The following is a 139,587-nucleotide window of genomic DNA, read 5'->3' as shown; positions in this document are numbered from 1 at the left end:
AAAGAGCTGCAAAACCTGGACCCGTACAAATCAGCTGGGCTTGACAATCTGGACCCGCTATTTCTGAAACTATCTGCCGCCATTGTCGCAACCCCTATTACCAGCCTGTTCAACCTCTCTTTCATATCGTCTGAGATCCCCAAGGATTGGAAAGCTGCCGCAGTCATCCCCCTCTTCAAAGGGGGAGACACCCTGGACCCAAACTGTTATAGACCTATATCCATCCTGCCCTGCCTATCTAAGGTCTTCGAAAGCCAAGTCAACAAACAGGTCACTGACCATCTCGAATCCCACCGTACCTTCTCCGCTGTGCAATCTGGTTTCCGAGCCGGTCACGGGTGCACCTCAGCCACACTCAAGGTACTAAACGATATCATAACCGCCATCGATAAAAGACAGTACTGTGCAGCCGTCTTCATCGACCTCGCCAAGGCTTTCGACTCTGTCAATCACCATATTCTTATCGGCAGACTCAACAGCCTCGGTTTTTCGGATGACTGCCTTGCCTGGTTCACCAATTACTTTGCAGACAGAGTTCAGTGTGTCAAATCGGAGGGCATGCTGTCCGGTCCTCTGGCAGTCTCTATGGGGGTGCCACAGGGTTCAATTCTCGGGCCGACTCTTTTCTCTGTATATATCAATGATGTTGCTCTTGCTGCGGGCGATTCCCTGATCCACCTCTACGCAGACGACACCATTCTATATACTTTCGGCCCGTCATTGGACACTGTGCTATCAAACCTCCAAACGAGCTTCAATGCCATACAGCACTCCTTCCGTGGCCTCCAACTGCTCTTAAACGCGAGTAAAACCAAATGCATGCTTTTCAACCGATCGCTGCCTGCACCCGCATGCCCGACTAGCATCACCACCCTGGATGGTTCCGACCTTGAATATGTGGACATCTATAAGTACCTAGGTGTCTGTCTAGACTGCAAACTCTCCTTCCAGACTCACATCAAACATCTCCAATTGAAAATCAAATCAAGAGTCGGCTTTCTATTCCGCAACAAAGCCTCCTTCACTCATGCTGCCAAGCTTACCCTAGTAAAACTGACTATCCTACCGATCCTCGACTTCGGCGATGTCATCTACAAAATGGCTTCCAACACTCTACTCAGCAAACTGGATGCAGTCTATCACAGTGCCATCCGTTTTGTCACTAAAGCACCTTATACCACCCACCACTGCGACTTGTATGCTCTAGTCGGCTGGCCCTCACTACATATTCGTCGCCAGACCCACTGGCTCCAGGTCATCTACAAGTCCATGCTAGGTAAAGCTCCGCCTTATCTCAGTTCACTGGTCACGATGGCAACACCCATCCGTAGCACGCGCTCCAGCAGGTGTATCTCACTGATCATCCCTAAAGCCAACACCTCATTTGGCCGCCTTTCGTTCCAGTACTCTGCTGCCTGTGACTGGAACGAATTGCAAAAATCGCTGAAGTTGGAGACTTTTATCTCCCTCACCAACTTCAAACATCAGCTATCCGAGCAGCTAACCGATCGATGCAGCTGTACATAGTCTATAGGTAAATAGCCCACCCATTTTCACCTACCTCATTCCCATACTGTTTTTATACTGTCTTTATTTATTTACTTTTCTGCTCTTTTGCACACCAATATCTCTACCTGTACATGACCATCTGATCATTTATCACTCCAGTGTTAATCTGCAAAATTGTATTATTCGCCTACCTCCTCATGCCTTTTGCACACATTGTATATAGACTGCCCATTTTTTCTACTGTGTTATTGACTTGCTAATTGTTTACTCCATGTGTAACTCTGTGTTGTCTGTTCACACTGCTATGCTTTATCTTGGCCAGGTCGCAGTTGCAAATGAGAACTTGTTCTCAACTAGCCTACCTGGTTAAATAAAGGTGAAATAAAAATAAATAAAATAAAAAATTGCCCGGGTGGTGTGTTTGGGATCCTTGTCATGCTGAAAGACCCAGCCATGTTTCATCTTCAATGCCCTTGCTGATGGAAGTAGGTTTTCACTCAAAATCTCACGATACATGGCCCCATTCATTCTTTCCTTTACACGGATCAGTCGTCCTGGTCCCTTTGCAGAAAAACAGCCCCGAAGCATGATGTTTCCACCCCCATGCTTCACAGTAGGTATGGTGTTCTTTGGATGCAACTCAGCATTCTTTGTCCTCCAAATACGATGAGTTGAGTTTTTACCTAAAAGTTCTATTTTGGTTTCATCTGACCATATGACATTCTACCAATCTTCTTCTGGATCATCCAAATGCTCTCTAGCAAACTTCAGACGGGCCTGGACATGTACTGGCTTAAGCAGGGGGACACGTCTGGCACTGCAGGAGTCCCTAGCGGCGTAGTGTGTTACTGATGGTAGGCTTTGTTACTTTGGTCCCAGCTCTCTGCAGGTCATTCACTAGGTCCCCCCGTGTGGTTCTGGGATTTTGCTCACCGTTCTTGTGATCATTTTGACCCCACGGGGTGAGATCTTGCGTGGAGCCCCAGATCGAGGGAGATTATCAGTGGTCTTGTATGTCTTCCATTTCCTAATAATTGCTCCCACAGTTGATTTCTTCAAACCAAGATGCTTACCTGTTGCAGATTCGGTCTTCCCAGCCTGGTGCAGGTCTACAATTTTGTTTCTGGTGTCCTTTGACAGCTCTTTAGTCTTGGCCAGAGTGGAGTTTGGAGTGTGACTGTTTGAGGTTGTGGATGGGTGTCTTTTATACTGATAACAAGTTCAAACAGGTGCCATTAATACAGGTAACGAGTGGAGGACAGAGGAGCCTCTTAAAGAAGAAGTTACAGGTCTGTGAGAGCCAGAAATCTTGCTTGTTTGTAGGTGACCAAATACTTATTTTCCACCATAATTTGCAAATAAATTCATAAAAATTCCTACAATGTGATTTTCTGGATTTTTTCAATCTCATTTTGTCTGTCATAGTTGAAGTGTACCTATGATGAAAATTACAGGCCTCTCTCATCGTTTTAAGTGGGAGAACTTGCACAATTGGTGGCTGACTAAATACTTTTTTGCCCCACTGTACATGGGCAGCACCAGAGGAGTGTGTCTGGATTCCTGCATAACAACAACACATAATGAATAAGTTATTGGAGACTAAATCTGTCCTTCTCTTGGTCTCCATACTAAACAGGATAGATGTATAGGTTACATATTTTCAAATGCAAGGTTCTCACTATTTGTGGTAAAAGGCTACATGACAAACGTATACATATTTGAGGTCACCATACAAATGACCTGCTGTAACATTCAGAGCAGGTTTCCACTAATGATAAATCAGATTTATTTAAAAAGAATTCAAGCCATGAATACCTTTACTGCTGAAAGGAAAGCCCATTAAGAGCTGCTCCTCATAGGTGCGTGTGATTGTCAGTGTGTCCAGCCTATGACCTCCTGACAGCCACGGCAGGACGGGTGGCGCTATTTTTTGGATGATTGCTGGCAGTGGGTTGGACTCCAAAATAGCCTGAAGACTGATTGGTGGTCCTACTGTATGAGTGATTGCCAAAAAGACCCAGTTTGGAATAGTCCCTAAACTATCATCCTCAGAGTGATCGGTAAGATGTTGTAGATTCACATCACGTAACTGTGCGACTCACCTTCTCGTCTATCATTTCTGATTATGTAGAAGACTACAGTGGAGATGGTGACTGGTAGGGACTTTCCCATGTTTGCTCTCAAACACTGTGGGCCAGGGCGTGCTTTGGGACGTTGGGGTGGGAGGTGGTAAAAAACATAAACTACATAATAGCTGCACTTCATTTCAAGTGGTATTAATACGTGAGTGGCGACATTATTTCATATACTCTCAGTAGAAAAGGAATTGCAAATCAGAACACTTGAAAAGTCAATTTTTAGAAAGATAAAGTATTAAGAGACATTCATTATTTGAACCTCTAACCATTGTGCTAAAATAGCTTCAGGCAGTTGATAATATCACTAGGTATCAAAAGAAAGAAATCCCACTCACTGTGCTTGAGCTGATACTGTCCAAGATTATATTCTTGATGTCCCCAGTGTAGTTTGCTAGTGTCCATGTCCATTTTAGCATTCACTGGGCATAAACAATTGGGGGATTTAGAATGTTCAGGAAGGTTAATCAATGATTAAGCGACTTAACAGATTTCCCAGCTCCATTTCCTTGTAACATTTGAAACTCTAAAAACCTGTGTAGCCCTGCACTATAGGTAAACATCACACTCAGCTATCTCAGCAATACTCTGTGACTCTGTAATGGTATCGACTTTGACTTATTCCACATTTTGTTGTGTTACAGGTTGAATTCAAAATGTATGAAACATATGTTTTTTTCTCACCCATCTACACACAATACCCCATAATGACAAAATGGAAACATGTTTTTTGAAATAAAATATATAGTATAAATATCTCATTTATATAAGTATTCACACCCATGAGTCAAAACTTTGTAGAGGCACCTTTGGCAGAGATTACAGCTGTGAGTCTGTCTGAGTATGTCTCTAAACGTTTTCCACACCTGGATTGTGCTTTAGGTTACTGTTCTGCTGAAAGGTGAATTAATCTGACAGTGTCTGGTGGAAAGCAGACTGAGCAAGGTTGTCCTCTAAGATTTTGCCTGTGCTTAGCTCCATTCCGTTTATTTTTTATCAAGAAGAACTCCCCAGTCCTTCACGATTACAAGCATACCCATAACATGATGCAGCCACCACTATGCTTGAAAATATGGGGAGTGGTACTCAGTATTGTGTTATATAATTTCAATATTCCTTAATCTCCAGAACTCTCCAGTTCTCTAGCCTCTTAAATCGCCCTGTTTTTATTTCACCTTTTTTTAACCAGGTAGGCCAGTTGAGAACAAGTTCTCATTTACAACTGCGACCTGGCCAAGATAAAGCAAAGCAGTGCGGCAAAAACAACAACACAGAGCTACACATGGGATAAACAAACGTACAGTCAATAACACAATAGAAAAATCTGTATACAGTGTGTGCAAATTAAGTAAGGAGGTAAGGCAATAAATAGGCCATAGTGGCAAAGTAATTACAATTTAGCAATTAACACTTGAGTGATAGATGTGCAGATGAGGATGTGCAAGTAGAAATACTGGTGTGCAAAAGAGCAGAAAAACAAACAAATATGGGATGAGGTAGGTAGCTGGTTGGATGGGCTATTTACAGATGGGCTGTGTACATCTGTAGCGATCGGTAAGCTGATGCTTAAAGTTAGTGAGGGACATATAAGTCTCCAACTTCAGTGATTTTTGCAATTCGTTCCAGTCATTGGCAGCAGAGAACTGGAAGGAAAGGCGGCCAAAGAGGTGTTGGCTTTGGGGATGACCAGTGAAATATACCTGCTGGAGCGCCTGCTACGGGTGGGTGTTGCTATGTTGACCAGTGAGCTGAGATAAGGCGGAGCTTTACCTAGCAAAGACTTATAGATGACTGATAGAGGAATTTTAAATTCCCTTATGTTTTATTGTAAAAACCAATTAAATTCGCACTCATTTCTAATTCATGATAAGTTGTAAGTTTATCATTTGCATGAATTAGCAAGAGACCAGTCTTAAAAAACAAGTTCAGCATTTATTCTTGATGAGTACTGACCCAATATACAAAGAACATTACATTTTAAATCTGAAGAAGACATAAAATGACGTCATCAGTTACACCCCCTCTCCCAGTCTTACATTTACATTTAAGTCATTTAGCAGACGCTCTTATCCAGAGCGACTTACAAATTGGTGCATACACCTTATGACATCCAGTGGAACAGCCACTTGCATCTAAATCTTTTTTTGGGGGGGGGGGGTGAGAAGGATTACTTACCCTTACTTACCCTATCCTAGGTATTCCTTGAAGAGGTGGGGTTTCAGGTGTCTCCGGAAGGTGGTGATTGACTCCGCTGTCCTGGCGTCGTGAGGGAGTTTGTTCCACCATCTTACAATGGCGTAGTATTCGGTCCTGGAGATAGTTTCACTCCCCTCATAAACTACATTCCAACCTGCCTAAAGGATATACTTCTCTCTGCTAATGGAATCCAACCAAAACATTCTTATCTGTTTGAAGTACTATCTTATCTCTGCTTTAAAACTTTCCCAGGAGACACAGACACAATTAATTTCTGCTTACATTTTCAGTAACAGTACAATTAAGAACCCATACTTTTCAAATTATAACATAATAGTATTAGCATGAATGGTTCTAATCATTAAAGTATACATAATTGATCATCTAAACTATATTTTCCTCTATCAATGACCTGGGGTCAGTGGGTTTGGCGATGAATATGTAGCGAGGACCAGCCAACGAGAGCATACAGGTTGCAGTGGTGGGTAGTATGTTTGTCACTTTGGTGACAAAACAGATGGCACTGTGATAGACTGCTTCCAATTTTCTGAGTATAGTGTTGGAGGCTATTTTGTAAATGACATCGCCGAAGTCAAGGATCGGTAGGATAGTCAGTTTTACGAAGGTATGTTTGGCAGCATGAGTAAAGGAGGCTTTGTTGTGAAATAGGAAGCCGATTCTAGATTTAATTTTGGATTGGAGATGCAAAATATGAGTCTGGAAGGAGAGTTTACAGTCTAGCCAGACACCTAGGTATTTGTAGTTGTCCACATATTCTAAGTCAGAACCGTCCAGAGTAGTGATGCTAGTTGGGCGTGCGGGTGCAGGCAGCGATCGGTTGAAGAGCATGCATTTAGTTTTACTAGCATTTAAGAGTAGTTGGAGGCCACGGAAGGAGTGTTGTATGGCATTGAAGCTTGTTTGGAGGTGTCACAGTGTCCAAAGAAGGACCAGATGTATACAGAATGGTGTTGTCTGCGTAGAGGTGGATCAAAGAATCACCTGCAGCAAGAGCGACATCATTGATATATACAGATAAAAATGTTGGCCCGAGAATTGAACCCTGTGGCACCCCCATAGAGACTGCCAGAGGTCAAGACAACAGGCCCTCCGATTTGACACACTGAACTCTATCTGAGAAGTAGGTAGTGAACCAGGCGAGGCAGTCAATAAAGAAAGCAAGGCTGTTGAGTCTGTCGATAAGAATACGGTGATTGACAGAGTCGAAAGCCTTGGCCAGGTCGATGAAGACGGCTGCACAGTACTGTCTTTTATCGGTGGCGGTTATGATATTGTTTAGGACCTTGAGCGTGGCTGAGGTGCACTTGTGACCAGCTCGGAAACCCGATTGTATAGCTGAGAAGGTACGGTGGGATTCGAAATGGTTGGTGATCTGTTTGTTCACTTGGCTTTCAAATACTTTAGAAAGGCAGGGCAGGATAGATATAGGTCTGTAACAGTTTGGGTCTAGAGGGTCTCCCCCTTTGAAGAGGGGGATGACCGCAGCCACTTTCCAACCTTTAGGAATCTCAGGTGATATGAAAGAGAGGTTGAAGAGACTAGTAATAGGGGTTGCAACAATGCCGGTGGATCATTTTAGGAAGAGAGGGTCCAGATTGTCTAGCCCAGCTGATTTGTAGGGATCCAGATTTTGCAGCTCTATTAGAACATCAGCTGTCTGGATTTCAGGGGGAGGCTTGGGCCAGTTGCTGCGGGGGATGCAGAGCTGTTGGCCGGGGTGTAAGGGGCGATGCCGGACAGGTGAAGTAGGTACGGGGAGTCAGACATTTATTCGGGAAACGACATAGAACTAGTCAGGAACAGCGTCAGTACACGGGTACACGGACATATGACAAACAATGCAGCCGCGGGGAACAGAGCTGGGGAACTGACAAATATAGGGGAAGTAATACAAGGGGTTGAGTGAGTTCAGGTGAGTCCAATATTTCTAAAACGTGTGATGAGGAAGGCAGGTGTACGTAAATTATGGTGGCAGGATTGCGTTATGCAGGGCAGCCGGGAAGAGCGGGAGCAGGCATGACAGTACGCCCCCGACCCCCCCCCACCCCCCCCACCCCACCCTAGGGGCGTTACCCGGTGTCCCTCCAGGGTAAGCCGGCCGAGATATGGGGGCTGGGCAAGTTGGCTGCGGGTAAACTCCCCACAAACCGGCAGGGGCGTGGGAGCCTGGTGAGCCGGTAGAGGCATAGGAGCCTGACGATCCAGCTGAGGCACGAACGCCTGTCGATACCGCTGCGGCGTGGAAGCCCGATGATCAGGCGGAGCATGAAGTGGGATGGGAACCTGCCGAGCCAACCGAGGCAAGAAAACCTCTCGAGCCAGCTAGGACGTGGAAGCCCGACGAGCTGGCTTAGGCACACCTGGTTTCATTGGCGGTGGAATCCAAGCTCGACGTCACCAGCAAAACAAGAAAACTCATGGGCCGGCTGGGCGAACAAGACCTGACGATCCGGCTGAAGCCCGACGTGGGATGGGCGCCTTCCGAGCCAAACGGGGCAAGGAAACCTCTCGAGCCAGTGAGGGCGTGGAAGCTGGCTAGGCACCACCGGTTCCATCGGCGGCGACCCAGGACCGATGTTACCACCAACTGGAACAGCAGTACTCCCCAATGCTTTGTGTAATGGCTGCTGCATTCTGTAAGGACTGATGCTGGACAGGAGAAGCAGGTACGGGGAATCATACATTTATTCGGGAAACAACATTGAACAAGACAGGAACAGTGTCAGCACAGTAACACGGACATATGACAAACAATGCAGCCGCGGGGAACAGAGCTGGGGAACTGGCAAATATAGGGGAGGTAATAAACGGGATATTGAGTGAGTCCAGGTGAGTCCAATATCGCTGAAGCGCGTGACGAGGGAAGGCAGGAGTGCATAAATGATGGTGACAGAAGTGAATAATGCATGGCAACCTGGCGTCCACGAACGACAGGGGGGAAGGGCGGGAGCAGGCGTTACATGGGGTTGGGGCAGTGTTATTGTAATTTAATTATTCCAATATGTTTTCATTAATTGAATTCTCTTAATCTATTTTATGAGAATTTGTAAGATTCTTGTTTGCATAAAATAGACGGAGACCAGTCTTATCAATAATAGATAAAAGTATTTTTTCTCGGAGCGCGCTGCCACGTTACCACGAGCAACAGTTTATATACAATAACAAGACGTCATTTCATTGCTTCTAAAATGAATCTCCTCCTCTCGACCGAGACAAGGGGAACTTTAAAAGTTAATTCAAAGTTCATTCTGACTCACTAGCACATACACAGGACACACAACACAACTTAATTAACTTTTGACCCCTCACAATTATCGAACACCACTTAGCTGACAGTTCTAATTAACAGAAAACCTAGGAATGCACTCACTGTCTTATCTAAAACACCCCAGAGCTAAGTTTTGTCGGTTCAACCATAGGTTAACTACCTTATCTGCTTACTTAAACCACAACCCATTCCTTTCTGCCTAGTTGGAATGGTGTTCATTAACTTTAATTACTCCTTGTCTGTGTCACACAATCCCTTCTTATGAACTCATATTGTTAATCAGATATAATCAAACAGAGTATACGTTTACTTAGTTACAGTTCTATTTAAAATGAGGATATTGTTTATTCATTTATTCATAATATTCCTAACAGGTAGCCAGGTGGAAAGCATGGCCAGCCGTAGAGAAATGCTTTTTGAAATAGTTGATTGTTGTGGATTACTATCAGTGAGCCATCCCATGTAAGTAGCTAAAAACCTGGCAACTGGTCCCAAACTTTACTATTTGACCTTAATGACCTGCACCGCTACTTAGCAGGATGACTTCAGCCATTGCAGAGTGCTATGTTAATGCCTGATACCAAGACCTCTGACTGTGAAAAGTTTTCATTGCTGTTGCTGTCAGGATTGTGTTGCCTGGAAAGCATTGCTGCAACCAAAGGGGGAGATGTGTGTCAGCATTAAGCCTTGAGACAGAATGCTTTGCCCTGTCCAGACAGAGAGCAAAGCAAATTTAACGTGACTAATGCATGACGGGAAAGAGGAGAGCGGAAGAGAGAGGTGGGTGAAAGAGAGAGATGGCCATGGGGTGAGATGAATTTCATATTTTAGTCCTAAAATCATGTGCTGGAACTTTTAAAAAGTTATTCATGTGCGAGGGATATATTACATTATGCAATGAGTCACCCTTATATGATGAGTAACCATGCAACTCATAGATTGAAATCTACTACTAGGTAATTGGATGTATTGTTCAGATGTCCCATTCCTTTTTTCCTAATAACCTTTGCAAACACATAATGCAAAGACAAATTCTGTCTTTGTGTACTGTTGTATGATATTTCCCCCCACTTGGAGGAATCTATATGTAAATATGAAAAGGGACGTCATGGTTTAAGTCTCACGCCAACACAGAATCAATGGTGGCATTAGGGAGCTCAGCACGTGAAACAAGACTTCCCATGGGGCTACACGTGCAGTATATGATCCTTCAGTTTCTTCATACGGAAGTAGCAGTTCTTGTTTCTGGGGTCGGATCGTTGTAGGCCTGAGCTCCACACTGTCCATGGAGGAAGAGAATGTAGAGTAAATATATTGTTTGTTTGTCATTGTAGTTTATCTGTGTGGATTCTGCTTCTTGTTCAGGTCTTTCTAGCAATAGCAATTACTAGCTACCTCAAAAAACGGGTTCATGCCGACTCTCCCATCAGAGGCAAAGCTGTCAAAGAGAACATCAGCAGCCCTGGAGGAAGAGAATATATTTCATCCACCACAGGAGGGCATGGCTAAAGCAATAAGAACATAACTAGTAAAGATTATGTAAGAGTACAGTATAATTTTTGAGATATTCACACCTTTCTCTTTGAGTGTCCATGGTCACTGTCCTGCCCACACTGAGCCAAGGCTGGGGAGATGTGGTGACAGGCCTCTCCTGCTCTGCCGGAGGCAGAGGGGGCTTCAGAGCTGAATTAATGACCAATGATGGCAGGCCTGTAGAGGTAGGTACAAAAGAGTACAAATGAGGTGAGTGGTTGGGTGGCTCGGGTGGTTGGGTGGTCGGGATGGGTGGAGGGGATTACAAAGGAGGTCATCGATACAAATGTGAGATTAATATCTAAGATTTTTCATACACTATCAGTTTAAGAGAAACATAAAATGTGCATTTAAGGATTTGACTCCACTGAGTATGCTAAGAAATGCAGACAACTGCCTATTCTCTTGTACTTCTGGAAAGCTAATTTGATCCTCACACCTTCATCATTATTCTTACTTGTTGATCCAGAGCTCACTAAGTTGGCAGGTCTCTGAAACAGGGACTGAAAGGAATTTCTTGGCATGGGACATGGAACATTCCCAGATGAAGCCGTATCCTTAGGAAATGAAAAACAACAACACAGACGCACAGACAGATTTGAGAGAGCAGGATGTGGCATTCCTCATTTATTGACTGGTTATATTTGAGTTTCGCTGCAAACTAAGCCATTTTACCCTCAATCAAAGCTATAAAACGTTATCCCTGCCAAACTGTGACAAGGTAAGAAATTCAATGTCAGTGAGTCAACATATAGTATCTACATTTTGCTATATTAAAACTCACACATATCGGATGGGCATTCCGAGCCTCGATTTGACTGTCCCCAGACATCCCTTTGACGTTTTCAGTAATCACAGGTGCTCTTTAGTGAAGTAAAGTTTAATTGTTACCTTTCAAAGGCAGCGCGGGGGCTTCCATTTTATATCAATATCAGCAGTGACAAAGCATGGAGCAATTACTTTTTACTACTACTGGGGTTTCTAAATGGCCTCTGCTTCAGCACCGACATTGGCTCCGACACAGCTTTAGAAGCTGTACTTTTTCATGAAAGCGGCACTTTCATCCTCCCTTTATTTTACAGCTCAGATTAAAGACTGTAATCTGATTCTGAGTAACCTCTGCTTGGATTTCTTTCATGCCTTAGCTGGCCACCTTCCAATAAGACCCTGACAATGCAGAAATGTTGCTACTTTGGCTTTTATGACAAAAGTGCAGGTAACTCTCCCACTTCGATCTAGTGAGGTGGGTGTGTTGGGGTGACGCAGGGGTGTGTTGTGTGAAAGAGTGATATCGGCATGTTGTTTGTGTGGCATATTCAGGCAGGACACAGCACGTAAGTTGCTCTCCTCTCTTCATTGGCCTCTGTCATCACTCCATTCTCTAAAGGAATGGATATGAATGACAAAATCCGGGCTTTTTAGTTTAATCTATGTCTTTTCATCTTTATGTGGATGTTGTTATTTTTCAAATTCTGAGTGCTAATGTAATTTGTTGGTCTTATCAGCCATGTTTTTATGGTTCCAAAAAAAGTTTACACAGAATAGTCTATTATTATCACAACAAGAGTTGGGACTTTTGTAACAAAGACGATGATAATAGTATCCCAACATTATGATTAAATGTGCATTGTGTAAAATGTTTACGTTCAAACAGCCCTGAAAGTCATGTGACACTATAAAGTTGTTTACTGTCAGAGTCAACTTTCAGATACAAACTGCAGCATTTTCCTGACTCACTATTAGTTCTTGCTCACAGAAGTTGAAAATATAAAAAATAAAACAATATTTCACATCCCTGTCTGAAATAACTCCCAACCCACCCCCCAAAACCCCAGAACCACACTCCCCATACCAACACCAGTAGATTCCATGGTAAATCTGCACAGGGTTTAATGGTTTTATTTTTGAACTTTTACTCTTGAAAAGAGAAGTGATACACTCATTATGTTACCACACAGACAAGAGCAGTATACATGCCATTCCCTTCCAAGTATACTGTTTGACATCAGCAATTCTGACCTATTGTAAAGGATTGCGTAACTGGCGGGAAGTCAGGTGCATGAGAGCAGAAATGGGTAGCAAACGGAGCCCTTTATTGAGGAGAACAAAACACAGTACTAAGAAAAACTAAACACACACGGGTTACAATAACCTGGTGCAAACCAGTCTGGAGTACACATACATTTACATATAACAATTCCACACACAGACATGGGGGGAAACAGAGGATTATATGCAAGACGAGTAATGAGGGAATAAAAACCAGGTGTGCGGGAAAACAAGACAAAACCAATGGAAACGGTGATCGGTGGATCGGCGATGGCTAGAAGACCGGTGACATCGTCGCCGCCCGAACAAGGAGAGGGACCGACCTCGGCGGAAGTCGTGACACCTATCTAGTACAATGTCATGTCTTAATGTGAATGTGAAAATTCTCTGGACATTGGCTAATGCCCATCAAAAAATGAGCAATAAAAACTACACACAACCTTTGAATAAACATATTTGTAGTTTTTGTACTTCAATGCTTGAGTCTTCAGTATCTTGTTTACTGGAGTTGATGTCTATACTGTTTGATTGTAACATTCCAGACAGAGGAATGCAGACTGCATTTCCCCTGAGCCAAGAATGGGGTAAAGAGAGGAGTAGCCTGTCTGAGAACACTATTACAACCATCTGTATGACACGTGGGTTGTGAAAATATCACTGTCATGCATGCATATAAAGGTTAAATACACTGTTGCATGTTTATTTCTATAATAAGACACGTTATAATAAATACACTCATGGACTTGGACTGGCTTTAGTGTGGCAATTGTTTTACTGTTTTGTCAGATAAACAACCAGTACCACATCAACACATCTGGACTTGATTTTGCCTCCTTCTTTCCCTCACATGTTGTCAGCCCTACAACAGTCCACATGCTCTGTTTTAATGACCGACGTCTGGTTAGAGTAGATCTTCCTCAGTTTCACCATCCCACTCAGCTCCTTATTTGAGGAACTTTAAAGTAACTTTGAGGCAACACCCACAATAAAAAGCCCCATAGGCCAAAAATCACAGGGGGTAAAAAAGCCACACTGTAACATCACTGAAGGCGAGGTCAGTACAAGTGCATCCAAGCTGGGACCGAGAGATTGAAAAACAGCTTCTATCTCAAGGCCATCAGACTGTTAAACAGTCATCACTAACATAGAGAGGCTCAAACACAGACTCAAATATCTGGCCAATTTAATAAATGGACCTAATAATGGTATAACTAGTCACTTTAAATAACGCCACTTTAATAATGTTTACATATCCTACATTACTCATCTCATATGGATATACTGTATTCTATACCATCTACTGCATCTTGCATATGCCGCATGGCCATCGCTCATCCATATATTTACATGTACATATTCTTCTTCATACCTTCAAATTTGTGTGTATAAGAAAGTGGTTGTGAATTTGTTAGATTACTGGTTAGATATTACTGCATTGTCGGAACTAGAAGCACAAGCATTTCACTACACTCGCAGTAACATCTGCTAACCGTGTGTATGTGACCAATACAATTTGATTTGATTTGAAACATACACACAATTAGACACTCCTGCAATGTAGCCTACCTCTCATGTCCTCCTCCTTATTTGGCTCCAGTAATTTGTTGCCAACCAAACAAAAGATTTCAGAATAGATGGTCATATAACTTTGTACATTTTTGTCAAACAATATGATTGTTAATCTTGGCAACCAAAATACATGGTCTCTTTCAATAGGTAAGACAACAAAGTGTCACAACCAAATGAAACAAGCAAATGATTGATAGTTTTTCATTAATGGAGTGAAACACAAGTGAAGGACAATGAAGTGAAGGACAATGAAAACACTTGAATAGCACACAGTTTGTGGACACCAGGAAGAGCAGAAGTGATTGTAACAGAACAGCTAATGGTGATCAAAATAAATATCAAAATCAAATCAAACCATTAACTTGGGTCAAAACCAAGTTTTAAACAAATGTTGTGCCTGACTAACCCTGTTCTAAATGCGTTGGGTCCTTAGAACTCCACCAAGACAAGTCTAGTCATGATGTGGGGAATAAGTGGAATGTTTCCACTTAAAGCAGCACCTGGGCTGCAGTTTGCCTTTGTTGTGGGCAGCCTGGCCTTCTGTTAACTCCACTGCAATGCCACACCTCATGTTAACATTTACGGAACGTGCAGGAAACAAGTTGCTCAGATGAGAAATGAAAATTCGCCAGTTTTCCTATGACTGGCACATTTATAACTATCATCTAAGCTATTGGGTCGTTCCACGAAATGGGTGTCTTTTGCATCCCTTCGATATTTTAAGTAGAAATTGCACACCAAATGAATTTTAAAAGCCTGTTATATAAGTGCCCTTTAGTATACACCAGATGGAGAATCTGTAAATGTAGTATTCACCTCTAAGAAGATTTTAACACACTTAATCTCAACATTTCTCCAAATTTCACAATCATTGTAAAGTCCTAGTTATTTGGTTGCTTGACAAAGTCATTTCTGAAGATTATTGTTTGTTTCATGTGATTAGTGGTTAATTTACGTCTGTCCATAATTTTAAGATCAACCCTGTTAAGTGAACTGAATTCTCATTTATAATATGGTGAAACTACTTATTTCAATTTTTTTTTTCTCTAGAAAATTGAACATCTAATAGTCAAATCATAGTCTAAAAGCAGGTGAACTGGTTTTATTCTTTTTGGCCATTTTCTGGTGTTTTGTGGTGGAGAACTGAACGGGTTGAGCATAACACATCAACCCTGTTACCCATAGATAGACAGGATAGAATTGTTTTAACAATTACAGTTTTTGGTGAAGGGGATTTAGGGCTGATAAAATGAAATCGTCAACCCTGTTAAGGTCAACCATGTTAATTTATTTGACACTTAATACCCAATGGGCACAGACATCAATTCAACTTCTTTTCCACGTTGGTTCAAAATCATTTCATTCAAATGACGTGGAAACAACGTTTATTCAACCAGTGTGTGCCCAGTGGGTAGGCACTTACTATGGTATTCTTTTTTAAATAATCTTGAGATCTTTAAACAAGTGTTTTGTGATGTTGAACATGTGCTCTTTATGAGAGAAAGATACATTTAGGTGAAATCAAACAGTTTTTTGGGACCAACTTACACTTCTCAAACTGCACCGAATTGGTTGGAACGTCCCTATTGCTTTTCCTAATATCTGACTACTAATTTAAAAAAATAGTTTTCACTTGCAATTACAAAAAATGAACTACTCAACTCAATCAAAAATAATTAAGAGCAATTTGAATGCAAACTGATGCAGTTCATGGTTTGAAAACATGCGCAGATAAGGCGCAGAGTTAACACACAATGGAGACAAGCTGTCACGATTTCCGCCGAAGTTGGGCCCTCTCCTTGTTTGGGCGGTGTTCGGGGGTCGAAGTCACCGACCTTCTAGCCATCGCTGATCCTCTTTTCATTTTCCTTTGGTTTTGTCTTGTCTTGTATCACACCTGGTTCCAATCCTATTCATTACATGTTGTATATTTGACACTCTGTTCCCCCTCATTGTCCTTGTCGGTGATTGTTTGTTTGTAAGCATTGTGCAATACATGTCTGGTGTGCAACGGGTTTTGTTCCCACTTGTTTTATTTTGTATATTTTGGTTTTTGGAGTTTTTGAGCACTTATTTAACTGCTCCGTTTATACCAAGTTCGATCTCCTGCGCCTGACTTCCCTGCCACCAGCACACACCCTTACACAAGTGTTGACATGTGCAGCACAGTTAGCTTTATTTAACTTTTTTGACCGACTGTGCTTTGAAGTTACTGAGATGAATCAAATAATTTTGAATAGACTGAGATTCCTTGATGTTCACTCAAATCCATCCTCATTGTTTAACCTGGACACCATTATTTCAGGTTCCATCATCACATTCCATCATCACATGAGTTTGAGGGACATTATGCAGCGAGAAGAAATTACTCTGGAAAGCATAAAATGCCCAAAAAGTACAAAAATGTAGGGCTGTGCTAAAACAAGCACCGTGTTGGCTATAGCTTTGCTAGCCAGAGAGGTTTGGTTATGTTATCTGATTTCCGTCAAAGGTTTCATGAGAAAATGACAATTGGAAGTGATGATGTTACAATGGAGAGGGTTAAAAACATTGAGAAATCCCATGTTAGCAGATGGGGGGACAAAAAAGACAACAAACAAATGTATAACGTAAAAAGTATAGCAGATATCAAAAAGTTGTATACATGCAAATCAATCCAGACCATTCTGGACGTTCTGAAGTTGGAACGGCGTAGGAGGAGTAGGTGGCGGAATAATAATTATAAGAAGTATGTTTAATATCTAAACTGGGGCTGCTGCTAGCCCCACCAATAAGAAGAAGTAGAGTTGAAGTCGGAAGTTTACATACACTTAGGTTGGAGTCATTAAAACTTGTTTTTCAACCACTCCACAAATTTCTTGTTAACAAACTATAGTTTTGGCAAGTCGGTTAGGACATCTACTTTGTGCATGACACAAGTAATTTTCCAACAATTGTTTACAGACAGATTATTTCACTTATAATTCAGTCTATCACAATTCCAGTGTGTCAGAAGTTTACATACACTAAGTTGACTGTGACTTTAAACAGCTTGGAAAATTCCAGAAAATTATGTCATGGCATTAGAAGCTTCTGATAGGCTAATTGACATCATTTGAGTCAATTGGAGGTGTACCTGTGGATGTATTTCAAGGGCTACCTTCAAACTCAGTGCCTCTTTGCTTGACATCATGGGAAAATCAAAAGAAATCAGCCAAGACCCCCCCCCCCAAAAGAAATTGGAGACCTCCACAAGTCTGGTTCATCCTTGGGAACAATTTCCAAATGCCTGAAGGTACCACGTTCATCTGTACAAACAATAGTATGCAAGTATAAACACCATGGGACCACACAGCCATCAGGAAGGAGACGCGTTCTGTCTCTCAGAGATTAACGTAATTTGGTGCGAAAAGTGCAAATCAATCCCAGAACAACAGCAAAGGACCTTGTGGAGATACTTGAGGAAACAGGTACAAAAGTATCTGTATCCACAGTAAAACATGTCCTATATCGACATACCTGAAAGGCTGCTTAGCAAGGAAGAAGACACTGCTCCAAAACTGCCATAAAAAAAGCCAGACTACGGTTTGCAACTGCACATGGGGACAAAGATTGTACTTTTTGGAGAAATGTCCTCTGGTCTGATGAAACAAAAATAGAACTGTTTGGCCATAATGACCATCATTATGTTTGGAGGAAAAAGGGGGAGGCTTGCAAGCTGAAGAACACACCCCACATCCCAACCGTGAAGCACGGGGGTGACAGCATCATGTTGTGGGGGTGCATTGCTGCAGGAGGGACTGGTGCACTTCACAAAATAGATGACATCATGAGGGAGGAAAGTTATGTGGATATATTGAAGCAACATCTCAAGACATCAGTCAGGAAGTTAAAGCTTGGTCGCAAATGGGTCTTCCAAATGGACAATGACCCCAAGCATACTTCCAAAGTTGGGGCAAAATGGCTTAAGGACAACAAAGTCAAGGTATTGGAGTGGCCATCACAAAGCCCTGACCTCAATCCTATAGAAAATGTGTGGGCAGAACTGAAAAAGCGTGTGCGAGCAAGGAGCGCCAGTTACACCAGCTCTGTCAGGAGGAATGGGCCAAAATCCACCCAACTTATTGTGGGAAGCTTGTGGAAGGCAACCTGAAATGTTTGACCCAAGTTAAACAATTTAAAGGCAATGCTACCAAATACTAATTGAATGTATGTAAACTTCTGACCCACTGGGAATGTAATGAAAGAAAGAAAAGCGGAAATAAGTCATTCTCTCAACTATTATTCTGACATTTCACATTCTTAAAATAAAGTGATGATCCTAACTGACCTAAGACAGGGCATTTTTACTAGGATTAAATGTCAGGAATTGTGAAAAACTGAGTTTAAATGTATTTGGCTAAGGTGTATGTAACCTTCTGACTTCAACTCTATGTCAAATACCTAAACTGTGGCTGCTTAATAGTAACATAATATTCAGTGATGTCTATTTTGAGTATAATGAAGTCTGTTTCTTGTGATGTTTTCTGTCCTCAGATACAGAGAGCTGTGAAAGCCTGTCTACAGATGAAGAGGTCACAATGAAGAGCACTGGTTCTCAGTCCTGGTCCTGGGGACTCAAAGAGGTGCACATTTTTGTTTTGCCTCAGCACTGCACAGCTGGTTCAAATGATCAACACATCATCAAGCTTCAAGTGGTATTTATGTATTAATTTGTGATACTATCCTTGATATGATCCTGCTATTGTCACATGCTACACATTCACATGTGTGTGCACATGCATCTATCTATCAATTAATCTCTCTATCCATCTGTCTCTCATTTGCAGGTATGTTTTGATATGAGAGGATGCCAACCCATAGTCCCGTCATCGCCACCTCACCTGCTCGGAGATAACCTTCGGGCCAACTGAGGGCCCAAGACTGGTTAAGAAACATCGCTAGAGACTCAATTATGTAATTGTGATGAACTGAAAGAATATTAGGGCAGCACTGTAATTCGTTAATCATATGCTGTCTTCCTTGCTTTTCTGTTCTTACCTCTTTCTCTTTCTGTCTTTTACACTCTTTCTCACACCTCTCCCCATCTCCTCTTTCTTCCTGTGTTTTTATAATGCACACCAGATGTGCATAGAAGTACAGATTGAAGTTGTATTTATAATATAATATTATAATTATAATATTTGTAATGCATGTATTGTGTATTGATAACACTTGGATAATGAACTTTTTTCAATAAAGCATTTCACATTCTCTACTGGTTGAAATTAAGTCTCTCATTTGACTAAATACTACACCTATCCTGTGTCCTCAGATCAGTACAGATAAGGGAAATTAGATATTGAGATGAACTGGTTTTAGAGCATTTACATGATGCATAGGAAGTGTAGTGTACTATTTTTTGTTATTATGTTTCTGTATATATGAATTGCAAATCAGCCTTTAACTAGTTAAATCATGTTTCTAGTCTACTGCATAGTTACAATGTGTAACCATTGATGTCCCAGGAGCAGGATCGGTAAACACTGTTGAAGTGTATAATTATAATACTGTAGCGACCCGCACAGACAGCTGTGTGTTATGTGTTAGGCTAGGAGGTGGTTGTGTTGTACTGACCAGTACCCGGTGTTCGCGGGGTCCGACATGTCAATCAACCTGCTATCTGCCAATCACGGGAATGCCTGGAATGTTCTGATGCCGGGCATCCTGGTGGTTGGCGGAGTGGCGTGGAGGGGGGTTGGGCAGGGGGGTGGAGCATTGGAAGTTAAGACCAGGTTCAGCCTTTGTTCTCTCTCTCTTATGTCTGGGCTTCACAAGAGAAGGTCACGATTGGCTTGTGGGTTATCTGTCATCTATTTGGCGTGTGCTACGGCCCAAACAGTAGCCTGTGTAAAGTTGGTTTAATAAACCGTCAATTCGCAAACTCAAGCCTCTGTCTGGACAATTGTTCATTTATGATCTAGTCAGGTCATTACAATACAGTACATACATGCAGACACAGCATCATTCAAAGACTAGAGTTTGATACTCCTGGTATTGAATATGACTGAAAAATAATGTCTCACAGACATTCATTCCTGAACCGCAGCTTTATTTGCCAAAGTAGAGTACATGATCAGCGAATATATTCAATGTATATGCTACAATCTGGGGGTCTCATACTTGGTAATAACTACATGTATATGCAACTTGCATCCTTGGCACAATAAAGTTATCTTGTATTCTACTCAATCCATAGGCTTCATGAATGCCATTTCAGACTGTTTTGAAGTCGATATAACCGGCTATGATAGCTGAGGTTCATAGCTAGGCTCTGAACTAATACTTATTCCAAACGTTTTAGGGTTCATACACAGATCGGCTACATAGCTAGCTATCAATATGCATACAGGTATTTTTATCCTCCAGCCAAGAAAATAGCTAGGTACGTTACATCAGCTGCATTGCATGGCAAATATTAGCAAGGCAAGCTTACAAAATTGTACATTCAATTTGCAGTAAATGCTTTAGCTAACTAGATTCTTTACATCCACTGTTTCACAAGACTGTTTTGGGGGGGTTTCTTAGGAGTCCCTAAAACATTAAACAACACGAATGACAATTTCATACTCATGTCACAACGCCCATAAATCTAGCTAGCAGGCTAATATTAGCTAGACAGCTAACTTGCTAAATACCGATTTTTGTAAATGAACTTTATGGCAACAAAATATGCATAATGATTTGTCTCTACCAGTGGAGATTTTAGCATGTAAATCTTGGTAGGGAAAACAACTAAAATGATGCATGCCAGTAAAGCCACTACACAACACAACACTAAACAACACATTAATTGCACTATAACGGTGACAAACTGTCCTATGTAAAGCTGCCCCAACAGCAGAGTCTCAACAACAGTCCCAGCACCTTACCACTGCTACACCTGGCTATCAGCAGAGCCTTGTCTGGTAGCAAAACAGTTCGTTCATTTACTGCCTTTTTAAAACATAGCTGATATGACTGACTTGCTTAAACAAATGTGGTTTCTACTGACAATTGAGATGTACAAACTATGGCATAAGGGGATGACAAGCGCATAAGAGGCAATCATTTCGATTAAGAAATAAATAAGCAAGCTAGGACTGACTAGTCAATATAACTATTTGTTCAGCACTGAAATGTACAGTGACAGAATTCAGAACATGGGCCGTTCTTACAGTGTTCTCCCTGTACACCAAGTCAGTACCGTAGGATAAATAAAGGGTGCATATAAGCAGACAATGAAAGCTCTTACAATAACATTTCTCTAAAAAAAGTCTATAGGCTACATGTGCACCATCCTCTGGATTTATGGTACTTTCAGGACAACTGTTGAATCATGTTGACGTCAGTGATCTTCAGGTCATAGCTCTAGAAAGAGGCCCTAGTTCCCGAATTACAATTCCGAGTTGGATGACCGTTCAAAATGTATTTTCCCAGTCAGAGCTAGTTTTCACAAGTTCCCAGTTGTCTTGAACTCTCTGAAGTCAGATTTCCCAGTTCCGAGTTAACACTTGTTTTGAGGACAGTATAAATTATGCTGGATTGACAGCATGGCCAATGTTGAATGTTTATCATTTTTAAGCTTGGAAAATAGACCCTTAAACCCAGAATTGGGACCACACAGCCGCTCCACTGAATAGCAGGCTAGTGATTGCTTTGCAACGCTTGCAGTTAGCCACGGATTCCTTCCAAACCACTCACTGTTGAATTTGCGATTTCCAACTTGTTGTGTAATATTTATGTCCAATGGCCGATGACCACGACATGTTTTATCTATAATTTATTTTCATTAATTCTGTTCGTATGACAAGGATTAAAAATGATTGATGATGACTGCTTGCTAAGATTTAGAAAGTATGATGTTGACATGATCAGTCCAATCAAAGCTACTGTAGATATATAGCGTGATTTAACAAAATTTTATCTGTAGCCAATGACCTTGAGCCCTCTTGGATGGGCACTTCTAATGTAACTTTATGGTAGCACCCAAGGTTGTCAATTTTCGAGCTTTACCCTTAGATTTGGCAGTGACGTAGTGTCCCCATGAGTGACAGAACACTGAGCCAATCACGGCGCATCTAGAGAACATTACCAACCTCTACGATCCGTATTTCCGCTGGTTGCCTCACCACCACCACTGATTTAGGCTGAAACACTTGCCTTTTGGACCTGCCTTACTCAAGATAGCAAAAAAGAGACCATGTTTGTATGCAGCTTTATTAAGTCAATGATTATTATTTTATTTACATTGTTTTCAAACTGATATGTGACACGTATTAATCAAATCAAATCAAATCAAATCAAATGTATTTATATAGCCCTTCGTACATCAGCTGATATCTCAAAGTGCTGTACAGAAACCCAGCCTAAAACCCCAAACAGCAAACAATGCAGGTGTAAAAGCACGGTGGCTAGGAAAAACTCCCTAGAAAGGCCAAAACCTAGGAAGAAACCTAGAGAGGAACTGGGCTATGTGGGGTGGCCAGTCCTCTTCTGGCTGTGCCGGGTAGAGATTATAACAGAACATGACCAAGATGTTCAAATGTTCATAAATGACCAGCATGGTCGAATAATAATAAGGCAGAACAGTTGAAACTGGAGCAGCAGCACAGTCAGGTGGACTGGGGACAGCAAGGAGCCATCATGTCAGGTAGTCCTGGGGCACGGTCCTAGGGCTCAGGTCCTCCGAGAGAGAGAAAGAAAGAGAGAATTAGAGAGAGCATATGTGGGGTGGCCAGTCCTCTTCTGGCTGTGCCGGGTGGAGATTATAACAGAACGTGGCCAAGATGTTCAAATGTTCATAAATGCCAAAATAACATGCAAAACAGGCAATCCCCTCAAACGTTTTATTTAAAAAATTGCAAAAAATGTAGCTCTGCCCCACATGCCCTGAATGACCAGTCGCCACTGGTCTTTACATTAACTAACATATACATATACATATACTGTACATATTTTGCATGATTTGAATGATTTGTAATGACGTTTTATACAACCGGTGGGTCTAATCCTGAATGCTGATTGGTTAAAAGCGCATTCCAGCCCGTGTCTATTCCACAAATTACCACCGGCTAAATCTATGATGTTAAAATGCCTATTTACTCTGTTCCATCTGACTACGCAATACACTGTTTTTACTTTGTTAAACTTTTTTTTTTTAACCTTTCTTTAACTAGGCAACCGAACCAATAGAATGAACGTGGAGCCGGCTTGGGTAGCAACCCTAGATTTGTGTCGGGACTATATCTTGTGGAAGGATGAAATAGTATGAATAAATTCATCAAAATAAAGTTTAGACATTATCTCACATTTCAATCATTTTTTAAATATGTTGGTAACCCCTTGTATAAAAGTGATAATGCTCTCAAAGCCGGTGTTTGGAGGAAATAATGGCACGGTTTGCCGGCACTCGACGTCGTCTCGTTCCATGCCAAATCTTTCTCCAAACACGGGCTTCACTGGCATTATCACTTAAATAATGACTTACATTTGCTTCCATCCTAGTATTTTTGTCAGCCATCTTTGCTGAAGAAAGTCTCCAGCGTTGGGTTGCGTAGCATCAAATTCGTCATGGGAACCACTCAAAATAATTGGTCATTGCACAGGGGTCGCTGCTGGTGATTTGCATGAAGCTGGGAAATGCTGAACTTTTTCACCGCCTCCCACACCACGCTTCTCACTGCTTTCCCTCCATTGAAAATTAATGGGAAGCGGTGTCGCTATTGCCACACCGTCAATGGATGAGGAGGTGGAGCTTGTGCGGTATAGCTCTAAGGTGCTGGAGTTGAACAGAAGCAAAGTCATTTTGGAGAAGGTCTGAGAGCTGTGTATGGACATCTCTGGAAGTTTCATGATTCATACAGTATTTATACATACTGTGTTGCCCATTACAGAACAGTTTCAGGGATTTTAAATAAAATGCTGCATCATGGCCATATGTCTCTCTGCAAGGCTCCTGATCCTGAGAGAAGATTGTCGAGGTGACTAAAATCATCTAGAATGTTATTCTATGCTGTAGCGTTAAGATTTCCCTTTGCTGGAATTAAGGGGCCAAGCCCAAACCATGAAAAACAGCCCCAGACCATTATTCCTCCTCCAACAAACTATACAGTTGCCACTATGCATTTGGGCAGGTAGCGTGTTCCTGGCATCCGCCAAACCCAGATTCTTGCGTCGGACAGACAGATGGTGAAGCGTGATTCATCACTCCAGAGAACGTATTTCCACTGTTCCAGCGTTCAATGGCGGTGCGGTTTACACCCTTCCAGCCAATGCTTGGCATTGGGCAAGCTGATTTTAGGCTTGTGTGCAGCTGCTTGACCATGGAAACTCTTTTCACGAAGCTCCCGACAAACAGTTATTGTGCTGATGTTGCTTCCAGAGGCACTTTGGAACTAAGTAGTAAGTGTTGCAACCCAGGACAGACGATTTGTACGCTCTTCAGCACTCAGCGGTCCCATTCTGTGAGCTTGTGTGGCCTACCACTTCGTGGCTGAGTCGTTGTTGATTCTAGACATTTCCACATTACAATAACAGCACTTACAGTTGACTTGGGCAGCTCTAGCAGGGCAGAAATGTGATGAACTGACTTGTTGGAAAGGTGGCATCCTATAATGGGGCCATGTTGAATGTCACTGAGCTCTTCAGTATGGGCCATTCTACTGCTAATGTTTGTCTATGGAGATTGCTTGGCTGTGTGTTTAAATTTGATACACCTGTCAGCAATGGGTGTGGATAAATAGCCAAGTCCACTAATTTGAAGGGGTATCCACATACTTTTGGTCATGTAGTGCAGCTTAGATCCTTGTGCCTTCTTTTGTTTTGCATGCTTTTTGTTGGCCATAAAATGTATGTTATGTTTATTTTCTTGGACCTCATGTAGGTATTTATTTCTGTATCTTATTGCTGTAGTTGTGGTAAATGAAATGACTGAAAGTCAATTACATTTTGTCAATGGAAATGAAAATGTCAATGACGTCTGTGACTCCACCGGCCCTGTGGTGTGACAGCGGGACAAGGCTATTGGCCTGAAACCCGTGCTTTTTATCATGCTGTGTGGATGAATGTTTGCTTCCCAGCAGGAATTACTCCAAAAAGGAGCCTTTATTCTGAATGACACTTTAGCCATTACTAATGTAAATGGTACTTAGCCTAACATAAAATATGTATATAATTTACCATCCAGCACAAGAGTACAAAATGTCACTTCTATGATCGCTTTAGTGTTGTTTGGATCCCAGATTGCCAATGAAATTTTTATAATCTGATTATAATCCCCATTACAGATAATCCATTACTACCCAACCTGCTCAGCTCCAGAAGACCCAAGTAAGGGCCTCCAGCCCTCTCGGAAGCGGAGAAGCTTGCCCACGTGCAGGCTCTCCATACCCAGGGTCTCCCTCATCATGCTGGGCTCAACTGTGTACAACAGATCCCCGTCAATCTGCTCCCTCTCGAAGGCCTGGCAGTACTGGTCCAAGTTGAGCAGTCGTAGGCAGGAGCACACCTGTGCCACACTCAGGTCCCGTAGATTAGAGGGCACCTCTGCTAAGGAGCAGAAGAGTGGGTGCCATGAGCCGCCAGAGTAGAACTGGGAATTTTTCTCCAATGATGGAGAAAGGGGTGGAAGTTTGTGTCTAGCTATTTGTAAATATTGTGGTTTAGGGGGTAGAGGTGGGGGTCTTGCTGCTTTTCTCTGTAAAGTAGGAGGCTCGGTTGTCTCAAAGTCAAGGTGCTGGTAGAGGTTGATTTCATCACCCTGGCTCTTCAGGCACATGTAGATTGGCTGCACCTCCATGTATTTGTGACCCTTTTCAATCAACTCTTGCTTATTCAAAATGGTGATATCTGAAGAGGCAGACAAGGTTTGAGTTATTTTGAACATTTACATCTGTCAATGCCAATTAGGATATTTATGTGCCATAACATCACTAAAAAGAATAGTGAGGTCACAAAAATGTATGTTCTTATAGCACAATACATCTGATAGCACAATACAGGAGTCCCACAGGGATTTGTACTTGGTCCCCTCCATTTTACATTTCTGATTTCTCAAATGCAAGGAGACATGCAGCATCCTGCATCAATTCTTGCTTCATTGATAGTGCATGTTGACTATATGGCAAACTCAATTTATCTAAAACTGAGAAAACCAGTTTAGTCCCTGCCTCTTCAACTGTGCCACGCTCACACCAAACAGGCATAGAAGTCTACTTGTACATTATATTGAAAATCAGAACAAAATTAAAGAGGACTGAGTACAAATTCCTGTGTGACTCCTCTGGGTCTGCTGTAGTGTGGTGTACTGATGCTATTACTGATCCACACTTAGTAAATTGTCACCCATAATCACGTTGTAAGGTGAAGTATGTGGTCATTCACCAAAGGGAGGTGTAATGTAACAATACTTTTTTCATGCAGAGTGCTGCGGTTTACCTTGAAAGATGAAAAGGTTCCTGAGTCCCAGTTCATCGATCTGCCCCCCCAATGTAGCACAGGCGTCCTCGAACTGGCCCTGTTCGAGTCCCTCCAACCCCTCTGCCAGTGCAATACGCACCTCCTTCATATACATGGGCAGCACCAGAGGAGTGTGTCTGGAGAGGATTCCTGGATAACAACAACACATAATGAATAAGTTATTGGAGACTGTCCTTCTCTTGGTCTCCATACTAAACAGAATAGATGTATAGGTTACATATTTTCAAATGCAAAGTCACCATACAAATGACCTACTGTAACATTCAGAGCAGGTTTCAATGAATGATAAATCAGATTTATTTTTAAATAATGCAATCGATGAATACCTTTGCTGCTGAAAGGAAACCCAATTAAGAGCTGCTCCTCATAGGTGCGTGTGATTGTCAGTGTGTCCAGCCTATGACCCCCTGACAGCCACGGCAGGACGAGTGGCGTTATTGGTTGGATAACCACTGGCAGTGGGTTGGACTCCAAAATAGCCTGAAGACTGATTGGTGGTCCTATGAGTGATTGCCAAAAAGACCCCGTTTGCAACGGTAACTAAGCTATCATCCTCAGAGTGGTTGATAAGAGGTTGTAGATTCACCTCACTTAACTGTGCGACTCACCTTCTCGTCTATCATTTCTGATTATGTAGAAGCCTACAGTGGAGATGGTGACAGGTAGGGACAGGACTTTCCCATGTTTGCTCTCAAACACTGCTCTCTGCTGACAGAGCAGGGAGTGGACCATGATGTGCTTTGGAAAGTTGGGGTGGGAGGTGATAAAAACATAAACATGAAGTACATGAGAGCTGCACTTCATTTTAAGTGGTAATAATATGTGACATGTTGAAAGCACCAAGCGGTCTGTTTAAACGACTAGCACACAGCTCAGACACCCATGCATACCCCACAAGACATGCCACCAGAGGTCTCTTCACAGTCCCCAAGTCCAAAACAGACTATGGGAGGCGCACAGTACTACATAGAGCCGTGTCTGCATGGAACTCTATTCCACATAGGGTAACTGATGCAAGAAATAGAATCAGATACATAAAAATAAAAAAAGATAAATATACACATTGAACAGCGGGGGCCGTGAAGCAACACAATAATAGGCACAGACACATGCATAAACTGCCTACATTTTAATGGACCCCAGGAACAGTAGCTGCTGCCAAGACAGCAGCTAATGAGGAACCATAATAAATACAAATACAATTACAAAATAAATGACTGAGTGAGTGAGGAGATTCTTTCATATACTCTCTTAACAAAAGGCTTTGCAAATCAGAACAATTGAAAAATACTGATTCGGTCGATAAAGGACAGGCTTCTTTTAAAATTTTACAAACCTACAGTGCAGTACTACAATACAGTCCATTTTTAGAAAGATTAAGTATTAAGAGACATTATTTGACCCCCAAACCACTGTGCTAAAATAGCTTCAGGCAGTTGATAATATCACTAGGTATCAAAGGAAAGAAATCCCACTCACTGTGCTTGAGCTGATACTGTCCAGTTCCTGTTGTCCAAGAAAGCCCACCGTCACATTGATGATCTTAGGAAAGGAGTCCTTGAATTTTTCAGCAAACTCTCCAAGATTGTATTCTTGATGTCCCCAGTGTAGTTTGCTAGTGTCCATGTCCATTTTTGCAACTGGAGGAAGTGGAATGTTCAGGAAGTTTAACAAATGATTAAGCAACAACAGCTTTCCCAACCCCATTTCCTTGTAACCTTAGAAACTGTAAATACCTGTGTAGTCCTGCCCTATAGATAAACAACACACTCAGCAATGCTTTGTCAATCTGTAACGGTATCTTACAACGCACACAGTGCCATCAGAAAGTATTCATTCCCCTTGACTTATTCCCCATTTTGTTGTGTTTCAGCCTGAAGTCAAAATTGATTAAATATATTTATTTTCTCACCCATCTACACACAATATCTCATAATGAAAAAGTGAAGATTTCTTTTTTTGAAACATTAAAAAACAGAATATATATACCATATATATATAATTTACATAAGTATTCACACCCTACTTTGAAGCACCTTTTCCGTTGATTATAGCTGTCTTTCTGAGTAAGTCTCAAAGAGCTTTCCACACCTGGATTGTGCAACATTTGCCTATTATTCTTTTCAAAATGATTCAAGCTCTCAAATTGGTTATTGATCATTGCTAGACAACCATTTTCAGGTCTTGCCATAGATTTTTCTGTAGATTTAAGTCAAAACTCGGCCACTCAGGAACATTCACTTCTTGGTAAGCAACTCCAGTGTAAATGTGTCCTTAATTTCCCAGTGTCTGGTGGAAAGCAGACTGAACCAAGGTTTCCTATCGGGTTTTTGCCTGTGCTTAGCTACATTCCGTTTCTTTTTTAACCTTTTAAGTTTTTCAATTCCTTTTTTAAGTTATTCACTCCCCAGTCCTTCACGATTACAAGCATATCCATAACATGATGCAGCCACCCCTATGCTTGAACATATGGAGAGTGGTACTCAATAATATGTTATATTATTTAAGTGCCTTGTTGCAAACAGGATACATGTTTTGGAATACTTTTAGTCTGTACAGGCTTCCTTCTTTCCACTCTGTCAAATAGGTTAGTATTGTGGAGTAACTACAATGTTGTTGAGCCATCTTCAGTTGTCATATCACAGCCATTAAACTCTGTTCACTGTTTTAAAGTCACCATTGACCTAATGGTGAAATCCCTGAGCGGTTTCCTTCCTCTCCGACGCCTGTATATTTGTAGTGGCTGGGTGTATTGATACACCATCCAAAGTGTAATTCATAACTTCCCCATACTCAAAGGGATATTCAATGTCTGCTTTTTTGTTTTTGCCCATCTAACAATAGGTGCCCTTCTTTGCTAGGCATTGGACAACCTCTCTGGTCTTTGAAGTTGAATCTGTCTTTGAAATTCACTGTAAATAGACTGGGTAGCCATTTGATTAGCTGTTCAGGAGTCTTATGGCTTGGGGGTAGAAGCTGTTAAGAAGCCTTTTGGACCTTGACTTGGCACTCTGGTACCGCTTGCCATGCGGTAGCTGAGAGAACAGTCTATGGCTAGGGTGGCTGGAGTCTTTGACAATTTTCAGGGCCTTCCTCTGACACCGCCTGGTATAGAGGTCCTAGATGGCAGGAAGCTTGGCCATGTACTGGGCCGTACACACTACCCTGTGTAGTGCCTTGCAGTTGAGGCCGAGCAGTTGCTTTACCAGGCATGCTTTCGATGGTGCAGCTGTAGAACTTTTTGAGGGTCTGAGGATCCATGACAAATCTTTTCAGTCTCCTGAGGGGGAATCGGCTTTGTCGTGCCCTCTTCACGACTGTCTTGGTGTGTTTGGACCATGATAGTTTGTTGGTGATGTGGACACCAAGGAACTTGAAGCTCTCAACCTGTTCCACTACAGCCCCGTCGATGAGAATGGGGGCGGCCTCTGCCCTCCTTTTTCTGTAGTCCACAATCATCTCCTTTGTCTTGATCACGTTGAGGGAGAGGTTGTTATCCTGGCACCACACGCCCAGGTCTCTGACCTTTGCCCTAGTCTGAGGTCCTGAACACTCTGGAGCAGTTTTTCATCAAGGATCTCTATGTACTCTGCTCCATTCATCTTTCCCTTGATCCTGACTAGTCTCCCAGTCCTTACTGCTGAAAAACAACCCCATCCTTCACTGTAGGGATTGTGCCAGGTTTCCTCCAGACGTGACGCTTGGCATTCAGGCCAAAGGGTTCAATCTCAGTTTCATCAGACCAGAGAAACTTGTTTCTCATGGTCGGAGAGTTCTTTAGGTACCTTTTGACAAACTCCAAGCAGGCTGTCATGAGCCTTTTACTGAGAAGTGGCTTCCATCTGGCCACTCTATCATAACGGCCTGATTGTTGGAGTACTGCAGAGATTGTTGCCATTCTGGAAGGTTCTCCGATCTCCACAGAGGAACTCTGGAGCTCTGTCAGAGTAGCCCTCTGGTTCTTGGTCACCTCCCTGACCAAAGCCCTTCTCCCCTGATTGCTCAGTTTGTCCGTGCGGCCAGTTCTAGGAAGAGTCTTGGTGGTTCCAAACTTCTTCCATTTACTAAGAATAATGGAGGCCACTGTGTTCTTGGGTACCTTCAATGCCGCAGACATTATTTTCTACCCTTCCCCAGATCTGTGCCTCGACACAATCCTGTCTCAAAGCACTATGAACAATTCCTTCGACCTCATGGCTTTGTTTTTGCTCTGACATGCGTTGTCAACTGTGGGACCTTATATGGTCGTTCCAAATCATGTCCAATCTATTGAATTTACTACAGGTGTAGTAAATCAAGTTGTAGAAACCTCTCAAGGATGATCAATGGAAACAGGATGCACCTTTGCTCAATTTCGAGTCTCATAGCAAAGGGTCTGAATACTTATGTAAACAAGGTATTTCAGTTATTTTTTATTTTTAATACAAACATTTCTAAAAACCTGTTTTTGCTTTGTCATTATGTGGTATTGTGTGTAGATTGATGAGTTTTTATTGAATATATTTTAGAATAAGGCTGTAGCGTGACAAAATCTGGAAAAAGTCTATGGATCTGAATACTTTCCGAATGCACTGTTTTGAAGCACCAGGCAAATAAATCATTTTAATATTCCTTCGTCTCCAGAACTCGCCCTGTCATACTATCAGTGAGCCATCCCATGTAAGTAGCTAAAAACCTGGCAAATGGTCCCAAACTTTACTATTTGACCTTAATGACCTACACCACTATTTAGCAGGATGAATTCAACCAATGCAGAGTGCTATGTTAATACCTGATACCAAGACCTCTGACTGTGAAACGTGATGAAAGACTTTTCATTGCTGGTGCTGTCAGGACTATGTAATCTGTAAAGTAATGCTGCATCTGAAGGGGGAGATGTGCTTCAGCATTAAGCCCATGGCCAGCCCACTCATTAGACAGGATTAAGTGGCCGCCTATGGCGACATATTGACAAGGGCTGCCTTTTCTGATCTATACTGACCAAGATGCACCTCCAACAACACATAAAACATGACATCATTTTGCCCCAAAATAATGACATTTTCTCTCAACCAGTGGCATATGGGCTTTTTATGTGTGCGCTGATGCTGCCCTGTAATAAGCAGTGCCCACTTAGTCAAATGTTCCATTATTTATCTTGTCCATTCCCAGGGCGCCTCTCCAGTGTGCTGTTGGAGAGATGCATCACCGCGGCATGCCACCAACATTCCGTAAAAAAATGTATCTAACATAAATCATGTAGCAGATATAGCATATGGTTGAAAGAGTATGTGGTATTTTCTGTAGCCTACAGGCAGGAGATAAAATGTATGACAATTTAATGAGACGGAAACGTTCTACATCATGCTCGTTTCTCCGGTCAAATGACCTAACCTAAATTGCGAATTAAGAATTAGTTCTTAACTGACTTGCCTAATTAAATAAAGGTAAAAAACAGTGACGTTTTTATATTAGCAAGGGACGCATTTTTTTTTGTCTTGTCTAGGGCGCAGAACAGCCAGGACCGGCTCTGCATGAGACAGAATGCAAATTTGACTAACGTGACTAATGCTAAAATCATGTGCTGGATCTTTAAAAAGTTCTTCATGTGCGAGAGATATGTCACATCATGCAACGAGTTAGCCTCACATGATGAGTAACCATGCTTGAGATCTACTGCAACTCATAGATTGAAATATACTACTAGGTAATTTAATGTTTGTTCAAATGCCCCATTCCTTTTTCCTAATAACCATTGCAAACACATAATGCAAAGACAAACTCTGTCTTTGTGTACTGTTGTATGATATTTTCACCCACTTGGAGGATTATATGTAAATATATATATTTATATGTAAATATCAAACGGGACATCATGGTTTAAATCTCAAGCCCTTGCAAAATCAATAGTGGCATTAAGGCAGCTCAGCACGTGAAACAAAACTTCCCATGGGGCTACACGTGCAGGATATGAGAGTAAGCGTGTGGGTGTAGAGGGCTTGGTGTGAGGGTTCTGCATAACGAAAGGGGACTCAGAAAGTCAAAGATTAAAAAAATATCTGTAAGATCAAGCAGAAGCTAATGAATCAGTGAGGAAATAATGAGGCAAGTCTCCCACTCAGAGAAAGCGGTTTCAACTGGGAATCAGCTTCAAAGGGCTATGCACACATACTGGTGGAAAGAAGACCAACGATTTGATGAAAGCACAGCAGAGAGAGATTTTATTTGGTCTCCATTCAGACTATCAGTTCTGCATGACCGGAAGGAACATCAAACTGCTGGCCTGACCCTCAACTTAGAAGGAACTGGGAGATCAGATAAAACTTTGACAACTTTGGAGAGAAGGAGAATTCTCAACAAGGTGGTTCATCTATTAAGGGGCGATCAACAGTATCCATTTTTTCAATATCTTTTTTTGGACTTTAAACGTACACATTGATTCTTGAAGAATAAAACGTATAAATACCTCATGAGCTTAGTTCAACTGTCGTTCCCCATCAGAACCTAAAATATAACCTTGTTTTAATGTTTGTAAACAAAGTAAATGTAAACAAACACTGTAGAGCCTAAAACTATAATTGTGATATCATGGATGGTTCCATACGCATAAAAAGCTTATTTCTCCCAGAGTTTGTGCACAAATTAGTTTACATCCATGTTAGTGAGCATTTCTCATTTGCCAAGATAATCCATCCACCTGACAGGTGTGACATATCAAGAAGCTGATGTAACAGCATGATCATTACACAGGTGCATGTTGTGCTGGGGACAATAAAAGGCCACTCTAAAATATTCAGTTTGTCACACAATACCACAGACGTCTCAAGTTTTGAGGGGACGTGCAATTGGCATGCTGACTGCAAGAATGTCCACCAGAGTTGTTGCCATATAATTGAATGTACATGCAATACACCTGGACAGCTGATGAAATTGTGGGTTTGCATAACTGAAGAATTTCTGTGCAAACGGTCAGAAACCGTCTCAGGGAAGCTTGTCATCCTCACCAGGGACTTGACCTGACTGCAGTTCGGCGTTGTAACTGACCTCAGTGAGCAAATGCTCACCTTCGGTGGTCACTGGCACGCTGGCCACTGGCACGCTGGAGAAGTGTGCTCTTCATGAATGAATCCCGGTTTCAACTGTACCACGCAGATGGCAGACAGCGTGTATAGCATTGTGTGGGCGAGCAGTTTGCTGATGTCAATGTTGCAAAAAGAGTGCCCCATGGTTATGGGGTTATGGTATAGGCAGGCATAAGCTACAGACAACAAACACAATTGCATTTTATCGATAGCAATTTGAATGCACAGAGATACCGTGACGAGATCCTGAGGCCCATTGTCGTGCCATTCATCCGCCGCCATCACCTCATGTTTCAGCATGATAATGCACGGCCCCATGTCGCAAGGATCTTTACACAATTCCTGGAAGCTGAAAATGTCCCAGTTCTTCTATGGCCTGCATACTCACCAGACACATCACCCACTGAGCATTTTTGGGAGGCTCTGGATTGATGATGTGGTCGACAGCGTGTTCCAGTTCCCGCCAATATCCAGCAGCCATTGAAGAGGAGTGGGACAACATTCCACAAGCCACAATAAACAACCTGATCAACTCTATGCAAAGGAGATGTGTCGCGCTGCATGAGGCAAATGGTGGTCACACCAGATACTCACTGGTTTTCTGACCCACACCCCTACCTTTTTTTAAAGATATCTGTGACCAACAGATGCATATCTGTTTTCCTAGTCCTGTGAAATTGATAGATTAGGGCCTAATTTATTTATTTCAATTCATTTAAATTTCAAGGACTGATATCCTTATATGAACTGTAACTCAGTAAAATCTTTGAGATTGTTGCATGTTGTGTTTATGTTTTTGTTCAGTGTACTTTCCACATAATGTTCCACTAAAACTGCAAATGAATGACACATAAAATAACTGGTCTCTCCCTTGGGTGGCTGTGTTAACTGTTTCTTTGGTGGCCCCTGCCTTTGGCCTTGAGCTGCTTGTCAGGATGAGGGATAGTGCAGACACCGTGAAGAGCTGCAAGTGACATGGACATTAAATTTCAGGCCGTGGGAACACCAGGAGCCTGTTCTGTGCCTGGCGTCTTCTCTGTGGTGTCTGGAGAAATATTTTAGACATAAAAAGCACCTCTTGTGTATAATAAACAGCCAATATGGACAAGTGGATAAAGAGACGTGACAGTTTCAGCCATGTAGACAGGCCTGTCTGGGGAAGAAAGACAAAACAAAATGTCCCCCTGGGCCTTCTGAGGACTGTGTGGCCTTTGACCTGAGTCATCATCTCACTCATCTCAATTTAACAGAGTAAGTTTAGATGAACATTGATGTGACCTGACAGTTTACAAGTTCCACTGACAATTATAACATGTTTAATTGTGTGTTTTTCTTGTTAGTGAGTTTTCATCTGGCACAATTTCACAAACCTCTCAATTACAGTGACAGATCCTGTCAGAGAGCCTCCTCTGGGCCTAGAACATCAAATGACGCTGCTATTTTCAAACTGCCAAAGAATGATGTTCAACATGCAGTGGAACAGACAAGTGTTCTTGAGACACGTCAATAATTTTATTAGGATGGGTGAGGTCAACTTTGTAGAAAACTCTATAGCAAACTAAATGCTAAATTAAAGCAATACCAAAAAGCAATTAGGAGTGAAACACTGAATGAGTGTGTTAACTGATAAGAGACCCTGTCTTGTTCATGAAGCAGGTTGGTTTGTGAACTTTCCCTTTGATCAATGGAGGAAGTCAATGTGATTGATTTTGTTGTTACGGAGGTGAATTGCTATTTTTGTGTCTGTGGGTGAATTGAGATGATTGCATCAGTCTGTGTTTTTTCAGTCCTCTCATCTGGTAGTGACGTAGGTTCTTCTATCACTACTAGGAATACATGACTAATTCTGAATAGGTAAACTAATCTCTATGAGATTTCCCTGGTAGTCTTGTTCATTTTAAATAGTGTTTTCTTCACATAAGGGATTGAAGAGGGAAGCTATCTGAGGGTTGTGGGTTTGTTGAGAAAGGGGTGGAGGGATGGATGCGGTGATGGGATGTGAGCTCAGTGAGTTTTGAAGATGGGCTATGAGGGCAGAGCTAAGCCGATCGTGGGGAATCAAATCGTGCCTCATAGCCAGGCGGAAAGTGGCAGAGGAACAAGGGGAGGATTTTAAACCCCTTTACTCACCCCTCTCTGGATGGTTATTTATAGCAGGTTTTACAGCACTGAATAGTTCAAAAGCCATTTTTACTGTGCCCCTGGCACATGGAACTGGCAAATATGGCTTTCATCCCTGATGCTTTTGCTTAAGACGAGAGTACATGATGCCGAACCCTGATTTAAATAAACTTTTTGGGTAAAAAATGTGAATATCAATACAAGATTTCACCGAAGGTTTGAGTGACATACTTGTGATTCAAGTTGGTAATCTACCCTATCTAATGATGGAAAATAGACTACAAACACATACAGTGCAATCGGAAAGTACTTTTTCCAGATTTTGTTTCGCTACAGACTTATTCTAAAATTGATTAAATAAAATAAAATCCTCATCAATCTACACACAATACTCCATAATGACAAAGCAAAAACAGGTTTTTAGACATGTTTGCAAATGTATTAAAAATACAAAACAGAAATACCTTATTTATTCAGACCCTTTGCTATTAGACTCGAAGTTGAGCTCCTGTTTCCATTGATCAACCTTGAGATGTTTCTACAACTTGATTGGAGTACACCTGTGGTAAATTAAATTGATTGGACATGATTTGGAAAGGCACACACCTGTCTATATAAGGTCCAACGGTTGACAGTGCATGTCAGAGCAAAACCAAGCCATGGGGTCGAAATGAATTGTCCAGTAGAGCTCCGAGACAGGATTGTGTCGAGGCACAGATCTGGGGAAGGGTAGCAAAAAATATCTGCTGCATTGAAGTGGCCTCCATCATTCTTAAATGAAGAAGTTAGGAACCAACAAGCTTCTTCCTAGAGGTGGCCGCCCAGCCAAACTGAGCAAACGGGGTAGAAGAGCCTTGGTCAGGGAGGTGACCAAAAACCAGAGGGTCACTCTGACAGAGCTCCAGAGTTCCTCTGTGGAGATGGGAGAACCTTCCAGAAGGGCAACAATCTCTGCAGCACCCCAACAATCAGGCCGTTATGATAGAGTGGCCAGACGGAAGCCACTTCTCAGTAAAAGGCACATGACAGCCCGCTTGGAGTTTGCCACAAGGCAACTAAAGAACTCACAGGCCATGAGAAACAAGTTTCTCTGGTCTGATGAAACCATGATTGAACTCTTTGGCCTGAATGCCAAGCGTCACATCTGGAGGAAACCTGGCACCCTCCCTATGGTGAAGCATATGGATGTTTTTCAGCGACAGGGACTGGGAGACTAGTCAGAATTGAGGGAAAGATGAACGAAGAAAAGTACAGAGAGATCCTTGATGAAAACCTGCTCCAGATCACTCAGGACCTCAGACTGGGGCCAAGGTTCCCTTTCCAACAGGACAACAACCCTAAGCACACAGCCAAGACAAGACAGGAGTGGCTAAGGGACAAGTCTCTGAATGTCCTTGAGTGGCCCAGCCAGAGCCCAGACATGAACCCGATCTAACATCTCTGGAGAGACCTGAAAATAGCTGTGCAGTGATGCTTCTACAAAGAATGGGAGAAACTCTCCAAATACAGATGTGCCAAGCTTGTAGCGTCATACCCAAGAAAACTTGAGGCTGTAATCTCTGACAAACATGCTTGAAACAAAGTACTGAGTAAAGGTTCTGAATACTTACGTAAATATTTCAGGTTTTAAGTCATGCAGTATGAAGGAAGTTAGAGGTAGTTTTGCTAGCCAATGCCTGGAAGTCTACAGGACCAGCTAGTCTTGGGTAACGCTTGCTAGCATTGGCTTGCCAAACTACCTCTAACTTCCTTTATACTGCACTCAGAGCCATAAAAACGGTATCCACAAGTTCATCTGACTCTGGGTAAGTAGAAACTGCTTAATATCACAGTAACCCCCCCAGCCCCCCATCTCAATCTCTACTGATTGGCCTGGGGGCATCCTTTCACTTAACCAGACCCATAACCTGTCACTGGACACCAGTATATGCTATTCATCACAGCCACAGCCCATAAAACAAATAATGTAGCATGAAATGGTGCCTTGTTTTTGTGAACTTAAAGACTGTCATATAGAAGTGTCTGGAAAAATAAACCCCACAATAAGACACCAGAGGAAAGGGTCACCCTCTACTGGCCCTCTAAAACCACATCCAGAATCTGATCTCTCATCCAAGGACTGACCAAATCAAACTCATCCCAACAGTAGTGGGATGGAAGGTGGTATGGCTGCAAGTTTGTTGTTGTGTATCTTCTCAAGTATTAATTTACATGTTTTTCTGTTAGATTTTCTCCCGATTGTTGATTGAAGTGTGCAGATGTCACCCTAATTTCCCATTATGCTGTTTGCTGAGTGCAGTATGTTTACCTAGCCTTATCTTCAGGGGTCATTGAATTATGGTGTGGTTTTACAATAGGTCGTCTTAATAATTAGGTTAAGAGTAATGGTTTTGACTGAATCAGTTTCCTCTGGCCTCTGTGGTATCAAACCCTGAATAAAATGCAAAGGGGCTGAATAATTTTGTGGCCTGACAGATGCCACAAGTCATGACCTACCATGTCTTCATGGAAGATCTATTTTTATTGCAAATGCCACGAATCCGTGCCACATATTGAATGTTGATAGCATAAAGGCTGAATCAATCTGAGCATTTTAAAGTCAATGAAAGTGAGCTGGAGTGAGCTGGCTGGAACTCATGTGGAGAGCTGACTTGCCTCTGCTTGCGTAAGAGCCTGGAACAATTATACCTCTCTGTCTGTGTGGCATATGCTCCCGCCAAGTGGATATGAATGAACTCCTTGGGTGCCGCTTGAAGTGCGCTTCCCATTTGGCTCAGTTTAATAGATTTTTCCAGATTGTAAATTGAAAACCAAACTAACCCAGGCTGATGTGTATTTGTATGGATATTTTGTGATTTGTCTAGCATGCTGCCGAACAATGATTCTGAACATAAAATTAAATGTTGATTGGCCCAGGCAGGAGCTATGACATATTAACCAAACCAAAATGTTATCCTCCAAATACAGATGCACAGTTGTCACTTTATTGAATTCAATTTATTTGGGTAACAGCCATATACAACAAAATGTACAATGTGAACCACGAGGACATAACTTAAAAGGATATGAATTAAAACGGTTGTTTCCAAAGTGGTCCTCAATGGTAAAACTCAATAACACATATAATGATTAAAAGGCAAGTCAAAATTCCAAAACAACCATAAACACATTAATTTTCATTGACATCCTAGGAAATGTCATTATTCACGGCACTTTTCCCTAACCTTAATAATCGACCATATTAATTTCACATTTCGACCTTAAAAAATAATCTAAGGATTGCACATCACATCAATCACTCAAATAAATACACCTGACCAGCACTAGGAGGCACAAGCGACACTGGAGTGGTGTCTCTTACATAGACAACCTTGTCGAAAAGAAAACGTTTGCCTGCTTTTTAAAGCGATTTCAAATTTTTCCAAGGGGAGACTATTCCATAGACAAATACCTGTATAAAAAAACATGCTCCTCACGGTACTGTTTATCCTTGGGATTTTACAAGACATAACACTACCTCTGGTATTGTAACTGGGATGGTAATAGACCATATCAATGTGGTTTTTCATATAACTTGGGGCACAATCATTTAAGATGTCGAACATATGATTAAGTTTAAGTTGGTCCACTGGACTCCAAAGGCAACAAGCTCACCTCCCGGAACTCCTGTACTCTTATAGTTGCAGTCAAAAGTTTATATACACATAGGTTGGAGTCATTAAAACTAGTTTTTCAACCACTCCACAAATGTCTTGTTAACAAACTATAGTTTTCGCAAGTCGGTTAGGACATCTACATTGTGCATGACACAAGTAATTTTCCAACAATTGTTTACAGATTATTTCACTTATAATTCACTGTATCATAATTCCAGTGGATCAGAAGTTTACATACACTAAGTTGACTGTGCCTTTAAACAGCTTGGAAAATTCCAGAAAATTATGTCATGGCTTTAGAAGCTTCTGATAGGCTAATTTAACTCATTTGAGTCAATTGGAGGTGTACCTGTGGATGTATTTCAAGGCCTACCTTCAAACTCAGTGCCTCTTTGCTTGACATCATGAGAAAATCAAAAGAAATCAGACAAGACCTCAACAAATTTTTGGAGACCTCCACAAGTCTGGTTCATCCTTGGGAGCAATTTCCAAACGCCTGAAGGCACCACGTTCATCTGAACAAACAATAGTACGCAAGGATAAACACCATGGGACCACACAGCCATCATACTGCTCAGGAAGGAGACGTGTTTGGTCTCCTAGAGATGAATGTACCTTGGTGCGAAAAGTGCAAATCAATCCCAGAACAACAGCGAAGGACCTTGTGAAGATGATGGAGGAAATAGGTACAAAGTATCTATATCCACAGTAAAACGAGTCCTATATCGACATAACCTGAAAGGCCACTCAGCAAGGAAGAAGCCACTGCTCCAAAACCGCCATAAAAAAGCCAGACTACGGTTTGCAACTGCACATAGCGACAAAGATCCAACTTTTTGGAGAAATGTCCTCTGGTCTGAGGAAACAAAAATAGAACTGTTTGGCCATAATGACCATTGTTATGTTTGGAGGAAAATGGGGGAGGCTTGCAGGCCGAAGAAACACCATCCCAACCGTGAATCACAGGGGTGGCAGCATCATGTTGTGGGGGTGCTTTGATGCAGGAGGGACTGGTGCAAGTTATGTGGATATTTTGAAGCAACATCTCAAGACATCAGTCAGGAAGTTAAAAGCTTGGTCGCAAATGGGTCTTCCAAATGGACAATGACCCAAAGCATACTTCCAAAGTTGGGGCAAAATGGCTTAAGGACAACAAAGTCAAGGTATTGGAGTGGCCATCACAAAGCCCTGACCTCAACCCTATAGAGAATTTGTGGGCAGAACTGAAAAAGCATGTATGAGCAAGGAGGCCTACAAACCTGTCTCAGTTACACCAGCTCTGTCAGGAGGAATGGGCCATAATTCACCCAACTTATTGTTGTTGAGGCTGTTCTGAGGGCAATAGGGGGTGCCACTCAATATTAGACTCAGTGTAGATACCATATAGGGTCTGAAAAATGTCCAGAGGGTACATACTGTTGACCTCAATATGGTAAAGTCATGAGATGATAATCCAATCCTACTTTTAGAAGTTCAACGCACAATTTATTTCACAACATAATAATAACATTATGTTGCAAACCTAATTCACTTCTCAACATAATATGTTCAACATAACATTAGAAGAAGAAAAGCTCATGCAAAGGAGAGTATTCATGAAAATATTGATTTGGGGGCTTTGGCAAAAGAGGTGTCACTGCACAATTAAAATAGCAACAGGAGTTTGCTCCTATTATGTGCCTGCTATGTCTGATGCACACAAACAACACTGTTTGTTTACAAGGCTTTGGTAACTTCAGATTTCTTGATACATGGCAGTGACTTTTTTAACCTGTGGTGTATTATATAGTATGCCCTTTGCAAGTGTTTGTCGGAAATATTATTCACATTAGTTATGTCACAAACCAAAGAAACTTTAACGGTATAGCTGTATATAGGCTATACTAGTACAAATTGGCGTATGGTTAATTTAAACTGAAAACGTGACACCTTATCTGCGCACTGTTCCCCTGGGTATAGAAGTGCGTCACAAACAAATATCCACAATCAAGCTAATCTCAGAGCTTCAGGGATCATCATTGGATGATCCTCCTTTTATCATTCAGAACCCATCTCCTCAAAGAGATTAATTCAAAAATAAGCCAGTGAGAACATGTTTTAAACTCAAAGGGGCGGTCTCCACACACATATTAAGCCTAGTAATGGACTAAGAAGCACTTTTAATGGCGAATATCCATTGAACAAGCATTATAGTCTAGGACTAGGCTTAATCTGTGTTCGGCAAACCAGACCTAAATTCTGAAATTCCAAATTCTGTACAAAATGTAGCACAACTTACTGTCCATGGTGGGCTATTTACTGAAGAACCTATGAAAATATAACTAACTTTCTAGACCATCAGATTACGTTTAGTTAATTTTAATAAAAATTAGCAATCAGATAATATAATAAAATATCAATCTGCCCATGGCTGTACTCAGTGCACTAGCAAAAATAATTCTGAAGGGCATTTGCTGAGACAGTTTGGACAGCATAATGGGCTTCTTACGTAGGTTATTAATTCTCTTACGTATATAAGGAGATCAATGCTCAAGGCGGAGCAATTCAATATCAATGGGAATACAAACACTGAAGAGCAAACAAAAGGAGGCAAAACGGCAGGGATTGGTCAATTGAGTTGAAATAGGAAACAACTTCGCGCGCTCGTAAAGCACTTCTCCAGATCAGGACCATGGAGAGCTATAAACTGTGGACGAGAGCGGTAGTTTGTACAGCGCTGCTGTCCATCCTATGTGGTGCTGAAACGAACGACTCAGAAATGGAAGTGGATTTGGAAACGAGAAACATTCACGATTTCTATCCACAAAATCCGAATCTAACGAACGAAAAACGTCTTGTAAGTCTAGCTATATTGTCTGTAAACTGTATGTATGAATGCTTATGTCCGCGGGTAGCTTTTGGAATTTACATTCGACTAACTCGAAAAATAAAGAGGAGGCTAAATTATGCTATATACAAAATAAAAATCGCATTGTTCTTGAGAACGTGAATGGTGTTTTAGGTTTGTTGGTCAAAATGTGAATATTGACTCAAGGAATTGTAGTAATGCTGCACAATGACAAGACAGCACTTCAAGCTCTGACAGTTATGTATTTTAATTGTGTATTTCCTACTGTTTCCATAGCTTGGAGCTCTACACGAAGTTCTAAAAAAACTGCAGACCAAAAGAATTAATCCATGGGAAAAGAAATTTGGACAAGTTCCCACTGTAAGATTTTACACTCTTTCTCTGTTCAGAGAATGTATTACTTTATTGTTTTTAAATGACGAATAATTACCAAATGCAGAATGACAAGATTTATTTTAGTTTATTTTATTATGGTCCAGTGTTCTTAATGTAAATTGTCTTAACTAGGCTATTGGAAGTTCTTCAAACATGTAATCGGATTATTTAATAAATGCGTGGTGTTTCGAAACGATTTACAGGATGATATTGTAACCTACAGTATCCTCATTGTTTTCATTTAACAATTTGACATTAATATTTTTCAGTGCGACGTGGGGGAGCATTGCGCAGTGAGGAAAGGTGCTCGAATCGGCAAAATGTGCGACTGTCCACGGGGAGCTTTCTGCAACTTCTTTCTGTTGAAGTGCTTGTGAATGGAGGTTTATTGGATTCAATCCCCTATCATTGTGTTATTTAAAAGAGGGATAATAATGTAACATATGTCATTATTTTTATGAATATTTTTCAAATACAGGCGGACTATAATTGTCAATGTTATGGTGGGACCACCAATTAGATAATGGTACATCCTATCGTTTCCTGGAGTTAGATTAAACATTTTTGTCACCTTAAGTGTTACTGAGCTCTCTATATTGTGCAATAAAGTGTCACAACTTCTTTCGTAATCATTATTTTTGGTCTCGGAATTCACTTTTTCTCGTTAAATATTTGTGCAATAGAATGTATTAATAAATGCATCATGAAGCCTCTTATTAAAAGGTTTAGTTAGGATTAGTAAATGTGTTAATATGCTGAACTCATGATACAACGATCCTATTGAGAATTTCAACAACTGTACCTCAAAACCACACGAACTTCAATTTCATGACACGTTTCCATTCACAGTAATAATAAAAACGTACATGTTAGAGGTGATGAATTTGGGAAATGAAGGCGCATTAAAGCAGTCTTCAGCCTGGGTGCAAGCTGGAGAACTAATTTAGTGAAAATTAGTCAGGATCACAAACTTGGTTGGATCTAAAACTGTACTTCAATTACATACTTTAATTATAGTCATGTTTTTCCATAAGCTATATTACAAATGTAACTTGCTCCAAACATTTATGTCATTCCATCTTCACATAAGTAGGAAAACAAAATATAAAGATGCCATTTGATAGAGGGAACTGACAGTTTCAAATTTGACTGAATTGGTCAACTTTGAAAAGGGAATGTTCGTTCTAATAGACTCAATCAACACTCAAGATCTATAAAATGTTAAGTCATGTAAATCACACACCGGACTCACAATGGTGCTGTAGTCGTGAGTGTGTGATACTAGAAGTATAGTGCATTCAGAAAGTTTTCAAAAACCTTTGTTTTCCACATTTCATTACGTTATAGCCTTATTCTAAAATTGATTAAATATTGAATTTGTTTCATCCATCTACCCCATAATACCAAAAACAGGTTTTTAGAAATTGGCAAATTTATAAGAAATAAAAAACAGAAATACCTTATTTACATAAGTATTCAGACCCTTTGCTATGAGACTTGAAATTGAGCTCAGGTGCATCCTGTTTTCATTGATCGTCCTTGATATTTCTACAACTTGGAGTCCAACTGTGGTAAATTCAATTGATTGGAAGTGATTTGGAAAGGCACACACGTCTATATAAGGTCCCACAGTTGACAGTGCATGTCAGAGCAAAAACCAAGCCATGGGGTCGAAGGAATTGTCCGTAGAGCTCCGAGACAGGATTGTGTCAAGGCACAGTGAAGTGTACCAAAACATTTCTGCAGCATTGAAGGTCCAAGAACACAGTGGCCTCAATCGTTCTTAAATGGAATAAGTTTGGAATAACCAACCCTTCCAAGAGCTGACCACCTGGCCAAACTGAGCAATCAGGGGAGAAAGGCTTTGGTCAGGGAGGTGAACAAGAACCCGATAGTCATTTACAGAGCTCCAGAGTTCCTGTGGACTTGAAGACTAGTCAGGATCGAGGTACAGAGGACAGTACAGAGATCCTTGATGAAAAACTGTTCCAGAGCGCTCACGACCTAATTGGGGCGAAGGTTCACCTTCCAACAGGACAATGACCCTAAGCCCACAGCCAAGACAACACGGCAGTGACTTTGGGACAAGTCCAGGGTTCCCACACCTTCTTAAACATCAAATTCAAGGACTTTTCAAGTTGAAGTTGAAGAGCTAAGTAACTCCTCGTTTATTTCATTAGCACCAGCTTAACACAAAACATGTCGCAGAGCAAAAATATGACCTTGTTTTTCCATGAACATGACCAAATAAATAGGCAAATAAAAAACACATGGCCATAAATAGTTTTGCAACAAAAGATTAGACTAAAATCAAAATAAATAAAACATTTCCCCAACCATTGTGTTCTGGGGTTGTTGGCCTTTTTGGTTAATTTGCTTTTCTTTATTTTATCACTTACTCATTGAGTAGTGTTTTGCCCTTTCCCAAACTGTTAAAACAGTGCCCAAACCTTGCTTTTTTGCTGCTATGCCCCTTCATTTGCTTTTCAGGTCATTAAATGTTTCATTGAGTAGTGTTTCTATTTCAGCTGCTTGTGCTTATATCTTTACCACCCTTTCTCAGGCTATTGGACTTGGCAATAATAGTGAGGTTGCCTGTGCTCTCCTCTTTTGAGTGCAAATTTGTCTGCTGAGGTCTCGAGAGCATTTATGTGTCATCTGTCAGTCTTCTTTTCTTCCCTTTAAGTTAATCTATTTAATTTATGTCTTTTCTCTTTCTGTTTTTTTGCTCATCCATTATTCTGTCTCTGTTCTTCTTGATGTGTCACATACTCTGCCTTGCAGATGCCACTGACATAAGCGGAGGTCTGTCAATGCACACATTATGTATGCCACCCACAGCGCTTATGTGGTCAACTAAACATCTGTGCTACATATGAATCTTCTTTCAAGTTCTCCACTTCAATCTGCCGATTGATGGAGAATCCGCGCTCTACTGAGGCTTGCCTGTGACAGTAAGAGGAGTTGGCGGCAAAGTCTCCATAAATTTGAGCTCTTTGTCCTATGACAAACCCATGTAAAAATGTGTCCAAGCTGTCTTGGACAGGTTCAAAGTTTACAAACTCTGAGTGATGGGCATGGACAACGTCATCAATAAAATGTTTTTGCTTAGTCATTATGGGGTTATTGCGTGTAGAATGAAGAGGGGGAAAAAACAATTGAATCCGCTTTAGAATAAGGCTGTAATGTAACAAAATGTGGGAAAAGATGTGGGGTCTGAATACTTTCCGAATGCTCTATAGTATAGGAACTAAACTTTATTGCACAAAGCCTGAAATTACAGTTCAATTGAGTCAAGGACATGAGGACCAAGTGCTTATTCAATTCAAATTTCCATCAACCTAGCATACACAATTAAGAATCACGCATACGGATCTACTTGTTCTAAACAGCAAGACCACTCGGAGACTCATTGCTTTTTTTGTACATTTTGTATTTATTAAGAGATATATTACAAATGCTTAGACTCCTCTGGGTGTCTTGAAGTTCATTCCGACAGTTGGCTGGGTGACCTGCAGGTTGGACAGACTGCCGAAGTCCTGGAGGAAAGAGAAGGATTAAATTCAATTTCACCATCAAAATACACCACAAGTTCATGCTAATGATGTAAACCACAGCGCCTTGTCTCATACCCCGTGAGTAGTTTCACCCTGAAGTTAAGATTGTGGAGGATGTTGAATACAGGGTGTGACAGGAACCGGTATGCCAACAAAACACAGGAACATTTTTCAAAGTCACTGCACAATCGAGAGCATCCTGGCGGGCTGTATCACCGCCTGGTATGGCAACCGCTCTGCCCACAACCATAAGGCTCTCCAGAGGGTAATGAGGTCTGCACAACGCATCAACGGGGACAAACTACCTGCCCTCCAGGACACCTACACCACCCGATGTTACAGGAAGGCCATAAAGATCATCAAGGACAACAACCACCCGAGCCACTGCCTGTTCACCCCGCTATCATCCAGAAGGCGAGGTCAGTACAGGTGCATCAAAGCTGGGACCGAGAGACTGAACAACAGCTTCTATCTCAAGGCCATCAGACTGCTAAACAGCCACCACTAACATTGAGTGGCTGCTGCCAACACACTGACACTGACTCAACTACAGCCACTTTAATAATGGGAATTGATGGGAAATGATGTAAATATATCACTAGCCACTTTAAACAATGCTACCTAATATAATGTTACATACCCTACATTATTAATCTCATATACTGTACTCTATATCATCTACTGCATTCTTACATAATACATGTATCACTAGCCACTTTAACTATGTCACTTTGTTTACATACTCATCTCATGTATATACTGTACGATACCATCTACTGTATCTTGCCTATGCTGCTCTGTACCATCACTCATTCATATATCTTTATCCCCTTACACTGTGTATAAGACAGTAGTTTTGGAATTGTTAGTTAGATTACTTGATTTGATTTGTTCCTGTACTATCAATGACTATGGCAAGTCATGCCATAGTCACCTTCGATACAGGGTTTAACCTGTTACTCCTACCCCCTACCTTTTCGAACATTCTGTTAAATCGCGCAACATTTCAGCGCCCCGTTACTCAGGCCAGGAATATAGTATATGCATATGATTAGTATGTGTGGATAGAAAACACTCAGACGTTTATAAAACTGGTTAAATCACGGCTGTGACTATAACAGAACGTGCGTTTCATCGAAAAGTGCAGGAAAATCTGATCACTGAAAATGGAAAAATATATCCAGCCGCCACTTCAAACCATTGTTATGGGCGAACGACATTAAATGGGGCTGAGGTTGCAGTACCTACAGCTTCCACAGAATGTCAAGTCTTGTCATTTGCCAATTCTTTGTTTCTTGGTCAAACGAACAAGAGACAGGCTTTTTCTTCAGGTCTCCGACCGGATATTTTGGTTGAGAAATACCCAGACATTATTTCCAGACGGACCCCTATAGAATACACTTCGTCTCGTGATTAATTTCAAAATCAAATCATTTTATTTGTCACATACACATGGTTAGCAGATGTTAATGCGAGTGTAGCGAAATGCTTGTGCTTCTAGTTCCGACAATGCAGTGATAACCAACAAGTAATCTAACTAACAATTCCAAAACTACTGTCTTATACACAGTGTAAGGGGATAAAGAATATGTACATAAGGATATATGAATGAGTGATGGTACAGAGCAGCATACAGTAGATGGTATCGAGTACAGTATATACATATGAGATGAGTATATAGACAAAGTAAACAAAGTGGCATAGTTAAAGTGGCTAGTGATACATGTATTACATAAGGATGCAGTCGATGATGTAGAGTACAGTATATACGTATGCATATGAGATGAATAATGTAGGGCAAGTAACATTATATAAGGTAGCATTGTTTAAAGTGGCTAGTGATATATTTACATCATTTCCCATTATTAAAGTGGCTGGAGTTGGGTCAGTGTCAATGACAGTGTGTTGGCAGCAGCCACTCAATGTTAGTGGTGGCTGTTTTACAGTCTGATGGCCTTGAGATAGAAGCTGTTTTTCAGTCTCTCGGTCCCAGCTTTGATGCACCTGTACTGACCTCGCCTTCTGGATGATAGCGGGGTGAACAGGCAGTGGTTCGGGTGGTTGATGTCCTTGATGATCTTTATGGCCTTCCTGTAACATCGGGTGGTGTAGGTGTCCTGGAGGGCAGGTAGTTTGCCCCCGGTGATGCGTTGTGCAGACCTCACTACCCTCTGGAGAGCCTTACGGTTGAGGGCGGAGCAGTTGCCGTACCAGGCGGTGATACAGCCCGCCAGGATGCTCTCGATTGTGCATCTGTAGAAGTTTGTGAGTGCTTTTGGTGACAAGCCAAATTTCTTCAGCCTCCTGAGGTTGAAGGGGTGAACAGGCAGTGGTTCGGGTGGTTGATGTCCTTGATGATCTTTATGGCCTTCCTGTAACATCGGGTGGTGTAGGTGTCCTGGAAGGCAGGTAGTTTGCCCCCGGTGATGCGTTGTGCAGACCTCACTACCCTCTGGAGAGCCTTACGGTTGAGGGCGGAGCAGTTGCCGTACCAGGAGGTGATACAGCCCGCCAGGATGCTCTCGATTGTGCATCTGTAGAAGTTTGTGAGTGCTTTTGGTGACAAGCCAAATTTCTTCAGCCTCCTGAGGTTGAAGAGGCGCTGCTGCGCCTTCTTCACGACGCTGTCAGTGTGAGTGGACCAATTGAGTTTGTCTGTGATGTGTATTTGATCGCTTATTAACGTTTACTAATACCTAAAGTTGCATTACAAAAGTATTTCGAAGTGTTTTGTGAAAGTTTATCGTCAACTTTTTTAATTTAAAAAAATGACGTTACGTTATAAGACGCTATTTTTTTCAGTTTTTCACACAGTCTTCATAGATCGATATCTAGGCGATATATGGACCGATGTAATCAAAAAAAAAAGACCCAATAGTGATTATGGGACATCTAGGAGTGCCAACAAAGAAGATGGTCAAAGGTAATGAATGTTTTATATTTTATTTGTGCGGTTTGTATAGCGCCGACTATGCTAATTATGTTGTTTACGTCCCCTGCGGGTCTTTTGGGGTGTTACATGCTATCAGATAATAGCTTCTCATGCTTTCGCCGAAAAGCATTTTAAAAATCTGACTTGTTGCCTGGATTCACAACGAGTGTAGCTTTAATTCAATACCCTACATGTGTATTTTAATGAACGTTTGAGTTTTAACTAGTACTGTTAGCATTTAGCGTAGCGCATTTGCATTTCCAGATCTCTAGATGGGACGCCTGCGTGCCAGGTAGGAGCAAGAGGTTAAGCCATGGTGTTATCTTAAGGCAAATCATACTTGTGTGTGTGTGGACACCCCTTCAAATTAGTTGATTTGGCCATTTCAGCCACAACCTTTGCTGACTGGTATATAAAATTGAGTACACCGCCATGAAATCGCCATAGACAAACATTAGCAGTAGAATGGCCTTACTGAACCGAGCTCTGTGACTTTCAACGTGGCACCATCATTGGATGACACCTTTCCAACAAGTCAGTTTGTCAAATTTCTGCCCTACATAAAATCCATCTCCTGTCCTCGGTTGCAACACTCACTACTTAGTTCCAAACTGCCTCGAAGGAACATCAGCACAAGAACTGTTCGTCGGGAGCTTCATGAAATGGGTTTCCATGGCCGAGCAGCCACACACAAGCCTAAAATCACCATGCACAATGCCAAGCATCGGCTTGAGTGGTGTAAAGCTCGCCGCCAATTTGACTCTGGGGCAGTGGAAAAGCGTACTCTGGAGTGATGAATCATGCTTCACCATCTGGCAGTCCGAAGGACGAATCTGTGTTTAGCAGATGCCAGGAGAAGGCCAACTGTCCGAATGCATTGAGCCAACTGTAAAGTTTAGTGGAGGAGGAATAATGGGCTGTTTTTCATGGTTCGGGCTAGGCCCCTTAATTCCACTGAAGGGAAATCTTAACGCTACAGCAAACAAAGACATCCTAGACGATCCTGTGCTTCGAACTTTGTGGCAATCGTTTGGTAAAGGCCCTTTTCTGTTTCAGCATGACAATGCCACTGTGCACAAAGCGAGTTCCATACACAAGCAGGTGTCCACATACTTTGGTTCAGGTAGGGTTTATTCATCATGAAGACACCAAACGTAACTGCCTGCGAGGGACTTACCAGTAGTTTGAGCATCTCCTTGGTGTCAGGGTCCACCTCTATGATCTCCTGGTCAAGAGCAGAAACCTGGAAACAGAAAAGTTAGTGGTAATGCATCATGTCAACACTGTCCAAACACATTAGTAATAGTGTGCATAGTAAACTGGCAACAGTTAAATACATCAATTCAACAGAGCGCACAGCAGTTACTAGCTGCCTGGGGCAATGTTTACAGGCCTTTTTAGAGTACCAGACGCGAGTGGAAATTTGGGGTTCTCTTTCAGCCTGCACGCTCGTGCGCGCTGTTTATGAGTCTGATTGAAACTATAAAATTGTACCAAATCAAGTCCATATAAGGTTGGAATACTTTCTTGACCGCATTCCATTCACACATTTGTAAAAGTCACTAACAAGTTCTAATTAGAAACACACCAAGGGCTTTTATTCTTGGTGTTTTTTTTATTAATTAAAAATGCAAATGTATTAAAACATGTACAAATATCTTAACCACAATACATTTTTTTTACTCTGATATGACAAATGTTTGAAGCAGAGCATGAGTATCAAATAAAAATGTGGCTCCTAATTACAGTTACAATCATTCAGGTTGCGTGATCCGTCGAAAACACAACTAATGGGACGCAGAATTAAATGTATATCACACTCGCACAAATGCGACCAGTTATTTTTCATATTTGCATTTAATTTTGTTCACTAGAAATGCGAGTGAACACTTTAGAGCCCAATGAATCTCCATCTTACGTTCGCTAACGTAAGCTTGAAACAATAGTTTACCTTTCCACAACACACAGTGGAAAGGGATTTATCCATGCTTTTACGTACAGCTGACAGTTGGCAAACTCAGCATCACAACATACAGGAGAATAATGATGTATTAATCTCCATGTCTGTTGCCAACTCCGTACGTGTGTGTTGCAGCTCGAGAATCGGGATGTTAAATCCACTGAGTAAATATTTTATTAAATATAAAATAAAATCAGGCCCTATTCATTTCTGCGTAATTTTAACTCGGATCTCGTACCTGGACAGAGAATTGCAAAGTTGGAACGCAAAATGCGTGCATGTTGGCAGGTCTGGGTTTACGATGTTACCACATTGTTTGAAAGATTCAGGGTTTGACAGGAACCAGTATTCCAACAAACACGGGAAAAGCTTTCAAGATCACTATTCCTGTACTATCAATGACTATGGCAACAGTCATGCCATAGTCACTTTCGATACAGGGCAAATCAAAGAATGAGAATTTGACTGACTCAAAAGTTATTTCACATCCCAACTATACACTAAAGATAACCAATGGCAACCAATGGCAGCAAATAAAGGAGATAAATGACCCAAAGCAGTTTATAGATGCACCTTTCCATGCCTAGGCAAAGTAGAAACATGCATAGTAGAGGCCGACCGATTAAATCGGAATGGCCGATTTCAAGTTTTCCCAATCAGAAATCTGTATTTTTGGGCGCCGATTTTGCAGAATCTTTTTTTCCCTAGGCAAGTCAGTTAAGAACACATTATTATTTTCAATGATGGCCTAGGAACGGTGGGTTAACTGCCTTGTTCAGGTGCAGAACCACAGATTTTCACCATGTCAACTCGGGGGATCCAACCTTGCAACCTTACAGTTAACTAGTCCAACGCTCTAACCACATGCCCTCTCATCGCCCTCCACGAGGAGCCTACAAGTTACGCGAATGCAGTAAAAGCCAAGTTAAGTTGCTAGCTAGCATTAAACTTCTCATAAAAAAATCTATCATTATCACTAGTTATAACTACACATGGTTGATGATACTCGTTTATCTAGCATGTCCTGTGTTGCATACAATCGATGGGGTGCGTATCGTTGTTCCAATGTGTACCTAACCATAAACACCAATGACTTTCTTAAAATCATTACACAGAAGTATATATTTTTAAAACCTGCATATTTAGCTAAAAGAACTCTAGGTTAGCAGGCAATATTAACCAGGTGAAATTGTGTCATTTCTCTTGCGTTCATTGCACGCAGAGTCAGGGTATATGCAACAGTTTGGGCTGCCTGGCTCATTGCGAACTAATTTGCCAGAATTTTACACAATTATGACACAACATTGAAGGTTGTGCATTGTAACAAGAATATTTAGACTTATGGATGCCACCCGTTAGATAAAATACCAAACGTTTCAGTATTTCACTGAAATAAACGTTTTGTTTTCGAAATGGTAGTTGCCGGAATCAACCATATTAATGACCAAAGGCTCGTATTGTTGTGTGTTATTATGTTATAATTCTGTCTATGATTTGATAGAGCAGTCTGAGCGATAATATGCAGCAGCAGGCTTGTAAGCATTCATTCAAACAGCACTTTCGTGTGTTTTGCCAGCGGCTCTTTGCAAGCTCAGCGCTGTTCATGACTTCAAGCCTATCAGCCTAATTAATGGCTGGTGTAACCGATGTGAAATGGCTAGCTCGTTAGCTGGGTGTGCGCTAATAGCGTTTCAAACGTCACTCGCTCTGAGACTTAGTTATTCCCCTTGCTCTGCAAAGGCCGCAGCTTTTGTGGAGCGATGGGTAACGCTGCTTCGAGTGTGGCTGTTGTGGATGTGTTCCTGGTTCGAGCCCAGGTAGGGGCAAGGAGAGGGACGGAAGCCATACTGTTACACAGGCAATACTAAAGTGCCTATAATAACATCCAATAGTCAAAGGTATATGAAATACAAATGGCATAGAGAGAAATAGTCCTATAAATACTATAGTAACCACAACCTAAAACGGCTTACCTTGGAACATTGAAGTCTCATGTTAAAAGGAACCACCAACTTTCATATGTTCTGAGCATGGAACTCAAACTTCAGCTTACATTTTTTTTTTAAATTTTTTTTAAATTTTTTACATGGCACATTTGGCACTTTTACTTCCAACAGTTTTTGCATTATTTAAACCAAATTGAACAGGTTTCATTATTTATTTGAGGCTAAATTGATTTTATTTATGTATTATATTAAGTTAAAATAAGTGTGCATTCAGTATTGTTGTAATTGTCATGATTACAAATAAACAAATAAAAATCGGCCAATTAAATCGGTATCGGTGCCAGCAAGTATAGATGCACTGTGCTCCGATGCTCAAAAGTGTGAGTGGTGACACTTACCTCTGGGACGTAGTTGTCCCTCCTCTCCCTCTCCTCTTCCTGCAGCTTGATGGAGATGCCTCTGACAGGACCCCTCTGGATGCGCTTCATCAGATGGGTCACATACCTAAGAGCACAAACCAGAATTCAATTAATTCATGTACAACATCACAATTGTAACAGCATTAGATCAGACCATGGGTTCAAACAAAAATATTTATACTGAAAACTAGTCTAACATGAATTGAATTAGGTTTCACTCAAGTTTAGGTTGTTGTGGACGAGAAAGATGTTTGAAAGACAGGGTTTGACAGGAAAAGGTATTCCAACAAACACGGTAAAATATTTCCATCACAAATCCCGTAACATCAATGACTATGGCAACAGTTGCGCCATAGTCACTTTCGATACAGGGTTTTATGTGGCAAACTAGCAATAATCAGCTAGGTCAGGGATATGATATAATCAATAACTCCCTCCAAGCCATGCTATTAGAAGTAGTGTTCTGAAATCCAACCTGATTGAAGTGCAGCATGTTTCATATGACATGTACTATCTTTCTCTAAGGCGGACCTGAGCCCTAGGACCATGCCTCAGGACTACCTGGCCTGATGACTCCTTGCTGGCCCCAGTCCACCTGGCCGTGCTGCTGCTCCAGTTTCAACTGTTCTTTTCGCACCCTCGAAAACCACTGTGATTATTATTATTTGACCCTGCTGGTCATCTACGAACATTTGAACATCTTGGCCATGTTTTGTTATAATATCCACCCGGCACAGACAGAAGAAGCCTGGTCCGTCTAGGATCTGAGTTTTTCCTAGGCACCGTGCTTCTACACCTGTATTGCTTACTGTTTGGGGGTTTAGGCTGGGTTTCTGTACAGCATTTTGTGACACCAGCTGATGTAAGGCTTTATAAATAAATTTGATTCATGAATTTAATAAAATACTTCTGCATTGGAAAAAAAAAAAGCAAAGGAGCCAATTAGCTGACACCGACATCCCAAAATGGCTGCTGTGGTTTCTGCTACCTACCATGAGGATGAAAAGGGCAGTTTCCAGAAAAACGAGCAGCCATTTCATCTACTCCATATAACAGTTGGAATAACGGGACAATTCAGAGAACAACGCATTTCTCATCCATGACCGCGGTACGTTTTCCGAGCCATATCTCGTGCTGGCTCCGTGGTGACTTCATTTAAGAATATTGCCTGTCCGACCCGGTAGTGCAGCTGTGAGCAAGTGTAAGGTGGCGGATCTGCTGGCTACACCCAAAACTAGACCCAGGAGTTAAGACACGGGTGACTTCCAAATTGAGAACGAAGAAAATATCACCACAGTTGGTTGAACATTGCTGTACAGCGTTGTCTACGCAACATCTGCTGCTTGGCCTCAGACAAGCTTTATATATGTTGCGGAGGTTCGAGTCAGCTTGGCTATTAGAGACAATAAAGCTGAAGAAACCAGACTCACCCAGCGATCTTGTTGCGGAGCTTCTTGCTGGGGATGATAGCGATCTCTTCGCACACCCTCTTGTTGGTGTGGAAGTCATTTCCCAGCCGGGTGTAGTACTTCTCAATGATGACCCGGGCGGCTTTTTTCACCGTCTTGGTCCTGACTCGTCCCTGTGGAACAAAAGAGTTGTGCAAATGACTAGGTTATCCTGATCTCCTGAACGTTCAGAATGGGCTGACATTTAATGAATTTAAAATACCTGAGAGAACCAGGGTTCGGTAGGGACTTAGGACCCATCGAACACGGGGAAGACCCTCAATTCACGTTTCCTGTACTATCAATGACCTGGCCACTTTTGATACAGGGTTCAACGTAAATTACATTCTTAAAGCGGTTGACATTTGGCATGACCAGGCAAGCTACATTTGGATCTAACATACAAGGTTGTACCTAATACTAACGAGCTAGCAACTTTGAGACTTACTACCTAGCCAACTACCTACTTGCTCGAAAATGGATCTCACGATTAACTACACCGGTGAGTAAATCAGAAACAATGGCTACCCTACATTGGGAAAACAGACCACCTATGGTTAATTAGCTAGTAGGATGATTCCGCAATCAGCTAGTTAGCTACGCTAATCAGTACCACGGAACAAAATGTATTTCTTACAAACAGTTGAAACCAACGTGCAAAACCACTAACCACATTGCGGAAAATGTGTACAATATTAAAAAGTCATGACCAGTTCTCTGATTGTAATCAAATCAATACATGGAAAACGTGGTTGTTCATGTGCAGCCAAATGCTAGCATAATGCTTCTTCCGTTAGCATCTCGGAGAACCCTCGACATATTGTTCAAAAAATCTGCCAGGAAGGGCATCCTAACGCAATATGTCACTGCGATTGCGTAATATATACAACATTTCACTATTCTAGAGATAAATACCATTTTGGATACTAAAAAACTGAGGATTACGATAGATTTAGAGGGGTTGTAAATGTTGAAGTACCCACCATGTTGAATCGGGCTGGTAGAAGAGGACTATACAAGCGCTTCAGCGGAAGTATAATAAGAGGGCACGCGGATGTGGGAAACCAAAGGGAAAAGGGTGTCACCGCCTAGTGGTAGAAGAATTCGCAAAAATATACAACCAGACATGCAGTTCATTACAGCTATATTACTGTACATTTGGTTTCCCCAGTTGAGTGAAATTATTGCGCGTAAGTGCGGCAGTCAGTCTAGCGGTTAAGAGCGCTGGCCAAGTAACCGAAAAGCCACTGGTTCTATCCGAGCTGAACCCTGCAGTGGAGGCGTCATAATACCCATAAAACCTAGCGGTCAATCAGGGAACTGGTTCCAATCTTTTTTATACCATTCATTTTTCCCATAGGGGATTTTAGAAACCCTTCAAATAAGGGCTGTGTTGGGTGTAGGCTTACCCTGGTGTGACGTTTTGATAACAATGTAAATCTCTCTCGGACATGGTGACTTTTAATGTATTCGGCCCTATTTGTTCTCACATTCGAAAAAGCTAATTAGCATCAAAATAGACATCATGCAAGACTACAAATACCCGCTAGCTCCTGCACATCATCTCTAGCTGAAACCTTTGTGAACAGATATTGTCAATTTATAACTTGCACAAGACAGTTCACAGAATTGTTAATCTAAAGAAATGTTTCCAATTTCTTAATGACTACATTTAGCTAACATTTGATAGTTAATCCAGAGATTTTTTTACCTTTGCCTCGATTTGGCAGTCTCGTCCAGATCAGTTTTTGTAGTTCTTTATAATAGCCACATTAGTAGCTAATTAGCATTTCATTTTTTGCAGGTAATACAGGCAAATATATTGATGAAAGTCACTTTGTCCTAGAGAAATTTACATGGTTATCAAACTGTTACAGGAATGAAATTCCTACATGTTTTAATACCTAATTAAAATGAAACACTCTGTCAATTCCTAAGAATTTGTAAGACTCTTATTTGCATAAAATGGACAGAGACCAGTCTCAAAATCAATCAGCAGCGTTTATTCTCGAGAGTACTGAACATGATACAGTTTACCACAGGTTATAAACTGAAAATGCCAAGGAACAGACAGTCATTGTTCTACTTCTTGATTATAATTACACACATTACATTCAGTACTAGGATTAAAAGAAAATTCATACATCTATACAGTAACATAATAGTATTCTGATTAGTCAGTCCTGATTGAAATGTATACATAAGTCATTATTGATTAAAAAAATCCCTTAACACAAACGTCACGCAAGTGTAAGCCTATGCCAAAAACAGCCCTTATTTTAAGTGTTTCTAAAAAATGAATGGAAAAACACTTGGAAGCAGTTCCCTATTTGACTGCTAGGTTTTATGGGTATTATGACTCATACTGTGGTACTCTATAGCCGGTGCAGCGAAATGGTTATGTTATTAGCTCCTCACGGGGTCTGTAGTTACACCTCTAGCACTGAGATGCAGTGACTTAGGCCTCTGAGGCACTCGGGAGCCCAATGTACACCAGATAAATGTACACAAGATATACTAACAATGTTATGTACAGCAGTAGATATATTAGTGAGCTATGCCAAGAATTTAGTATATAAATAAATGTGGGGTGTATGAACTGTAAATAAAATGAAGTATTCAGTGGCCATTTTAGGATGTAACAACACTAAACAATGCATGAATTGCACTATAACAGTGACAAACGGTGCCCACAAACTGTTAGGGCCTTCATAAAGCTGTCCTAACATCTGACCACTGCTACAACTGGCTATCAGCGGAGCCTTGTCTGGCAGCGAAACAGTTAATTCATTCTCATTTACTGCCTTTAAAAAAAAACAGCCGATATGGCTGACTTGCTTGAACAAATGTGGATTCTAATGACAATTGTGATGTACAAACTATGGCGTAAGGAGACGACAAGCAGATAAGATAAGATCCTCTGCTCTCATCCTTCTAGACCTATCGGCTGCCTTCGATACTGTGAACCATCAGATCCTCCTCTCCACCCTCTCCGAGTTGGGCATCTCCGGCGCGGCCCACGCTTGGATTGCGTCCTACCTGACAGGTCGCTCCTACCAGGTGGCGTGGCGAGAATCTGTCTCCTCACCACGCGCTCTCACCACTGGTGTCCCCCAGGGCTCTGTTCTAGGCCCTCTCCTATTCTCGCTATACACCAAGTCACTTGGCTCTGTCATAACCTCACATGGTCTCTCCTATCATTGCTATGCAGACGACACACAATTAATCTTCTCCTTTCCCCCTTCTGATGACCAGGTGGCGAATCGCATCTCTGCATGTCTGGCAGACATATCAGTGTGGATGACGGATCACCACCTCAAGCTGAACCTCGGCAAGACGGAGCTGCTCTTCCTCCCGGGGAAGGACTGCCCGTTCCATGATCTCGCCATCACGGTTGACAACTCCATTGTGTCCTCCTCCCAGAGCGCTAAGAACCTTGGCGTGATCCTGGACAACACCCTGTCGTTCTCAACTAACATCAAGGCGGTGGCCCGTTCCTGTAGGTTCATGCTCTACAACATCCGCAGAGTACGACCCTGCCTCACACAGGAAGCGGCGCAGGTCCTAATCCAGGCACTTGTCATCTCCCGTCTGGATTACTGCAACTCGCTGTTGGCTGGAGGCTCCCTGCCTGTGCCATTAAACCCCTACAACTCATCCAGAACGCCGCAGCCCGTCTGGTGTTCAACCTTCCCAAGTTCTCTCACGTCACCCCGCTCCTCCGCTCTCTCCACTGGCTTCCAGTTGAAGCTCGCATCCGCTACAAGACCATGGTGCTTGCCTACGGAGCTGTGAGGGGAACGGCACCTCAGTACCTCCAGGCTCTGATCAGGCCCTACACCCAAACAAGGGCACTGCGTTCATCCACCTCTGGCCTGCTCGCCTCCCTACCACTGAGGAAGTACAGTTCCCGCTCAGCCCAGTCAAAACTGTTCGCTGCTCTGGCTCCCCAATGGTGGAACACACTCCCTCACGACGCCAGGATAGCGGAGTCAATCACCACCTTCCGGAGACACCTGAAACCCCACCTCTTTAAGGAATACCTAGGATAGGATAAAGTAATCCTTCTCACCCCCCTTAAAAGATTTAGATGCACTATTGTAAAGTGGCTGTTCCACTGGATGTCATAAGGTGAATGCACCAATTTGTAAGTCGCTCTGGATAATAGCGTCTGCTAAATGACTTAAATGTAAATGTAAATGTATAAGAGGCAATCCGTAATTTCGATTAAGACATTAAGCGAGCTAGGATGGATGTTAGTCAATATAACTATTTGTTTAGCTCTAATGAAATGTACAGTAACAGAATTCAGAACATGGGCCGTTCTTACAGTGTTCTCCCTGTACACCAAGTCAGAACCGTAGGATAAATAAAGGGGGCATATAAGCAGACAATGAAAGCTCTTACAATATTTGATGATTACATTTCTCTAAAACAGGTAAGACCGCATGTGCACCACCAAGTTAGAACAGTAGGCGAAATTAAGAGGGGTAAATAGACCAAATTATTAGGGTGAGGCACATGGGCTACTAACATCTTACGTCACAACATACAGTTAGTATTACTTTCTTAGCTACAGTATACATATCTCCCTGGCATATTACATAATTTATGCAGCAGCATGCAAGACATTTTTGGACTCAGCGTTGTTGTGCTATGCTCACTTGAACAGGAAGGTGGTGTGGCGGTCCTTTCGTGGGCAAACACTGTCATCAAACTTTGTCATCGGTCTGTCACGCTCTGAATTTATGGTGCTTTCAAGACAAACCAGGTCAAATCATGAAGTCGGTGATCTTCAGGTCAGCTCTAGAAAAAGGCCAGAGGTCCCGACTTGTATTCCGAGTTGAATGATAGTTCAAAACATCTCCAATGGCCTTGACCCTTCTTGGACAGGCACTTCTAATGTAAATCTATGGCAGCACCCAAGGTGCTTGAATTTTCAAGCTCTTCCTGCAGACTCTGCAATGACCTAGTGTATGAGTGATAGAGCACTGAGCCAATCACGGCACAACTAGAGAAGATTACCAATGCCTACGCTCTTTTTTTCCACTGGCTGTCCCTCCCCCACAGAAAGCACTGAGCTCGGCTGAAACACCTGCCTTTAGAAAGCAAGAGACCATGTTTGTATGCAACTTTATTCACTCACTACATTTGCCTTTACTTTGTTTGCAAACTGATACGTGACCCATTAATTCCAAAATAACATGCAAAACTGTCAGTGTGGTGAGACCATTTCAGGTTTTTAGTGACATACAGGCCAAGGAAGTTGAAGCTTTTGACCCCATCTACTGCTGCTCTGTCGATGAGGATGGTGCTCCCTGTTGTCCATGATCAGCTCCATTGTTTTGTTGAGGGATAGGTTATTTTCCTGGCACCACTCCGCAAGGGCTCTAACCTCCTCCCTGTAGGCCATCTCTTCATTGTTTGTAATCAGGTCTACCACAGTCATGTTGTCAGCCAACTTTATGATTGAGTTAGTCCTGGGTGAACAGGGAGTATAGAAGGGGGCTGAGCACACACCCCTGGGGGGCACCCGTGTGGAGAATCAGTGTGGCAGAAGCGTTATTGCCTAACCTCACCAACTGGGGGAGGCCCGTCAGGAAATGTGGATTTATTTAGAATCCCAATTAGCACTCTTCCTGGGGTCCAGCAACATTAAGGCAGCTATATACACACAATTAAATATAACATTTCATAACACATTGTGTCCTCGTCAAATGAAACTACTAAAGTTTATTTAAGCATTTGAATAGACCTCAACTTTGAAGGAAACACTGGGCCAAGAGTAAAGGTTAAGAGAGATTTATTTTACATAAAAAAGGGTGCAAACTTGATTTTCCCTTTAAGTTAGGAGGGAATAAAAAGTATGATTTTGGAAAGGTCCCAAGACACATTTCACTTGAGGTTTCTGGGGGCGAGGGGGGGTAGGCATTTTAAGACAGAAAGAGTCGAGACCGCGTTTCTTTCTGGGTAAAAAAAAAAGGAGAAAAAAAAGGGTTTTTTCACAATTGGAGCCCTTAACCAGGTTAAAGCATTCAAATACATTTTGAAGTAACATTCATGTTTCAACAGTAATATTCATAATACAATTGTAATACTTGACTCATATTCATAGCTTTGAAACTATTACCAGAACAGGAGACAGCTTTGAAGAGGGAGAAAAGAAAAATGGATCAAGAAAATAGACTCCCATTTGAACATAATCAACTTTACATAATTTACAATTGAAAATAATCAGTACAATATTGCAGTCTTGTCTCTAACCACTGGAGGTCTACAGTTTAAGCAACTCTGAATGTAATGTCGGAAAAAGTCTACCTCACTTGAGCAGTCTTTGCAGCTCGTGCCCTACACATTTCTGTGGACAAATGCAAGCAACCATCGATAAATGGTCTCTCCAACACTGAGGAAGTGGAGAGATTGTCTGGAACGACAAGTGAGAATGAAAAAGGAACCAGCAACGATGAAAATGGTCGTTATAAGGCCCCGATGGACCCATTTCATTCAAGCAAGATAGTTTTCTTTAAATACACAAAGCATACCAGTACAATAATAATTGTGCTTAAAGCCAATGAGAAAACCTCTGGTTGAATTAATCTACCCCTAGATGCAGAAGGCATGACGAGGATACAACTGGTCAAAGCCATCTGACTCAGTGTCGTCTTCTAGTTGCGGATGGTTAGCGTACAAAGTCATGCCTCCCCCCGTAGCATCTAGTTCATTTAGAGGTGACTGTACATATGTACATGTTGCACAAACTGTGGCAAACCATTTCAAGTATGTATTAAAGTAAGTGGTTCCATTAATAAAAAGGAAGTACAATGACAAGAAAACAAGGATGCCAAAACAATAACTTTGGTTGTTGGGATCAAGCAAGAAAAGGTCAAGAATACTTAATGAAAGAAATTATAATCTGTAATCATAAGCAATATTACAATAGTAGAAGCCTCATGAATTCTTAGTCACGTAAATGATCTAAAGCAAAATAAGACCTTTTATGTAATGTCAGAAATACGCAACCATACCAATTCTGAGATGGTATGGTTGTTACACAAGCACGGCCTGGGAAGACAGCAGGTAAGCAATAACATGGCAAAAAACTATATTTCTGAATGGTTTCTCCAAATGCACTTGTAATGATACAGCTAACCCACCAAATGCCAGTGTCTAAAATGGCACCATCTTAAGAGCAGAGAATAGGGCTCATGTCTACAACATGTTAACTTTTCAGCACCCTTGCCACCAGAGGAAGGTTAGAGGTCATGAAGCTGGCACTGGGGGGCAAAGACGGATGAGAGAACAAAAAGTATGTGTGCGAACTTGAGACAGTAATGGCTTTTCTCTGAGGTATACATATTCATAGTCAGCGCATCCTGATACAGTGAGTGACATCTCAAACAAACCCTGCCATCGGAGGAGGTTGTGTTAACATGTCATGGAGGAAAAGGAATGTGCAGCGTCAAAATTACCCCCAGTGGGATCAGAAGGCTGCATGGGCAAATATATACTGCCATCAGGGAGCGTGTGGGACTCCGGTGAATAAGCTAGTAAAAGTCCTCTGGTCTTCACTAGTTACCCTAGCCACGAAGTCATCAACACCCCGACTTCTACAATTTATGTTCTTAAATTAATTTTAAACCTACCTCTAACCACAATGATAATATTGCTGCACCAGTGTCATAGAAAGTTTAAAGGGCTGGGATAAATACAGCCCTTTCTCTCTTCCTTCAAGTAATCACTGATTGGACATGACTAGAAAAGCCATTTCTTTCAACTGTCACGTTATATCACTAAGTACTTCAAGGAAGGGAGCAAGCCAACAAAAAGAACAAGGTGAAGGAGAGGAAAGGAGAGAGCAAGAGAAGGAGAGCGACACCACATGACAACAGCCTAAGCCTTTTACCCACTTCACAATTATCCTGGTGTGGTCAGCAGCGATGTCTAAAAGTCTGAATGATAGGTGGGTGAATCAACTGACCAATCCATGAATTAAGATCACTCACAAGCACATAATTTAGTCAGAATGGCATTTGAGTAAATCCTGACATTCCACTACTTGACTAAGACTCGTCCCACATCTTTCAATTCAAGTACATTTGAAATAATTTAAACTGCTGAGATACTTACTCAAGACATACACTTTCAAGGAAGAATACGACATTTGCACACAGTTTAAAAAAAAAACTGCTTTGTTACTCAAAAATATACATAACTTCTGTTTGTCTATCCCTATAAAAGACAGCTAGGGAACTGACTCCAAAGATAAAAACGTATCATACAGTATCACACAAGCCTGTGTGTCTGTGTACAAGGGAGTTATTCAATAGAAGCATAAGGAAATTGACAATTCCTCCAGCCTCGACTCAAAGCCACAGAGTTCTTTCCACCATTTCCATAATACACAAGTGAAACAGTGGATAGTATCTAGATGGTAGAGAGCGAGGCTGGCATTCTAACCTTCCAACAGTAGGTACAAAATAAGTAGTGCACTCAATCGCTGTTTAAATACTCCGCCCCCCCCATGAAAAAGCAAGATCATTTAATGATTAAAAAAATACAAATTACAGGACATCATACATTTTCAGTTCACATTGACAACACAAAACAAAATAAATTGAAAACAGACAAGATAACCACTCCGGAGTAAACACTGAGGTTTACCAAAAGGGTAGAATATTATTGTAAAATGTAGCATTTCACAACCTCAAATGTTTTGACTGCAGAGGAACACAAATAAGCATATCTGAAGAAATAAAATAAAAAAGGTCCTTCACTTCCTTTTACTCTGATGACCTTAGATGATTTGTCACGAGTCACATAAAACTGTTCCTGTATTTGAAATCTTCAAATTCTGCTTTCTCAAACTTGTCTGCACTAAAATTGATTTAAAGTGAGAGACCAGTGTCATCTCCTAAAACGCAACCATTTCCACAGGCTAAATAATTGTCACCTCTAAGGGGCATTGAGGCAGCTGTTTAGTCTCCCTCCAGGAGACCAAGTCCAGGTCTTGAGCGTCGACACCGCAGCACAGCTCCATTTTTTTGTTCTATCCCAGCAAACACACCTGATTCAAAAATAATACTCAACTAATCATTAAACCTGTAATTAGTTGATTCAGGTGTTCCGGCTGGGCTAGAACAAAAATATTCAACACCATAAGGTACCCCAGGAATCCAGTTGAGCAACACTGCTCTATAGGAACCAGACTTGTCAACATGTCTTCTTATTGGCTGGTGTGTTGTTGCAGTGAACAGATGCCTATACTGATAGGCTCTGAAGAGAGGTGGTTTGATTAAGGCATTACATGGTAAGGCCAGCAGGAGGAGCAGTAGCATCTAAATCAATAGGAGAGCCAAGTCTGTTCTCCTTGTCCCAGATTCAGTACACAGACAGACAGACTGGAGGTAGAAGCCACCCAAAAGTGTACACCTGGTGTCAGTTCATGATAGCCCAATCCTCGCTTTAAACATTGGGAGGTAAAAAAAAAAAAAATCTACAACTGACCATAGATCAGCAGTTGAAAGTAACTTTTTTTTTCCTAAATCCGCACAGACACAAAGTTAGGTGTTTGTGGATAACAGGGACCAGTTTACAGGTACTGGCAATGTTAGCAAAAGCAATGTGAAATGCAACTCATAACAGATCTATTGGTGATTCCCCCCCACAAAAAAACATTTTTTTTGGGGCCTGAAATTGAAAAGCTGAAAAGGAGTGGTTGGGTAATAATGACCAGTGCATCAAACATGGATCTGGAATACAAATACTTTTCAGTTAAATCTAAATCTGGTAACATAATAGGTCCTCTGTCCACACACATCCCTTTGGTCATTCGCTGCGGTCTAACATTTTCCTTGCATATCATTGAAATTAGCACAATTGTTTTTAACACAAATATGGAGGCAGAAGGCAAATCTAGTGATTGTTGAGAGGTGAATTGGTACTCAGGTTTTTTTTCTGGCAAGGATGCGTTAGAAAAGTGATTATTTTGGTGTTCCCTCCTTTTCTACCATTTCTTTCTGCTTTGACTACTTATGCCAATCCCAAATCAACCTGCAGACCATTCTTGATAGATTTGAAAGAACCTGTGGCATCTTTGCAGATCTACAAGGGACCATGGAGGTGTCTAGGGTTGAAGCAAGGTTACTTCAGGACTAGGAAGCATCATCTATAATGCCTTCTTCAAAAGACAGTCAAACAGGGCTTAGTGGGAGGAGCTTCGTGGCATATGAACCAATTAGCCATTAGGGCACATTCACACATTCAAACAAACATCCACACCTACACATGTAGACATAACTTTGTATGAATAAAAAGCAAATGGGACAGCTTAAGACCGGCTTTTACTGTGGAGGTGAGTGGGTTTGGAGAGAGAGAAAGAGGAGAGACACAAGAAAGAAAGGTGGTAGAGGTCTATAGACTGCTAGACAGGTCTCACACCCAAAAAGAGAGATGGAGAGGGGAAGACTTGACTTTTGATCTCCACTTGAAAAAAACAAAAAAACAAACTGGGGCAGATGAAGAGACGTCCTCAGGCATCCTCCAGTATTCAGAGGAAAGGTCAAAAGTCAAATTTAGTCATTCATCCACCGAGAAGGAAAGAAAAGAAAATACTTTGTGGCCAAGGTCTTCATGTGTATAGTAGTTCCATTCAGTAGGTCCAGGTCAGTAAGAATCCCATTTCTCTTGTAATAACAAGTCTCTCTCCCAACTCCCTCCCAGAAATGTCCCTTCGTTAGTTTCCTTAAAACTAAACTCGCTCAGCGACACCGGACAGGGTAGCAGGAGATTATTTCTGCCGTGGAGTGTTCTTCCGTTTTCTCTTGAAGAAGCAACAACACCTGAAGAGAAAGGATTTAGAGACAGAAGAGGAGAGTTACTTGACAATCTCTATCTTTCAAAATGCTGCAATCACTCCAAACTTACTCAACTTCAAATATGTAATTAATGTGAACATTTAACAGTTATAAAAATGGAGTGCGAGAGTGTGACGTGAGAAGAGAGCAAGCATGTGATGGGGAGGGAATAAACCCAGACTGTATGCTACCCAGCTGGCACAAAACGTTTCCGTAATGTTCTACAATCAGATCGAACAAGGTTGCAGGCAGGTAACTGTATAACCAACGTTGCAGTTCTTTGTGAACCCCAGACGAATGCCATCACAAATCCGTTCTTGACGGAGACAAGCACTGTGTGGCTATGGCCTTAAGTCTTTCCAGTTGAGCTACATAATCATACTTCAAGCTCTTCTTTGTAGTGTGAAAAGGATATTAGTCACTTCATGTGAGAAGCCTCCAATCCAATATGAAAGCAACATTGTTATTTGTTTAATGGAATGTCAAGGGTGAAGCCAATAAACCAACACAGTGCTGGATATGTTGTCTGGTGGTATTTGTTTAGTGCTAGTCTGGTCCACTCCCTTTGAATGGCTGATGTGTATGGGAGTGGGACTCACCACAGGTTGAGCATTTTCACGCAGCTACAGAGAGAGTGTGAGGAGAAAAGACAGATTAATACTGTACAGAGATCGAGACAACGATGCAAGATAGTCCTTGTGCAAGGTAGAACCACATGGATGCACACACACACACACACACACACAGTGTGGCTAAGGACAATCATCGCAGTTCATGCAAGGGAAACTAAAACAAAGACAGAAAGGTGAAAGTATGAGTGGAATTTTGTTATTTTAGCTAGAAAGTATATTTTTAGATTCAAATAATTCAGATAATCAGAAATTGTAAGAATTTTGCCCCATATCATAATTGGAACTGAACCAAAATATGTTTTTTTGCAGATTATCAGTTCACCACCCGGTTCTGACAGGTTCCTGCCACAAGAGACAACTTGTTTGGACATGATTTTATCCTAGCTCAGGCAGTTTGATTTCTTGTATCTAATACGCTTTCACGGTACTTCAAACTGGTTGGAATTGGAGAGTTAGTCAGTCTCATGGACTGAGCAAGAGTTATAATAAAGAAATTATCCAAAATACCACTGTCATAAATTGTCTTCCGATACATTTCTTCAACGTCTTCACTGACATTTTTAACCTCTCCCTGACCCAGTCTGTAATACCTACATGTTTCAAGCAGACCACTATAGTCCCTGTGCCCAAGAACGTCAAGGTAACCTGTCTAAATGACTATTGACCCGTAGCACTCATCTGTAGCTTTGAAAGCCTGGACATGGCCTTCATCTGCAACTGGATCCTGGACTGCCTGACGGGACGCACCTAGGCGGTGATGGTAGGCAACAACACATTGACCTTCAACACAGGGGCCCCTCAGGGTTGTGTGCTTAGTTCCCTCCTGTACTCCCTGTTCACCCACGAATGCATGGCCACGCATGACTCCATTACCATCATTAAGTTTGCAGAAGGTGGTAGGCCTTATCACCTACAACCACGAGACAGCCTATAGAGATGTCAGAGACCTGGCAGTGTGGTGCCAGGACACCCTCTTCCTCAACATCAGCAAGACAAAGGAGCTGATCATGGATTACAGGAAATAGAAGGTCGAGCATGCCCCCATTCACGTTGACAGGGCTGACGTGAAGAGAGTCGAGAGCTTCAAGTTCCTCAGTTTCCACATCACTAAGGATCTATTATGGTCCAAACACACAAACGCAGTCATGAGGAGTGCACAATAATGCCTCTTCCCCCTCAGGAGGCTGAACAGATTTGGCTTGGGCCCTCCGATCCTCAACAATGTCTACAGCATCACAACTGAGAGCATCTTGACTGGCTGCATCCCCACTTGGTCAACTACTTGGCATCTGACAGCAAGGCGCTGCACAGAGGGTAGTGCATACGGCCCAGTACATCACTGGGGCAGAGCTCCCTGCTATCCAGGACCTCTACAACAGGCGGTGACAGAGGAAGGCCCTAAGAATTGTTGAAGACTTCAGCCACCCGCAATAGACTGTTCTCTCTGCTACCGCACGGTAAGCGGTAACGATGCACGGAGTATGGAACCAACAGGACCCTGAATAGTTTTATCCCCAAGCCATAAGACAGCTAAATAGTTAAATAGCTAACTGGACTATCAGCATTGCACTAACTTTATTTTACTCATCACATATGCTACTGCTACATCCAAACGGCCTCAAGTGCAGACCGCGTGTACGGTGTCGTGTGTGTGTGTGAGCAGTTTGCTGATGTCAACGTTGTGAACAGAGGGACCCATGGTGGCAGTGGGGTTATGGTACGGGCAGGCATAAACTATGGACAACAAACAAATTAGCATTTTAGCGACGGCAATTTGAATGCACAGAGAAACCGTGATGAGATCCTGAGGCTCGTTGTCATCCCATTCATCCACTTCTATCGCCTCATGTTTCAGCATGATAACGCACGGCCCCATGTCGCAAGGATCTGTACACAATTACTGGAAGCTGAAAATGTCCCTGTTCTTACATGGCTTCCATACTCACCAGACATGTCACCCATTGAGCATGTTTCTGACAATATGTTTCCTGTCAATATTCAGCAACTTCACACAGTCATTGAAGAGGAGTGGGACAACATTCCACAGGCCACAATCAACAGCCTGATCAACTCTATGCGAAAGAGATATGTCGTGCCGCAAATGGTGGTCATACCAGATAGTGACTACCTTCCTGATCCACGCACCTACTTTCATTTTTTTAATTTAAAAAAAAGTTCTGTATTCCCATTCATGTGAAATCCATAGGTCAGGGCCGAATACATTTATTTCCATTTACTGTTTTCCTTATATGAATTGTGTCTCAGTAAAATCATAGAAATTGTTGCATGTTTATATTTTCGTTTAGCATATTATTCAGTGTTTTACTTTTCTATCATTTCTCTTTTCTTTCTCTCTGCATTGTCGGGAACGGCCCGAAAGTAAGCATTTCACTGTTAGTCCGTACTTGTTTACAAAGAATGTGACAAATAACATTTGATTTGATTACAACTAAAAAACGAAGTGCTTTCGAAAGGGACAGATGACCAAGCAAAAATGGGGAGAGAGCGAGCTAGCTATGACGGAAGAAAAAGCGGCAGAAGCGTACTTGGCCTCATCCACCACCTCCACGTCGGCCTGCGCTGCGATAGGTGCGTTGGAGTGGGCCGTCATTGGGTCATCGGCATTCAGTTCCCCATTGGTGGAGCTGACCACCTGAGGCACATGGGAAAAAAGTCATATCAGCCATGCAAAAATAAAGATAATTCTACTAGATGACTAAATGCCAACATTGACATTGCGTCGTAAGATTACCAAAACACTGTCATGATCATACTATAGCCCAAAGTGTCATGATAACATCTTGTGACAAACAACTTAACTCTGTCACATAAAACGGTTACTCATGTATGCATGTTGGCTTGGTCTACTGCTAGCTAACTCAGTTTTGAATTAGTTTATTTAAAAATGTGTTTTTCCCCCACTCCAAATACAAACATACATATGCAAACAACTTACAGAAATAAACTACATCCTCTGCCCAGAGCCGTACGCTCACACCTCCATCCTTAGTGCCTGCATTATTGTTTGTCACATGGCCTTATATTGTACCAATTTGTTTTTCCTTGGTCGCAGATGCCATTTCAATAATCGATCATTCGATTTTTCCATTGTGTTAATTGATTTCCACGTTGTCATACGTTTTTTCCAGATGAGTGATGAGAATCGTCCGGTCCATTGGGTATCACTATACCCTCATATGCCATGTCTTTAAATATGCATAGACTGATTAAAATTAAGTTTACATTGTAATACTTCTGACAGCCAACTTTCTAGCTCCACCCATACATTTAGGATTTTATAGCATTCCCAGAAAACATGGATTATTGAATCATTGTTAGTTTTACACTTCAGACATGACTCTGCCGTTGTGCTGTAGAATGGGCATTTTTTCACTTATGATAAATTCTATACATTAGTTTATACTGCATTGACATACATTTTCATTAACTGCAATTTCATTAGTTATGCGCCAACTTCCCCCCCCCATCTTGTGCCAATATCAGTTATTTTAAGTCTTGGTTAAAATAGTTAGGGTTTTTTTCTTCTAAGAGATTGTCAGTTGGATATGCTCCCTGCAAGGTTTGGTATATATCTAACCTATCATATGGACATCATTTTCTGACTCAAATAAGATTCCCTCAAGGTTGCTCTGATGTTCAAAATATTGTGTGATATGTAACTTAAGTTGAATGTATTTCAAATTGGTCAGTTCAAAATGACTTTTTAATTCTGTCATGGAAATGAATGTATTTCCTGTTACCAAGTCAATTACAGTTTCTATACCTTTAGTTTATCCGTGTGGACCAATTTATCTGTGAATTCTGAAAAGCTATGCTAGCCAACAATCTTAACTACAACTAACAGTTTCAAGAAAGCATAATGCCAGTTGTCATAAGCTGTTATGACATCAACTCTGTAATGACTGCTTACGGCATCTTGCCCGTTCGGTCACAGACATTACAGTAATACGTAGCCCCTCATGACAGAAATATAAACTAAAGTCAAGTTACTGATTTCCCTCCATACAGCTTATCCACTTCCAGACATCCATGTGTGGTGTCATTTATGAGAGCCTTTACTCTACTCCCGGTCTCCCTTAATGGGAAAGGATCTTGCTTGAGTGTGAGTGAACATGTGTCTGGTGGGCCTTGTGAACCGGTCTCTCCCTGTCTGCCACCTCCTCAGACTAAATGTCTGCATGCTGCTATGAAAAAGCTGGTCCCTCCCTGTCTGGCTCCTGAACACAACATGTTAATCATCATTGCTGTTGATCAACATAACACCTTCGCATACACAGTACAACATCTATCTTAAGAGCAAAGAGCGGGTGAAAGCAATGTGGCGAGGTCCCCACCTATGAAGAGTTTCTGCCATATTGCTTTCATCTTTTATGTCCCTTCGTATCTGTGGGCTAGAGGGCTATCAAGGACATAGGCAACGAAGCAGGTTCTTTGGTTTGGAAGCCAGCCACTAAGTAGTAGTCGGTATCTCAGTGGTTGGTGTATACCTGCACAGAGCCCCCATGCCTGTCTGCGGCCAGGTGGGAGCTGCTCAGGTAGGAGGAGTTTGTCTGTCGGTGGGGCTGTGCATCCCATGCCCCTCTGCGGTCTGATGCTGCCGTCTGGTTGGTTGGGGAGGCGGATGGGCAGAGCAAGATGTGGGTGGGCGGTGCAAGTGAGTGAGAGCAGCAGGTGCCAACAGGCCATGCATCGCAGAAAAACAAAGAAAAACAGAGGTGAGACGCATGGCGAAGCTGGGAATACGTGTAAGCAATTGAAAACAAGCAGGTCAAAACAAAGAAAGTATGGCAAAATTAGAAATTTAAAGGTAGACTCAGCAAAATGACGTTGCCACGAGCAGCATCGCCGATATCGAGATGAGCGATATGCAACACTTCACTCTCATACAGTATCTGCGCATGTGAAAAGGTTTGCGTCACGTGGTGACCGTGTGGTAGCCACGGGACCAAAACAGCGGAGAAGTAGAGCCTCACATTTCAACACTAAGTTGTTGCGGAAATTGACCCTTAATCTACTTCATATGGCTGAGTCTACCCTTAATTTGATTTCTGATTTTAAAGCAAAACATTTTAGACAGTTATAAGAAACCCTGTATGTATGTTTGACATCTTTTTCTGTAATCAAATCTAATTTTATTTGTCACATACACATGGTTAGCAGATGTTAATGCGAGTGTAGCGAAATGCTTGTGCTTCTAGTTCCGACAATGCAGTGATAACCAACAAGTAATCTAACTAACAATTCCAAAACTACTGTCTTATACACAGTGTAAGGGGATAAAGAATATGTACATAAGGATATATGAATGAGTGATGGTACAGAGCAGCATACAGTAGATGGTATCGAGTACAGTATATACATATGAGATGAGTATGTAGACAAAGTAAACAAAGTGGCATAGTTAAAGTGGCTAGTGATACATGTATTACATAAGGATGCAGTCGATGATGTAGAGTACAGTATATACGTATGCATATGAGATGAATAATGTAGGGTAAGTAACATTATATAAGGTAGCATTGTTTAAAGTGGCTAGTGATATATTTACATCATTTCCCATTATTAAAGTGGCTGGAGTTGGGTCAGTGTCAATGACAGTGTGTTGGCAGCAGCCACTCAATGTTAGTGGTGGCTGTTTTACAGTCTGATGGCCTTGAGATAGAAGCTGTTTTTCAGTCTCTCTGTCCCAGCTTTGATGCACCTGTACTGACCTCGCCTTCTGGATGATAGTGGGGTGAACAGGCAGTGGTTCGGGTGGTTGATGTCCTTGATGATCTTTATGGCCTTCCTGTAACATCGGGTGGTGTAGGTGTCCTGGAGGGCAGGTAGTTTGCCCCCGGTGATGCGTTGTGCAGACCTCACTACCCTCTGGAGAGCCTTACGGTTGAGGGCGGAGCAGTTGCCGTACCAGGCGGTGATACAGCCCGCCAGGATGCTCTCGATTGTGCATCTGTAGAAGTTTGTGAGTGGTTTTGGTGACAAGCCGAATTTCTTCAGCCTCCTGAGGTTGAAGAGGCGCTGCTGCGCCTTCTTCACGACGCTGTCTGTGTGAGTGGACCAATTCAGTTTGTCTGTGATGTGTATGCCGAGGAACTTAAAACTTGCTACCCTCTCCACTACTGTTCCATCGATGTGGATAGGGGGGTGTTCCCTCTGCTGTTTCCTGAAGTCCACAATCATCTCCTTAGTTTTGTTGACGTTGAGTGTGAGGTTATTTTCCTGACACCACACTCCGAGGGCCCTCACCTCCTCCCTGTAGGCCGTCTCGTCGTTGTTGGTAATCAAGCCTACCACTGTTGTGTCGTCCGCAAACTTGATGATTGAGTTGGAGCGTGCGTGGCCACGCAGTCGTGGGTGAACAGGGAGTACAGGAGAGGGCTCAGAACGCACCCTTGTGGGGCCCCCGTGTTGAGGATCAGCGGGGAGGAGATGTTGTTGCCTACCCTCACCACCTGGGGGCGGCCCGTCAGGAAGTCCAGTACCCAGTTGCACAGGGAGGGGTCGAGACCCAGGGTCTCGAGCTTGATGACGAGCTTGGAGGGTACTATGGTGTTGAATGCCGAGCTGTAGTCGATGAACAGCATTCTCACATAGGTATTCCTCTTGTCCTGTAACCTGTATTACCTTATTTTATAACCCTGGTGGCTTTCCTAAGAGACTTGCATTGTTTTTGTCCTGGCTGCATTGATTGAGTAGTCTGGGCCAGCAAGCACTGCTTTATCCCCCAATGTATCTCGTTCATCACTGTTCCCCTGGACAGGACAGGTTGCACGTGACAGGACATTGAGGGATTAGCTACTAATAAAGTTGTTGCAGGGGGCTTTGGCAGGGGTCTTAAGCAGTCTGGGAGCTTTCAACTGGTAATTACTGCGAATTCATTTCAGACTGGTTGTCATGTCCTGTATTGCGGGTCTGAAGTCCTGGCTCAATAAAACGACTCGTGCTTGGAGAGACTGATGGGGTGATATGCATCGACCTACTCAAAACCAAGGATGTTACCTTTATCTCCCCCTCTCATTTCTCTCCTTTTTTCTACCTCTAGTTCTCTTCAAGTCCACTCTGCCTTATGCACCTTCCTCTTTCTCCCTCTACCTAAATCCCCCCTCCATCTCAATCCCTTCCTCTTCCCTCTGTCTCTCCAGCTTGCTCTTACAATCCCTTTTTGGCACATACTGGAGCACCAATGGAGACACAGGTGGGTTGTTGTTCAGAGCTGAAGCAATGATTAGAGATAAGTCTGGGACACACTCACATAGAACTACTCTAGCTGCAGCCAATAAAATTTGAGACAAGCTTCACTGCCTGTTGGGAGCCATAGCTGGAGGACTTCCAACTGTAAAATTCCTTTTGCGTCTCTCCATGCCTCTTTCTGGTTGAACACAGCCAGGCAGAGGCGGAGATGGACGAGGTATTTTGGTGCAAACAGCAACTCATCTAAAAGATCAGCTGAGACTACATGTTAGGTTCTAATTTCGACCTGAAAGCTCCTTTTGCGTCTGTCTTTTCCAAAAGCGGAGATGCTGAGAAATATTATTTTTTACTAGAACTGTTAGAAAATCAAGCCATATAGCACCAAACCAACCGAAAAAAGACTTGAGAGGAAAGCTCGAAGTGTGTGGAGCATAAGCAAAGCCACCCAGTTGGAAAAAAACTATATGGACTACTACTCTTTTGCCTTAAAATTGTATGAATTTAAATGGTGTTGGATTTACTGTAAACTGTAAAGCTTGTTGAAAGCTAAGGTGATATATTTAGACAATCTCAAACCCATAATCATAAGTCTTACAACTCCATAGCATTGAAACTAATTCTACAGTATGTCACTTATACAAATATAAGGTGTTCAAGCAAGCAATACTTATTCATTGTCCTTGTGGCTGGTAAGGTGGGGACCAACACCATTTCAATCTCCTTTAATTTAGGAATTGTCTCTCCTATTGAGAAATTCCATGTCCAAATCAACTGACAGGAATGGAAATAGTATTGACTAGAACCATGCACATTTTCTTCACAAGGATTTGTATATGCATGAATTTGTTGATTCCAGTAGATTTTCTTGGCTTTTTCAGATGAACAGGCAGAGCTGAAGTGAGACTGTGTTTACCTGGTTCCGTAGGGGTTGTTGCTGAGAGGGCCTGTCTCTGTTAGCATTGCTTTCTCTCGTGATGGCAGACGCACCCGAGTCCACGTTGACAGCCCCCACTGGAGTAGGCTGAGAGAAAGAGTGAAAGCGAGAGAAAGAGAGAGACTGAAAGGTAAACAAAAAGGCTCAAGGAAATATATATATTTTAATTTTTTCACAGGTTTTAAATTCTCTACTTTTTATTTCCCAACTTTCCAGCTACGAAAGGTACACAAAAAGTTATTATACAAAAACAAAAAGGAATTAACAGTTAGCAAGCTGCTGCAAATGAGGACATTTACTCTAGTCTTTCAACAGCTGCTATTTGACAATTGTAGTTGAGACTACACTTATGCTATTTAGCACGTGAACGCTAGCTACTCACAATCGGTCTGCCATCCCAGTCGTAGGTGTAGTCAAAAGTGTATCCTTTACGCTCAAGCAGCTCGGTAAACAGAGTCCTCAAATACTCGTAGTCGGGCTTCTCAAAGAAGTCCAATCGCCGCACGTAGCGCAGGTAGGTGGCCATCTCTTCTACAAATGGGGAAACACAGTCAATATGGTTCAGGCAAAACAAGAGGCCCATCTAGTCATACCTGACAATTGAGTGCACTAAGGCCATATTTCCCCTCTACTGATGGTTTGTCACAAACTGCTGCTTTATTTGTAAATATTTGTAAACAGCTTGTGCATGTTATCTAAGGAAGTCTCGAGGTTTTGCTCGCCTGAGGTAAAGTATATCATGATAAACTGTAGACCACACTATCTACCTAGAGATTTCATCTGTATTTTTCGCAGCTGTCTACATACCACCACAGACCGATGCTGGTACTAAAACCGCAATCAATGAGAAAACAGGAAAATGCTCATCCAGGAGGCACTCCTAGTGGCCGGGGACTTTAATTCAGGGAAACGTAAATCAGTTTTACCTCATTTATATCAGCACATTAAAATGTGCAACTAAAGGGGAAAAAAATCCTAGACTACCTTACTCCACACACAGAGACGCATACAAAGCGCTTACACGCAAAAATGAAAGCATGAAGCACCAGTGGCTAGCTATATAAAAAAGTGGTCAGATGAAGCAGATGCTAAACTACAGGACTGTTTTTCAAGCACAGACTGGAATATGTTCCGGGATTCTTTCAATGGCATTGAGGAGTAGACCACATCAGTCACTGGCTTTATCAATAAGTGCATCGATGACGTCGTCCCCACAGTGACTGTACGTACATACTCTAACCAGAAGCCATGGATTACAGGCAACATTCGGACTGAGCTAAAGGGTAGAGCTGCCGCTTTCAAGGAGTGGGACTCTAACCCGGAAGCTTATAAGAAATCCCACTCTGCAACCTATGCTTGCTTCAAGGCAAGTAACACTGAAACATGCATGAGCGGATCAACTGTTCCGGGCAACTGTGTGATCACGCTTTCTGCAGCCGATGTGAGTAAGACCTTTAAACAGGTCAACATTCACAAGGCCGCAGGGCCAGACGGATTACCAGGACGTGTACTCCCAGCATGCAAGTGTCATCATTGACATGTTTCAAGCAGACCACCATAGTCCCGGTGCCCAAGAACACTAAGGTAACGTGCCTAAATGACTACCAACCTGTAGCACTCACACCTGTAACCATGAAATGCTTTGAAATGCTGGTCATAGCTCATAAACACCATTATCCCAGAAACACTAGACCCAAAATGTGCATACCACCCCAACAGATCCACAGATGATGCAAGCTCTATTGCACTCCACACTGCCCTTTCACACCTGGACAAAAGGAACACCTATATGAGAATGCTATTCATTGACTACAGCTCAGTGTTCAACACCATAGTGCCCTCATAGCTCATCACTAAGCTAAGGACCCTGGGACTAAACATCTCCCCTCTGCAACTGGATCCTGGACTTCCCGACGGGCTGCCCCCAGGTGGTATGGGTAGGTAACAACACATCCGCCACGCTGATCCTCAAATTGGGGACCCCTCAGGGGTGCATGCTCAGTCCCCTCCTGTACTCCCTGTTCACGCATAACTCCACGGCCAGGGACGACTCCAACACCAGCGTTTACTTTGCCGATGACACAGCAATGGTAGGCCTGTTCACAGACGAGACCACCTATAGGGAGGAGGTCAGAAACCTGACCGTGTGGTACAAGGACAACAACCTCTCCCTCAACATGACCAAGACAAAGGAGATGATTGTGGAGTACAGGAAAAGGAGGACTGAGCACACCCCCATTCTCATCGGTGGAGCTGTAGTGGAGCAGGTTGAGAGCTTCAAGTTCCTTGGCATCCATGTCACCAACAAACTAACATGATCCAAGCACACCAAGAACGTCGTGAAGAGGGCATGACAAAACCTATTCCCCCTCAGGAGACTGAAAAGATTTGTCATGGGTCCTCAGATCCTCAAAAGGTTTTACAGCTGCACCAATCGATGGGGTGCATCACTACCTGGTAAGGCAACTGTTCGGTGTCTGACCGCAAGGCACTACAGAGGGTAGTGCGTACGGTCCAGTAAATCACCGGGACCAAGTCGTAAAAATAGTCCAAGACACCAGCCAACCTAGTCATAGATTGCTGTCTCTGCTACCGCACGGCAAGCGGTACCGGAGCGCCAAGTCTAGGTCCCAGAAGCTTCTAAACAGCTTCTACCCCCAAGCCATAAGACTGCTGAACAAGTAAACAAATTGCTACCCAGACTATTTGCATTGCTTTTACTCTCGGTTTATTACCTATGCATAGTCATTTTAATAACTACCTTCATGTACATATTACCTTGACCCCGGTGCCCCCCGCACATTGACTCTGTACCATCACCCCCTGTATATAGCCCGCTATTGTTATTTACTGCTGCTCTTGAATGATTTGTTATTCTTATCTATTACTATTTTTTTAAAGTTATTTTCTTAAAACTGCATTGTTGGTTAATGGCTTGTAAGTAAGCATTTCACTGTAAGGTGAATACTTGTTGTATTCGGCACATGTGACAAAAATTTGATTTGATTTATATAGCAAATGTGACCACTGATTTTGGCACATGCTCTTCAGCCAATAGCTCGCAGATATAGTGCAGGTAGGCTACCTACATTATGAGATTATTATGGATAAGAGCGATATTATTTGTATCTATCAAACGGCAGCCAAGCATCAATCATCACGTCACCAGAATAAGATCCTCGCTATTTATTGGAATATGAGCACCAAGCTCATCACCTTACACATTCACACCCTGTGAAGTTCTCATAACGTATTTAATCTGTTGCCTAATAAACTGCATGCTTTCGAGTCGCGTAAGTTGTGGGAGGACCACACAAAATATTGAGTGACTACTTCAATATGATGGTTATATCAATATTTGCACATTTCTCGTATAATTCATTTTTAACGACCCAAAAAGACACCACCATGTCAAACGAATAAATTGTCGGCATTTCTAAAATTTAACCGGCAGTTCCTGTTTCCATGAGCCCAGTTGTAAATTTTGTCATGGAACAGCTAAAGTTGATGGAAACATGGTGCCTTGCAAATACATGCTCTATAATTCTTCTCCTATGCGCCTGTCCTTCAAGAAGCATCTTCTGCTAACTTAACTTCTTTGGGATAGGGGGTAGCATTTTCACTTTTGGATGAAAAGCGTGCACAGAGTAAACTGCCTCCTACTCAGTCCCAGATGCTAATATATGCATATTATTAGTATTGGGATAGAAAACAATCTGACGTTTCTAAAACTGTTTGAATGATGTCTGAGTATAACAGAACGCATATGGCAGGCAAAAACCTGAGAAAAAATCCAAACAGGAAGTGGGAAATCTGAGGTTTGTAGTTTTTGAACTCAGTCCCTATCGAATACACAGTGGGATATGGGTCATTTTGCACTTCCTAAGGCTTCCACTAGATGTCAACCGTCTTTAGAACGTTGTTTCAGGCTTCTACTGTGAAGGGGGGGCGAATGAGAGGGGATTGAGTCAGAGGTCTGGCAGCAGCCTCGATCTCAGTCACGCGCATTCACATGAGAGGTAGCTCTCGTTCCATTGCTTTTCTACAGACAACGGAATTCTCCAGTTGGAACATTGAACATTATGATTTAACATCCTAAAGATTGATTCTATACTTAGTTTGACAAGTTTCTACGACCTGTAATGTAACTTTTTAAACTTTTCGTCCGACGTTCGGCTGGACCTGAACGCGCATTTGGATTTGTTTACCAAACGCCCTAACAAAATAAGCTATTTGGACATAAATGATGAACTTTATCGAACAAAACATACATGTATTGTGTAACATGAAGTCCTATGAGTGTCATCTGATGAAGATCAAAAGTTAATTGTATCTCTATTTGTGACTCCTCTCTTTGGCTGGAAAAATGGCTGAGTGTCTCTGTGACTTGGTGGTGACCTAACATAATCGTTTGTGGAGCTTTCGCTGTAAAGCATTTTTGAAATCAGACACTGACTGGATTTGCGAGAAATGCATCTTTAAAATGGTGCCTAATACTTGTATGTTTGAGAAATTTGATATATGAGATTTCTGTTGATTTGTATTTGGCGCACTGCAATTTCATTGGCTGTTGGCGAGGGGTTCCGCTAGCGGAACGGGGTTAGCGGAACCCCAGTCCAAGTCCAGCTCGCTCTTGATTATTCTATTGCGATTATTAACTGCCATAACATGCAGTGCAAAGTGTGTGTTCTAGGAAATGTAACCATTTCAAAGGCATGTACTAGTGTCATGGTGGAAGATTGGCACAATACCTGGAAAGCTTTCACAGAGGACCTCGATGGGAGTGTTGCGCTTGGTGTCGCCAATCTTCTGGTATCGCTCTTTCAGGGTGTCAGCCTGTAGGTAGAAGGCACAAATTGAGTCCAAACACACTTTTGCCATATTTTCTCCCTTCCTTCAAGCCAATGTTACATTTCGCTTTCCCTCCTCCTAGCCAGTCTTCCAATCACCCACTTTATCGCTCCTGTGCTTCTTTTAGGTGAACATTCCTTCTCTCTCTCCCTCCTTGAATCACAACTAGTAGCGCATCACACATCATAACAAAATGCTTCGCAACAAAAAACAAAAACAAGCATTTCTTATTGGACAAGCTCAGATAGTACCTCCCCATTTTGTGCCTACTGTACTGAACATGACCCAGCTGACATCATGCCTAGCTCCCCTACCTTGAGTCCTTGCCACGGCAGACTCCCTCGTAGGAAATACATGAACATGTGGCCCAGGGCTTCCAGGTCATCTCGTCGACTTTGCTCTGAAACAAAAAGGGAGGGGTGTCCGTTTTCAGCGGTGACCAATATATAGCCAATCTACCATACTCCTGTGTTGGAGGTCTTGCTCCACACGCACACACATAAAGTTTATTTGTACCATTTTCTACATTGAAGAATAATAGTGAAGACATCAAAACTACGAAAGAAAACATGGAATCATTTAGCATATTTTAGATTCTTCACAGTAGCCACGCTTTGCCTTGACGACAGCTTTGCACACGCTTGGCATTCTCTCAATCATCTTCACCTGGAATTCTTTTCCAACAGTCTTGAAGGATTTCCCACATATGCTGAGCACTTGTTGGCTGCTTTTCCTTCACTCTGCGGACCAACTCATCCCAAACCATCTCAATTGGGTTGAGGTCGGGTGATTGTGGAGGCCAGGTTATCTGATGCGGCACTCCATCTTGGTCAAATAGCCCTTCCACAGCCTGGAGGTGTGAAAGGTCATTGTCCTGTTGAAAAACAAATTATAGTCCCACGAAGCACAAACCAGAAGGGATGGCGTATTGCTGCTGAAAGCTGTGGTAGCCATGGTGGTTAAGTGTGCCTTGAATTATAAATAAATCATTGACAGTGTCACCAGCAAAGTATCCCCACAACATGACACCTCCTCCATGCTTCACGGCGGGAACCACACATGCAGAGATAATCCGTTCACCTACACTGAGTCTCACAAAAACACAGCGGTTGGAACCAAAAATCAAAAATTTGGACTCATTAGACCAAAGGACAGATTTCCACCGGGCTACTGTCCATTGATCGTGTTCCTTGGCCCAAGCATGTCTCTTCTTCTTATTGGTGTCCTTTAGTAATGGTTTCTTTGCAGCAATTCGACCATGAAGGCCTGATTCCCGTAGTCCCCCCTGAACAGTTGATGTTGAGATGTGTCTGTTAGTTAAACTCTGAAGCATTTATATGGGCTGCCATTTCAACGGCTGGTAACTGCAATGAACTTATCCTCTACAACAGAGGTAACGCTGCATCTTCTTTTCCTGTGCCGGTCCTCATGAGCCAGTTTCATCATGGCGCTTGATGGTTTTTGCAACTGCAGGAAGAATCTTTCAAATTTTCCAGATGACTGACCTTCAGGTCTTAAATGTAAAGGACTGTCGTAATTCTTGGCTTATTTGAGCTGTTCATGCCATAATATGGACTTTTTACTTTACTTAATAGGGCTATCTTCTGTATACCACCCCTACCTTGTCACAGCACTAGTGGCTCAAACGCATTAACTTCTTTGGGATAGGGGGCAGCATTTTCACTTTTGGATGAATAAATAGCGTGCCCAGAGTGAACTGCCTCCTACTCAGTCCCAGATGCTAATATATGCATATTATTAGTATTATTGGATACAAAACAATCTGAAGTTTCTAAAACGGTTTGAATGATGTCTGAGTATAACAGAAATCATATGGCAAGCAGAAACCTGTAAAAAATCCAAACAGGAAGTGGGAAATCTGAGGTTTGTAGTTTTTGAACTCAGCCCCTATCGAATTCACAGTGGGATATGGGTTATGTTGCACTTCCTAAGGCTTCCACTAGTTGTCAACCGTCTTTAGAACGTCGTTTCAGGCTTCTCATGTGAAGGGGTCTGCCAGCAGCCTCGTTCTCAGTCCTGGGAGTGCATTCTGAGGAAGATCATAATGCTATTTATGACTAATGTTGACTACCCAACATGGAGGATATTTCTCTGGCTGGTTTGGGCTCTGAGTGCCGTTCTCAGATTATGCTTCTTCCGTAAAGTTTTTTGAAATCTGACACAGCGGTTGCATTAAGGAGAAGTGTATCTAAAGTTCCATGCATAAACACTTGAATGTTCTTCAACATGTATAATGAGTATTTCTGTGAATGTGGCTCTCTGCAATATCACTGCATGTTTTGGAACTACTGAACATAACACGCCAATGTAAAATAAGATTTCTGGATATAAATATGAACTTTACAGAACAAAACATACATGTATTGTGTAACATGAAGTCCTAGGAGTGTCATCTGATGAAGATCAAATTTTGTGATTCATTTTCTCTCTATTTGTGCTTTTTGTGACTCCTCTCTTTGGCTGTAAAAATGGCTGGGTTATTCTGTGAGTTTCATAGTTTGTGTCCATGTCTGAGTAGGTGTGCCCAAAATTTTGACTGGTACTGTTTATCTATCTAAACGTAGCAAATAAAGTAACGTCCTCTCAGTCAACTGCGTTTATTTTCAACAAACTTAACATGTGTAAATATTTGTATGAACATAACAAGATTCAACAACTGAGACACACTGAACAAGTTCCACAGACATGTGACTAACAGAAATTGAATATTGTGTTCGTGAACAAAGAGGGGGTCAAAAAAAAAAAAAAAAATAATAATTTTAAATAAAAATAAAAAAAATAATTAAAAAAAACAAAAAAATAAAAATCGATCCCGTTCCAGAGTACAGGCCTCGGTGTAATGCTCATTCCCTCCACGATAAACGCGAATCCCACCATCACCCCTGGTGAGACTAAACCGCGACTCGTCAGTTAAGAGCCCTTTTTGCCAGTCCTATCTGGTCCAGCAACAGTGGGTTTGTGCTACAGGTCGACCGATTATGATTTTTCAACGCAGATACCGATACCGATTATTGGGAGGACCAAAAAAAGCTGATACAGATTAATCTAAATATTTTTTGGGGTTGATTTGTAATAATGACAATTACAGCAATACTGAATGAACACCTATTTTAACTTCATATAATACATAAATAAAAATGTAGCCTCAAATAAATAAACCTGTTCAATTTGGTTTAAATAATGCAAAAACAAAAGTGTTGGAGAAGAAAGTAAAAGTGCAATATGTGCCATATAAAAAAGCAAACGTTTCAGTTCCTTGCTCAGAACATGAGAACATATGAAAGCTGGTAGTTCCTTTTAACATGAGACTTCAATATTCCAAGGTAAGAGGTTTTAGGTTGTAGTTAATATAGTATTTATAGGACTATTTCTCTAAACCATTTGTATTTCACATAACTTTGTTCTTATAGGCACTTTAGTTTTGCAAGTGTAACAGTATAGCTTCCGTCCCTCTCCTCGCCCCTACCTGGGCTCGAACCAGGAACACATCAACAGCCACCCTCGAAGCATCGTTACCCATCACTCCACAAAATACGCGGCCCTTGCAGAGCAAGGTGCGCACTAAAAGTGTTTCAAACGTCACTCGCTCTATATAAGGTCCCACAGTTGACAGTGCTTGTCAGAGCAACAACCAAGACATGAGGTCGAAAGAATTGCCCATAGATCTCAGAGACAGGCTCGTGTCGAGGCATAGATCTGAGGAAGGTTACCAAAAAATGTTTGCAGCATTGAAGATCCAAGAACACAGTAGCCTCCATCATTCTTAAACAGAAGAAGTTGGGTAAATAATTGGGTACCAAATGAATCAAAGGAGAGATCATTAGGAAAGAGTTTGAGTGGGACTCTGATAAATAGAGATAAGAAACCTGGTCAGTTTGGTGTTACCCATCCAGGTGAATTCAAAGCACACCATCCCGAGAGGAAAGGAGATCTCAGAGGACATCAGGACGAGGATAGTGACAGCACATCAGTCTGGGGATGGCTATAAAGTAATCTCAAAGGTTTGAGCTCCATCAGTCCTCTGCGAGGCAAATAATTGACAAATAGCGAACATTTAACATGACAGCAACTCGGCCTAGAAGTGGACGCCATTTCAAAATTTCAGAGCTGTCATCAAGGCAAAGGGTGGCTACTTTAAAGAATCTCAAATAAAATATATTTTGATTTGTTGAAGACTTGTTTGGTTACTACATGATTCCATAGCTGTAATTTCTTAGTTTTGATGTATTCAATATTAAGCAAATTATTTTTCGTCCCGCATCAATCCACACACAACACCCCATTATGAAAAAGCAAAAACAGTTTGTGTGCAAATAAAATAAATAAAAAAAAACTGAAATATTCATACCCTTCACTGAGTACTTTGTTGAAGCACCTTTGGCAGCAATTATAGCCTTGAGTATTTTTCTTTTGTTTTACCTTTAACTAGGCAAGTCGGCTAAGAACAAATTCTTATTTTCAATGACGGCCTAGGAAAAGTGGGTTAACTGCCTGTTCAGGGGCAGAACGACAGATTTGTACCTTGTCAGCTCGGGGGTTTGAACTTGCAACCTTCCAGTTACTAGTCCAACACTAACCACTAGGCTACCCTGCCGCCCTGTATGTATGACTTGGGTTGCAAAATTCCAGGAACTTTCAAAAAATTCTGGGTTTTCCAAAAATCCTAGTTTGAGGATTTCAGATTTCTTGCTCACTTCTTCCTGATACCGGGAACAGCCAACAAGGATTTCAGGAAAACAATGTAATATTGCCACCCTAGGTATGACACTACTAGCTTGACAAATCTGTATTTGGAGAGTTTCTCCCATTCTTCTCTGCAGATCCTCTCAAGCTCTGTCAGGTTGGATGTGTAGCGTCGCTGCACAGCTATTTTCAGGTCTCTCCAGAGATGTTTGATCAGGAAGCCACTCCTGTGTTGTATCGGATGTGTGCTTAGGGTCATTGTCCTGTTGGAAGGTGAACCTTCGCCCAAGTCTGAAGTCCAGAGCGCTCTGGAGCAGGTTTTCATCAAGGATATCTGCACTTTGCTTGGTTCATCTTTCCCTCGATCCTGACTAGCCTCCCAGTCCCTGCCGCTGAAACACATCCCCACAGCATGATGCTGTCACCACCACCGTAGGGATGGTGCCAGGTGTCCTCCAGACGTGACGCTTGGCATTCAGGCCAGAGATCAATCTTGCTTTCATCAGACCAGAGAATCTTGTTTCTCATGGTCTGAGAGTCCTTCAGGTGCCTTTTGGCAAACTCCAAGCGGGCTGTCATGTGCCTTTTACTAAAGAGTGGCTTCCGATCTACCAAAAAGGCCTGATTGGTGGTGTGCTGCAGAGATCGTTGCCCTTCTGGAAGGTTCCCTTATCTCCGCAGAGAAACTCTGTAGCTCTGTCACAGTGACCATTGTGTTCTTGGTCACCTCTCTGACCTTCTCCCTCGATTTCTCAGGTTTGGCCAGGTGTAGGAAGTCTTGGTGGTTCCAAACTTCTCCCATTTAAGAATGCTGGAGGCAGAAATGTTTTGGTACTCTTCCCCAGATCTGTGCCTCGACACAATCCTGTCGTCTCGGCACTACTGACAATTCCAGCGACCTCATGGCTTGGTTTTTGCTCTGACATGCACTGTCAAATGTTGGACCTTATATAGACAGATGTGTGCCTTTCCAAATCATGACCAATCAATTGAATTTACAACAGGTGGACCAATCAAGTTGTAGAAACATCTCAAGGATGATCAATGGAATCAGGATGCACCTGAGCTCAATTTCGAGTCTCATAGCAAAGGGTCTGAATACTTGTGTAAAAATAATCCGTTTCTTATTTTTAATAAATTTGCACACATTCCTAAAAACCTGTTTTTACTTCATCATTATGGGGTATTGTGTGTAGATTGGTGAGATTAAAAAATATATATTTAATCAATTTTAGAATAAGGCTGTAATGAAACAAAATGTGATAAATGTCCAGGGGTCTGGCTGCTTTCCGAATGCACTGTATGTACACAGGTTACAAAAATCTCAAAGGCAATGCCCTTCAAATTGTAGAGTTCAACCAATCAAATATGAGAGAGCAGCCTATACTGTATCCATGTAAGTACCAGTCAGGGAAGTTGAGGCGACAAGTTAAGTTGTGTGGTAGTGGAGCAGTACTGTAGCCCTACCTTTTCCTAAGTGGGTGTTAATAGACATGTAGCGGGCGGTCCCTGTGAGGCTCTTGTGTTCCCTGTAGGGGATGTGTTTTTTGGTCTCGGGGTCGATGTACTCTTTGGCCAGGCCAAAGTCGATTATGTGGATGATGTGCTCCTGCTTGTGCCCCTGCCGCCCGATGAGGAAGTTCTCTGGCTTCACGTCTCGGTAGATGAGGTTCTTGGAGTGGACGTACTCCATCCGGGAGAGCTGAGGAGTGGAGAAGTGTGTGACAGTCAAACAGATGCACAAGTGGACACACTGGCAAATACAATCAGAACACGCATATAATTAATGAAAATAAGATTCTTCGTCATTTGGATGCCAACTGAACTTACCAGCTGAATAGCCATCATCAAAACAGTCTTAAGAGAGAAGGTCCTGTCACAGAGGTCAAAGAGGTCTTCTAGACTGGGACCCAGCAGCTCCAAAACCATGGCATTGTATTTCCCACATGGCCCAAAGTAGAAGACCTGAGGAAGACCCTCCGCTGAGAGAGAAAGATAGATAGAGGGAATTTGATTTAGAAAGAAGTTCATTTAAACTGAATCCACTTATCAGTTGATAATCATATGATAAGCATAATTTGGAGTTCAGATTATGCAGGGTGTTCCATATATTTTTTGTATATGCGTGAGGGCTTTGCAGTAGACTTCACATGCCCATTTTATGCTCCACCTGTAATTATAGTGAACAAAAATATAATACGCAACATGAAACAATTTCATAGATTTTACTGAGTAACAGCTCATATGAGGAAATCAGTCAAATAAATTAATTAGGCCCTAATCAATGGATTTCACATGACTGGGAATACAGATATGCATCTGTTGGTCAAATAACTTTAAAAAAAAATACAAATAAAAAAGTCCTCACAACAGACCTCAGGATCTCGTCATGGAATTTTTGTACATTTAAATTGGCATAGATAAAATGCAATTGTGTTCGTTGCTGGTAGTTTATGCCTGCCCATACCATAACCCCACTGCCACCATGGGGCACTCTGTTTACAACGTTGATATCAGCAAACCACTCACCCACACGATGCCATACACATGGTCTGCGGGTGTGAGGCCAGTTACATGTACTGCCAAATTGGAAAAAAACATGGCAGCTCTGTTGACACTGGGCTTAGGTTGACCCAGCAAACGAAATGACTGCCATTGTTAACCTATTTTGCATCCTGGTCACAAAAAAGATTGGACGTTTGGGACAAGAGAGGCTAGCTAACTACATAGCATAAGCGCCCCAAAAAGATACCATAGCCTCCTGAGAAATGAAATCCCACATTTTTTTGGGGTGAAGGAAAAAAAACATTAAGTCTACAATTTTTTAAATATATATTAGTACCATTCAAAAGTTGGCACTCACGCAAGGGTTATTTTTACTATGTTATACATTGTAGAATAATAGTGCAGACATCAAAACGAGTAAATAACACATGGAATCACATAGCAACCAACAAAAAAAAAAAAGTGTTGAATTAAAATATATTTTTGAATTTTGATTCTTCAAAAAGTAGCACACTCTTGGTATTCTCTCAACCAGCTTCATGAGGTAGTCACCTGGAATGCATTTCAATTAACATGTGTTACTTGTTAATTTGTGGGATGTCAATGCGCTTGAGACAATCAGTTGCTGTGAAAAAGGAGTAACACACAGAAGAGGGTCTTTAACCAAATAGGGCTAAGTCCATATTATGGCAAGAGCAGCTCAAATAAGCAAAGAGAAACAACAGTCCATCATTAATTCAAGACATGGTCAGCCAATCCAGAAAATTCCAAGAACAGTCACAAAAACCATCAAGCGCTATGATGAAACTGGCTCTTTGGTCTGTTGAGTAGGTGAACAGATCTCTGCATGTGTGGTTCTCACCGTGAAGCATGGAGGTGGTGTGATGATGTGAGGGTGCTTTGCTGGTGACACTGTCAGTGATTCATTTCAAATTCAAGGTACACTTAACCACCATGGCTACCACAGCATTCAGGAGCGAGACGCCATCCCATCTGGTTTGCGCTTAGCGTGACAATTTGTTTTTCAACAGGACAATGACCCAACACACCTCCAGGCTGTGTAAGGGATAATTGACCAAGAAAGAGTGATGGAATGCTGCATCAGATGACCTGGCCTCCACAATCACCCGACCTCAACCCAGTTGAGATGGTTTGGGATGACTTGAACCGCAGAGTGAAGGAAAAGCAGCCAACAAGTGCTCAGCATATGTGGGAACTCCTTCAAGACTGTTGGAAAAGCATTCCAGGTGAAGATGGTTGAGAGAATGCCAAGTGTGTGCAAAGCTGTCAAGACAAGGGTGGCAACTTTGAAGAATCTAAAATATTTATTTGTTTAACACTTAATTGTTTACAACATGATTCCATGTGTGTTATTTCAGAGTTGATGACTGCACTATTATTCTACAATGTAGAAAATAGTAAAAACAAAGAAAAATGGTTGAATGAGTAGGCGTGTCAACTTGACAGGTACAGTATTAGAGGCTGACCGATTATGATTTTTCAACCCTGATACCGATTGGAGGACCAAAAAAAGCTGATACCGATTATAAAAATCGGTCCATTTTTAATTCTTTATTTGTAATAATGACAATTACAACAATACTGAATGAACACTTATTTTAACTTAATATAAAACATCAATAAAAATCTATTTATCCTCAAATAAATAATTAAACATGTTAAATTTGGTTTAAATAATGCAAAAACAAAGTGTTGGAGATGGAAAAGTGCAATATGTGCCATGTAAAAAAGCTAACGTTTGAGTTCCTTGCTCACAACATGAGAACATATGAAAGTTAGTGGTTCCTTTTAACATGAGACTTCAATATTCCAAGGTAAGAGGTTTTAGGTTGTAGTTAATATAGTATTTATAGGACTATTTCTCTTTTCCATTTGTATTTCATATACCTTTGACTATTGGATGTTCTTATAGGCACTTTAGTATTACCAGTGTAAATGTATAGCTTCTGTCCCTCTCCTCGCCCCTACCTGGGCTCGAACCAGGAACACATTGACAACAGCCACACTCGAAGCAGCGTTACCCATCGCTCCACAGAAGCCACGGCCCTTGCAGAGCAAGGGGAATAACTAAGTCTCAGAGCGAGTGACGTTTGAAACAGTATTAGCGTGCACCCCGCTAACTAGCTAGCCATTTCACGTCGGTTACACCAGTCATTAGGCTGATAGGCTTGAAGTCATAAACAGCGCTGTGCTTGCGAAGAGCTGCTGGCAAAACACAATTATAACATAATAACACACAGAAATACGAGCCTTTGGTAATTATTATTGTCAACTCCGGAAACTATCATTCCAAAAACAAAACGTTTATTATTTCAGTGAAACACAAAACCGTTCGGTATTTTATCTAACGGGTGGCATCCCTAAGTCTAAATTTACTTGTTACAATGCACAACCTTCAATGTTATGTCATAATTGTGTAAAATTCTGGCAAATTAGTTCACAATGAGCCAGGCTGCCCAAACTGTTGCATATACACTGACTCTGCGTGCAATGAATGCAAGAGAAGTGACAGGAGGCTGAAGAAATTCGGCTTGTCACCAAAATCACTCACAAACTTCTACAGATGCACAATCGAGAGCATCCTGGCGGGCTGTATCACCGCCTGGTACGGCAACTGCTCCGCCCTCAACCGTAAGGCTCTCCAGAGGGTAGTGAGGTCTGCACAACGCATCACCGGGGGCAAACTACCTGCCCTCCAGGACACCTACACCACCCGATGTTACAGGAAGGCCATAAAGATCATCAAGGACATCAACCACCCGAACCACTGCCTGTTCACCCCACTATCATCCAGAAGGCGAGGTCAGTACAGGTGCATCAAAGCTGGGACCGAGAGACTGAAAAACAGCTTCTATCTCAAGGCCATCAGACTGTTAAACAGCCACCACTAACATTGAGTGGCTGCTGCCAACACACTGTCATTGACACTGACCCAACTCCAGCCACTTTAATAATGGGAATTGATAGGAAATGTAAATATATCACTAGCCACTTTAAAACAATGCTACCTTATATAATGTTACTTACCCTACATTATTCATCTCATATGCATACGTATATAATGTACTCTACATCATCGACTGCATCCTTATGTAATACATGTATCACTAGCCACTTTAACTATGCCACTTTGTTTACTTTGTCTATATACTCATCTCATATGTATATACTGTACTCGATACCATCTACTGTATGCTGCTCTGTACCATCACCCATTCATATATCCTTATGTACATATTCTTTATCCCCTTACACTGTGTATAAGACAGTAGTTTTGGAATTGTTAGTTAGATTACTTGTTGGTTATCACTGCATTGTCGGAACTAGAAGCACAAGCATTTCGCTACACTCGCATTAACATCTGCTAACCATGTGTATGTGACAAATAAAATTTGATTTGATTTGAAATTCACCTGGTTAATATTGCCTGCTTACCTGGATTTCGTTTAGCTAAATATGCAGGTTTAAAAATATATACTTCTGTGTATTGATTTTAAGAAAGGCATTGGTGTTTATGGTTAGGTACAGACATGCAACGATTGTGCTTTTTTCACAAATGCGCTTTTGTTAAATCATCCCCCAGCGTTGCATTGATTATATGCAACGCAGGACACGCTAGATTTTTCTTTTTTATTTCACCTTTATTTAACTAGACAAGTCAGTTAAGAACAAATGAGTAATATCATCAACCATGTGTAGTTATAACTAGTGAATATGATTGATTGTTTTTTATAAGTTTAATGCTAGCTAGCAACTTAGCTTGGATTCTACTGCATTCGCGTAACAGGCAGGCTCCTTGTGGAGTGCAACGAGAGGCAGGTGGTTAGAGCGTTGGACTAGTTAACTGGAAGGTTGCAAGATTGGATCCCCCGAGCTGACAAGGTGAAAATCTGTTGTTCTGTCCCTGAACAAGGCAATTAACGCACCGTTCCTAGGCCGTCATTGAAAATAAGAATGTGTTAACTGACCTGCCTAGTTAAATAAAAGGTAAACATTTTTTTTTATATATTTTTCTAATAAATAGGCAAAATGGGCGCCCAAAAATACCGATTTCCGATTGTTGTGGAAACTTGAAATCGTCCCTAATTAAAATCGGCCATTCCGATTAATCGGTCGACAGTTAGTAAGCAACCATGTATGTATGCTTGTGGACGTTTACAATTACAGCATGTATTGAAAATCGGAAGTTTACATACACTTCAGATGTAGTCATTAAAACGAATTTTTCAACCACTACACAAATGTCTTGTTAACCTCTTGAACCTATGGGGGCGCTGTGTCATTATTGGATAAAAAGACGTGCCCGTTTTAAGCGCAATATTTTGTCACGAAAAGATACTCGACTATGCATGGAATTGACAGCTTTGGAAAGACACAACTCTGACGTCTCCAAAACTGCAAAGATATTATCTGTGAGTGCCCCAGAACTAATGCAACAGGCGAAACCAAGATGAAGTTTCATACAGGAAATGCCCCAGATTCTGAAGGCGCTGTGTTCCAATGTCTCCTTATCTGGCTGTGAATGTGCCAGGAATGAGCCCGCACTTTCTGTCTATTCCCCGAGGTGTCTGCAGCATTGTGACATGTTTGTAGGCATATCATTGGAAGATTGACCATAAGAGACTACATTTACCTGGTGTCCCGCCCGGTGTCCTGTGTGCGTAATCTGTAGGTCCATGCGCGTTCCATTTCTTCAGAAGAGAAAGTAAAAATCCATCGTGGCAGTTATCGTCGATATGTGAAAAACACCTTCAGGATTGATTCTAAACATCGGTTTGCCATGTTTCTGTCGATATTATGTAGTTAATTTGGAAAAAAGTTCACGTTTTCCTTTTTTTTTTTTCCTTACCCAAACGTGAACAAAACGGAGCGATTAGTCGACACAAATAATATTTTTTGTAAAAACGGAACATTTGCTATCTAACAGAGTCTCCTCATTGAAAACATTGAAAACAAGTTCTTCAAAGGTAAATTATTTTATTTGAATGCTTTTATGGTTGTGGAAAATGTTGCATGCTGAATGCTAATGCTAAATGGTACATTAGCCATCAATACTGTTACACAAATGCTTGTTTTGCAATGGTTGAGAAGCATATTTTGAAAATCTGAGATGACAGTGTTAACAAAAGGCTAAGCTTGAGAGCAAATAGATTCATTTCATTTCATTTGCGATTTTCATGAATAGTTCATGTTGTGTTATGCTAATGAGCTTGCGGATAGATTTACACAATCCTGGATACAGGTTTTTTTTCGTAGCTAAACGTGATGCAGAAAACGGAGCGATTTGTCCTAAACATATAATCTTTCAGGAAAAACTGAACATTTGCTATCTGAGAGTCTCCTCATTGAAAACATCTGAAGTTCTTCAAAGGTAAATGATTTTATTTGAATGCTTTTCTGTTTTTTTGTGTAAATGTTGCCTGCTGAATGCTAACGCTAAATGCTACGTTAGCTATCAATACTGTTACACAAATGCTTGTTTTGCAATGGTTGAGAAGCATATTTTGAAAATCTGAGATGACAGTGTTGTTAACAAAAGGCTAAGCTTGAGAGCAAATAGATGAATTATTTCATTTGCGATTTTCATGAATAGTTAACGTTGCGTTATGGTAATGAGCTTGAGGCTGTAGTCACGATACCGGATCCGGGATGGCTCGACGCAAGAAGTTAACTATAATTTTGGCAAGTCGGTTAGTACATCTATTTCACTTATTATTCACTGTATCACAATTCCAGTGGGTCAGAAGTTTACATACACTTAGTTGACTGTGCCTTTCAAACAGCACGGAAAATTCCAGAAAATTGTGTCATGGCTTTAGAAGCTTCTGGTAGGCTAATTGACATCATTTGAGTCAATTGGAGGTGTACCTGTGGATGTATTTCAAGGCCTACCTTCAAACTCAGTGGCTCTTTGCTTGACATCATGGGAAAATCCAAAGAAATTAGCCAAGACCTCAGAAAAAAAATGGTAAACCTCCACAAGTCTAGTTCATCCTTGGAAGTTATTTCAAAACACCTGAAGGTACCACGTTCATCTGTACAAACAATAGTACGCAAGTATAAACACCATGGGACCACGCAGCCGTCATACCGCTCAGGAAGGAGATGCGTTCTGTCTCCAAGAGATGAACATACTTTGTTGCGAAAAGTGCAAATCAATCCAAGAACAGCAGCAAAGGACCTTGTGAAGATGCTGGAGGAAACAGGTACAAAAGTATCTACAGTGAGGGAAAAAAAATATTTGATCCCCTGCTGATTTTGTACATTTACCCACTGACAAAGAAATTATCAGCCTATAATTTTAATGGTAGGTTTACTTGAACAGTGAGAGACAAAATAACAAAAAAATCCAGAAACCACATGTCAAAAATGTTAGAAATTGATTTGCATCTTAATGAGGGAAATAAGTATTTGACCCCTCTGCAAAACCCTTGTTGGCAATCAGAGGTCAGATGTTTCTTGTAGTTGGCCACCAGGTTTGCACACATCTCAGGAGGGATTTTGTCCCACTCCTCTCTGCATATCTTCTCCAAGTCATTAAGGTTAAGGCTGACGTTTGGCAACTTGAACCTTCAGCTCCCTCCACAGATTTTCTATGGGATTAAGGTCTGGAGACTGGTGAGGCCATTCCAGGACCTTAATGTGCTTCTTCTTGAGCCACTCCTTCGTTGCCTTGGCCGTGTGTTTTGGGTCATTGTCAAGTTGGAATACCCATCCACAGTTCTATAAATAGTGGGTGAAATTACAAACAAAATAATACACATGCGCAGAGCAAGTTGTATCCATAGTTTCCATGTTTTAAAAGCATTTGAAAATTAGGTGGATTAGGGCTGCACAATTTATCAAATTCACAGATTTGCATGCGATATGGATATTTCCCGCAATAATTCTTTGTAAAAGTCACTCAGCCGTGTATAACATACATTTTATAGATCCCTCCATTTTCCCCCTCTTGCAGCTGCTTCCCACACACACACCAAGCCCGGCACCCGTCAATCAAGTAGCACAGTTCCTCCTCCTTGCTGTTAGGTCAAATGCAGTCAAGAGACTGTTCCAAACAAGAACAATGCAGCTTTCCAGTTTTTTTAAATCAGATCCTAAAGAAATGATGCGTTAGATTTTTTGCCAATATCTAGTAGCCAGAGTGTGTGATGATGACATGGTAATGTTTTAAAGTTGTAAAGTATTTGTTGGAAACGGTTGCTTGGGAATGACTGAGATAGTCTTCTCTCATTCACACAAGCGTTTTGATCTACAGTGAACAAAAATATACACCGCAACATTAATGTAAAATCTTTAATTGTTGGAGTTCCTTAAAGGAAATAAATACATTGAAAAATCCATTAGGCACTAATCTATGGATTTCACATCTAAGAAAACAGATCTGCATCTGTTGGTCAGTCAATATCTGGTGTGACCACCATTTGCCACAAGCAGCGTGACAAGTCCTTCGCATGGAGTTGATTGTGGCCTGTGGAATGTTGTCCCACTCCTCTTCAATGGCTGTGAGAAGTTGCTAGATATTGATGGGAACTGGAACACGCTGTCGTACACATCTATCCAGAGCATCCCAAACACGCTCAATGGGTGACATGTCTAGTGAGTATGTAGGCCATGGAAGAACGGACATTTTCAGCAGGAATTGTGTTAAGATCCTTGCGACATGGGGCCTTGCATTATCATGCTGAAATATGAGGTGATGGCGGCGGATGAATGGGATGACAATGGGCCTCAGGATCTCATCACTATCTCTGTGCATTCAAATTGCAACTGATAAAATGCAATTGTGTTCTTTGGCCATTGCTTATGCCTGCCCATATTGTAACACCACCACGACCATGGGGCACTCTTCACAACGTTGACATCAGCAAATCGCTTGCCCATGCAACTTCATAAAAAGCTGTCTGCCATCTACCAATTGAAAACGGGATTCATCCAAGCAGAGCCCACTTCTCCAGTGTGCCAGTGGCCATCGAAAGTCAGCATTTACCCACTGAAGTCGGTTACAACATCGAACTGCAATCAGGTCAAGACCCTGTTGAGGACGACGAACACGCAGATGAGCTTCCCTGAGACTGTTTCTGACAGCATGTGCAGAAATTCTTTGGTTGTGGAAACCGACAGTTTCAACAGCTGTCTGAAGCCGGATGTGGAGATGCTCACTAACAGGGATGTAAAAAAATATGCTTCATGTACGCATAAAATATCTAGGATCTTTTATTTCAGCTCATGAAACCAACAATTTACGTAGTGTTTATTTTTTGTTCAGTGTATATTGCGAGTCAAGTCAGTAAAGAAATTGGAATTTGTTTTTTTTGCCCATATCGTGCAGCTCTACATTATATCCTATGCCGTACCTATAATTTCTTTTTTTTAAAACACTAGGGCAGGGAATTGCCAGGGACCTTCCAATACAATATTAACACCATACTTAGGTGCCGATACAGAATTGTCAAATCGCAATACATATTTTATGTATTGTGATTCGATACTGATTTTATTGCGATTCGATGTTGTAAACAATTGCTCACCATATGTCTGCTGCATAGGGACAAGAGTCATGAAAAGAAAAATGCTGAAAACAAATTGGCGCACCATTTAAAAAGATGGAGAAATACTGGCGTTTTGTTGAAGGTACAGCAAACTAGAGGCAAAACGATAACGCAAAATTTTAAAAGACCTGATATATCGTGAAAAATAATAACCCAAGTAGGGATGCACGATATAGCGGTGAACATAAAGGAATCTCACAATATTAGCTAAAAATGCCAACATTGATATCGGCCGATGTCTAGTTTAATGCCGATGTGCAAAACCGACGTCAAAGCTGACAAATAAACCTATATAATGTAGGTACATGACGTAATGACGCCACGTAAAATGTTGAGCTACAAGTGCAACACAGCCTTCCTAAACCCACAATGTCTGCCATGTGGCTCGAGTCGTCAACAAGACAAGCAGTCATTTGAAAGAGTAAGAATTTCAGCGAAACAACTCAAAGGCAAAGTCCATTTATAGCCAAGATAATGGAATTCATTGCCAACCGTTCTCTGTCCTGGGTGATGTTGGCTTTTGCCGACTGGTCGAGTACAGGTACACACTACCAAGTGCACTATTTTTCAGATGTTGCTCTACCAGAGTTAGTAACAGTAATAGAGTCACTGCTATTAGCTTCACGACATTCACACTATGGAACGCTGTTTGGATCTTTGCGTGTCAAAACAAGATAGGACTGTCAAAACTTTACAACAAAAGTCTGCAAACACCGGCCACAAACAATGCTTTATTACCAACGCGGTATTGTAAACACTCTTGTTCGACCGCAACTTCTGGGGTAGTTAGCTTTAGCCTGGTACCTAACTGGCACCAAATCAACCAGCCTGAAAACAATAACCACTAGAAACTGCGGTCATTTTCATTACTCTTAGCAATGATTTAGGAATCCTTGTAAGTATTGTTGTGCGCCAATTGAAATTGAACTTCAGATAATTTTAATAAATAGCTACTTAATCCTGTTTCCCAAAGCTAACGTTATAAACAGCCAGTTTGCTTAATCTTGCTAGTGAGGTTGTGTTGTGAAGCTAGCCATAATACGGATTAGGCACAAGTGGAATTTACGGTTTTCCTTAATTTAAGTACGTGATGCAAATGAATACAAATAGTAGCATTATAACAAACTTTTATTTTGAAGGCTAACAGCAAAGTCCACTATTGTGGCTAATCCTTATTGTGGCTAGCTTTACATATGATGGCCCGACCACCATTAATCAAATAAGAACAGTCTTAAAATTAGGGTTATTTTAGATGACACCTAGCTATATAGTTAGCTAGCTTCAGCTACTGAAACAGATAGTTTGCATCCATGAGCTAGCATCCATGAGCTAGCTAGCTTTTATTTTACGACCAGCACAGTAGGTGCGCAAGACAACTCCACCAGCATCATAGCATACGTATCGATGAATCGCTGTGACAAAAACGAAATACGTGTGAGTGTAATCGATGTGTAATAACTACGTAGAAAATGTATGAACGTGTTCAATGATTTCATGAACTGCAGTCATATGCAGGTCCTGATTGGTGAACAAGCTTATTTGACACCCAAAGACCTAAACGGCTTTCCATAGAAATCCTGGTTGAGAATGAAACTACTGATCAACGAAACAGCACAGCAAATAAATTAAAGAAATATGCTTTTAATTATGTTTTACTGGTAATGGGGACATACGTAAATGCCAACAAAATAACGTTTTAGTCAGTGTGGTATGTGTAACTTTCATTTAACTAGGCAAGTCAGTTAATCTTAAGGATCGGCGTCCCCAGCAACCTTTTGTTTTTTACAAAGACGGCCTACTCCAGCCATACCTGGACAGCGCTGGGCCAATTGTACGCCGCCCTATGGGACTCCCAATCACGGCCGGAAGTGATACAGCCTGGACTTGAACCAGGGATTGTAGTGACTCCACTAACACTGAGATGCAGTGTCTTAGACCGCTTCGTCCAGGTTTGTGTTAACGATTTAACAGTACTAGAACGCTTAAAAGGCGATTAAAATTAAATACTTTTGGGGGCAAGAAAAATATTGGATATCGGTATCAGCCAAAAATGTCATATCGGTGCATCACTAATCACAATATATAACTAACAATCCCCCATATTACAGCGACATAAGTTTGTTTACCACAGTGAGCATTTGATTCTATAATTTCTCCTCTACCTTTCCTGGGTGACAAAGCACCAGGATGTTGCCTCTGGTTCTAAGAAGTTGAATATATGAAACATATTATAATAAACATATATGATTATAATAAATATATATATGATTAAAAGACCTAAGAGTTGTCTGCTTCGGGTTTTACTTTTGCCATAAAAAAAAATCAAATAAAATTTTATTGGTCACATATACATGGTTAGCAGATGTTAATGTGAGTGTAGCGAAATGCTTGTGCTTCTAGTTCCAACCGTGAGGTAATATCTAACAATTTCACAACAACTACCTTATACACACACAAGTGTAAAGGAATGAATATGAATATATAAATATATGGATGAGCGATGGCCGGCATTCGCATGATGCAGTAGATGGTATAGAGTACAGTATATGCATATGAGAAGAGTAATGTAGTATATCTAAACATTTTATAAAGTGGCATTGTTTAAAGTGACTAGTGACAACAAATTTCTAACTATTAAAGTGGCTAGAGATTTGAGTCAGTATGTTGGCAGCAGCCACCCAATGTTAGTGATGGCTGTTTAACAGTCTGATGGCCTTGAGATTAGAGGTCGACCGATTAATCAGGGCCGATTTCAAGTTCATAACAATCTGTATTTTTGGACACCAATTTTTTAAAATTTAACTAGGCAAGTCAGTTAAGAACACATTATGTTCAATGACAGCCTAGGAACGGTGGGTTAACTGCCTTGTTCAGGGGCAGAATTACATTTTTTGTTTTTGCAACCTTCCGTTTACTAGTCCAACGCACTAACCACATGCCTTACATTGCACTCCACGAGGAGACTGCGTGGCAGGCTGACTACCTGTTACGCGAGTGCAGCAAAAAGCCAAGGGAAGTTGCTAGCTAGCATTAAACTTATCATATAAAAAAAACAATCTTAACATAATCACTAGTTAAACTAGTAATATCATCAACCATGTGTAGTTATCTAGCGTGTCCTGCGTTGCATATAATCGATGTGGTGCCTGTTAATTTCTCATCGAATCACAGCCTACTTCGCCAAACGAGTGATTTAACAAGCGCATTTGTGAAAAAAAGCACTGTCGTTGCACTAATGTGTACCTAACCATAAACTTGAATGCCTTTAAAATCAACACAAGTATATATTTTTAAACGTGCATATTTAGTTAAAATTGCCTGCTAACATTAATCTGTTTTAACTAGGGAAATTGTGTCACTTCTCTTGCGTTCCGTGCAAGCAGTCAGGGTATATGCAGCAGTTTGGGCCACCTGGCTCGTTGCGAACTGTGTGAAGTCCATTTATTCCTAACAAAGACCGTAATTAATTTGCCAGAATTGTACATTATTATGACAGAACATTGAAGGTTGTACAATGTAACAGCAATATTTAGACTATATAAAATATGGAACCGTTCCGTATTTCACTGGCACATGGCACATATTGCTTTCTTCTCCAACACTTTGTTTTTGCATTATTTAAACCAAAATGAACATGTTTCATTATTTATTTGAGGCTAAATTGATTTTATTGATGTTTTATATTAAGTAAAAAATTAGTGTTCATTCAGTAGTTGTAATTGTCATTACAAGAAAAAAAAACGGTATCTGCTTTTTTTGGTACTACAGTAATTGGTATCGGCGTTAAAATCATAATCGGTCGACCTCTACTTGAGAGCTGTTTTTTCAGACTCTCGGTCCCTGCTTTGATGCACCTGTACTGACCTCACCTTCTGGATGATAGCGGAGTGAACAGGCAGTGGCTCGGGTGATTGTTGTCCTTGATTATCTTTTTGGCCTTCCTGTGACATCGGGTGGTGTAGGTGTCCTGGAGGGCAGATAGTTTGTCCCCGTTGATGCGTTGTGCAGACCTCATTACCCTCTGGAGAGCCTTATGGTTGTGGGCAGAGCGGTTGCCATACCAGGCGGTGATACAGCCCGACAGGATGCTCTTGATTGTGCATCTGTAAAAGTTTGTGAGTGATTTTGGTGACAAGCCAAATTTCTTCAGCCTCCTGAGAATGAAGAGGCGCTGTTGCGCCTTCTTCACGACGCTGTCTGTGTGGGTGGACCATTCCAGTTTGTCCTTGATGTGTACGCCGAGGAACTTAAAAACTTTCCACCTTCTCCACTACTGTCCCATCAATGTGGATTGGGGGGTGCTCCCTATCCTGCTGTTTCCTGAAGTCCACGATAATCTCCTTTGTTTTGTTGACATTGCAATACTGGTATCGTCACAGCCCTATAAAACACTCTGTGGGACTTTTAGGTCACAAGCTTTCTACCAATATCTCAAACATGTATTATTCACTCCAAAATTGCTTTCAAAAGCAAAGGCTTTACTGTGATTTAGGCTTTGATGGGGAAATCTGTGATTTATAATGCTGCAAAGCAGAGAGGAAAACACTGCCGTGAAAACTTCCACTGGAGCTGTGAGGATCTCTCGGGCGAAGCTACTGATCAAAGCCGGGAGATGAGTCACAAGTGACGTGTTACGCAACTTTCACTTCACATGCAGTGGGTTACGGCGGGGAAATCAATGGAGTATGTGGCAAAAAAATAAAATAAAAATCACATTGTGTGGCAGAATGGGTTGAAGACTAGCTTTTACAGCGACACAATACCCTCACAGGCTCACATGTAAAACCTTTACCATTGAGTAAAGAAAGTAGAGGCAGTGTTATCTGTATGTAGGCACTGTGTTTGAAGTGTATGCTATTGTAGGCAGTAGTAGGGACTTTTAAAACCCAGTGCGAACCAGGGCTGGCAATTGCCAAGGACCTCACAACATGCTATCACAATACTTGTGTCGATACGATATGTATTTGGATTCTCAATGTATTGCAATTCAATGTTCCAAACATATTGCTCACCATGCCTGCTGCAGAGGGACAACAGAAAGCGATGAGAAAAATCAGTCAAGGAAATAAGTGCTGAAAACATGTTGGCTCACCATTTATAAAGATGGAGAAAAAGTTATAGGATGAACAATACCAGTGTTTTGGCATATTGTGCCTAGGAATTTTCAATTCTCCCCGACTGCTTAGCTGACTTTGTATTACAAATGTCACTGATGTTCCCATTGATGAATTTATCAGTTCATTGATATGACACTTGCTTAGCCAACACTACCCAAGAGGAAATTACCTCAACCCACTTGTGCAAGACCTTATATTCGAGATCTAAATCTGCTTTCCCCCAGTGCTTACAGTAACAATATGTGTAAACACTGCTTCTTTCAATGGCTTGCATGGGAAGCTGTGTCACACCAGACTGCACTTCCTGTAGCAGGTTATCGTTGTTAGTCATGAATCTTGTTCTGAAGGCAGGTCTGCAGACCACTAGCTGGCACAGCCAAAGTCATAAAATCAGATTTTAAAACTAACCACACGGCTAAGCGGAATGCCTAACCACTAATCTTGGATTAAAGAGAAAAAAAACACATTTTTGTTTCCATGAATTGGTACAATATAGCCAGTTTAGACGTCAACATGCCCTCTAACTGTTTTCAGCGAATGGGGTAGGGGGGGTCAAACAGAAAGCAGTCATCCTATATAGAACTGGAATAATATTCTGAAAAAAAGGTGATCACCATCAGACTTATAAAAAGATTTTTAAAACACATACAACTACAGCCATATAATTATGTCAGACTTTAATAAAAACATTTTGTGTGGTTTGTAAAATAGCACTTACTGTTAAAGGGAAGCGAAAGCAGTCTCAGCAGTGTATTCAGTGAGACGTCATGGCAACATGTCGCCTCCCGCAGAGGTTCTGCAGGTGTCTCATCAACACCACAGGAACAGTGCTACTTTCTGCATCTGAGCCTGAGACTCAAAGACGAGTCGAGCGACACAAGTGTGTAGCAAATTGACTGAAGTGTCTGTGTGAGGGAGAGACTAATATATGTGTGTATGAGAGAGAAAGATCTCAAGCTCATTCCCAAGCAACCGTTCACACCACAACACAGAACTACAAAAATACTTTACACCTGCAAAACATTACCAAAGCCTAAATATTGTGGAACAATCTAATGTCTTGAGATTCAGGTAGTATGTGTGAGTAACTTGAAAGAGGACAGCACTCACACACACTAGGGCTGCACAATATTGGCCCCAAAAAATCTAACTGCGATTTAAAATCTCATATAGATTTTAAATATATAAATAAAGGAAACCCTTGAGTAAATGAGGGATACAAAGTTTTTTTTAAATCTACATATCCTCATTTACTCAAGTGTTTACTTTATTTTTGGCAGTTACCTGTAGAACGGACGAAGAGGTATAGCTTGAGTCACAGGAAAATGGAATATAACGTTGGGGATAAAGTTTGGAATGACAATTTAATGTGTACAACATCTAAAGATCTGCATCACTATTACCAAAAGGACGTATTTGGGTGTTTTTGAAGCCTTTGTTAATGTTTTTTCGGGGCCTCCATTACTACACAACAAGGATGAGGAAGTGATTTCCTGTTTGGGGTAAATTTCTCAAAAACATGTGTATAAAAACAAAAAGGTGTCTGGACCCATTGATAACGTTCAATTTACATCAAAACTTTTGATTTGGTTGTACATATTTTTTTTTTTACTTCTACTTTAAAGTGGATCTAACAGCAAGGAGGGGGAACTTTTCTGGTTGAGTGAGGGGCAAGGCTTGCTCTATGTGGGAAGCAGTTGCAAGAGGAGAAGGGGAAAAAAGTATATTTTAAAATCGGACGTTACACATGAGACTGTGGCGTTTCTAAACTATTTAATGCAATATGAAATTCTTGCAAAATGGATATTGCACGTCAATATTGAGATTTCGATGTGAATTTGATTAATTGTGCAGGCCTAACACACACCCAGTGCAATTGATTACTATTGAGTGCCTTCAACCTGTCAGACACAGAGGCCCAGTGAAATTTCCAAAACAGAAGAGCTTGGTAATTCTTCTTTCGTGTGACAATTAAAGGGTAGGAATCATTCGTTTTTACACACCAAATTAACACAGTGTAGTAAAATACTTAGTAATTTAGGTAACCAGATTGTTACTACAACTATGACTCCAAAGTTGTGTTTTGGGGGTTTTACATATTTAACTTATTTCCAAATACCTTCTAAACTTGTTTACGTGTTGCTGTGCGTTTTGTTGCCAACCTTACTTTGCTACTTAACAACTTTACGGTTTTTACTTTTTAATTACAGTTTATATTTTTGGTTTTTCCCTCACTCAACTTTTTCTCTTTCAACTTTTTCACTCCGGACGCTTTATCTGGATGTGGGTCACATGATGCCTTCTAATTGCAGTCGCTGTACTCATAATATACAGGAGAACGATCGTCTTCCGGCGAGGATAGCAGTGCTGCATGCCCAGCTTCAGACGCAATCGTTAGGCAAGGGTAATTTCAGTGTAGGAAAGGATGAAACAGCGTCTGCCACCAGTAAGTACAGATAGTAACGTTAGTATAAATCCCCTCGCACGGTCCCCGCAGCCAGACAACTTTCTCATGGTTTCTGGAGGGAGATGGTGTAGGAATGCTCAACCGGTGTCGCTCATTCAGCCGACAGAAACTTTCAACCCCCCCCATTAAGCAACGGTCAGAGGCCGAGCCTTCTCGTCTCTACTCCTCCCGTTACGGGGTCTGAGACGCCGAAGCTTCCCACCATTAGCTCTGACAAATTGAAAACCCTAGTCATTGGCGACTCCAATCAAAAGGTCACCAAGTGCAACATAGCTTCAGCATGTAAATCAGCTAGAAAGATGTGTCGGCATCGCGTAATTGTCGATGGCCCCCTCCCAGTTAGGGGGAGTGATGAGCTCTACAGCAGAGTCTCACAACCGTTTTCAACCAGCGATTGAGTTTTATTCCCCTCCCAAAAGATTTGTAGGTAATTGGCCCTCTTTCTGGGACTCACCCACAAACAGGACCAAGCCTGACCTGCTGAGGAGTGACAGACTCCATCCTAGCTGGAGGGGTGCTCTCATCTTATCTACCAACATAGACAGGGCTCTAACTCCTCGAGCTCCACAATGAAATAGGGTGCAGGCCAGGCAGCTAGCCAACTTAGTGTAGTCTGCCACGAGCACAGTCAGTGTAGTCAGCTCAGCTATCCCCTTTGACACTGTCTGTGCTTCAATCTAGGTTGGGTAAAACTAAACATGGCAGTGTTCCCCTTAGTAATCTCACAAGGATAAAGACCTCCTCCATTCCTGTCATTATTGAAAGAGATCATGATACCTCACATCTCAAAATAGGGCTACTTAATGTTAGATCCCTTACTTCAAAAGGCAATTATAGTCAATAATCACTGATCATAATCTGGATGTGATTAGCCTGACTGAAACATGGTTTAAACCCAATTAATTTACTGTGTTAAATGAGGCCTCACCTCCTGGTTACACTAGTGACCATATCCCCCGTGCATCCCGCAAAGGCGGAGGTGTTGCTAACATTTACTATAGCAAATTTCAATAAATGAAATTTAAAAAAGACGTTTTGGTCTTTTGAGCTTCTAGCCATGAAATCTATGCAGCCTACTCAATCACTTTTTATAGCTACATGCCTCATGGGCCATATACAGCATTCCTCATCGACTTCCCGGAATTCCTATCGGACCTTGTAGTCATAGCAGATATTCAAATTTTTGGTGACTTTAATATTCACATGGTAAAGTCCACAGACTCACTCCAAAAGGCTTTCGGAGACATCATCGACTCAGTGGGTTTTGTCCAACATGTCTCTGGACCTACTCACTGTCAGTCATACTCTGGACCTAGTTTTGTCCCATGGAATAAATGTTGTGGATCTTAATGTTTTTCCTCATAATCCTGGACTATCGGACCACCATTTTATCACGTTTGCAATTGCAACAAATAATCTGCTCAGACGCCAACCAAGAAGCATCAAAAGTTATGCTATAAATTCACAGACAACACAAAGATTCCTTGATGCCCTTCCAGACTCCCTCTGTCTACCCAAGGATGCCAGATTACAAAAATCAGTTAACTACCTAACTGAGGAACTCAATTTAACCTTGCGCAATACCCTAGATGCAGTTGCACCCCTAAAAACATTTCTCATAAGAAACTAGCTACCTGTGTTGTGGCAGAATCAGAATCCCTTAGGTAACATTGATAAATAAGATTTTCACAAGTATGCTTATGTGGGAAAAAGTTACTTGGGGCCCAGAGAGGGGAGAGGTCAGGTTTGTCTTATCTGTGAATGTGTCTGTAACTATTCCTAAACCATGTGAAGGGATGGTGTGATTAATGGGGAACCAGTTAGTTGGCTCCACAATGTCTGTGTGCCAGTCACTCCTCTCCGTGATCTTGTCCAGAAGGGGTTGTATTTTTGATGAGAGTATCTAGAATTGACAATTGATATATGCCATTGGATGAGGTAATGTTTTGGTACTATGTTGTAACAAGAACGAGAAGTAGAACCTCGTCTAAGAGGGCAAACTGAACAAAAATGTATAGCTAATGCTGTCTGGCTATGGGATACTCCTTTTTCAAGTAAATCTTCCTTTGTGTAATGTTCCTAAGAGCTGTTATTCATCATGTGAGTTTTGATGGGTGTGTCTTGGCTATAAATTATACTAAGAACTGTTTTGTAAGTACTCTCAGAGAATTAATTTATAGACACTGAATTGATCTGAGAGTCACAGGGCTATGGTGAAGCTCATATAATTAAAGATGGACTTTATGATAACTCTGACCTGTGTGTGGTTTGCTCTCATGATTTGGTAATACAGGTCATTTCCACAACACCTTGTATACAGAAAATACCCGAGCTCTGAAGCAAGCTTCCAGAAAATTGAAACGTAAATGGCGCCACACCAAACTGGAAGTCTTCCTACTAGCTTGGAAAGACAGTACCGTGCAGTATCGAAGAACTCTTACTGCTGCTCGATCATCCTATTTTTCCAACTTAATTTAGGAAAATAAGAAGAATCCGAAATTCCTTTTTGATACTGTCGCAAAGCTAACTAAAAAGCGGCAATACCCAAGAGAGGATGGCTTTCACTTCAGCAGTAATAAATTCATGAACTTATTTGAGGAAAAGATCATGATTATTAGAAAGTAAATTACAGACTCCTCTTTAAATCTGCGTATTCCTTCAAAGCTCAGTTGTCCTGAGTCTGCACAACTCTGCCAGGACCTAGGATCAAGAGAGCCACTCAAGTGTTTTAGTACTATATCTCTTGACACAATGATGAAAATAATCATGGCCTCTAAACCGTCAAGCTGCATACTGGACCCCATTCCAACTAAACTACTGAAAGTGCTGCTTCCTGTGCTTGGCCCTCCTATGTTGAACATAATAAACAGCTCTTTATCCACCGGATGTGTACCAAACTCACTAAAAGTGGCAGTAATAAAGTCTCTCTTGAAAAAGACAAACCTTGACCAAGAAAATATAAAAAACTATCAGCCTATATCGAATCTTCCATTCCTCTCAAAAATTGTTGAAAAGGCTGTTGCGCAGCAACTCACTGACGTCCTGAAGACAAACAATGTATACGAAATGCTTCAGTCTGGTTTTAGACCCCATCATAGCATTGAGAGTGCACTTGTTAAGGTGGTAAATTACCTTTAAATGGCATCAGACCGAGACTTTGCATCTGTCCTCGTGCTCCTAGACCTTAGTGCTGCTTTTGATACCATCGATCACCACATTCTTTTGCAGAGATTGGAAACGCAAATTGGTCTACACGGACAAGTTGTGGCCTGGTTTAGATCTTATCTGTCGGAAAGATATCAGTTTGTCTCTGTGGATGGTTTGTCCTCTGACAAATCAACTGTACATTTCGGTGTTCCTCAAGGATCCGTTTTAGGACCACTATTGTTTTCACTATATATATATTTTACCTCTTGGGGATGTCATTCGAAAACAATGTTAACTTTCACTGCTATGCGGATGACACACAGCTGTACATTTCAATGAAACATGGTGAAGCCCCAAAATTGCCCTTGCTGGAAGCATGAGTTTCAGACATAAGGAAGTGGATGGCAGCAAACGTTCTACTTTTAAACTCGGAAAAAACAGAGATGCTTGTTCTAGGTCCCAAGAAACAAAGATATCTTCTGTTGAATCTGACAATTAATCTTAATGGTTGTACAGTCGTCTCAAATAAAACTGAAGGACCTCGGCGTTACTCTGGACCCTGATCTTTCTTTTGACGAACATATCAAAATTGTTTCAAGGACAGCTTTTTTCCATCTACGTAACATTGCAAAAATCAGAAACTTTCTATCCAAAAATGATGCTGAAAAATGAATCCATGCTTTTGTTACTTCTAGGTTAGACTACTGCAATGCTCTACTTTCCGACTACCTGGATAAAGCACTAAATAAACTTCAGTTAGTGCTAAATACGGCTGCTAGAATCCTTAATAGAACCAAAAAATTTGATCATATTACACCAGTGCTAGCCTCCCTACACTGGCTTCCTGTCAAGGTAAGGGCTGATTTCAAGGTTTAACTGCTAACCTACAAAGCATTACATGGGCTTGCTCCTTACCTCTCTCTCGGATTTGGTCCTGCCGTAGATACCTGCAGGTACGCAGGCCTCCTAATTGCGCCTAGAATTTCTAAGCAAACAGCTGGAGGCAGGGCTTTCTCCTATAGAGCTCCATTTTTATGGAATGGTCTGCCTACCCATGTGAGAGACGCAAACTCGGGCTCAACCTTTCAGTCTTTACTGAAGATTCTTATCTTCAGTGGGTCATATGATCGAGTGTAGTCTGGCCCAGGAGTGTGAAGGTGAACGGAAAGGCTCTGGAGCAACGAACCGCCCTTGCCGTCTCTGCCTGGCCGGTTTACCCTCTTTCCACTGGGATTCTCTGCCTCTAACCCTCTAATTCCCTCTTTCTTTCTCTCTCGGAGGACCTGAGCCCTAGGACCATGCCTCAAGACTACCTGGCATGATGACTCCTTGCTGTCGCCAGTCCACCTGGCCGAGCTGCTGCTCCAGTTTCAACTGTTCTGCTTGTGATTATTATTATTTGACCATGCTGGTAATTAATGAACATTTGAACATCTTGGCCATGTTCTGTTACAATCTCCACCTGGCACAGCCAGAAGCGGACTGGCCACCCCTCATAGTTTTGATAGCCTTTAGCCGCACCCTCATACTACTCCTCCTCTGTTCCGTGGGTGATGTGGAGGTAAACCCAGGCCCTGCATGTCCCCAGGCACCCTCATTTGTTGACTTCTGTGATCGAAAAAGCCTTGGTTTCATGCATGTCAACATCAGAAGCCTCCTCCCTAAGTTTGTTTTACTCACTGCTTTAGCACACTCTGCTAATCCTTGCCGTGTCTGAATCATGGCTCAGGAAGGCCTCCAAAAATTCTGAGATTTCCATACCCAACTATAACATTTTCCGTCAAGATAGAACTGTCAAAGGGGGAGGAGTTGCAGTCTATTGCAAAGATAGCCTGCAAAGTAATGTCATACTTTCCAGGTCCATACCCAAACAGTTCGAACTACTCATTTTAAAAATTATTCTCCAGAAATAAGTCTCTCACTGTTGCCGCCTGCTACAGACTCCCCTCAGCTCCCAGCTGTGCCCTGGACACCATTTGTGAATTGATCATCCCCCATCTAGCTTCAGAGTTTGTTCTGTTAGGTGACCTAAACTGGGATATGCTTAACATCCCCGGCAGTCCAACAATCTAAGCTAGATGCACTCAATCTCACACAAATCATCAAGGAACCCACCAGGTACAACCCTAAATCTGTAAACAAGGGCACCCTCAGACGTCAACCTGACCAACTGGCCCTCCAAATACACCTCCGCTGTCTTCAACCAGGATCTCAGCGATCACTGCCTCATTGCCTGTATCCGCTACGGATCCGCAGTCAAACGACCACCCCTCATCACTGTCAAACGCTCCCTAAAACACTTCTGTGAGCAGGCCTTTCTAATCTACCTGGCCCGGGTATCCTGGAAGGATATTGACCTCATCCCGTCAGTTGAGGATGCCTGGTCATTCTTTAAGAGTAACTTCCTCACCATTTTAGATAAGCATGCTCAGTTCAAAAAATGCAGAACTAACAACAGATATAGCACTTGGTTCACTCCAGACCTGACTGCCCTCGACCACCACAAAAACATCCTGTGGTGGACTGCAATAGCATCGAATAGTCCCCGCGATATGCAACTGTTCAGGGAAGTCAGGAACCAATACACGCAGTCAGTCAGGAAAGCAAAGGCCAGCTTCTTCAGGCAGAAATTTGCATCCTGTAGCTCTAACTCCAAAAAGTTCTGGGACACTGTGAAGTCCATGGAGAACAAGAGCACCTCCTCCCAGCTGCCCACTGCGCTGAGGCTAGGTAACACGGTCACCACCGACAAATCCATGATTATCGAAAACTTCAACAAGCATTTCTCAACGGCTGGCCATGCCTTCCGCCTGGCTTCTCCAACCTCGGCCAACAGCTCCGCCCCCCGCGCAGCTACTCGCCCAAGCCTCTCCAGGTTCTCCTTTACCCAAATCCAGATAGCAGATGTTCTGAATGAGGTGCAAAACCTGGACCCGTACAAATCAGCTGGGCTTGACAATCTGGGCCCTCTACTTCTGAAACTATCCGCCGCCATTGTCGCAACCCCTATTACCCACCTGTTCAACCTCTTTCATATTGTCTGAGATCCCCAAGGATTGGAAATCTGCCACAGTCATCCCTCTTCAAAGGGGGAGACACCCTGGACCCAAACTGTTACAGACCTATATCCATCCTGCCCTGCCTATCTAAGGTCTTCGAAAGCCAAGTCAACAAACAGGTCACTGACCATCTCGAATCCCACCGTACCTTCTCCGCTGTGCAATCTGGTTTCCGAGTAGGTCACGGGTGCACCTCAGCCACGCTCAAGGTACTAAACGATATCATAGCCGCCATCGATAAAAGACAGTACTGTGCAGCCATCTTCGTCGACCTGGCCAAGGCTTTCGACTCTGTTAATCACCATATTCTTATCGGCAGACTCGGTAGCCTCTGATTTTTCTGATGACTGCCTTGCCTGGTTCACCAACTACTTTGCAGACAGAGTTCAGTGTTTCAAATCGGAGGGCATGCTGTCCGGTCCTCTGGCAGTCTCTATGGGGGTGCCACAGGGTTAAATTCTCGGGCCGACTCTTTTTTCTGTATATATCAATGATGTTGCTCTTGCTGCGGGCGATTCCCTGATCCACCTCTACGCAGATCACACCATTCTGTATACATCTGGCCCTTCTTTGGACATTGTGCTATCTAACCTCCAAACGAGCTTCAATGCCATACAACACTCCTTCAGTGGCCTCCAACTGCTCTTAAACGCTAGTAAAACCAAATGCATGCTTTTCAATCGTTCGATGCCTGCACCCGCACGCCCGACTAGCATCACCACCCTGGATGGTTCCGACCTAGAATATGTGGACATCTATAAGTACCTAGGTGTCTGGCTAGACTGCAAACTCTCCTCCCAGACTCATATCAAACATCTCCAATCAAAAATCAAATCGGCTTTCTATTCCGCAACAAAGCCTCCTTCACTCACGCCGCCAAACTTACCCTAGTAAAACTGACTATCCTACCGATCCTCGACTTCGGCGATGTCATCTACAAAATAGCTTCCAATGCTCTACTCAGCAAACTGGATGCAGTTTATCAGTGCCATCCGTTTTGTTACTAAAGCACCTTATACCACCCACTACTGCAACCTGTATGCTCTAGTCGGCTGGCCCTCGCTACATATTCGTCGCCAGACCCACTGGCTCCAGGTCATCTACAAGTCCATGCTAGTTAAAGCTCCACCTTATCTCAGTTCACTGGTCACAATGGCAACACCAACCCATAGCACGCGCTCCAGCAGGTGTATTTCGTATCTCACTGATCATCCCTAAAGCCAACACCTCATTTGGCCGCCTTTCGTTCCAGTACTCTGCTGCCTGTGACTGGAACGAATTGCAAAAATCGCTGAAGTTGGAGACTTATATCTCCCTCACCAACTTCAAACATCTGCTGTCTGAGCAGCTAACCGATCGCTGCAGCTGTACATAGTCTATCGGTAAATAGCCCACCCAATTTTACCTACCTCATCCCCATACTGTTTATATTTATTTACTTTTCTGCTCTTTTGCACACCAATATCTCTACCTGTACATGACCATCTGATCATTTATCACTCGTGTTAATCTGCAAAATTGCAATTATTCGCCTACTTCATGCCTTTTGCACACAATGTATATAGACTCTTTTTTCTACTGTGTTATTGACTTGTTAATTGTTTACTCCATGTGTAACTCTGCGTTGTCTGTTCACACTGCTATGCTTTATCTTGGCCAGGTCGCAGTTGTAAATGAGAACTTGTTCTCAACTAGCCTACCTGGTTAAATAAAGGTGAAAAAAATAGCCTGGTTCCTCGCTAGGTTTCTTCCTAGGTTTTGGCCTTTCTAGGGAGTTTTTCCTAGCCACTGTGCTTCTACACCTGCATTGCTTGCTGTTTGGGGTTTTAGGCTGGGTTTCTGTACAGCACTTTGAGATATCAGTGGATGTACGAAGGGCTATACAAATGCATTTTATTTTATTTAAACTAACCACAATGCAATATTTCGCAATGTCATATGGAAAATCTACTCTGGGTTAGCTAGCTCGAGCTGGTTAACGTTAGCCACTAGCCATTCAGTGTGTGTTGGCATTGGTGAGCTACAATCCACCAATCATGAAGAGGTGCGATCTAAACAAGCAATCAGATACCCCACGTGGGGGCCGCGTGATCTCCGTGAAGTAGGCTACCTGAGTTTTTCAACCTTGGGCTTAGTACTAGTGTGCTACAGTAGCTGACTGACTGTGCTGTTGTGATCATTACCATCTGCCTGGAGTCTTCCTTCAATTGTCGTTGTTGACTCTTCCCCTTTGCCGTCTCTTGGACTATTGCCTCACTATATTGGATTAACGGCCTCTCCCTCGGTCGGTGAAACGGCATCTCCCTCTGTAGGGCCTCTTTCCTTGGCTTTTCTTTGGTAGCTAATGCAACTGTCAAGTCTTGCCTCAATTTACTTTTTTTGCTGTGTTCCGTGGGTTCCTGCCTGTGCTAGACTAGTTTGTGTTGTTCTCTGGCTCATTACTGAGCTATGTCGACTGTGGTGGTTGGCTAGCTAGACAAGTTAGCTGGGTATGCTGGATAGCAGGCTAAAATAATTACATTTTGCTGGCTAGCCAAAAGAACTGCATATACCTGTAACATTATTTGATAACTGGTTAGATGGCGTTATGCATTTCCAAAGCGTCGGCTTACTTTAATGTAGCTGTAAGCTAGGTGTTGATAGCAAATGGCTGACTCATGCAGTGCTAATGTAACGCAAGAAGGCTGCTAGGGCTAACGTTAGCAGGCTAGTAGGGCTAATGTTAGCAGGATAGATGGCTAGCAACACGGTAAGCTGATTTGTAACAATATTTGTAAATTATTTGCTTGCAAGTTGGCTGAAAATTAAATTGAAACCAGTAGTCATGATTGCAAATTATTGTTTATTTGAAGTTACACATTTGAAGTTATTTCTGTTGCCGTTTACAATTTAGGGAATAGGCTGGCTTTACCAGTACTCTCAAATTGCATCACAGCTCGCAAATATAATTTCTGGCATGACTTCGGCATTCTGATCGATTGCATGTAATAACTCAAAAAAATAGAAGGTGTAACTTTGCATTGGGACTTCTGATGAGTATATTAATGCAAATCCATATGTTACGTTTATGCTACCTACCCTTTAAGAACGGGCAGTCTTCATACAGAACCTAACCAATCTGAGGTGACCTCAAGTCAGTAGGAGTGATCAATGAGACGGAAAAGAGGAAGAGAGGATGGAGATAGAAGGGTGGATAGAAGAGTGGAGGTCTTACCTGTGCTGCCTAATGTTTTGTAAAACCGGTACTCCAAATGCAGCTGTGGTGCCCTTGATTTGATTGGTTCCTGGAAGAATAATACAAAAAGGAAACACTTCCTTTGAAGGTGGGCTTTTCATTCACTACACAATATGAATTACACCTACAATAAATATGAAAATTAATTAAATGAATTATCATTCAAACAAACCACTTTCAAATTAAGGTTCAGAAATTCATTAATTAGCATGTAATTGACTATTCAAATAAATATTTTTTAAATAAAATATATCATGATTTTGATAGCTGCTCATTGGGTCAATTCACTTTAGAAAGAGGATAATCTCATGAGGGAAATAATCAGAAATAAGGCTTGGGTGGTATACCGGGGTATTTGAAAATAGCAACGGGATGGTTTTTCCCATACGGTTTAAACTTATTTTTTTCCCCCAGTACATCTCTTTAAGTAAATACCTGCAGTCAACTTGTGCAATGCATTAGGAGATGAAGCAGATTGCACTCTTCATTTCACAAGTCACATTATTTTACATTATGAAGCTTAAGTATAGGGCGGCGCAAAATTGGCCCTGCGTTGTCCCGGTTAGGGGAGGGTTTGGCCGGGGTAAGCAGTCATCATAAAAATAAAACAAAAATGTACATTAATTTTGCAAAAACAATGCATGGCCATCATATTTCTAATTTTAAGGCCTATCATAGAAAGAATGTAGCCAGCTACATTTCCTAATGTTTTGTTTATTTAAAATCAGCTCATCTTGCATTTTACCAAAGAAGAATACGAGAAAAGTACTGGAAAACAGTAGCTACCCACCAGTCAGAGCACTGTCTGCTAATAGAATGCCCATTTTGTGAATTCTCAGAGTATAGAAGCGCAACTGAAGCACAAAATTAGTCGGATGCCGAGCAGAAATTACAACAAGTAGTATTTTAGATCTATGCTTACAAAATGCTGAAAGGTATGTGTTATGCATTTGATATATTTTTCCTGCATGAACAACACAGAACTCTGCGTTAGCAAGTTCAACTCAGGGGTCATGTTATCTTAGTAAGTGATTTTATTAATAAGGTGACGGGGCATCATATTGTGTTAGCTTTCTGCCATGTTTGAAAAGTCAAAGCCCTTTGGATAAGTTATTTGTACAGCTGCCACTGTTATCTTGATTTCCTTGTGTTTTTTTCTCCAGTCCGTTCTTGGCCCGTCTGCTCCTCCCCCTCTTCTCCGAGCAGAGGAGGCAGGCCCATTACTCTGCCGACTTCAGACACAGCATGTAGACATGCTGCTCCAGAGGCAGTATTGTTCTTCCTTCAGACAAGCATGCATAGAAACTTTGTTCATTTGCACAATGTCTCTCGTTGAAATCGCCTTGCAAATGTCCAAATTCAACAAAAAAGACATTCGGTAGCTATTACCTACACATCTATAACTTTATGAGCTGGATTGCATGTCTTTGCAATTCACTTATTTGTGTTTGCACTCTTTAGCATATTTAGCTAGCAGCCTATGTGGAAATGGGCTATTACTTGTGCTTATTTTGTTAGCATTCTGGTAAGAGATGCCCAATAGGCTTGCTTGTGTTTTTGGAGCCCCCTTGTGTACTAAATCCCATGGTGAGAGAATGCCAATATTAAAATGAGAATACCGCCCAACCCTAATAAAGGCTCTATACTTACCAATTTTATTGCAACATATTCATTGGTGTAGAGATTTTTACCTGGATAACAAAAAAAAGGGTTATTAGAAGGTTGGGTAAACAACTTATTTCAAAGAGACGAGATGGCACATCCAGTGCAGCCACCAAGGAATATTTTAGGAGTCTTAAGGAACCATTTAAACTCCCATAGGTCTCGAAGACACATGCTTCACAAATAACAGTGATGACTGAACAAAGCGTCTGGAAAGTCAGAGACGTACAACGTTCGAATTGGACAGTTGAGATGAGGAAAATAACCAGGGGCCACTAATGCACCATTAGGCATCTGCATATGCCTATTGTGCAATGCCATGTATTGCAGTTTGTGAACCCCATCACGTGTAGCCCATCACTGGGTGCATGTCCTGCATAAAACTACCAACTTCAAATGAATGAACAAAGCAAAAGTAATTTTTTCCTCCATTTTCCTCGAATGATCCATCTCTGATGGTAATAGAGTGAGCGAGGCATACATTCTCTCCTAAGTCAGGGGAAGACAACAAGACTCAGCCGCGGGCCGAATTTTGGCGGAGAGGATGGTCGGGGGGCAGGAACACAATAACAATTTTCACACTGTAAATTGGACCACAACTAAGCCCAGAAATAGATTTAGATATCAAAATCGTAATTGTATACCCTAATTACATTGAGACACGATCACATACAGTGCCTTAAGTACTCACACCCCCCTGACTTATTCCACATTGTTGTGTTACAGCCTGAATTCAAAATGGATTAAATATCACAATGAAAGTGAAAACATGTATTTAGAAAAGTTTGCACATTTACTGATATTGAAATGCAGAAATCTAATTTACATAAGTGTTCACACAGTCAATAATTGTAGAATCACCTTTTGCAGCAATTACAGCTGTGAGTCTTTCTGGGTTACTCTCAGAGCCTTGGACACCTGGACTGTGAGACATTTCCCGATTATCATTTTCTAAATTATTCAAGCTTTGTCAAATTGGTTGTTGATCATAGACAACTATTTTCAGATCTTGCCACAGATTTTCAAGTAGCTTTAAGTCAAAACTAACTCAGTCAATCAGGAACATTTCACCATCTTCTTGGAAAGCAACTCAAGTGTAGATTTGGCCTTGTGTTTTAGGTTATTGTCCTGCTGAAAGTTGAATTCATCTCCCAGTGTCTGACAAAGCATTTTGCCTGTGCTTAGCTCCATTCCATTTATTTTTATCCTGAAAAACTCCCATCCTTAATGATCACAAGTATAACCATAACATGATGCAGCCACCACTATGCTTGAAAATATGGAGTGTGGTAGGTGTTGTATTGGATTTGCCCCAAACATAATACTTTGCATTCAGAACATAAAGTTAATTTCTTTGCCACATTTTTTGCAGTTTTAACTCAATACCTTACTGCAAACAGGATGCATATTTTAGAATATTTTTATTATGTACAGGCTTCCTTTTAAATCTGACAATTAGGTTAGTATTGTGGAGTAACTACAATGTTGAGCCATCCTCAGCTCTCCCATCACAGCCATTAATCTCTGTTTAAAAGTTACCACTGGCCTCATGGGAAAATCCCCAAGCAGTTTCCGGCCTCATGGGAAAATCCCCAAGCAGTTTCCCTCCTCTCCTGCAACTGAGCTGGGAAGGACACCTGTATCTTTGTAGTGACTGGGTGTATTGACACACCATCCAAAGTGTAATTAATAACTTCACCATGCTCAAAGGGATATTCAATGTCATTCAAAAGCCACATTCAACACTATTATTGCATACAGAGTCTATGCAATTTAAGTGAATTGTTATGCAAATGTTTAATCTTGAACTTATTTAGGCTTGCCATAACAAAGAGGTTGAATACTTGACAAGACATTTCAGCTTTTCTTTGTTAATTCATAATAAAAACAATTCCACTAACATTATGGGGTATTGTGTGTAGGCCAGTGAAAAAAAAATCTAAATTGAATACTTTTAAAATTCAGACTAACAACTAAAAAGTCAAGGGGTGCACACTTTAAGGCATTGTATGTCTCATTCGTGGGAATACTTGGTGAACAGATTTCCTGAATGAAACTCATTTTAGATAAAAGACAAATCACCAGGAACTTGACCCCAAAAAATAAATCCCTCCTATTAATTTAACTCTACTTTACTTTGGGGGCCCACAATTTTGTCCCTGGGCTGCCTTTTGCCGACCCCTGCTGTGATATTGCAATACAAAAGGTGTCATATGAGAGAAGTGCAGCATAAATCCCCTTGCAGGCATGTGAAACTCAGCACATTTGCGGGGCAAGCTGAGAATGAAAGTGCTGACGCCAACAGTGTGACACTAGGTAGGAAAGTGAGAACAACAAGGCTTGTGTTTGGATGCAATGATCCTGCGCAGAGCAGTGAAATTATATTTGTATAAGTGTGGGGTAATACATAGGACAGTGGGAGAACATATATAATTGTAGGATTCAAGTAGTTTACTTAAAATACTACATAAAGTTAAATTTTGCATTTTGAAATGGACCACTAATATTTTGAGATTCCTGACTAAAAAGGTCAAAGGTTTAGTGTACACATCATGGAGGCTTATTTTATGGTTAGCACCGGCTCAATGAAGACACCTTGTGACATGTTCTATTCAAAACAAACACAATCCTCTGCTTGAACATTGAGATAGTTCAATGTTCAATGTTGAAATTCCAGCAATTTGTTGTGAGGTCCCTTGATTAACAAAGTAGAATTAGGACGATAAACCAAAAATGTATCGACACAGACCATACCGATCACTTATCGCAGGAAATTAGCTGATATTGTTCATTATGATAAGTGGCCTACACTAGTGAAATGCAAAGTTTGAAATTAGTTCGCTAATATCGGTGATTGTTAATGGGACAATTGATGGCTACAACCAACTACAACTAGTAGTAGTAGATTAAAGGATCATAAAATTTAAAAAAAGAACTGGTGCACATTAATGTTAGAAACTTAACATTCTATTTATCATTATAACATAAGGAAATGTATCACAATATGGATTTTTGTCCATATCGCCCATTTCTATAACAAAGTCAAATTTGATTCAATTTACGTCAAAAGACAACACAGGACTGAATAACAACTCCCTCCTAAGTCATTAAGTATTTACATAAAATGTTAAGATGTCTTACAACCTGTAGGCTTTTTAAATGTCAGGAGAGTTAAGGCCTTTATTAAATCCCTCAAAAGTGAGTCTATGAGCCTATGGAACCCAGCCACACTCATGCTGAGTGACAATGCCATAGGCAAACAATAGGCCTCCGAACTTCAGCAGTGCATGCATGGAGGATACCAGAGAAAAGCTATTCTCTCGCCCACCCCCTCCCGGACTATTTTCCATGTGGGTGGCAGCAGAGCAGAGGAAAGGCAAATCTTAGTATCTCAACCAGTTTCAGGACAGAGACATTTCAGTACAAACAGTAAAGCCTGAGCTTTCTGGCTATAGCTCAGTCATTTCATATGACTTAATGCTCCTCACTGTCCTACCTGGAGAAGATAGTTATTAGACAACCCAGATATCTTAGATGGAGGTGCAGGGGGATAGACATTCAGCTCTCAAAGTTAATATCCATAATGAAAATTAAATACATATTTGCTGCCAATGTAATCTGGGTGTCCATTCAGGTGTCTACAGCCATGGCAGATTAGCTGGGGCCTGAACTCATTATGATGCCGTCAATGCATCCAATTTGATTCATCATGTCGAGATATGGTAAGATTAACAGTGTACACAGTTAAGCCCCATGTACAATTTGATAGTGAAGGTGGAGAGGGAACTAGGAATATCAGTGAACAAGGTTTCACATTTCCAAGAGGAGTAGAACATAGTCAAGGCCCAATATTTTCAGCTTTAAACAAATGTTCACACATCCAGCATACTGTATTGTCGTTTTCAAACACTCCAAATATATTATTTAAAGGGTTAGGCTGTTCTTACCTAACTTCAGCTCTCCAAAGTTACCACAGCCGATCTTCTTGCCCACACGGAAGTTGGGCCCCACCATGAGCACTCCGGAGGAGCCTGATCCCGAGGGGCGCGAGTGCCCGCTGCGCCCCTGACCTGCCTTGTTGCTGCGTGCAGGTCTCTCACTCTCTTTCTCCCGTGAGTGCTCCATGGCTCGAGGTGCCACCCAGAGGACTGGAATGGGAGGATGTGCTCCCTGACAGGGGCTGCTCTGCAGCTGGGCAAAGGGGCCGGGGCAACGGCTCTGCCTCCGCCCGCCCCGGTCACTGTGACCTTGACATTTGGGTGGGAAGCAAGAGCTTTCACAGGTATCCTGGAAACGAGGGGAAAGGAAATGTCAGAAATAGTCTAATTTAATTTTCCTGCTGAGATGAACCATGCAGTGACTAGGTATTGATAACCCATGACAACCCCACAGCAGGATAAAAGAACTCCACAAAAAAATATATATTCTGACCACTTCAACTATATTGTTTACCACAGTATATCTACAGGAGAGTCCTTAATTTATACTTTCAAAATACTTTTTCCCAGAGCACCATGGTATTCCCCAGTTTGACAAGCTTGCTGGACAGTTCAGATGTGCCATCCTGCACTATTCACAAGTTTTTCACATAGGCCACTTTACACAGGCCTAAGACTTAACCCCATCCTAGGGCGACATGTTTGCAATATTATTATGTTTTCTGCACACACAAAAATGTAATACATTTAATAATTTAGCAAATTTCAAGAGGTGGCTCCATAAATATTTCATGACTCCCACAGTATCAATTGTCTTCACAACATGTTTGACAGCCATCTCGATACGAATGATGTGACTCACAAGACAAATATTACCAAATTCAAAATCAGTCTCATAAATCTCAGATTACATGCAGGGGTTACTTTATCAGCCCCCCCTGCTGTGGCCTGCAGGGGCTGTGGCCTGGGTTTATGGCAACACAGGGAACCAACACATTGACTGTAGTACTCACGCTGGCTAAATATTGGACCACTGCTACTCAACTTTTCAAAATGCCTACAAGGCCCTCCCCTGCAGTCCCTTCCACAAATCTGATCACGATTCTACTTTGCTACTCCCTTCCTATAGGCAGAAATTCAAACAGGAAGTACCTGTGCTAAGGTTTATTCAACACTGGTCTGACCAAGCAGAATCCATGCGCCAAGATTGTTTTGATCACGCGGACTGTGAAATGTTCCGGGTAGCCTCAGAATAACATTGACGAATACACGGATATGGTGACGGAGTTCATCAGGAAGTGTACTCAAACCAAACCAGAAACAGCGGATAGATGGCAGCATTCGCACAAAACTGAAAGCGCAAACCACCGCATTTAACCATGGCAAGGTGACTGGGAATATGGTCGAATACAAACAGTGTAGTTATTCACTCCGTAAGGCAATCACAGGCAAAATGTCAGTATAGAGACTAAGTGGAGTCACAATTCAACTGTTAAACCACGAGACGTATGTGGCATGATATACAGACAATCCCGGATTATAAAGGGGAAACCAGCCACGTCGTACACCACCGTCTTGCTTCCGGACAAGCTAAACATCAATTTCGCACGCATCGAGGATAACGCAGTGGCACCGCTGTGGGCTCTCCTTCTCCGTGGCCGACATGAGTAAGACATTTAAGCGTATTAACCCTCGCAAGGCTGCCGGCCCTGACGGCATCCCTAGCTACATCCTCAGAGCGTGTGCAGACTAGCTGGCTGGATAGTTTACGGACATATTCAATCACTCCCTATCCCAGTCTGCTGTCCCCACTTGCTTCAAGATGTCCACCATTGCTTTCTTGGGTACAGGAACATAAGGTAACTGAACCTAATGACTATTGCCCCATAACACTCACTTCTGTCATCATCACTTCTGTCAGCTTTGAGAGGCTAGTCAAGGATCATATCAGCTCTACCTTACACCCTAGACCCACTTCAATTTGCTTACCACCCCAATAGATCCACAGATGATGCAATAGCCATAACACTGCCCTCTCATCTGGACAAGAGGAATACCTATGTAAGAATGCTGCTCGTTGACTAGAGCTTGGCATTCAACACCATAGTACCCTCCAAGCTCATCATTATGCTTGAGGCCCTGGGTCTGAACCCCACTGTATGCAACTGGGTCCTGGACTTCCTGATGAGTCTTCCCCAAGTGGTGAAGGTAGGAAACACCTCCACTTCACTGATCCTCAACACAGGGGCCCCACAAGGGTGCGTGCTCAGCTCAGCCCCCCCGTACTCCCTTTTCACCCATGACTGCGTGGCCGACGCATGCCTTAAACTCATTGATCAAGTTTGCAGACGACGCAACAGTAGTAGGCCTGATTACTAACAATGACAGCCTACCCGGGGGGAGGTGAGAGCTCTCAGAGTGTGGTGTCAGGAAAATAACCTCTTACTCAACAAAACAAAGGCGCTGATCGTGGACTTCAGGAAACAGCAGAGGGAGCACGCCCCTATCCATATCGAAGGGACCGCAGTGAAGAGGGTGGAAAGCGTCAAGTTCCTAGGCGTACACATCACTGACAATCTGAAAAAGTTCACCCACACAGACAGTGTGGTGAATAAGGAGTAAAACGCTAAAACTTTTACAGAAGCATAATTGAGAGCATCCTAACAGGCTGTATCTCTGCCTGGTACGACAACTGCATGGCCCGCAACCGCAGGGCTCTCCAGAGAGTGGTGCGGTCTGCCCAACACATCACCGGTGGGAAGCTACCTGCCCTCCAGGACACCTACAGCACCCAATGTCACAGGAATGCCAAAAAAAACCATCAAGCACAACCACCAGAGCCACAGCCGGTTCAACCCGCTATCATCCAGAATGCGAGGTCAGTACAGGTGCATCAAAGCTGGGAACGAGAGACTGAAAAACAGCTTCTATCTCAAGGACATCAGACTGTTAAATACCCATCACCAGCTGGCTTCCACCCGGTTACGCAACCCTGCACCTTAGAGGCTGCTGCCCTATTTACAGTCACTGGTCACTTTAATAATGTTTACATACTGCTTTACTCATCTCATATGTATATGCTGTATTCTATTCTACTGTACTTTAGTCAATGCCACAACTTAATCCAATATTTATATATTTCTTAATTCATGTGTATTGTTTTTAGATACTACTGCACTGTTGGAGCTAGGAATACAAGCATGTCGCTACACCCGCAATAACATCTGCTCAATATGTTTATGTGACAAATAAAATTTGATTTGCAGAGTTTAAAATGTTTAAGCTGAAAATCTCACATTTGTTACAAATCATTTTGTGTTTCCTGTTCCTATTAATTTTCCATGTAAGAGTGGTTTCTCCAGAGATAAGTGCAGTTTCAAACTGCACTTTGGCTCAAAATGAATAGGATTTCTTTAATGCTGTAAACATTAGCCTTAGCATTCAACTGCAGATCGTGCACCTTGACAACAAGTTACAACTACAAACCAGGAACTGTGTTCTAAATATATGCACTCGTGACCTTGTCAAAGTGACACAGACCCTGTGTATTTTTGGTCTGTGGAGGCAAACTTATAGGACCGTGGCACTAATGTGAGGGATATTACTGCCATGAATATAGCCAAACATTATTCACATGTGACCTTTTAGAAAACATACCATATTTGTAACTAATAGACATACGTAGGCTACCTATATACTGTACTACCTACACAGTGAGAGTTTAGGCTATTAACTAAACTACAACCATTATAGTGGATAGGCCTACATACTTGGTGAATCAATCATTTCCCATACATTAACACATTTAAGACTACATCACACATTTTGGGGAAATGACCTTGCCTCAGTAATCATGATGGTATATGATATATTTGCCACTACTAGACCAAAATGAAACATAGCAGGACAGGTCTCACCAACCTGCAGAAAACATTAAGCATTTGGTTAATAATTCATTATAGAAAGTCATGGAAGAAAATCAATGTCTTCAGATCCCCCTTCATTTCCTACAATTGTCTCCTCCATCTCCCTCTGACAATGGCAGGAGAGGGCCTTGGTGCTAGGGATATGTCAATGTACTCCACAATATGGTTTGTTATTCAGCCGAGTGACATGGGATCTCACAAATTAGGCCAGCTTCCTATGAGAGATTTCCTGCGCTTGGATCAAAGAGTTTCTATTCACAGAGGAGAAGTGATACAGAGGGGAAAAAAGCAGTCACTATGAGATGGCTATCAAAAGACAAAGATAGGGTTCAGGAAGCACAAAACTAGATGCAAGACCTTCAAACCGTTGACTGTTTCACTAAGGCCATAGTTTGTTACAAGGCTGGTTTAGAGACCCTTTTCTCAATCTAAACCAATCTGCGTGCTCAGACTACATCTGACAGTGACTGCCCAGCAAAGCATTTTCCCTCCATTGTCCATGAAGAGTATTGATGGAAACGGGTTAGTCTGGCACATCGATCAAATCGGTGCAAATAACCCTTGACGCGCTGCATCCAATCAGACCTGGGGTCACAGAGAATGGACGCAATATCAGACAAAGGCACTCGGTATAGAGGGGCTTCATGAATAATTGAAACCTGTAAAACTGAGATGGGATTCACCAGTCAAGTGAGGGGAGGCAGATATAAACCGTTAGAAACACGAGATGAACAAGACACTATTATATCGCCTCTCCTTCCAGTTTACTACATTTCAGACCATTCACACTACAAGAAATGCCAGCAATGTGGAGGATAACTTTAGCAAAAAGGCAGTGCCATGAACACAGTCCAATACTGGAGGAAATTATCAGGGAAAATAATGAATTTAGACATACGGTATGTTTGACAGGCCTATTTATTTATGGATTGTTTTCAGAGTGGTCATGTTCCATGTGCACTAATTCAAGACATTCTAGGATTTCATTGCAGTTTCAGGTTCACTGATGCCTTCCTAGTTCTATGGAGTGAAAAGGCTGTGGATGGAGGGGTTTTTACACTTCAATCCAGTTACTGCCCAATGAAAATAGGCTGTTTTTTTACATGTCATTGTGACAAATAGGTCTTTTACATGTCATTGTGACAAAAGCTGGTGTTTCAATAGAGAATGTTTGTGTGTGTGTCTCACGCCTGCAGTGACTCACACTACCCTCACATATTCCCACTTCAGAACTAGTGGAACGTTCCCTCCTCCCTGAAGGGATTCTGCGTAGCTCCTGTTATGCGAAGTCCAGCTCTGTGCACCTCGCCCACTTCATGGCTAAGCCTACTATAGAGCCCCACAGTGTGTCATAATACGCATAAAACCTAGAGGTCAAATATGGAAATGGTTCCAGTCATTTTACCAACATTTATTTTTCCCATATGGGATTTTACAAACACTTTGGGAGGTGTTTCATGTAGGCTTACCCTGGTGTGACATTTTGATAACCACGTTGATCCCTATTGGACATGGTGACTTGTCAATATATTCAACTTATTTATTCTGATTCGAAAATTATAATTAGCATTAATGTAGACATGATGCAAGACGACAAATCCCTGCACGTCAACTCTAGCTGACACATTTGCAAACAGGTATTGTCCATTTAAAGAGACTGAGGCAATTTATTAATTACTACATTTAGCTAACATTAGATCATGGTATTTGTAGTTCTTTAAGATAGCCACATTAGTTTCATTTTTTGCAGGAAAATACAGGCAAATATGTTGATAAAAGTCACCTTGTCCTAGAGATATTTGCAGTTCTCAAAACATCATGCCTACACAAAACACAGCCCTTATTTTAAGTGTTTCCAAAATCCCCTATGGGAAACATGAATGGTGGAAAAACGATTGTAACCATTTCCATGTTTGACCACTAGGTTTTATGGGTGCTATGAATCATAATGTGGTACACTATAATGTGTGGAATGACACAGTAGCCAATACACTGCTGATAACACTGGTTGTTGCTTGATGTGTGTGCTTCAAATACATTCTCACTCTGTCTGAATAGCTAACAACTTTATTTTTTATAGTGACCTGTGTATTCTTTCCATTCGCAGCATTTAATCAAATGAAACAATGTCACACCGTCAAGGAGTGAAGTTCTTATGTTGCCAAACATGTTACACAATGGACAGCTCAAACTATGACAAATTAACAGAAATACAAACAGGTTGTTCATACCTTACCAAAAAAAGGAAATGTCCTGTTCAATTTGAGCCTTCACAGGGCTCCTTTAAGACAGTATCTGATGGTATAGTGCAAGTTTTGGTGTCATTTTAAACCTTACTGTAGGCTCTGGAATATAGGTTAGGCCTAAAGAGCATTATGGCTTACAAAGAATGTTTCAAAGGAAATTCAGCTATGATAAACCCCTGCTACACAGTGATGTAACATGGACAGCCCTGTGTTACCATGGAGTCAAGAACATGCAGTGAAGAAAAACAAAAAAATGAACACCTGCTCACCAAGTTTATCACTCTGGAAACAGGCAGAAAGGTTGGGAAATCCTCAAGAGTAAATTTAAATAAAGCAGGAGTAATTTTGTCTGGATAAAACAACCTGGACACAGGCCTAAACTAATAGAAAAAAACAGCCAATGTTAAATCATCTCTTCAAAGCTACAGAAAGATGCAGGACTGCCACCAATGGTCTCTGACTAGCCGATCAGAATCGAACCTCCAGCAGCATAGTTAACTAGCGTGCCATGTACTTAAGGTAGACCCGATGGTACATTTAAAGCATGGTACATTTATTTTCAACCAACCTTTAGCCTACTTGCTTGTACTTTCTACATTCGATGTAGTGTCTTGTAAAATGTTGGTTTCCAGTTGTTGGTGAAACTCTGATACACAGAGAATATTCCGCAAAAAAATGTTAATCCACACCTGTGCCTTCCAAGTGAAGAACGGCAAGTAAAGGTTGTAAAAAAAATAAAATGTTCCATGCTTTGAATGGACCATTGGATCAATCTCCAGTGCAAGCTAGCTAACTATGCTGCTAGAGGTTTGATCTGACCGGGTAGGGCTGACTAGATTGTCTTCATATTTTAGACTCATTGGAACATACTGCCCAAGCTTTAGTTTAGTTTTTGGATTGGCACACTGAAGGGTGTGAAACCATTGACGACAGCGGTCCACGATTCTACATCTTGAATTTGTTAAGACTGCTGGCAGGTGGTCCCTGTAACACACCGCAGGTACTGCAGGAGATGGGACTGACTTTTTTTTAGCTCATGTCATTTGATTTATTTAGCCAGGATAGCCCACTCAGTAACAATTCAGCCACTGTTTGGCAAGGAGTTCTGTGTTCCATAGATCGTCAACTTGTTATATATAGCCTGATACTTTCCTGTCTTAAATTCCAACCCAAACAGGACCAACACAACAACGAACCAGCAGAGTATATTAAACTATAATATTTTTTTAAACCAAATTCTTACTTAAAGTTATTTCACGAGATAGCCTCTATTATAAGCGTCCCATCTTCAAGGAGGATGTGGCTAGGCCACCTGGACAAGCCATTGAAAAGTTATTGTACATTTTATGACGAGCCTCAACTACTTGCACCCTTAACTTATGGACAGAATCAAGGACCATAACGTTAATATGATCTAGATAGCATAGCCAGTTAGCTAACGTAGGTTGCATACTACTTCAGGAAGGGTTGGATTAGTTCGCTGGAAAGACGAATATTGTTTGGCTGAAATGCTCAACTCAAGACACCTGGCTAGTTTGGTTCTGACAAGGTTTTGAGTAACGGGACAGATACTGGACCTAACTAGTAAACTAGCGACTCTCAGTTTTACTTATTAGAACAAAACGAATCACTAAATGTTAGCTATTAGCCCATAAACGATATAGCTAGCTAGTTAATTAACTAATGACGGAAACTCGCACTTGACTGGCAACAAACACTCCCAATTCCATGCACTGTCGGCACCACACAAACAAAAACAGTGAAACCAAGATGCATTCCCTGTGTGGTCAAAATGTTGTCTAGGTAGTTCGTTAGCTAGCTGGCTAAAGGTAGCTAATAGTCCAGACACTGTCTTTAGTTCAGGGCATTAAGTTGTTAGATAGCTAGCTAGCTAGCTGCTAAACCTAGCCTAGCCGGCGTCGTTCAGAAATGCAGCGGTTAGTGGACTAGCTTTAGCTATTAGTCAATGTTATCTTGCGAGGTTTGTGGAAATATAAACTTACTTTCAATGTGATCCTGAGTGCATTTAGTCATTTATTTCCCGTTTGTGTAGTAACAATTACGCCAGAAACAAGGTCGAGATGTCAATTTGGCTAAGGTTATGTCAAGCTATGCCTCCCAGAACCCTGTTCAGTTCGCCTCCACTGATATGAAAGTGTTCCGGAAGTGTTGATCCAAACTAGAAAGGAAGGAAGAGGCGAAGCGAGAGGTTTTACTCCGCCCAAAATCTGTCTACGAAAATAAAACCACGTGAGGAATTTTTGTATGGCGGTTTGATACAATTGTATAAATGCTAACAGATAATGTATGGTTTCGACATGTTTTTGCGTTGTCAAATTAATTATGCGAGAAATGGCTGTAGAAACGCCTTTATGCGCAAATATTGATAGCCTATAATAACAATCATATCGAAGTCTATTTGGGAGTCACGCAATGACATGTTGTGTGGTCCTCCCACTACGACAAGGGAGACCATGCAGTTTGTTAGGCTCCAGAGGAAGCACATTTGGAAGAACTTCGCAGGGTGGTGAAAATGCACGATATGAGCTTGATGCTACTTTCCAATAAATGCCGAGTGTCTTATTCTGGTGACATGATGATCGATGCTTGACAAATACAAAACATTCCTGCTCTTATCCATAATATCCAGAATAGGCTAGTGTACAACAGCAGTCGGTCATAGGTTTGGCTTTGGATAAAAAAAAATGTGTCAGCTAATAGTCGACAGAATATAATAGTGGCCCAATTCATTGGCAAATTAAACACTTCATTTTTACACATCTGGTTAGTAGGCTATATAATCATGTCAATAACACATCCTAATATTTTCGAACTGATTCCACTGATAAAATGTATTTATTATTCATTTATTTGTGCATTGATTGCTTGCAATCAAGAGAAAATATAGTATGAAAAGGTCTCAAAAGAAAGGTGGATAATGGAAATGGAAGTTTCAGGCAAGAATTGACGGAGTAATATGCATATTTACCATATTTCTCCAATGTCAAACCAGTGTCTTGTTTGCAACGAAACGTTTGCAGTTTGCAAATATTAGACATTCTTATCAATCTTAACATGGCACTTTCAAAAGTTACCTTTCCACCCAGACAGAGGTTCCACCGAGGCAGAACAATTTAAGCTTCAACTGCTGGCTACTCGTTCATTGTTTAACCTAACAACATACGTGTTTCCCTATAAACTGCCTGGTATTAAACATTTTCACTTCTCAGAAAGTAAAAAGTTCAATTAATAGGGATAGCAAAGTACATTTTACCTCTAATATTAAAGGCTGCAGCTCAGCTTCAGAATGTCATAGCGAGAAATCAATATATCCATATGCATGAGTCACATATTTTGTGAGAATTTTAAAGCTGGTTTCTAGAATAATGCATCACGAAGTTAAGTGTTATAACATTGCTTATCTTTATTTAATTCAAAATATAAAGCTAAAAATAGGTATCATTTTTGCAATTTTCTTTAATAACAAAAGGTACTCAATTTGAGCTCTGGTTTTAACCAAACACACAAAGCCCTTCCCAGGCATAGAGCTCCTCCTCAATAGCGGTGTGGGGCGGCAGCGTAACCTAGTGGTTAGAGCGTTGGACTAGTAACCGGAAGGTTTCGAGTTCAAACCCCCGAGCTGACAAGGTACAAATCTGTCGTTCTGCCCCTGAACAGGCAGTTAACCCACTGTTCCCAGACCGTCATTGAAAATAAGAATATGTTCTTAACTGACTTGCCTGGTTAAATAAAGGAAAAATTAAATATTTAAGGAGTGTTTAGGTCGATTTGGTTATACTGACAAATCTATGGATAGCATAATTGGGTCTGTCAAAAGAGGTTTATTTATTTTCTTTAATGGGAAGAAATAGGCTCCAATATAGTAAATGAATGAATGAATGAGCAAATGAATATAAAAATGAAGACAACTGTTTAAATCAATTAAATTCAGCACCATTTGCTGTCCACCTCTCTTTAATTATGCCTCAGCCGCTCTTAAGCTATTGTCTGCCCGCTTGCCTTTTTGTACTGAAAAAAAATCTAAACACAACATCCAACAATTTCCAAGCTTTTACTGAGCTTTTTACATATAAGGAAATCAGTGAATTGAAATAACTTCATTATTGCCTTAATCTATGGATTTCACATGACTGGGTCCCCCCCACAGTGTCTCCTGACCCCTCCTGTCTCAGCCTCCAGTATTTATGCTGCAGTAGTTTATGTGTCGGGGGGCTAGGGTCAGTTTGTTATATCTGGAGTACTTCTCCTGTCCTATTCGGTGTCCTGTGTGAATCTAAGTGTGCGTTCTCTAATTCATCTCCTTCTCTCTTTCTTTCTCTCTCTCGGAGGACCTGAGCCCTAGGACCATGCCCCAGGACTACCTGACATGATGACTCCTTGCTGTCCCCAGTCCACCTGGCCGTGTTGCTGCTCCAGTTTCAACTGTTCTGCCTTATTATTATTGGACCATGCTGGTCATTTATGAACATTTGAAGATCTTGGCCATGTTCTGTTATAATCTTCACCTGGCACAGCCAGAAGAGGACTGGCCACCCCACATAGCCTGGCTCCTCTCTAGGTTTCTTCCTAGGTTTTGGCCTTTCTAAGGAGTTTTTCCTAGCCACCGTGCTTCTACACCTTGCTTGCTGTTTGGGGTTTTAGGCTGGGTTTCTGTACAGCACTTTGAGATATCAGCTGATGTACGAAGGGCTATATAAATAAATTAGATTTGATTTGATTTGACTGGGAATACAGATATGCATACCATAAAAAAGGTAGAGGCATGGATCTGATGTGACTACCATTTGCCTCATGCAGCGCAACACATCTCCTTCGCATAGAGTCGATCAGGATGTTGATTGTGGCCTGTGGAATGTTGTCCCACTCCTCCTCAATAGCGGTGTGAAGTTGCTGGATATTGGCGGAAACTGGAAAACGCTGTCTTACATGTCCATTCAGAACATCCCAAACCTGCTCAATGGGTGACATGTCTAGTGAGTATGCAGGCCATTGAAGAACTGGGAAATTTTCAACTTCCAGGAATTGTGTACAGATCCTTGTGACATGGGGTGTGCATTATCATGCTGAAACATTAGGTGATGGCGGTGGATGAATGGCACGACAATGGGCCTCAGGATCTCGTCATGGTATCTCGGTGCATTATAATGCCATCAATAAATAGCAATTGTCTGTAGCTTATGCCTGCCTGCCCATACCATAACCCCACCGCCACCATGTGGCACCCTGTTCACAACATTTACATCAAACCGCTCGCCCAACCAACGCCATACACGTAGTCTGCGGTTGTGAGGCTGGTTGGACGTACTGCCAAATTCTCTAAAACAACATTGGAGGCGGCTTATGGTAAAAATAATGAACATTTAATTCTCTGGCAACAGCTCTGGTGGAAATTCCTGCAGTCAGCATGCCAATTGCACACTCTCTCAAAACTTGACACATCTGTGGCATTTTGTTGTGAAACAAAACTGCACATTTTAGAGTGGCCTTTATTGTCCCCAGCACAAAAGTGCACCTGTGTAATGATCATGCTGTTTAATCAGCATCTTGATATACCACACCTGTTGGGTGGATGGATTATCTTGGAAAAGGAGAAATGCTCACAAACAGAGACGTAAACAAATTTGTGACAACATTTTTGAGAAATAAACTTTTTGTGCATATGGAACATTTCTGGGATCTTTTATTTCATCTAATGAAAAATGAGACCAGCACTTTACATGATGCGTTTATATTTTTGTTCAGTGTACCGTAGTTGACTTTCTCCCATACTCTCTCTCTCCATTCATAAGTAAATAATTGAAAACGTGTCTGTCTCATGACATTGTAATACATTTGGTCTCCAGTCTATGAGCTACAGAAAACCCCCACAGGCTACTTATCTTTCTACCGTACGCTCCATAATTTATGTTCAATTAATTTGATGGGGGGCCTTCCGGGTGGCGCAGTGGTTAAGGGCGCTGAGAGACTCTGGGTTCGCACCCAGGCTCTGTCGCGACCGGGAGGTCCGTGTCTCGATGCACAATTGGCCTAGCGTCGTCCGGGTTAGGGAGGGCTTGGCCGGTAGGGATATCCTTGTCTCATCGCCACATATCCTGTGGCGGGCCGGGCGCAGTGCACGCTAACCAAGGCTTCCAGGTGCACAGTGTTTCCTCCGACACATTGGTGCGGCTGGCTTCCGGGTTGGATGCGTGCTGTTTTAAGAAGCAGTGCGGCTTGGTTGAGTTGTGTAAGCGAAGACTTTCAACCTTCGTCTCTCCCGAGCCCGTACGGGAGTTGTAGCGATGAGACAAGATAGTAACTACTAAACAATTGGATACCACGTAATTGGGGAGAAAAAGGGGTAAAATTCAAACAAAAAAACAAAACAAAAAAATGAATTTGATGGAACGTTGGTAGAACACCACAGTGCTGCGTCTCTCCAACAGCACCCATTGACGAGCTAAATATGAGAGGGGTGGTTAGTGGAAAAATGTATATATTGGAAAGATGATATATTTCAGGAGAGATGATGAAACCCACAGCCTGGATACTGTCTCATACCAACTTTGTGAATGGGACTTTCAACCTTAGTCTCTCCCGAGCCCGTACGGGAGTTATAGTAGCTTGCGAGTTCTTCGCAAGCTACTATAACTTCAATCTACAGTAGCTAGAGGAGGCCTCATATGCACACTTGAGTTTGTTCAAAGGTAATCTAAGACTCAAGCCAACTCATTTATGTTTGGTTTACACAGACAAATCAGATCAGCACTTCTGCCAATTATAGGGCAAAAATTCAGAGTTGGAGTGCCTGTATACAGTGCATTCCAAAAGTATTCAGATCCCTTGACTTTTTCCACATTTTGTTACATTACAGCCTTATTCTAAAATGGATTAAATCATTTTTCCCCTCATCAATCTACACACAATACCCCATAATGACAAAGCAAAAACAGGTTTATTGTACCCTTCCCCAGATCTGTTCCTCGACACAATCCTGTCTCGGAGCTCTACGGACAATTTCTTCGACTTCATGGCTTGTTTTTTGCTCTGACATGCACTGTCAACTGTGTGACCTTATATTGACAGGTGTGTGCCTTTCCAAATCATGACCAATCAATTGAATTTACAACAGGTGGACCTATCAAGTTGTAGAAACATCTCAAGGATGATCAATGGAAACAGGATGCACCGGAGCTCAATTTCGAGTCTCATAGCAAAGGGTCTAAATACTTGTGTAAATATGGTATTTCTGTTTTTTATTTGTAATAAATGTGTAAAAATGTCTAAAAACCTGTTTTCACTTCATCAATATAGGGTATTGTGTGTAGATTGATGAGGAACATTTTTTTAGTTAATCAATTTTAAAATAAGGCTGTAACGTAACAAAATGTGGGAAAAGGGAAAGGTCGGAATACTTTCTGAATGCACTGTATATAGCTGTAGGCAGCATACTGGGCCTCCTATTCACTAACTTGCAGATAGTTGGGTTTAGTACTGTGATTCAAAAGTGTTCGGGATTTGTGCAGCACTGTACCCTGCATGGATGGTGTTGATATATGGTTTTAGGCATTTCATTGGTTTTAGGAATTGTGGTTGTTGCTCCACCTTGCTCTCTGATAGGCCAGACAGACATTAATTCCAGATATTAAGTACACCTACTCAGGCCTCTTACACCAACTCGACCTCTACCTAGAGGCAGTTTCTGATGGGGCCTCTGATGAATGCACACACCTATTGCTTACATCTATTCAATTGTTCTCCCTCTTTTTCTCTGTTTAATTGTTTTAGAGGCTTCATGGGCATCAGTCCACACATGGGCTCCAAGGTGGCTTCTGGGAAGGTGATGAGCAGAAAGTCTGGAACAGTTGTGGAGAAAAAACGTGGCACTATTACTCTACGTGTTAACCCTTTTGAAAAAGACGATAGACTGTGAACCGATGGAACGGTTCAAGGAGCTGTCAGGAACAGTTCCGGCACCAATTTTTTTTTATTTTACCACTACCATTCCTATTCCTCGATTTGATGATACAACTCGGTCTAATATTTCACCCCACCCCTTATAGGTTGGCTAGGCGGTGTTGTTGAAGAACAAGTTTATTGGTATGTTTCTACACTGGTTATTAGGGATGTAACCCTGGTTCAAATGTTTAAGATACAAGTTCATTGGTCTGCGGGACCCCAAACCAGTCCAAATGTAGCATTAGTCGGTCAGAAAATCAATTCAAACATTACAAATCGCTGGTTCACTTTTTTCCCCTCTTCTTCAAATGGAACTGTGTTGGCAGTCATTTTGCATGCCGAACAACCCCAGGCAATATCAGTAGCCTAGTCAAACTGTGTACTATGGTCAAATATGTTTTTGTTTTTAAATTACAAGATTTTACTGTAGTATTAATCCTGTGAAATTATTGTAATTTACTGGCAACTGAGTTGCATTAAAATGACAGTAAATGTAATAAATTACAAGAGTTTACTGTATTATTTATCCTGTGAATCTACAGTAACCTACTGCTAACTAAGTTGCAGTAAAAATACAGTAGATATAAAATTACATATTTTTACTGTAAATAGATTTCACAGCAATTGTGCAGATGATTGAACAAAAAAAATTTGTGTTAAGTAAATTGTTGTATTATGATTACAGTAAGATACAGTATAATATTTACTGTAAAATTACATGGCATTTTTTACAGTGCAAGTTCATCCACTCGCAACATATTTTCAGCCTCCAAACAGTGGTGAATGGAAAGAGACATCTGTTACAGAAAAGACCAAAACGTATTTGGCAATTGACATTATGCTAGAATTAATGCTGCCACTGCTGTCCGCGCGCCTCTGACAATCATCTCTGCCTTGGAAAAATGTTAGTGTTCTCATCGCACAATCACATTTTGGAGTGTAAGCTACAGGCTTACCACCCGTTTTCAAGTCCATTCACTCATTTTTCATGTCTCTGACACATGGTAATGATAAATAATGATGTAATAGCCTACAGTTTTCTTGACATTTTGTTTTCATTATTGTGATAGGCTCATGTTTTACCGGTACAGCATACCCACAATATTTATTTTGCAGGGATGCAGTAAGGGACCATACTGCCTTACTTTCACCTCAGGTTGTAAGTAATCTGATTTAGATAATTAAGTGTGCTAGATTAGGGTTGGCTCGAAAATCAAGCTCTTCAGGAATCGGGTTGGAGAGCCCTGATTGACAGCTTGCAGAATAATCTAATTCTTTCCACAGATGGCCAATTGTCTGCAGGTTTTCATTCCTCCCTTGTATTTAATTAATGAATTAAGGTCACTAATTTGTAAGGAACTCCCCTCACCTGGTTGTCTAGGTCTTAATTGAGAAGGGAAAAAAAACAAAAAACAACTGACACTAGGCCCTCCATGGAATGAGTTTGACACCCATGCACTAGGGTGACCACTTTTAAAAAAATACCCAAATGCGGGACAAAAGGATGATTTTGCGGGACATTCGCCAGGAGAGTGTAACCTCATAAAAGTCACCTTGTCCGAGAGAGATTTACATGGTTATCAAAACATCACGCCAGGGTAAGAAACACAACCCTTATTTTAAGTGTTTGTAAAAGTCCCTATGGGGAAAAATGAATGGTGGAAAAACGATTGGCACCATTTCTTCTTCTTTTTCTGTGGGTTTTTCCTGGTGGACTACACCCAAAAAGGTGTATTGCCGTCACCAACTGGACGATGTGAACCCCCCCCCCCAAAATCCAGACGTAATAGTGAAACTTAATTCACAAAAAAATAAGTACATTGCCAAAACAAACAACTCCCATTTCTTCCTTCTTTTAGTTCTCCATATCTCCCTTTTCAGGCTCTAGGACTTGAGAGGGTGGCATGGCTTGTGTTCTATATTGCATGTAACCACTTCGCTGAGAAATCTTTAAACACCAGGAACCGCTCCATCACAATCACTGATTTCTATCTTCCTGGACCTTCTCGCCACCTTGGTAGTGCCATTAATTACCATAGCTATAAATGCCACAAAGTCCACCTTCTTATCCTTTAAAATGTCAGGATCCTGCAGTGTAGGGCTATCCACTAACATGGACTATTCTGGTGCACCATTAAAACCCTCAACCCTTTTCACAGCTGCTGCATATGAAATGCTCTGTGCAACCCAGACTTTGGCCACCTCATTTTTGCCACCCTTGTGGGGCATTCGGAAGACGTGGCTTCATGGTTCCCACAGCAATTGCAATATATTAATCACTTTTATAACACATAGAATGATCCTTTCCACAACTTTGACATCTCAGCGTCTCCCTTCTGCAAACATTTGCTACATGACCTAAAGCTTTACAATGAACACACTTCATTGGTCTTAGGGTATATTACCTACAGAGTCAAAGCATTTATCCTAACTGCACTTAAGTAGGGAGAGACTCCATATCAAAAAGCAAAAGAACAGAAACTTTTTCATAATTCACCACAAGATTCATCTGACTTGCTTCAATCACTCCAGGAATATTTTTAATCTCTTCAAAAATCAACTAACCACGATAAGCTTGTTCCCGAAGAGACACACAAGACACATCAAACGTATCAAATCGGTTGAGACAACGCACGTTCATTCTGATCCACAAAAAATCAAAACAAACTCGCCTCTCCTGATCCTCACAGCCTTCACTTTACCCTGCACTCTCTCCACCAGTTTGGATAACTAATGGTTTCTTCAAGATTGGTACTCTGCTCAGTTGCTCCTTATTAACAAACCATACTCCTACTAGATATGAAGGGTCATTCTCATCCCTGTACACTACATTGCTCCGTGTTCCATTCCTTTGGACCTCCTAATTGCCCCTAGAATTTCTAAGCAAACAGTTGGAGGCAGGGTTCTCCTATAGAGCTCAATTTTTATGGAATGGTCTGCCTACCCATGTGAGAGACGCAAACTCGGTCTCAACCTTAAGTTTTTACTGAAGATTCATCTCTTCAGTGGGTCATATGATCGAGTGTAGTCTGGCCCAGGAGTGTGAAGGTGAATGGAAAGGCTCTGGAGCAATGAACCGCCCTTGCTGTCTCTGCCTGGCCGGTTCCCCTCTTTCCACTGGGATGCTCTGCCTCGAACCCTATTACAGGGGCTGAGTCACTGGCTTACTGGTGCTCTTTCATGCTGTCTCTAGGAGGGGTGCGTCACTTGAGTGGGTTGAGTCACTGATGTGATCTTCCTGTCTAGGTTGGCGCCCCCCCTTGGGTTGTGCCGTGGCGGACAGCTTTGTGGGCTATACTCGGCCTTGCCTCAGGATGGTAAGTTGGTGGTTGAAGATATCCCTCTAGTGGTGTGGGGGCTGTGCTTTGGTAAAGTCGGTGGGGTTATATCCTTCCTGTTTGGCCCTGTCCGGGGGTGTCATCGGTTGGGGCCACAGTGTCTCCTGACCCCTCCTGTCTCAGCCTCCAGTATTTATGCTGCAGTAGTTTGTGTCGGGGGGCTAGGGTTTGTTTGTTATATCTAGAGTACTTCTCCTGTCCTATCCGGTGTCCTGTGTGAATTTAAGTATGCTCTCTCTAATTCTCTCTCTGAGGATCTGAGCCCTAGGACCATGCCTCAGGACTCCCTGGCATGATGACTCCTTGCTGTCCCCAGTCCACCTGGCTGTGCTGCAGCTCCAGTTTCAACTGTTCTGCCTGTGATTATTATTATTTGATCATGCTGGTCATTTATGAACATTTGAACATCTTGGCCATGTTCTGTTATAATCTCCACCCGGCACAGCCAGAAGAGGACTGGCCACCCCACATAGCCTGGTTCCTCTCTAGGTTTCTTCCTAAGTTTTGGCCTTTCTAGGGAGTTTTCCCTAGCCACCATGATACTACACCTGCATTGCTTGCTGTTTGGGATTTTAGGCTGGGTTTCTGTACAGCACTTTGAGATATCAGCTGATGTACGAAGGGCGATATAAATAAATTTGATTAAAAGCAAGTGTAGCGAAATGCTTGTGCTTCGAGTTCTGACAGTGCAGTAATATCTAACAATTCCCCAACAACTACCTAATACAGACAATTCTAAAGGGGTGAATGATAATATGTACATATAAATATATGGATGTGCGATGGCCGAGCGGCATAGGCAAGGCCCGAAAGATGGTATAAAATACAGTATATGATGAGTAATGTAAGGTATGTAAAAATTATTAAAGTGCCATTATTTAAAGTGACTAGATTGGTGGAATCATTTTTAAAGTTGCATAAACAAAAAGCTTTATAAAATAAAAACCATGGAATTTAAGTTGGAAACGTTTGTGGAAAACCATATGGGAGATGCTAGATAAATGTACAAAAGTGAATCTGCTCGTCATTGCAAAGCCATCTGACGATTAAAAAACAGTAGTCAAAGAGTTATTCTATACTGCTTCGGTGGTGGAGGAGGTAATCCTTCCAGAGGGAGGATGATGAAAAGGTTCCTACGGGTGGTGGAGTACACCCCAAAGGCATGCACTGTGAGCGGTAGAACTAAAGGAAAAATGTTAACAGAAATTAGAGCTCGAGCACAAGGAAAAGGAAAGAACGTGAGGAGAGATTGGAACAACAGAAATTAGGTGGAGCACAGAGAAAGACTAGATGAGCATGCAGCCAAGCAACAAGACTAGCCAGACTAGAACAAGAAGAATGTGCGCATGCCATTCAATTATATGAGATAGATCTGGAAGTAATCCGAATCAAGTCGGGCCATCATGCACCCTCAACAAAGTTTGATCTTGGTCGGAACAATCGGCTTGTACCTCCATTCAACAAATGGAGGTGGATGTATATTTTACTCTGAGCGGATTGCCACATTCCTAAAATGCCACGAGATATTTGGTCACTGCTCCTCCAAAGTGTTCTTGGTGGAAAAGCTCAGAGAGTGTATGCCGCTTTCTCTTGATCAGAGTTAAGCTTATGACACTATTAAAGCTGCTATCCTTTCGGACTTATGAGTTGGTCCCAGAGGCATACAGACAACAGTTCCGTAAATTACAAAAGACATAATCACAAAGCCATGTTGAGTTTGCAAGGGAACAAGCATGTATTTTTGCTCAGTGGTGTGGTTCTCAAGAGGTCAAAGACCTTGAGGATTTAAAGACATTCATACTTCTCGAGCAGTTCAAAAATGGCCTTAACAAAAGGGTTGCTACATACATTTAAGAGCACAAGGGTCTCACTCTTGAGAAAGCTGCAGTTCTTGCAGATGAGTTTGTGTTGACACATAAAACTACCTTCAAAGCACCCAGTACTTATCCCTATGCAAAAAGCAATCCAGAATGCTCCTCCTACTGCAAGGTTTCAGTCCATTTCTACAGTGCCCAAAGATAGGCAGAAAACTATTTTCGTATCCGAAAGTATTGCTATTACTGCCGTGAGAAAGGACACATTGTCTCTCAGTGTCCTAACTTGAAACAGAAAAATGAGAGCAAGAAAAGCTATTTCTTCTAGTGAGAGTACTACAGCCCATTATGTTTCTGGTTGGGCAAACAAGATTTGGATCAGATATATGAACCCATTGTTTCAGACAGGTTTGTGTCTCTGCAGAGTAGCAATGCTGTTAAGCACCAGTGAAGATACTGTGAGACACTGGGGTAGCCCAGTCCTTCATTTTGGAGGGTGTTTTGCCTTTGTCACATCAGCAACTGGTTACAGTGTTTGTACAAGGTGTGGAGATTGGTGTCATGGAAGTTCCTTTGTATAATGAGGAACTCAAGTCTGATCTTATTTCTGCTTCCGTTGTTATGAGGCCTTGCCTACCTCTGAACGAGGTCTCCATTTTGGTAAATAATTTGGCTGGAGGGAAGGTCATGCCAAACCTTGTCATTTGTAAGGAACCCAGAGTAGAGGAACCTGATGGGTTATCAGAAAATTACCCTAGAGTGTTCCCAGGGTGTGCCGTTATGTGCTATATACATTTGAAGTCAGAAGTTTACATACACTTAGGTTGGAGTCATTTAAAACTTGTTTCTCAACGACTCCACAAATGTCTTGTTAACAAACTATAGTTTTGGCAAGTCGGTTAGGACATCTACTTTGTGCATGACACAACTAATTCTTCCAACAATTGTTTACTGAAAGAATATTTAACTTGTAATTCAACGTATCACAATTCCAGTGGGTCAGAAGTTTACATACACTAAGTTGACTGTGCCTTTAAACAGCCTGGAATATTCCAGAAAATGTCATGGCTTTAGAAGCTTCTGATAGGCTAATTGACATAATTTGAATCAATTGGAGGTGTACCTGTGGATGTATGTCAAGGCCTACCTTCAAACTCAGTGCCTCTTTGCTTGACATCATGGGAAAATCAAAAGAAATCAGCCAAGACCTCAGAAAAAGATTGTAGACCTCCACAAGTCTGGTTCATCCTTGGGAGCAATTTCCAAATGGCTGAAGGTACCACGTTCACCTGTACAAACAATAGTATGCAAATATAAACACCATGGGACCACGCAGCCGTCATACCGCTCGGGAAAGAGACGTGTTCTGTCTCCTAGAGATGAACGTACTTTGGTGTGAAAAATGCAGTCAATCCCAGAACAACAGCAAAGGACCTTGTGAAGAGGCTGGAGGAAACGGGTACAAAAGTATCTATATCCACTGTAAAACAAGTCCTATGTTCACATAACCTGAAATGCCACTCAGCAAGGAAGATGTTGGCCGTTGGTGGTGGAAGAAGGTGAGGACCAATGCGCAGCGTGGTAAGTGTCCATCTTTTTAATAAAGTAAATAAACACTGAACAAAGTGAACGAAACAGTTCTGTCTGGTGCAGATACAAATACTCAACAGAAAACAATCACCCACAACTCAAGGGTGAAAACAGGCTGCCTAAGTATGGTTCTCAATCAGGGACAACGATTGACAGCTGCCTCTGATTGAGAACCATACCAGGCCAAACATAGAAATACCAAATCATAGAAAAATGAACATAGACAACCCACCTAACTCACACCCTGAACATACTAAAACAAAGACATAACAAAAGAACTAAGGTCAGAACGTGACAGAAGAAGCCACTGCTCCAAAACTGCCATAAAAAAGCCAGACTACTGTTTGCAACTGCACATGGGGACAAAGATCATACTTTTTGGAGAAATGTCCTCTGGTCTGATGAAACACAAATAGAACTGTTTGGCCATAATGACCATCGTTATGTTTGGAGGAAAAAGGGGGAGGCTTGCAAGCCGAAGAATACCATCCCAACCGTGAAGCACGGGGGTGGCAGCATCATGTTGTGGGGGTGATTTGCTGCAGGAGGGACTGGTGCACTTCACAATAGATGGCATCATGAGGGAGGACAATTATGTGGATATATTGAAGCATCATCTCAAGACATCAGTCAGGAAGTTAAAGCTTGGTCGCAAATGGGTCTTCTACATGGACAATGACCTCAACCATACTTCCAAAGTTGTGGCAAAATGGCTTAAGGACAACAAAGTCAAGGTATTGAAGTG

The 139,587-nt window shown here is 41.7% G+C and overlaps 4 protein-coding genes and 2 non-coding genes across 22 annotated transcripts; 1 reads left to right on the top strand and 5 right to left on the bottom strand.

Annotated features, from left to right (window-relative positions):
- Nucleotides 1–22,478: 22,478 nt before the first annotated feature.
- LOC118395770 (uncharacterized) lies at nucleotides 22,479–28,420 on the bottom strand. 3 transcript variants are annotated; one of them, XM_035789685.2, is made up of 5 exons: nucleotides 28,237–28,420; nucleotides 27,366–27,495; nucleotides 27,084–27,257; nucleotides 26,716–26,886; nucleotides 22,479–26,127 (listed from the first exon to the last, which is right to left on the bottom strand). In XM_035789685.2, exons 1-5 carry the CDS (start codon nucleotides 28,387–28,389, stop codon nucleotides 25,577–25,579), a joined length of 1,179 nt encoding a protein of 392 aa, XP_035645578.1. In that variant the 5' UTR covers nucleotides 28,390–28,420; the 3' UTR covers nucleotides 22,479–25,576. The 3 variants fall into 3 exon arrangements, with proteins under 3 accessions (XP_035645578.1, XP_035645579.1, XP_035645580.1); XM_035789686.2 differs by having other exon boundaries at nucleotides 27,366–27,462; XM_035789687.2 differs by lacking the exon at nucleotides 27,084–27,257.
- Nucleotides 28,421–41,847: 13,427 nt separating this feature from the next.
- cart2 (cocaine- and amphetamine-regulated transcript 2) lies at nucleotides 41,848–43,439 on the top strand. Its single transcript, XM_035790279.2, has 3 exons — nucleotides 41,848–42,431; nucleotides 42,720–42,803; nucleotides 43,088–43,439. Exons 1-3 carry the CDS (start codon nucleotides 42,267–42,269, stop codon nucleotides 43,193–43,195), a joined length of 357 nt encoding a protein of 118 aa, XP_035646172.1. The 5' UTR covers nucleotides 41,848–42,266; the 3' UTR covers nucleotides 43,196–43,439.
- A 2,791-nt stretch (nucleotides 43,440–46,230) lies between these two features.
- Nucleotides 46,231–56,228, bottom strand: LOC118395769 (40S ribosomal protein S17). The gene is made up of 5 exons (XM_035789684.2): nucleotides 56,064–56,228; nucleotides 55,063–55,214; nucleotides 53,612–53,717; nucleotides 50,485–50,550; nucleotides 46,231–46,357 (listed from the first exon to the last, which is right to left on the bottom strand). The coding sequence occupies exons 1-5, from the start codon at nucleotides 56,064–56,066 to the stop codon at nucleotides 46,280–46,282; spliced, it is 405 nt and encodes a 134-aa protein (XP_035645577.1). The 5' UTR covers nucleotides 56,067–56,228; the 3' UTR covers nucleotides 46,231–46,279.
- LOC118396780 (small nucleolar RNA SNORA71) lies at nucleotides 51,581–51,709 on the bottom strand. The gene has a single exon (XR_004828263.1). It is a non-coding gene; the product is annotated as a small nucleolar RNA SNORA71 (small nucleolar RNA).
- On the bottom strand, nucleotides 53,881–54,005 carry LOC118396781 (small nucleolar RNA SNORA71). The gene has a single exon (XR_004828264.1). It is a non-coding gene; the product is annotated as a small nucleolar RNA SNORA71 (small nucleolar RNA).
- A 4,638-nt stretch (nucleotides 56,229–60,866) lies between the features above and the next one.
- On the bottom strand, nucleotides 60,867–126,338 carry LOC118395768 (casein kinase I-like). 15 transcript variants are annotated; one of them, XM_035789673.2, is made up of 14 exons: nucleotides 126,145–126,337; nucleotides 117,979–118,318; nucleotides 114,020–114,060; nucleotides 112,349–112,418; nucleotides 86,097–86,248; nucleotides 85,734–85,968; nucleotides 79,877–79,962; nucleotides 79,463–79,547; nucleotides 75,094–75,239; nucleotides 74,691–74,798; nucleotides 71,074–71,187; nucleotides 69,112–69,218; nucleotides 66,533–66,556; nucleotides 60,867–65,918 (listed from the first exon to the last, which is right to left on the bottom strand). In XM_035789673.2, exons 2-14 carry the CDS (start codon nucleotides 118,154–118,156, stop codon nucleotides 65,867–65,869), a joined length of 1,398 nt encoding a protein of 465 aa, XP_035645566.1. In that variant the 5' UTR covers nucleotides 118,157–118,318; nucleotides 126,145–126,337; the 3' UTR covers nucleotides 60,867–65,866. The 15 variants fall into 15 exon arrangements, 14 of the variants coding, with proteins under 14 accessions (XP_035645566.1, XP_035645565.1, XP_035645571.1 ...); XM_035789672.2 differs by having other exon boundaries at nucleotides 75,094–75,242; nucleotides 126,145–126,335; XR_004828046.2 differs by having other exon boundaries at nucleotides 66,533–69,218; nucleotides 75,094–75,242; nucleotides 126,145–126,335.
- Nucleotides 126,339–139,587: the final 13,249 nt, after the last annotated feature.

Source organism: Oncorhynchus keta, chromosome 17 (genome assembly GCF_023373465.1).
Source record: "Oncorhynchus keta strain PuntledgeMale-10-30-2019 chromosome 17, Oket_V2, whole genome shotgun sequence".
Classification (NCBI taxonomy): Eukaryota; Metazoa; Chordata; class Actinopteri; order Salmoniformes; family Salmonidae; genus Oncorhynchus; species Oncorhynchus keta.
Note: the sequence above shows the minus strand (reverse complement) of the source record. Positions and strands in the feature narration are given on the sequence as shown.

Coding starts and splice junctions, on each gene's coding strand:
- LOC118395770 (XM_035789685.2), bottom strand. CDS start 28,389: ATGGACATGGACACTAGCAAACTACACTGGGGACATCAAGAATACAAT. Junction 26,887..27,083: donor GTTTCCTTTCAGCAGCAAAG/GTATTCATCGAT, acceptor GTTGTTATCCAG/GAATCCTCTCCAGACACACT. Junction 26,128..26,715: donor GAACCTTTTCATCTTTCAAG/GTAAACCGCAGC, acceptor CTGCCTCTTCAG/ATATCACCATTTTGAATAAG.
- cart2 (XM_035790279.2), top strand. CDS start 42,267: ATGGAGAGCTATAAACTGTGGACGAGAGCGGTAGTTTGTACAGCGCTG. Junction 42,432..42,719: donor TAACGAACGAAAAACGTCTT/GTAAGTCTAGCT, acceptor CTGTTTCCATAG/CTTGGAGCTCTACACGAAGT. Junction 42,804..43,087: donor AATTTGGACAAGTTCCCACT/GTAAGATTTTAC, acceptor AATATTTTTCAG/TGCGACGTGGGGGAGCATTG.
- LOC118395769 (XM_035789684.2), bottom strand. Junction 50,551..53,611: donor GGGACAACTACGTCCCAGAG/GTAAGTGTCACC, acceptor TTCTGTTTCCAG/GTTTCTGCTCTTGACCAGGA. Junction 46,358..50,484: donor AGGAGATGCTCAAACTACTG/GTAAGTCCCTCG, acceptor TCTTTCCTCCAG/GACTTCGGCAGTCTGTCCAA.
- LOC118395768 (XM_035789670.2), bottom strand. CDS start 118,156: ATGGAGCACTCACGGGAGAAAGAGAGTGAGAGACCTGCACGCAGCAAC. Junction 75,243..79,462: donor CCTCTGTGAAAGCTTTCCAG/GTATTGTGCCAA, acceptor CCCCATTTGTAG/AAGAGATGGCCACCTACCTG. Junction 74,799..75,093: donor ACTGGGATGGCAGACCGATT/GTGAGTAGCTAG, acceptor TCTTTCTCTCAG/CCTACTCCAGTGGGGGCTGT.